Source organism: Plectropomus leopardus, chromosome 1 (assembly GCF_008729295.1).
Source record: "Plectropomus leopardus isolate mb chromosome 1, YSFRI_Pleo_2.0, whole genome shotgun sequence".
Lineage (NCBI taxonomy): Eukaryota > Metazoa > Chordata > Actinopteri > Perciformes > Serranidae > Plectropomus > Plectropomus leopardus.
Window position 1 is genome coordinate 3,585,103 of NC_056463.1, and position 144,179 is coordinate 3,729,281.

The window sequence follows — 144,179 nt, forward strand, 5'->3', positions numbered from 1 at the left end:
AACTGACAACAGACGATCAATAAAAACAAATAACATTTCAGTTTATCACAACAAGGTTGAAACCTTTTTTTCCTATTTAAAGGCCAACTTCAGTTTTTGTCAACCTGAGCCCTGATTTCTTGTGTCTTTGTATAGGAATGCAGGATATTGGATGTTTTGCCAATATTTAATTTGCCAATATATAACAACTCATTTGGCTGATAACCAATCATATACTGATATATCCACTTTATTCCCCACCTCATTTTAGCGATCATCAAGTCTCTTCTGTATTGGAATTAACATCATATTATGCATAATCTTATTTTAATGGCCCACCAGCAGATGGAGACATAAAATACAATGATTTTCAATGTATGTAATATTCATTCATTGTGCAAAATAAGAAAAATACTTCCACTTAGGGTTGTTGTTTCGTACATGTTCGTTTTGTCAATTAAAAAAAAAATAAATCAGTTTGTGTAATCGGCAGAAATCAGCATGTTGGCTGATCCCGATTTTCATTTTGAAGCCAATATCTGCTGATACCGATAATGTACCGATATTATCGTACATCCATATTTTTAAGGGATATTAAAACATTTTTTAATGGGAAATTAGTCCACTAATGAACGAGAATACTGAAGCAGTGAAACAAGTCACATATGTTTTGGGACTGTTTTTGTTTTAAATAAAAAAGATCTTGTATATAAACTAAAAGTCAAGCTCTGCCAAACCCACCAAACTCTATTTAAATAAATATTATTTTTATTATTTTAAAACACACTTTGTTCAAAGTCCACAAAATCAAAATTAAATTCATAAAAGTCATCTTAATTTGTATTTCCACTGTTCAAACAATCACCAGCTCTGGTTTGGTTATGCTGCTTTTTTCACACTAAAACTATTGGGAACCTTTCCACAATATTGTCAATCACTTCCAATAACAAACTGAGCCTGTCAGTGGTAAAAACAAACACTTTTAGTGGATTTAATTTGATGGTATGTAATTACTCTGAGTGGTTACGTTACAGCCTGTTTGGCAGCTTTGTGTTTTCGCTCAATATTGGACCAATTTCAAAAATAATTGTTCCCATTACTCACTTAGACATAAAAACATGGAAATTGGAGTTAGGGTGAAAAATGCCAAAGTTACCCTTAAAGTTGTTATCTGGTTATAGCCTTACCATAAATTGGCTTCTCGTGAGTTCATTTTTTAACACTCAGTCGCTGCTTTTTCATTGTTGTTACGCTTTTTGGGTGGTTTGAAGTTTACCCAATCGTACGAATAAAACATAACGCCCTGAGGCTCCTTCCCAACACCTATTTTATACTTTGAAATTAAAAATGTGGCCACATTATGGAGATATATTCAGCTCGGGAATCTAATTGAGCTGTTTTGGGTCAAATCTGACAACACTGAAGTGCAGAGTAAAATTTAGTTCATCACTGAATGACACTGGGCTGTTGTTCTGGATGGTTTAGATCTGTGGTCAGTTGTTAGTTTTTTTTTGTTGTTTTTTTTTTTTTTTTTAAGGAAAAGTCCTTTGTTATTGATTCGGGGAGGCATTCATCTTAAAGTTAATCTCGCAGAGTCGCTCTGTGGAAAGCACAGAGGATTTGAGTCTCAGAGTCGTTCAGGCCTCGGAAATGTCTGTGAGCTTCAACAGAGAGGCTGTTTCTCACCACAACAACACTGAAATAGCCCTTGTTAACGTGAAATCAATCCACATTCCCGGTTTATTTATTTATGGTTTTGAACATAAAAATAAACAGAAAATGAGTTAACCCTTTGAAATTTGGATTAACAACAGTTTTCTTGTGCTGCGTTCAGATGCCTTTCACGAGCATTTAAGCCAATGAGTTGTGAGCAAATTTGTTTCGTTTCTGTCAAATGAAATAAGACACAACACGCTCACTCACAGTTAAACTTTTTAAGACTGGATGCTGAATCCTCATAAAAGGTATTAGTAAAGTTAAGATCAGAGAGAACTTGGATTAGAATTTTTTATTTATAGGTTAAACTATAATTGAAGTGCGGTCCTGATCTTTACTTCATTTTATTTATTTCAAAATGTGAGGAAAAAGGCAATCAGCAACTGTAAAAAGTGACAAGAAAATGACCTGAAAATAAGCTAAAGAAAAAAGATAGAGGGAATCATTAGAAAATGATCAAATACATAGGGAAACATCAAGAAAACTATACTTGTAATTATGTATTTGAAATAAGGAAAATATATTTGTTATTATTATTATTTATTTATTTATAGCTTTTATTGTGCCATTTTTTGTTCTTTTACCTTTCTTTTTCTTTCTTTCTTTCTTTTGCTTATTTTTTAGGCCATTTTTTGAAACCTTTTACTAATGTCTTGCACATTTTTGGGTTCTTGTTTGTTTTTGAAAGATTTAAATTAATATGCTAAGGTTTCAAAGGGTTAAACAGTGTTGGGTGAATCTCCTCCTCCTCCTCTAGCTGTGACGGTGGCTTTCATGTTCAGAAACATTTTAAATGCAGCCCCGGTGAGTTTTCCAGCTCGGAGGTGATGGCAGTTAAAATGTCCTCCTCTCACCTCTGTATTTGTGTTACCTAACGTCCCGACCCAACTGTCGACCCCCCTAACAGCTCGCTGTTTGTGCTGAATCACAGAAGTTATTACTGCAGGTGAATCAAGTCAAAATAAAAATCTGATTTGTTGTTTAGTCTTATATCAGACATTTTTTTCCACTAATCCTTTCCCACTCATGATACGACCCCTTTGATAAATATCCGTGTGGATAACTGTGGATTATGACCTTTTTTTATTCAGTGCATGAGTCTCATTCAGCTCACACACGAGGATTAATGAATTTTCTTCCTGTAATATTCAATCGGCTTCAAAATCTGCCTATCGACCTTCATTATCTTCTTGCCTCATATATTATAGCACTCCGCCCGCACTGATCTCCTGATGAAAGCAGATTTAAGTGGACTCGGACTTGACATAATTGCAGCCTCTAACCAGATAAATTAATTTAATTCATAGATTGAGGAAATGGGTTAGAGACTGTCCAGTTAAACAGATTTCTCTCAGTCTCCTTTGGTGCTTGTTTGTTCTGCTTGATTGGATGTGTTGCCCTCGGGGATCAATCAGCCTGATCCTGTTCCTGTTCTCTTCAGTAACCTGTGGGCATACATTACTCCTTGGCTCAGCGCCTCCTGTGCTGCTTTGTGATAAAGTCGAGCTGTAGCTGAACATATCAGCACATAGATTAACTCGTCTCTCACATATTTATCTGTATTGTTGCAGCGCGGCTTCTGACCACCGTCAGCTGTTGGTACGATGCATCCCAGATCCTCATGTGATCCAAAATTCAGCCCAAAATAGTTGAAACTCTTTGGCCTCTGATGGCCTGAGCTCCTCAGGTACAGCTTGTGCTTCGGGCACGTAATCTGACAAGATTAGTGCAATAAAATCACTTCCAAAAAATATCTTTACAGACAGGTTATACTTTCATTCAATTTGTCTCTTAAAGCAATAGCTCTGCATTCTGGGAAATTTGCTGGTTCTCTTTTTTTTTTGGACAGCTGGCTAAGGAAGTCCATACCACTCTCATGTATGTAAAGTAAATATCAGTGTTTCCTCCAAGTTTACTGGTTTTGGGGTATGATGCCTGGGCTGGATTAGGATGGTCTTCCGTAGCACCCCTCCCTGCAGCTCCTATTACCAACCAATAAAAAAAAAAAACGTATTCCCCATTCATTTTCTATGTACTATATTAATTTATAGCTTTTTAAAGTTTATTTACCAAGTTCAGTCTTGTAGAGTCAGGAGGAGTAGGCTGTTTCCTCTCTGACAGCCAAGTTGGATCACAGCCCGTCATCCTGTGGTGAGTCCCGTGCTGCTCGTCAAGGGATGTGGTTTTAACAGGAGAGCTGTTTTTTTCTTGTTCGGGACTTGAACAGCCACGCTTGCATCTTTGCCACTGATGCTAGTTTCACGTTGTTTGCATCTAAACAAAATGCAGATATTTTCACCTGTTTTTCAGACTCCCATTAACCCTTTGAAACCATTGCAAAATTGGCTTGATTTTTTTCAAAACTTTGGCAGAAGGCAATGAGCAACCTAAGATGTGACCCAAAAAATAACAGGAAATTTACCTGGTAATTGGCAACAAAAGAAGGGAAAGTAATGAAACAAATAAAACAAACAAACAAACAAGGAAATTTTGTTTGAAGCTTTGTTTTAAAAAACCTGCTTAAAAATTATAATAAATCTGTATAATATTTTTAAATATATAACAATGATAATTTTAAAAATATTTATCTGATCATTTTTAATAACTTTTTTTTTTTTTTTTTTTTTGCGGGACATTTCATGTCAGGTTGATTATTTTCCCCATTAAAAATAAATAAAAAATCAATTGATAATAATAATAAAAAGTGAAGTAATCAACCAATTTGCTTGAGGTCCAAAGTCCAAAATTAAGTTCTTGTAAAAGGTGTCTGAATGCAGCACAAGAAAAGGGGTGATGATCCAGGTTTTTTAAGGGTTAATGATTTACTCGTTGGCTTTTAGACTATTGGTCGGTGTCAAGTGATGTATCATTCGCAAAAAGCTGCTGTGCTTTGCAGTGAACTCAACGTTAACACGTGGGATTTCTCCTCTCGCTCTACTCTCTGTCTGACTGTGAGTGTGTGCCCACGTGTGAACAACAACCTAACATCGTAATTCACTTAAGTTCACTTTGCTTTAATTTTTTCCCCCTTTCTTTCCGACTTTCATTATTTAACCTTTTAAAGAAGCAACAAATTTGCAGATCAGACAGTCCCTTAACTTTGCAAGAGTATTCTTGTGTCCTCGGTGAAACTGTTGGTATGTAAAAAAAAAAACTTAACAAATAAAAAAAAAAAACATTCTCCCTATAAGAATCCCTAAATAAAATATTGACATCTACTTTTAACTATTGTGGCTATTTTGTGGTTACACGTTTATTTCTGACACTAAGGAAACATCTGGAACATTCAGTTAAACAGCTTTTCTGAAGGATACTATTATTGAGGTAATTACAGATACAAAATTTCGAGAAAAGAGCAAGAACGTGAACTTTGGATTTTCTTTAGGAGGAGAGGAAAAAGACTCTGGGATCAAAATCTGAATTACAGTGCCATTATAGTTAACACAGTATGTAAAAGGATGCTTTTTGAAGGGAAATAAATATAGGAAAATAAAACACCGTCTTTATTAAGATATGTAATAAAACTCACTACTACTTCCAAAAATAAAACTACTAATCATTTCATTCACGGGTAACTTTGTAGGTCTAAGAGAGGTAACCATATTCAAACGCTTCTCTGACAAACAACATCAGCAACCTCATGTTTTTGTATGCCAAATGAATGAGTAGGTGCGTTTTTAATGTGCAGTATTTAAAAACTAAAATAAAATAAAGAAGAAGAAAATATGTTGGAGCAGCATTTGCAACAATATGAGGAACATGATTGTATCAGCGAGGGACAAACCAAACACAGATGATTATGGTCGATGGTCATAACAGTCAAAGTAAAGTAAAAAGTCTCAAATTACTCTATCTGCAACACATCTTAGGACACACAAGTATAAATGTCTGCTATTTACATTTTTTTTCCTATTCAGTGTGCATCTATATCACGACATTTTCCAGAAGTCCACAACATACAATAAATTCAGGGTTTCACCTTTGGTTATGTAATTATCAAGGCTAGGTTTAAAAAAATATATAACACACGTCCATGTTACTTTTGCATACAGTTAAAGTGAAAACATATCAACAAAGCAGCTGGTCAGCTCTAAATTTGCATCTGAGAAAAAAATCCTAAGGTATCTCGTCTTGACGGTGAAAGCCCTGCGAGTTTCACCCGCTGTTTTTCTGTGATAGAAAGTGAGTGCGGCGGATATTTATGGTGGTGTTTATGTGCCTGACATCTTTACTTTAGTGTAAGTGGATCTTAATGTACGAGGATGTTCTTTTGATGTATTTCAGTGTCGCATTGAGCCAGTCAATATTTGTCTTCTCTCTCGACCCTCTTTACACGCTCTGAATGAGGATTTTCATGTGTTATGACACAATGTGAATTAAGAGTTTTGTCGCCAGCGTTTGAGTGAGCAACTCAGGCCAGCCTTGTTTGGTTGACAATATGAAACAAGATAAAAATAGATTAAGTCGTAGTGCTGACTGCGCAGAAGCAGAGAGCAAACTCACCATTTAGTAACCAATGACACCTACGAAGCCGACCCAACTAAAACATTATGTCGACATTACAACCAAACATTATCTCTATCATAATAAAATATTCACATCTGTTCCTTACAAGACACTTTTTTTCACATGTAAAGAAAACATCTTTAAACTCTGAACTATAAGTCTCTTAGTTTCATTACTTCATACATCTGTATATGTGTAGTAATTAAGGCAATCATTTTGGGCCACGACTTACTCATTCGCCAACTCCAGTCTCAACCCTCGGGGGTTTGTTTACTGATGTCACGCAGCAGCTCTCATCCCCGGCTTGTTCAAGTGCCGAGTCCCGTCCAGTTGTTTGTTGCTTTTTCGGTCTCCGCTCGTGCTCAGGATGACCAGTCACAATGTTTTGCTTGTTCTCTGCAATTTCCAGAGATGTAGGGGGATACTCCCTCTCCCTGTAACTGGCAGCACTGCAACAAAGACAGAAACAGGAAGTGGATGTAAATCTGTCATCATTCCTGAGAAAATGGCACCCTGAAGAAGGAGCGATTTGCCTCAAACGCGTCACTGATCCTGCTCATATTTTCCTTTCCCACCCAGGTTGGGCAAGATGTATCATACTTAAGATAATCATCAGGGTCATTAAACAGAAACTCCCTCTAAAGCTCTCACAGAGCAGCCCAGTCGCCAGGAGAAAAAGTTGGCATTGTATGCTTCTTCAAACCATGGATACGTTACATTTATACATTTCATACAAATCATATAAAGTTTTGTTAAAGTTTAATAGTATGTTGGTGGATTTTGTCATTTGGAGGTGGGGGGGATGGTGGATGACGGGTCATAAAGGCCAGATGCCTGCCAACCTGCAGAAGACTGCTCGGGACCAACCAACAGCAAAACTGTTTTTTTTTTGTTTTGTTTTTTTACGTTAAATCATTTTTGTTTTTCTAGCTGCCTTTAAGCCACCAAAAATGTTTTTTAGTCCCCGGTCACTTTCTACTGGGGATAGTGCCACAAAATCAGAGTTTTTTCACTCTGGACCGTGCCTCGAAAAGAGACATCACTGTGTTTCCACCAGAGACAACATCGTTGTTTTTTTTTTAATGTATTTTTTTAACCAACACATCACTGCATTTCGAACTGGGGATACTGCCACTTTTTTTTTTTTTTTGTCTCACTGAGACAAGTTGTGTTTCTATTGGAAATACTGCCATGGAAAGTGCTGTTAGTTTTTTAGTTTTGTTTATTTTTTAGCCAAATGTTTTGCTTTGTTTCCACTGGGGATAGTGCCATGAAAAGCAGTGGTTTCCGCTATTACAGCTGGGATTGTGCCACCAAAAGGCAATCTTTTCCGAACCGTCACCATAATTATGTAAAAGTATAATTTATGAATACAATGATAATGTAAAAGTATAGTGTTTCCTTAGTTTGCAGAAACATACAATGCCATTGTTTATTCTGTTGATTGGTTTGAAATCTGAGGTTTGTTATTTAGAGTAGAATCCTGCTTACTTGCAGGTTACGCTATGTAAATAAATCATTTATCAATATTTACCCCTTAACATACAGTTTTCCCTTCTTTTTTACTTCTTAATAACTTCCAAGGTCGTCAAAATCACCATATTAATTTAACAGCTTGTTCAAGTTCTTTATTGGTGATATATGTTGTTTACACTGAGTGAAATATTAAAACAAAAGGCCCCATGTTTTTTATGGCTGCACAGATCCAGCAGATGTAAATATTCCAGGTGTGGAAGTACTTGAATTATACCACCGAACACAGTCTTTATTGTTTGTTTGGGCACTTACAAGTTTTGATGACTTCTATCTCTTGTTCCTTTGGAAGCTGAAAGCACTTATTGTAAGTCAGATTGGACAAAGTGACTGTGTAATGAATGTAAAGTAATGTCTTGTGCATCATTTCATACACATCTTTGGTGTCTCTGAAAGCGTGTGGGATTTCCACTAGAATTTAAATCAGGCTCAGTTGGTCTGAAAAGAGTGGCTGTATAGTTTGTAATGGACGATCTGCTGGCAGGCAGCATCAATTAACGCCAAACTATCCAATATAATCTCATCGCTATTTGTTAAATTTTGATGCTTGGAAAATACTATAATGATGCCCGTGGCTGCTTTTTTCTAACCCTAACTAAGTCGTTTTGTTTCCTAAATCCAACAGCCAACTCCTCAGTTATGTGATTCGACTGACATTACTAACAACACATATTACTAACTGTTGTTACAAAATAACTCAACTTGACTTTCAGTTTCACGTGAACTCTGATCACTTGGGTCACAGTCTTGTGTTTGTTGGATCCCTCCACCTCCCCTCATACCCATCCTGAGTGGACTTTGTCACTCTAATCGTCTGATAATGGATTTACTTTGAGTTGGTTAAAAGCCCAATGTGTCTCATACAGACACAAATGGTTGCTTCAACATCATTACATGATACTGCAAACTTTGCCCAAGCATCTGGGACGGAAACCGGACTAATTTATCTTCGCAAGGGCAATTGTATGCGTCTTCATAATAAACACAAATACACACATAAAACATAGGAGAAGAACAAAAATACCCCTCTAATATCACAACATTAAAACCATAAAATCCTAAGCTTAAAAAATTATATGTAGAATTGGAAAATTCCCTTAAAAAAAATAAAAATATCTAAATTATTTAAAAATATATACAAGGAAATTAAACCATATAAAATCATTGAAAATGACCTTTTCTCTGTCTAGAGGGCAGTCACAAACCATGTATTTTGTAGTTTAATTCAGAGGACTTGTTACAATCTCCTGGAGGCAGCAATAAGAATTCAATTATAAAATGTGGTCACTCAGGATTCAATATGCTGAGTGTTTATGTTTATGGGGCAAATCTACAACAAAGATTTGCATAAAATGTACAAGATTTAGACCATAAAACTTACTTCAGATTTTAAATTTAATGACTGTTGCAATAACTGCTACAAAGGTGAGTTTAATTCGGGTAAGTACAAATTAGCAGCATATGTTGGCTGTAAAAGCAGAGCTCCAAGCATGCAGGCCAAACCATCTGTGCCCAAAAAGTGAAAAGAATGATTTAATTTGTCAATAGGTAAAGCCAGGGGAATCATGGCAGTCTAAGCCAAACACAGGCAGGTGTACTGGTCTAAAACGAGAAAAAAGACAGCAGTGACAAAGTGAAACTGGTCAGGTTTGAAACAAACCAACAACACAAACTGCTGCTAAGTGGCATTCAGCCCAATATTACCCTCCTCTGTAGCTGTTTGTAATTCCGATTCTGCCCAAATTAAAATTCCTTCCTTCTGTTTATGTTATTCTGTCTACCCCCTGTAGGGCCAAACACGTCACAGAATAACTGTTCTGTGTCATCGCTATTTGTGCTTATTAAGATGCAGACTATTAGAGACAAGCGTCCTCTTTTAACGGAGCAGCTGTTGTATAATTCTCCACCTCAATAATTTGAGGATTTCCACAAAGTCTCCCAGGAGTTGGAGACATTCTGTATGCAATCATAGCTGCAGCAGGCACAGGGCAATTACAACAAACATACTGAGTGTTTTTATCTAATTCCCTTATTAAGACTTTAGAGCTAAACCTGTGGTTGTTTACATTGTAATACCCCGAAGAACACCTGAAATGATAAGCGGACAAATATAGAAACCAATAGTCAAGTCAGTATTAACAATGAATATACAGTGTGTACAGTGTGGTGCAGCCAGGAGGGGAATTCATGTGAGATCAGAGGCCAACCTTAAAGGGGTACTTCGCCGATTTTCATCAGCTTTGTATCAAAACTGTCGCTTTATTTAGGTTCTCTACTGACTCCTAAAACTCAGTGTAGTTGTAGCCTTTGGTCACGTGGACAACACTGTCACAAATTGCTGTAAAAATATGGCCAAATTCGTAAATCTTGATGCTTCAAGCCAATATTACTGCTGTGAAAATATGGCCAAATTCTAACAGAAACTGACTTTTTTCCCACAAAATGACATTAAAACACTATAAATCTAAATGCTTTTTCGAGCCAATATTACTGCTGTGAAAATATGGCCAAATTCTAACAGTAATGTACTTTTTTCTCTTTCAAATTACATTTAAACACTACAAATCTTAATGCTTTTTCAAGTCAATATTACTGCAGTGAATAAATATGGCAAATTACAGTAAAACACTAGAGACAATATTATATTGTCTGCTTCAAATTCTACTGTAGAGTACCGTAAGAAATTTAACAGTAATATACTGTTGAAGTAATTTATGGTATTAAAACTGTAAAATAAGTGCAGGATGCTGGCAACTACAGCTGCCAGTAGCTGGCTGTGTTTTTATAGGAAAATTTGTCACAGTGAACCTTAAACTAGACTCTATTATATCTATTATAAACCTGGGAGATTCTAAAAACAGGATTAGGGACTTCTTGATCACTGAATGCACTTACGTGGCTCCTGATCGCTGTGATTTTTAGTTGTTGGTTGGAAATTGGCTTATTGTTTTAAGTGTTTTGTTCGTTTTTAATGCTTTTGCTGTCATTATTTTTAGTCTGATTGTTTTTTTTTAATGTGAAATTCCTCATGCTGCTGTCTAGGCCAGGACTCACTTGAAAGTGATGTTATTCTCAATCAGAACGTTTACATAATGTTAGGAAATGTTGAATTGTGTCAGCCCGACTAAATCTGGACTTTTAAAATACATGTGAACATGTTAGTGCGACTGAAATTGGATTAGGCAGTGCTGATTAAATATGAATCAAGATTACATAACTGCACTGCCTATTTCTCTCCAGAAATGTTTTCAGAATCCTATTTACTGCTGTTTTAGCTGTAAAAGTCCTTCACTGTGAAAACGGAGGCTGAAAAAAAGAGTTCAAACCATGAAACTTGCCTACTCTTTACTTCATTTTTCAACTCTCTTATCTTACTGTTTAACTGTAATACAAGATCATTTGTGACCCACTAACAGCCACTGCTTCACACATACAAATTTGCATTATGTCACCCAACAGTGTATTGGTCTGGTGCAGAGCAGTGCATTCTGGTAGTTGTAGGTTTTCTCACTCATGAGCAAAAGCGTCCTTTTTCTGTTTTTCTGGTCATCTAGCACCAATGTTGAAAGTATTTGTGCCTTTCCACTGCATAGACATCCTAGTTTTATTAAAAAGGCTGTCTTTCCAGCAGTGAAATGCTTCTTTAATAGTATTCAATATGTGACCCCACACTTAGGTAATTCTGAGGCTTGAAAGTCACTCCGATAAAATAAAAAAAAGCTGTTTACAGCAGAGCGCACTGTTCTGCGCTGAAGTCCTTTCTCTCAAGTGTTGACATAAGAGCAGCTCCTGTGTGTGCACTCTTAAAAGTGGGCAACCTACAGCTGCAGGGAAACAGGGCCATACCGTAGCCACATACTACAAAATGAAAACAGAGAACAGGTGACCCAAACTGTGATCTCTGCTGAAGTCAACATCACTGTGCAGTAAACTGTGAAGACATAAAAACACACCTTCATGTGATTTTTTTTTTTTACGAGCAGTCATCACAGCAACAGATGAAGCTTTATTTCTTTCTAATGAGAGGCTGTAATATCAGAGTGAGTCATTTGTTGTGTAAGGAACTTTGTGGCAATGAGTTTACTGAGGATGAATAATAGAAAAACAGCGAGGCCTGACAGCCGCATGAGTTTTAGAAATAGTTGGCAGAATTGCAAACCAATTTTTAAGGGTTATAACTACAAAATTAGTATTCCTGTGTGATAATTAGGGATGGACATTTTAAGTTATTGAGTACTCGAGGAGTTGCAAAAAGGCTAAATCTAACGTGAGAATAGGGTGGGAAATGATCAAGCAAGTGATAATGCAAGTAGGGGTTAGGGGTCACTCTGAAGGCCATGATTCACCAAGCCGATGTTCAGCCATCAGTAAATGTTGGGTCGTCCGTGAGTGTCTGTCTTCCTAGTTATTGTGTTGTGTTCTGCAGTATTGATGCTACTTGACCCTTGTTCGCTGTTTTTGGGCAGATTCAGCATGTTGAATTGACATTGGAGCCGTCAGAGCGGCTGAAAATGAAATCACTCTGATTGTCAGTTCAGCTCAGTGCGCGGGACAAGAAACTGAAATGAGGAAAGTAAATAAAGGTCTTAATCAAATTATCTTTTTAACTCACCAGCCAAGGTGGCTGGCTGATGAAAAAATCCACCGGCTGGCAAATTTTTGCACAGACCAAAATTATAAATTGCCTTTTTTGTTTTACATATACATTTGTTTCAGTACATTTCATTGAGATAATAATAAATGAATGATGAATACAAACCTAAAGAAAATGTAAAGAGGAGCAAAATCTGAACCAAATTTTTTAAATGTTCATTGAGCTGCTCATCACTACAGCCTCAGCATATGAATAAGTTCCCTCTGGTCGCTGTTTATTAGGGGTCGACCGATATTTGTTCTTCAGGGCCGATACAGATCATAAGTAGATAATGAGATTGATAACCAATATTTGGAACAGATATGCATTTACAATAAAAAGTCTCTTTCTGTCAATATTTAGAATTTGGAATAAAGCAAACTTCAGCTGTCTAAATACCTTTTGCAAATGTGTAATCAAAACTGAGACTTTCAATATCATATACAGCAAGTTCCCAGCAACTTTTGTTTTTATAAAGTAAGGAGATTGAAAATAAATAAATAAAAATAGCTCCCTGAGGTTCACAGAGTAAAAGTTCCTCCCATACAAACACTTTCTTTGCACTTTTTAATTAATTAATATCATGGGAGATCATTAAAATAAAATGCTTATACAAATAATCGGCAAAATGCCAAATATCGGTCCGATAATCAACCAGGCTGATAATTTGTCAACCTCTACTGTCTATGTCTGGGGCTTTTGTTGTAAAAGGTAACAACAGAGGAATCAGAGCAAATGCGCTCCTATTGACAATGTGAGGGGCAAAAAAAAAAGAGTTTTGGTTCAAACTTGAAGACCTTCATGTTAATATTTCATAACCAGCATAAGTCTTTGTGCAAGCCAGCTAGCAGCAGAGTGTCAGCAAATGATAGTTTAGCGAATCAGCTTATGTCTCATTTTTTTGAACATTAAAGCACATAAACATGTTTTCCAAATACAAGTATTAACCTGAAAATAGCACTATGTGGGACCTTTAAAGGATAATTACAGTTCACTTTCACATGGTGTGTATTTGGTTCTGTGGTTTTGCGCTGACTTTGCACTGGCTTCTCTTGCAAAACAATGTATATAGGGGCAAGCTGCAGGAGCCTCCTACAGCTTTCTAAATAAACATGCTTTTTACATGCATCACTTCAAACACTTGTGTCTAAATCTGACCCCGAGAGTAAACACAGAAAGAAGCAGCCTGGAATGATGGCAGTTTGACTAACATAGACATCTACAGCAGGAAATTTATTTCTGCAAAGATGCACATAAATGTTATGGGTAGCTGTGGGTCACAGAAGCTCGTAGTGGAGCCAACACATCTCACAAATCTTGTGCAGCTCAGCTCATCAAACAAGCTGAAGGGTTGATCCAGTTTCCTGTCGGGAGCCTGATTGAAAACACACCTCAACATTTTTCCCAAAATTCATACAACAGCCACAGGAGCGTCTCTGTGCCACACTGTCTACTGGTACTCAGTCTAATACTCAGTTGTTCGATATTTTTCAGGCTCTCATTTGACTGTTTATAGCCACACTAACTTACAGTGGTGGAATGTCACTAAGTACATTCATTCAAGTACTGTGTACTGTACAAATCTTAGGTATTTGTACTTTACTTGAGTATTCTCTTTTCATGCCACGTTAAACTTTCTCTCGAAAACATGCCAAAGGAAAATATTTTACTTTTTACTTTACTACATTTCTTTAGAGCGGAGTTTCTTTACAAATTAAGATTTTCTCATTAAATAGAGCATTAGAAAATTTAATAAAATGTGATGATTTGTTAATTAAACTAACAGTCAGTACAGCTGAAAAAATTAGTCCATTAATAAATTAGCAATTGACAGAAAATTAATTAGCTTTTAACTATAACTATTTTTGATAAACATTTAAGTCATTTTCTAATTATTTTTGTATTTTTGTTAACTCTTTTTTTTATAATAATTATTATAATAATAACAACATTATTATTATTATAAAAAAATAAATATAAATTATTTTTATGTAATTTTTTGAATTGAATACTTTTGCATTTAATAATTTAAGTACATTTTCATGGACTTTTGCATGTTGTACAGGTATGAGTACTTTTACTCAAGTAAAAGATCTAAATACTTTGTCCACCACTGCACTCTAAACATTTTTTTTCTTTACAAACATTCATTCATTGATAACAGAGAAATATCTCAGGTCTCCTCTGAGTTTTTCTCAAAGTCAGTGTTGGACATCCCAAACCTTATACTCCCTCTAAATAACTCAGTCATGAAAAACATTAGGAACTTTTGGAGAACGCAAGTGAGGCTTGAAATTCAGACAATGCAGAGAAAAAGCACTTAATTTATTCGGCTCTTAAAACTGAAATAGGACGATCCATGGAATTATCGCTCGTGCTAATACTGTGTATGTGTAAATCATGTACCTGGCCCTCCAGCTGCCTTCACAGCTCAATGCTTTCACCTCCGTGGCCCAGCAGGAGGCAGAACTGTTTTCAGATGCAGAACTCCATTAATCTCACACCCCGTCACTTTGGGGCGACGCCTCCTCAAGGCAAAGCCAAGAGCCCCAGGTTGAACCTGTTCATATCTACAAAACCATCTGCCACCATCACTGTTCACCATTTAAAAGCCTGGAGCTGTTATTTTTTTGCGTCTGATTGGATTTAGAATCATTATAAAATCATTATGGTGTTTGCAAAAAGCGTCCAGTTGAGACCGGAAGAGACAGAGCCTGCAGGTACATGTGATATTATGTGGGAGAAGATTTTAACAGCCTCAGATCTGGAATTGATAACTGCAGGGGGTTGATAGAGTTAATAAATCCCAATGACTCAACAGTTATTTCACCTGATTTCCCTTTATTGTCACCGGAAAAAAAAACACATTGCTTCTTGAAATTTCAATTAAGACAGCTTCTAACTAACAAACTAACTGGCCACCTCATATTGTCTCATCCATGCAGTCTGAGTTTAGCCTTGTCCAGACTTCTGAATCACATTTTAATTTTTGTTCAGTGATTCATATAGGTCTGTTTTAATGTGCACCTTAAAACAAACAAAAGCAAAAAAGCAGCAGAAAAACTGAAACAAGCTTGAAAGAGATCGTTGCAGCTGTTCAAGTTGTGGATCCATTTACAGAAATAAGTCTATAATTGACATGTTTCCTACAAGGTATGCACTCCTAGCAACAGCTACCGCAGCTTCTGTGTTCAAATTATACTATAATGGTGAGACTGTTTGGTCAAGACAAAATAAAAACAAAGTAGCACCCCCTTATATATATATATTATATATATTATATATATATATATATATATATATATATGCTGTGCACGATTTTCTTTTAAAAAATGTATAGACTCATACAGAAGTAATCCCTCTCAAACATTACTTATGACCAACTCCAAGTGTTTGGCTGTGTATTTAACTGCAGAAACTCCAACCTGTGCCTGTATTTTCTTATTTTGCCATGTTAAGGAGGTTTCTAGAGGTGTGGCCTCCAGCCAAAAACAGCAAACAGATGGTGTGTGGACTTAATATTGGGGGTAAACAAATTATAGGCCTTGCCAATTATTGGGGCCCATATTTTGCCGATTATCTGTATCAGCATTTATTTTAATGATCACAGATAAAATAAATCAATTAAAAAGTCAAAAGAAAGTGTCACCATAGGAGGAACTCCAGGGAGCTGTTTTTAGTTATTCATTTGTAATTTTTTTCATTTTTCACTGAACTTTTTTTTAAAAAGTTGCTGGGAGCGTGCTGTTTTCTTGTTTTGCCATGTTAAGGAGGTTTCTAGAGGTGTGGCCTCCAGCCAAAAACAGCAAACAGATGGTGTGTGGACTTAATATTGGGGGTAAACAAATTATAGGCCTTGCCAATTATTGGGGCCCATATTTTGCCGATTATCTGTATCAGCATTTATTTTAATGATCACAGATAAAATAAATCAATTAAAAAGTCAAAAGAAAGTGTCACCATAGGAGGAACTCCAGGGAGCTGTTTTTAGTTATTCATTTGTAATTTTTTTCATTTTTCACTGAACTTTTTTTTAAAAAGTTGCTGGGAGCGTGCTGTACATGATGTTGAAAGTCTCAGTTGTGAGTAAACTTTTGCCAAAGGCATTTAAATAAAATTTTGCGTTAGATTTTGTTATAGTCTGAATTCTAAATATTGACAGAAAGATTTTATTGTAAATGCATATCGGTTCCAAATATTGGTCTCATTAACTGCTTATAATTGGTATCGGTTTTGGGCCTGGAAAACCAATACTGGTCAACCCCTATTTTATCTAAACATAGTGACCAGGTGCCAGACCCGAAGCATCTAAGGGGTAACTACAATAATTGCAGACGTAGCACAATAAAAAAAAAAAAGAAAAAATACAGTGAGGCAAAACCATTGACGTGTAAAGAGAACTGGATACAGCATCAGAGATGGGGCCCCGTTCATTCCTATCAAAGTTGTTCAGTGGTGCATCAAGCCCAAAAAGTTCATTTTTACAACAAATGTAACAACCCCACAATAGTAGCTTGCAGTGTTTGTAAGAGTCATGGAGGGATGAGAGGCCAAGTCTGAATGATGCGTGCATACCATAAAACTTCAATTAATAGTCTGGGCTGGATCTTGGCAATATGGAAAAAAGTGTTATCACGATCATTTCTTTTCTTATCAGTCGATATCGATGTATATCACTCTATACATCAAATCACTATTTCTGTCAAGCTTAAAGGTTCCCTTTTACTCCTAAGTGAGATATGAAGATATTATAAGGTTAATTTTGGTTTAAATATTTATTTTCAGACATTGATCATGACAAATATACTGTAGAACAGGCATCACCAACTACAGGACCTATTCTACTAAATGTAGTTTGTTTTTTTGCCCTCATAGTTCACTGACACAGTTTCATTTGACCATGGTGTGTTGGAGTGTAATAAACATGGATTTATAATTATTTATTAAACTTTCCAGCATTATACAAAAATTAAACAAACCTTAAACAAACTTAAGGTAAATTTAAGCCCATTTTAAGGCCAACCTCTCCTGACTGCAGGACTCTGGCTTCAACTTCTGTGAATCTTCTGTGCTATTAATCATTTTACTCAGGAATTAAAAACTTTTGAGTAGGCCCACTTCTCCTATAGCTGCCAACAGCCTGACAACATTCCCACTTACAGAAAGGGTGAAAATGAGGCCATAGGCTTGTGGCCCCAGGCCCCTAAAACATTACATCTGCCCCTGGTAATAATAACGAGAGTTCAGTGCCAGTGATGCGCCCTGGTGTTTGTAAATAATTCATCCAAAGTCTGATTAAACCTGAGACTAACACAAAGTAGTCTGTAGAAGTCTAAAAAAAGTCACTTTCCTGTGATGATGTGTGTAGCATGTCCATATTGATGAACGTTTAAACATATGTATGTGTGATCTAAGCAGCTAACTAACGTTAACTCCAGCGGGAAGCCAACAACCTGGTTTTATACATCCAAAGAACTTCTATAAAAATAAACTGCCTGGCAACCAGACAGGCTTCTTATTGAGACAGGCCTTTATTTGCCGTAATGAGTCGCCACATCGGGCAAGGGAAAGGGACTGGGCGTCTAATTTGGACTAGGCTTTTATTTGAAGTTTTACGGTAATATACATTTAACAAGAAATTGGCCAGTACTATATGAACAATGTCAGACTGAATGAATGGAGTGAAACAAGTAGATAGTCTGAGTTAGGCAGTGATGGTAAACACACTTTTGAGGGATTCACCATTGTTGTGTGACATTATGCTCTTAAACTACAAACTATCCCTTTCCTGAGGGGTGCAGACTCCACTGATAACTGACAGCATTGTTGCAATTTTCCATCCGTCAATAATAGTTCATTCAAGATCACTAGATTCTTTATTATGTCTTTACAATGAACATCCAACAGTTAAAAGTAAGAGCAGAAGTGTGACTACAGAGATGCACCACACTGAGAAGGAATAGACACATTACAGTCTCTGTGAGAACAAACTCAGTGTCTGTGAACTGAATTTCATCACCTTTCTGACATCAGATGGTGACGATTAAGATATCCCTGCCGACAATGGTACATGTGTGATAAATCAATGGCAGTATAGCTGCTATAAATAGCCCCAGCTGAGCATAATGTCAGTGAATAAGGACGTCTGCTCTTGGAGGACCTCTGTGTTGCAGACAATGGATGGAATTGTGCTACTTTTTTGCCATCCCACTGCCAAGCCTAAAGACTGCAGGCAGAGTGTGTCTACATACTGTATTTGTGACTGAATGTGAGTGGAAATCAGGCTCCTGCATCTGTGCCTCGTCTCACAATGATTCAGATTCATTCAACAAAACCACAGCTTCACTTTCAGTGGTGAGCCTGCAGAGGGTTTTTATCTTTCTGGAGCCTCTAGAGACACGTGAAGCTGAAAAGTTTTCCACACGGACAGAGCAGTAATGTCTGTACCTCAGACTGGAACAACCTCCTCAGGAGGGCAAATAGGTGAGGACATAGGCTGTAAATACCATTACAGCTGAATCAAGCGGGGAAATGAGACATAACAGCTTCTCATTACTCGTTACCGTTGCCTGCACATCGGCCCTGCAGCCTTATGCAACCTCTGAGGTGGTAAATCTCTGCTACAGGGCTGTTAAAGGACAAATCTGTTTTTATGCATCACAGGTCTCATTGGCCAGTTTAAGCATCTCCAAGCTGTGTGTGTCATGTTTAAAGGTCCAGTGTGCAGTATGTTTTCTTTAGTGTATATGTGAGTCATAATGAGAATCACTGTGTTTTAAATACCATAGAATGAGCTGTTTATATCTACATAGGGGGCAGGTGCTTATTCATAGAGACTGCCATGTTGCCTGGTCATGTTTCTACAATAGCTCAGAATAAACGAACCAAACACTGGCTCTAGAAAGGGACATTCAAGTTTTTTGCATTTTTGTGTCATCCACTGTAGTTAGCAGCCCCTCCGTGACAAAAGGTGTTGGAAAATAACAGATATGTCAATGTGAAAGTGCTTTATTCAGTGTTTTTACCAGATTTAATCACCTCATCTGTTTGTTTTGTAGAGGAAGAGACCTCAGCGGATAATTTGGGGGATAATTCTCAGGAAACCCTACTGAACGTCTGGATCAGAAAAAAAAGGTGAGCTCTAGCCCTTTTTACACAGAGATCGTGCTATAGTAGTGGGTACAAGTGTTTGTAATATTAAAGCGAGTCCTAAGGGTTAAAAAAAGGTCTACCTAAAACACATAGTATCCATCTGAGTGGATGCTGTAGTGAGAGTGTTTTCAACGTGAAGTTTCGTTTCAGTTTGATCGCGTAACAGCTGCCCAAACAGCTGACCGGTGGCAGAAATGTAGTGCCAAAGGTGAGGTAAAGCAGTGAAAATACCCTAAATACAGTGTCCACTTAGAATGACTTTGATGTTTTGTAGGTAGAGCTTTTTTAAAGTGGCTAAAATACATTTTGATATCAACCCCTGTGGGGTGCGTGTCCCGTCTGTTTCTGCAAACCGGGAGCGCACCACCCACCAGCTACTGTAATACACTGACTGTACATAAGTATCTCATACAGCCCCACTTCAAAAATCCACAAGTTTCACTTTAATGTGTCGTTTTCGAGTAAAAAACTTTATTTTTCAAAAGAAGAAATTATATATAATTCACTATGATAATTGTTGTTCTTGTATATAATGGGGTGTTTGGAGCCTCTAGAGACACGTGAAGCTGAAAAGTTTTGGATCTTGTATAACAGTGTTTGGCACATGGTTCCCGTGGCAATATGGTGGCAGTTTGTGCTGTCAGACAATATATAACCATAACAGTTATAACAGAGACACCAGCGCATCATAGGCATCAAAAATGGCAGCTTACACTCTGACAATAAAGTTATAAATTCGTTTTAAAAGACAGGAGGAAACAACTCTTTTCCTTGAAGATACCAGTGCAATGAGGCATGGTGTTTGTCAATGGCGCCTGACTATAAACTCATGATTTCAGCACGATGTCAGTTGTGCTTTGCTTTCAGTTTCACGTACGCAGAGTTATTCAGCGTGGCACAAAACAACTCCTAACCTCCAGTTCTGCTACAGGTAGAAAACTGTCAACTCACTCTTCACCCTCTTTAGCTAAAACTGCATGATTATGACAGTTTGCACTTAAGCTCTGCCTCTCCTGAGAATATCCTCCCTGACACTGAAGTGTTTTTGTTAATGCGCTCGTCTAAATCTTCTTCTGATCTGTGCGTCACGAGAACTTTAGACGATCATCATCAAAGCACCAGCGAGAGCCTCTCGGGCAAATCACCTGTTAGATTTTTTCAAAAGATGCCTTAATGCTGTCCAAGAAACAGAGGAGGCCTCTTAGTTGTAACAGACATGATTTTGGGTTTCCTTTACTCGTGATTACAGATGTTCGTTGTTATCATGGGAGTGTGTGTGGCTTGTAGGACATCATGACTCTGCATTTCAGCAGTCATAGTGGATTAATCGTGGGGGATAGCTTTCTTCACCCAGTAACATCAGTCCTTGTCTAGAAGGTCTCAGATACAACCAGTAAAAAAGGTTAACCCTTTGAAACCTAGAGCAACACTTGTCTTGTGCTGGACTAAGATGTCTTCACAAATATTTAACCCTTCGAACTCCTCAGTAAAATTTCTTTAAGAAACACTGGAAAAAGGCAGGGCGGCCTCTAGCTCAGTAAGTGTCCGACCCATGTAGGCTGAGTCCTTTGCAGAGGCCCAGGTTTGAATCCGGATTTGCTTTGCTGCGTGTCATCCCCACTCTCTCTCCCCCCTCTACTGTCGATCTCCAACTGCACTATAATAAAGGCAAGAAAGCCCAAAAAAAATGTTAAAAGAAAAAAAAAGTTAACGCGCAAACTGCAAGAAATTCATTTAATAAATTGTATATAATTATCATAATATCATAGGTCATTTCCTTGTTTTGTTGTTGTTTTAATTTTTTCTTAATGTATTATGATTTTCAGGTAATTTTCTTGTACTTTTTACTTTTTTCTTTCTTTTTTAAAATTTTGCATTAATTCTTCTTAAGTTTCTTATCGCCCTCCTTCCATGTTTTTTTTTTTTTTTTTTAAAGAAACCTACTAATTTGCTCAGAGTTTAAAGGGTTAACTGAAGCTGGCGGGACCCACCTGGGAGTTGGTGATTGAACTAAATCTCCAGCAAGTTCGTCTGAGCTGGAGATACTGTTTGACTAAACATTGCCAGATGTAGATAATTATCATAAATTTCTCCCTCTGCATGATGTACGATTAAAAATTTCAAAAAGTGCAATAATGTACAATAATTTGACAGTTTGTGATGCTTATAATCAGCAGTTGGCTTTTGTCTCCGCTGTCTCATTTTAATTAATTTCCAGACATGATCAGGGTAGTAAAATATGAATCCCACACCTGTGTTTACACATCTCCTCACACTGCATGCAAGATAAATTGTGTTTAAGCTGAGTTGTTAGCCCATTTATCTGTTTAATAGAGTAAGTAAAGGCCTCCAGTTGTGCTGTTTTGTCATTTAATTTAATTTTGTAATGGTCGGCTATTAAAAATTATTGTCATACTGATGGACTCATGGACTCATACCCCCATGCAACTATGTGAGCTTCCTTTAAAACAGCAACAACAAAACAATGCGGGTAAAAATGTAGGCATATCAAAAAGTCAGTCAGATAAACATTTCGTGAAAATACACATTTCACCTATTTGTTGTCATGGTTATGACTCTTGTATGATAACTTTCCTCAAAATATCATGATTTTGCAGCTGATCAGGGTTTGAAATTAGAGAAAAAGTTAATTTCCAACCCTGGTCGTGATCCTCTACTACTTTGTGAAACCCTCAAACAGACCACAGGCAAAAATTAGACACAAATGTTTACAGGACCCTAAAATCACTGGATGCAAATTTTGCCGGATCAACAAATCATTAAAAATTTTATCTTTGACAAATACAACATCTTGTGTGTCTGCCTCATAATGAAAAATCAATGTAATTTTAAATCAGTCGCCAATCTGATCAAATGTCTCACATTAAGAAATGCTGCAGATTTTTCATTAATTGTGACTGATTTTTTAAAAAAAGATATATATTTTAAACATGTAAAACAAAAAGAAAGAGATAACAAACAAAATGTCAATAACAAAAATGGATGATTACCTACACAAAAAACTCAATGAATAGATTAAAAACAATCAACAAGAAATTTCATTTACGTGCTCAAAAAGGAGTAGAAGGAAGTATAAACGTATTATTTCCTGCCCCTTCTCAGCTGATCAGTTAATGAATTTGTGAACCTGGTCTCTAACATAACAGAACATACATACATACATACACTTACATATTTACACACCCCGACTTACATACAAACATACGCACACATATCCATATATCTCAATCAAGCAGTATCATGAAAGTTGCCACTATTTTTAGGGAGCTATGTTCCAAACCTGGACAGAAAAATGAAATAAAATAAATAAAGTAATCCTGCAGGGACTGACTTTAGGAGAGTGCACATGCACATGTAGCACGATGCCTGGCTTCCTGCTTGCTGACACTAATCCAAAGGCAGCGGGGATTTTCTGCCTCTTGCTGCTTCTTGCCTCACACCCCTGCAGGGCTCTCAGATCCACACTGGCTTTCCCAGCCACACACACGCACACAAACAGACACAGATGAACACACGATAGACTATAAATATTCAGGCCAGGATCGGCGGTACGTGCAGCACAATATACGCCGGGGACATAACACACACTGTGCTTATTTCAACCCTGCCACCGAGCTCTCCGTCAGCACTTTTCTGTGGGTAAAAACTCGCACATCTGCTCATCTGATGCTGTTCATTTAGTCAGACTTGTCCATGAATGCGCTCCGCGGAGCCCAAACTCAAGCAGCGGTCCCATCGCTGTTTTTCTTGTCGGCTCGCACAGCTCTCATTAGACGTGTTAGCTGCTGCACGACGAGCCAAGCTTCAGGTGCCGCGTGCTTGTTTGTGTTTGTGTCTGAGGGTGAGAGGTGCTGTTTGGAAAGCACATGGGCAACACAGCGATCACATTACACCATAACAGACTGTCACGGTGAATTAAAGGCAGGACACTAACGGAGGCAGTGGTCAGGAGGCATCATTAACCCTTTGAAACCTGGATCAAGATCATTATTCTTGTGCTGAAGTCAAACACCATTTACAAGCGTTTAAAGCTCTGAAACCTGAGAAAAATTGGTTTAATTTGTATTGAAAACATGGGAAAAAATGTAAAATTATAAAAGAAATCGTAAAACAAAATGACCTGCAAATTATATGGCTGGAATTATTAGACATCATTTGAAAAAACAAATGAAAAAGTCCAGAAAACTATATTTAAAATCTAATGATTATATATTTTAAATAATATGACATGAAAAAAAAATAATTTAATAAATTTAAAACTTTTGCACTTTTTAAGTTCACATTCTTGTTTGTTTGTTTGTTTTTACTTTGCTTTTTTGTTGCTTTTTATAAGGTCTTTTTCTTGTAATTTTTTTTAAACCAAATTCTTGCATTTTTTTAAACATTTGTTTTTAAGTTGTTTATTGCCTTCTTCCCAAGATTTCGAAAAAAATCAAACCGATTTGCTCAAAGGGTTACCTCTTTGAAACGTGAGTGACATCTCTTTTCTTGTGCTGCATTCAAATGCCTTTCGCAAGTATTAAAACCTTTGAACCTTGAGCAACTTGGTTTGATTGTTTTAAAACCATAAAAATCTGAAAAAAGGCAGTGGACATCTTAGCAAATGTCCTGCAAATTGCAAGAAATTGTATTTTTCTTTAAAAGTAGAGAAAAAAGTCCAAAGAATTATATATCATAGTTTTATTATTTTACTGAATAATATATTATTTTATGCATTTTTAGCAGTGTTTTTACATTGTTGATTTTTTCTTCTAATTTTTAGTTTAATTTCTTGCCAGTTTCTGGTTTATTTCTTCTTAAGTTGCTCTTTGCCGTCTTTCCGTGTTTTTGAAAGAAATCAAGCCCATTTGACCCAGTTTTAAATTGTTAATACTGTGATGCTTTTCTGACTTCATGGTTGAGATGTGAAGCCAGAACTGCCAAGCAGAGGTATACTGAATACAGCAAAGCAACATTTTACCCTCGGTTAAAAGCATTCCCTAAATGAGAGCTTATCCATCATCTAAATGCACTGTTGAGTTACATAACCAATGCACATTATATGTAGCATGATACTAGACATAGAAGCAGCTGAAAACTGGGCTAGTGCCACTTACTTCCACGCCAGCAGCCAAATAATCTATAAGTTTAGACGTTTTTCTTTCCTGTGATGCTGATAAAAAGAGACAGCAGCTCTTATCTAATCTTTTAGCCTTACTGACAGGACAAAGGGTTTCCAGTCCAAAATGTCAAAGTTAGGACTGTTTGCATTCTTGGAAACACATCTTGACTGCTAAGATTAATAGGCTGGAAAAAGAGAAAAAGAAAATGCAAATGCTACTGAAATACAATGCTGTTTGCAGATTCTCTGTCTAACTGCATGTGTCGATCCCAATCAATAGTGTTCTGTATGTGCATTTTAATTGAGAGTATTTAATGAATCTCTATCAAGTTAGAGAAGTGTATTTTTAGCCGTGTGTCTCTGGGGGAGGGTAATATCGGTCGGTCTGCGGCTTTGGTCCAGACTGAGATATCTCAACAACTATTAGATGGATTGCCATGAAAATTCATGCAGACATTTACAGTCCCCAGAGGATCAATTATAATCAGTTTGATGATCCATAAATGTTTCATCCAGTGTCATCACCAGGTCAATTTGTCCATTACTTTGGTTTTTGTCCAAATATGTGCAAAAGTAATGGCATTCCTATCAAGCTCAGCCTGTTTTTAGTTTGATGAAGCAATTGCTAACACACGAGGCGAAAACGCCTCACCTTTTTAAACACTGTACCTGCTAAGGTAAACATCTGCCTGTCAGCACTGTCATGAGCATGTTAGCATGCTGATGTTAGCATTTAGCTCAAAGCACCACTGTGCTAATTTGTAGTATTACAGACCTACTTACACTGCCATAGACACTTTAATCTCTATTAAAAAAATCCAAAACACATGTTTTAAAGTGCCTTTAGGGCTTTTGCTAGTTAACAGTGCATAATCTGGGCCTAAATAAGACAAAAAGGGGTTGTAGTTATGCTGCCTTCATGTGCTCCTAGGAAATATCATATTTACGAGTTACGAGCTTATGAGCAGCCCTCCAAAGTTGCAATTACAAATGGGAATTTGGGAAATTTCGATGATACCAGAGTTGCTGAGTTGTGACGTTTGCATGAAGTTTCGGAGAAACAGAATTGGTGGAAAGCGTGGAAACAGTGTCAACATTTGATGGTAAAAAATGATATATATCGTTAGTTTATTCCTAGTAGCTATCATTTACTTTTGATGGTTGTGCATTTTGGTATATGCATCTATTAGCTGTAGCAAGCAAGCAAACTTTTAAAGTTAAATGATACTGCGGCGCCCTTAACTGTGAGGAATCATTCATTGTTAGCCAGCAACAAACAAGCAGCTCTCAAGTTCACTTATTACAAATATTTTCAAGTCGAACTAATTCTCTGTGGTTGCAAAATATGACTAAATAGTCACGATCAGAGCTCTGCAGATAAAAACACAACGCCTCACGTTACCACCACTACCACTCATAAAGGTAGACTGTTAGAGCGCCGTTAAACTTGATGATTTATTCTCTGTAAGCAGGAAACAGACTAACAGCTCTCCAGTTCATGTATAAGTAGTGTTTGCAAATCGCAGTAGTGCTTCACGGTTGCAAAAATGAGGCTAAATAGTCACAGTCTGGAGCTCTGCAAAAGCCCTGCTCTGTGTGTGTGTGTGTGTCTGTGAGAGAGAGCCATAGGAGAGAGCAAGAAAACCAGTGCCCATGGCTTAAAAAAACGATTTGACGGTTTATACTCGATATTTGCGATGTTGTCATTTTATATATTGTACGTGGAACAAGCCCCAATACCACGGGCATATTTGGTTTATCACCCACCCCTAGTTTGGCTCTACCGTTCTGCTACTAGTAACACATAGAGTGGCAGAATCTGGACACTTGAACCATTTATCTGTTACTGTTTTAATCACTTAACTTATATTTTTTCAAATCAAATGAGCCACTCTACAGTCTTTCCATGTGACTGCAGAAAAAGAGCCCCAGTTGGGAATCACTGCTACATTGGCTGCTCTCTTAAAGTTTCCAATTTGTGTCTCTTATGATTTCCATGATACAGATGCATAATTGTAATTCATCCCACTTTTATCTGTTATTTATTTCTTGTACAGATTTTAACTGTGGTCATGGTACATTAAGCACAATTTCATAATTTGTGTGAACAAAAGCACCGAGCCGTTTACCCAAAATGAAAACTGTCATTATCTGCTTATCCCCGTCAGTCACGTCGTACCACCTCCAAACCAGCCTCCTCTATCTCGTGCCCCCGCAGGCATTTCTCACATGTGCACTTCAGCAGTGACTTAATGAAACGCCTACAATCACTTACCAACAGCAGATGCAGATGCCTGCCAGTTGTGCTGCCAAGCATAAAAATTACCACGTTGTTTCCCTTGATAATAGCCGTTTGGAATATATCCTAGAACTCATTTTGCACAACTGACCCACTGTAATTGTGTTTTGGATATCACATTATACATGTAAGCCTCAAAGAATGGTGGGATATGAGATGGATGCTAATCTCTTGCAACAACTTGGAGTTAAGACTTGTTGAATTGTTCTACTGTCAAGCTCACTTCTTAAGGTGCAAGTAATGTGATGCTGAGTGCCACATGTGAGGTGATGAGCAAAAGACAAGCTAGTTTCCTAGATAATTTGTGACCCGCTGCATTGTGCAGTGGTTTGGGAATTTGATTCTGGCCGATAAAAATAGGCTTGCTCAGCTTGTCGGAGCAGCCAGAAAAATTATTGGAGTAAATCAAGCACAGACCTTTATATTCGGCAGATTGTAAGGAAGACCCGTGCCACATCAGGATGTAATGACAACCTCTGCAGAGGGCGTTTGAGCTTGTACCTTCTCAAAAAAGTTAAAGATATAGAGAATCATTTGTCTGCACTGCAATAATAAGGCTGAATTTACACAACTGATTGTACCATGCACAACACACTTTGCCCATCATTGGTTTCTACATGACATTATTTTACTTTTTTATTTTATTTTATCTTACACTGTGTGGTGTGTACTGTTTTGTGTTGTGGTCTCTGTGTTCTGTGGAATTTGATGTTTTTTATGTTGTTCTATTTGATGTATTTAATCTATTTTTAATACCTAGTTACAACCAAATTTCCCCTACGGGACAATTAAAAAATTAAACTTAAACTTGAACCTACCAATGTTGGGAAAATGTGTATTTAACACATGCAAAGTTTCAAGTTGGGGACTAGTTCGGGAGCTTTTGAAATTTGTTGGATTAATTAGACTCAGAACTTCTGCCCGGTTCAAAAGTCAATTTTTTATTCCTAATTAGGAATTTGATCAGCTCTTTTTTTTTTTTTTGCTACCCATCTTGTTAAATTAAGCTGGATAAAAATGCTGAAGCAAGACTTGGTTGCATTTTGTCTGAGGTTTGGCCAAAACGCCAGTAACAAGCAATTAGTTTGAAAAGTGCTGCTGAACAGCGTGTTTATCAACAGACTGTCTGATCAGTTTGATTTATCAAGCGTGGCTAACAGCCTGAGACCTGCTGCAGGGGAGAGACAGATCTGTCTTTTTACGACGGTGTTACTTTGTCTTCAGTCTAAACTGTGCAAATGACACATTAATTTAAATTATTTTTGAATATGTATTTTCATATTTAGACACTTAACTGACAACATACATAAGAATGATAAAATATGTAACAGTGATAACAGTTTGAGTCAGATAAGTGTTTCATCAAAGAGGTTGCTACACTTCCAGAGGTTATAAAAGTTGATGTTTTGTTTAAATGGTGCTACTTTATATTTACTTTCATTAAGTAGCAATGTCACATTAAACAGAGAGATTTATTAGGGAATTTTAGTGTGATGTCACAGAGCAGAGAGAGAAAACAGCACAACCCAATCACAATGCAAAAAAAATCTCAGTAAAGCTGTGGTTAATGTGTGGTTAGGTTTAGGCACAAAAACCACTTGGTTAAGGTCAGGAAAATATTAAAACACTCAGAATTGGTGGCTTAGATGATGCTTGTAAACACTGATTTGCTGCTAAAAACACCCACGTTTTGTAACAAAAACAAAAAAAAGCTACGTTCAGTGCCACAAATGCTGCTGGGAAAAGCTGTGATGGTGCAGCTAAAAACATCCAGGTTTAGCAAAAAAGAAAAAAAAAAAACAGATTTGGTACCAAAAACCCTGCTAGGAAATGCCACAGTGTGCTGCTAAAACATACCCATGTTTGGTGTTACAAACACTGCTGGAAAACACCAAAATGTGCCATTAAAAACACCCAGTAAAAAATGTAAAAAAAAAAAAAAACATAGCCATGTGCTGCTGGGAGACTCCATGATGTGCAGTCAAAAAATAAATGAATAAAAAAATAAACAAGATCTGTATAATTATATATATATATATATATATATATATATATATATATAGGTATAAAATAATGTTAGTAAAAATAGTAATGTTAATTTAATAACTAAATGATTTTAAAAAATGAAAAATAAAAATCAATAAAAACAGCAATAGTGCAGACGAGAGGTGCAAAGATAAAAAGATTATTTAAAATGTTATAAAATCCTATTGAAAATAAGTTTGCAGTTATAAGTGGGTGGAGTAAGCAGTGTAAAAAAATGAACGTTTTTAGCTTTGACTTCAAAGTTGTCTTAATACACCTCTTCTCAAGTATCGGTTACCCTCATGGTCACCCTGCAAAAAATATTTCTCCCATGCCATATTCTTCCAAATTTAGTTGTTGTGGTATTTATAATATTTTTAATATTTTGTGTCTTGTTCTGGGGAGGACAGACTAACACATGCCTCCTCTTATTCACAAAAAGCTGCCAGCTGCCTGCAAGAATAACCAAAGAAGCACTGCAGCATCCTACCTGTAAACACTGCCAAATGTGTTGGAGAGATTAAAGTAGTGAATACATGTTCGCCAACGTCTGACCACTTTCACAGTGACTGAGAAAAATCATCTGCATGCACAGCTTTATAGATCTAAAGCAAAGTATGCATGAATACTTTTTTAAAAATAGTTTTATGTGAACATTATTGCATCTGGCCCAAGTTTTCTGCAGAGGTGGACAAATGTTTAACCAGTACAAGTTAGCATCAGGAAAAGTCATACTTTTATAACTCTGGCTGCACCGTTGAGCACCAGTGCTGAGCTTTGCCTAAACACGATTTGATGGTTTTGCCCTTGTTTTGTAACCAGCCTCCCAGTCGTCTTGGCATGAGCAAAAGTGTGTGGCTTTATGAGACCAGACATCACATTACTGCCCACTCAACATCTGCTGTTGCACAGACACTTTTGAGAGGCATGCAGCAGCTCAACTAAACAGAAAAACAAACTGGAGGAGAAGGACACTTCAGCCCAAAAGGGGCGACGGGACCTGAGCCACTATAGACACGCGACTCTGGACATTACGCTACACTACACATTTGACTGACTTCCAGATAATTACCGGCCATTAGCCAAAACAAACGTTGATTTGACAGCTGTTTTCATCACAGACATTAACTGCTGTAATCGTCCACTCAGTCGTTCAGAAAGTGCATTTTATCCACAATTTCAGCTGTCCGCTATATCCGAAAGCAACGGTAAAAATGGCCCACGAGTCCAAACAACAAACTATGTGATTATTGATGGGAACAGATAAGATTTTATTGACTCTGCTTATTGGTCTGATTCCTTATTGATTTCCCTCATGATTCTTGATCAATTTTCTGTGTGCAAAAAAGGTAGACAAACATAGGATTTCAGCATCAGCGCAACTGTTTTATTACCTTTTCTGTGTGCAAAAAAGGTAGACAAACATAGGATTTCAGCATCAGCGCAACTGTTTTATTACCTTTGTAGCGACTACAAGAAACAAAGAGTTGCTAAGAGTCAGAGGCTGGGCCTGATATATTGTCTGACAAGCCAACAAAAGATTGACATCCAGTGCTGTCAACAAAAAATGCGGCGACGCACTTCATCCTCTGTCCTATCAGCGTGACACAGGTCAAAGGCAGATACTCAAAGAGATTATGAATGTCACCGCTCATATCCATGTGACCCAACTCTCCCAGTAACCTGGCGTTAATTTTAAATGCAAAAAAATGCACCATTGAAATTCAGTCAGTCAAACTGCAGATTTTGATCCCACAGCCATCAAGGTGTAAAAAATATGCAGTTTATTATTTCTGGGTGTCATTCTGGGCTTTTGCCTTGTCATTTGTCATTTTTACTATTTTTCCACCTGATCACATCATTTTTACCATATTTGGTATATGGAGAAAATCCATGCTATTTCCACTAGGTGCACTGTCACAATCAATGTTGCTATAAATCATCATTGATATATCCCAGACTGTGATTGAAAAAAAATCTACTTTGCATGGAATATATTGAAAATGATTTCTTTTTCAGTTTGTTTGTTTTTTTTTTGTTGTTGTTTTTTCATCTAAAAACATAGTGGCATCATAAAAAAAACTGGCATTTAAAGGGTTAAAATTCTGAAAATTAATGAATATTTGATATTTATGATTAGGACTGATGTTGGTTAAAAAAAATAAAAATCAATGAAAGCAGAAAAAAATATTAATGTCTAATATTTATAGTAGCCTGACTTTGAAAAGTGCTTTTCATGTGCAGAGCAGTATGAGTGTGACTATTTGACACTACATGAAACATAATAATGTGTAAAAATCAATGTTGCTGCTAATGATTGACATATCCCAGGCTGTGATAATCCAAAAGTACAAAAACAAAAAACAAAAAACATAACCTGGCATTTAAAGGGTTTGAATTCTGAAAATGAGTGTATATTTGATCTTTATGATTCGGGCTGATATTGGTTAAAAAAAAAAAAAACTCAATGAAAGTCGAAAACAATATGAATGTATAATTTCTTTATAGCTTGATTTTGAAAAGTGTGTTTTGTGCACAGAGTGATCCGAGTTTGTGTAATATTAAAGTGGACTCTAAGGGTTAAACAATAATTTAGGAGATTGGAGACTGAAATTGACAAATTTTTACATGGTTACATTTGCATTGTCGCCTTCCATCGTGAGCCTTTGAGTCTTGCTTTGGCTGAACCGGTGTCCTGTCAGACTGAATTGATTTGTCCGTCACGTCTCCCACAGCGTCTCCTGTCTGCTCTACGTCATGCCTTCCCCAGAAATCTTTATTCACTGTCTTTCACAAGAAAATCTTAATGAGCAATGTCACTCTGAAGACTTAACTCAACAGTAATAGTGAGTGTCTGTTTCTGCTTCTTCATTTACTGCAAACGGAAAATGCTAAAAAAAATTTGCAAGCTGGAAATATAATTTAGGGACACGGTTTGACATCTTGAGAGGAAACATGGCAACCCCTCTCTTTCTCTAGCAAAAATCAAATCCCTTACACAAGTCTTTCCCACAACTGCTGGCTCTCCCCCAGATGGCCGGCTTCTTAATGTCTCCTCTCCAACTGGCTACTTTTGTGCTTGTAATTTATTTTTTTTCTAACTGGTCATGCATCAGACGGATCTATCCAGGCCTAGCACTGCGTTGGCGCAGAAAAAGGGATGTTTCCTGTTTCTTAACCCTCCTAGTTTGAAAACATATGTGCAAAAACATCCTCCGAGTACAACAGTATGTGCAAAGCTGACGTATTTCGGTTATTACGAATCTGCAAAAGCGCCCGACATGAACATGAGTGCAGTGAGTCACACGTCGGCCCTGCTCACCTGTTTGGGTTGACTCAGCTCACCTCGACACTACGCTCGGCAATTTGCGAGGATAAATAATGAAGCAATAATCCACAGCAGGCCACAGTGCAGTGATATTAAATCTGTGGTGGAGTAACAGGCACACAGTGAGTTGTTTAGCTGTTGAATATTGTGTTGCAGTTGCATCTTGAGGGTAAAATTAGCATCTGTCACATCAGTAACCCGAAGAAAGAGGTTTTTATTGATGTGGAATTGGTTATAGCAGCTATTTCTGACCTTTCAGGCTCATGACCCCTTAACTGAAGCAATGTTTTCATATGACCTCTCCAGAATCAGAATCAGCTTCACTGTGCAGAGTAAAATTCCTTGTATTTGTACTAGGGTTGCAACACTATGAGTTTTTTATGGTACGAATATCTCAGAGTGTATCCCACTTTCATGGTATTATTCATGGTATCAGTTACAACAAACCCTTTTAAACATGGGCAAATTGACTATCTTTAAACTTTTACACTTACAAAAGTGTAAAAGTGTAAAAAATACAAGGTAATTGATTAAAACAGTAACAGATAAATGGTTTAAACGTCCAGCTGCCGCCACTCTATGTGTAAGGAATAGTACAGCAGTAAAACCAAATTGACCTAAACATCATAGTTAGGATGTTTGAAAACATGATTTTAACAGAATCTACTCTTATAATTCATCAGTGTTAATCCTTTGAAAGATGAGCAAATCAGCTTAATATCTTTCAAAAACATTGGAAAGAAGAAAATGAGCAATGAAGGGAAAAATTACCCAAAAATTTGCAAGAAATTTGTCCAAAAAAAGTACAACAAAATTACCCAAAATAAAATAAATAATAATAAAAAAAAAAACCTTGGTAAAAAGACTTGGCAAAAAGCACTTTAAAAATTATATAATACTGTAAAATTATTTCAAGACATGTAATTATGATAATTTAAAAACAATCCCAGCATCTTTGTTTTTTTTACCCTAGATGTATTCCCCTAGCTTTAAAAAAATAAAAGAAAAAAAATCTAAATCAACTAATTTCTTGCGATATGTGGACAATTTCTTACCAAGTTGCTCATTGTCTTTTTTTCTCCCATGTTTTTTGAAGAAATCACACCAGTTTGCTCGGGATTCAGATGTTTAAATACTTGTGAAAAGTGTCTGAAAGCAGAACAAGAAAAGTGATGTTGCTCCAGGTTTCAAGGGGTTAAAGAAATGGAAACAGAAGGGCGTCAATTCAGCAGTTTGTGTTAATAAAATAACACTGTTATCAGTGTTAGTATGCTCTCCTGGCATACTTTATAGTGAAAAGTTTGCTTGCTTGCCACAGCTAATAGATGCATATACTAAAATATGCAACTACTAAAAGTATATGATAGGTACTGGGAACAAAATAATAAAATATATGATTTTTTAGTGTCAATTGTTCACACTGTTTCCATACTTTCTGCCCTGAAATGCCAAGAAATCATCACAACTCAACGACTTGGGTATTATCGAAATTTCACAGTTTCCCACTCGTAATAACAACTTTGGAGCATAACTTGGTTATACCATAAATACGATATTTCGAAGGAGCACATGAAGGCAGCATAATAACCATAATAATAATTATGATAATAATGTAGTGTGCTTTGTCTGTTCACTGCACTGAATGCACATTTTTACAATTTTTGGTAACATTAGTATTTTGTTTCTGCTGAAAACAGGAGACGCGCTTTTCAACATAACTAACTGATAAACTGGAAAATAAGCCGTGTATTATTTGAGAGAAAATGTGAAGTTATCAGGCAGCTCTGGCTGAAAACTTTTTAACTTTTTGACAGCGATGCAGTGTCAATAAAGTGAGGCGCTGACATTTTTATTATAACCTCTCTTTTTTTAACTCCAGAGTTCAGATAAGAACAGTCCATTGTGTCAGCCAGGAACAGGTCCTTTATTGTGTTGCAGAGGGCAGTCAATTATGCTGCAGTTTCTCCATCACACTCTTTCAATGTCAAACCCTCTGTCGCTTTCTAGTCGTGTCTCTTTGGCATAATCCTTTTATGGTTTAGAATAAAGTAGTTTCTGACTTTGGTACACAGAGCACATACTGTATGTTTGCACTTAAGGCATTGTGCTGCTTTCATGAAAGTGAGGGAGATGCAGCTCCTCGCAAACACCTCCGTCTCTTTGAACTGTTTCCTTGTAGATCTCCTTCTGCTCTCGTTTCAAAAAGGCTTATTTTCTCCACTGCTCCTGCTGCTTCTCTCACAACTTCCACCTCTTTCTCTACTGTACATTTTATAATTGCTGCCACTGTTTCAAGGGACTCTGACTGCCTGAGACATCACCTGCATCAACATAAAGCCGCACTGCTATAATACGATTTTATGGATCCAGCCAGCCTCGGAATAATAAATACGCTACAACTCTGTTCATTCTTGTTGAGACAAGCTCGAATTTAAGAGAAAACCTCTCTTTTCTGGTAGATGTGGTGCTCTTTTTTAGAATCATTCAACCTTTTGAAACTTGAGCAAATTGGTTTTATTTCTTTAAAAATTATGGGAAGAGGGCAATGGAGTGTTTCTTTGTATTTATATTGAATTTATATTGACGTTATGCGTCATGCATCTTGCATCATTTGTCCTCTGGTTTTAATTTTCTCCTAACTCTGCCTTAGTTTCTTTTCGCCTGTGTTCAATAGAGCTGTTGGGCCTTCCGTTGTTGTATCACCATCTATATATCCTATTTCTGCTTTGCTTTGTTTGTCAAAGCACTTGTAAGCTCTGTGTTTTAAGGTTCTATATAGTAAAGTAATAATAATAATATTATTAATAATTATGGGGGCGGCACGGTGGCTTTGTGGTTAGCACTGTTGCCTCACAGCAAGAGGTGGTTGGTTGGTTCAAATCCCAGTTGGAACGGAGTTTGGTCCGGACGGGGGCCCTTCTGTGCGGAGTTTGCATGTTCTCCCCGTGTCTGCGTGGGTTCTCTCCGGGGTCTCCGACAAGACATGCAGCTCAGGTTAATTGGTGACTCTAAGTTGCCCTTAGGTGTGAGTGTGAATGTGTATGGTTGTTTGTCTATATGTGTCGGCCCTGCGATGGTCTGGCGAACTGTCCAGGGTTAGCCCCGCCTTCTGCCCAATGACAGCTGGGATTGGCTCCAGCCCCCCCGTGACCCTTACGAGGACAAGCGGTTACAGAAAATGACTGACTGACTGATATTAATAATTATTATTATGCGCAATGTTAAAGCAATGTCATAAGCAAAGCAGTAAAAGTAATACTTTCAAGAAATTTGTAAAAAAGTACAAAAACCTACTATTACCTTAAAATGAGTAAAAACGAACAAGGAAATGACACAGAAAAATCATGCAAAAAATGCAAAAATTATAATTATTCTATAATTATAAATATGTAAGGTGATTTAAAGAGAAGCTTTTTTCCTTTTTTTTTCATTTATTTCGCCTAGGTTTTTAAAAAATTAATAATAATAATAATTTTCTAAATCTAGTATTTTCTTAGAGTTTGTGGAAAATTTCTTATCAAGTTGCTCATTGCCTTATTTACCATGTTTTCTGCTCAGGTTTAAAGGTTTAAATACTTGTGATGTCGCTCCAGGTTTTCAAGGGTTAAGCATTCAGTTTATTTACATTCGGTATTTACCGCTCTCTGTAGGGGTTTTTCTTCACGTCATTCCTATGCAGGATTTAAATAGCTTTCATATTCATTAAGGATTCACAAGAGACGATTCATGCATGTAATTAGTGTTTTTAATTTGATCTCATTGATATCAGCGTTACTGTTTACTACAGCTCAATCAGAGCTGCGTTAAGTCGCCGCTGATGCAGCTTTTCCCTCTGCTGCTTCTTCACATTAAAAGTGTCCAGCTGGTGAAACAGAGGGTGGTTTTATTCTGAAACTATCACAAGAAACTCAGGATGCACCGATTCGACTTTTTCAGGCCCAAGACCAGTACCGGGGTTTAGGGTATCAGCCGATGCTGATTACACATCCGAGCCAAAGGAGCCAAATCAACCAAGACTGATTTTAATAATTAGAGCTTAAAAATTGGGATAGAGGGCAGCCACTTAATTTCTTTCTTTTTCTTTCTTTCTTCCTTTCTTTATTTACATGCGTGTACTTCTACCCCCATGTGATGAGATGACATTATTTCTCTTTTCTTTAAGGATTTCTCTTTTTTAAGTATTTAATTGTGTCAGGAAGACTGATAAGAATTAGAGCTTAAAAATTGGGATAGAAGGCAGGCACTTCCTTTCTTTCTTTCTTTCTTTCTTTACATGCATCTACTTCTACCCCCATGTGACAAGATGACATTATTCTCTTTTCTTTAGGGATTTTTGCAAGTATTTGATTGTGTCAGGATAGTGTTGAGTTTCATTTCAGAAAAGAACATCAGTCTGGTAAATGCATTCACAGCATTCAGCTTCTGTGATTGGACTTTTGGATATACTATGATGCAGTATTTGCTGGATTTATACCCCTGAATAGCAGAATTTGCAGTGGAAGCAAAAAAGGGAAGAATTGCTTGACATCTGGTCAAAGCAGCTGATTCAAACATTTGGACTTCATTAACAAAAGAGAAAAGGTGAAAGAGGTGGGAGGGAGACGAGCTCTGGGAACAGCTGATGAGGGTGACTGAAAAAGGTCTTTTTCTCTCCGTGCTCACATATTGCTTGATTGGACACTTGAGGTTAATTGCAGTGGTATAAAGGTAAGCGTGATTACTTGATTGATTACGGGCCTGCTTCCCAGACTGTCATTAAGCTTTATTCTGGACTCAAATGTGAATCCTTCAGTGGAGTTTCTGTGTGAGAGTTGTCTCTATACCGCAGAGTTTTCAAAGTGAGGGAGACCGATAGAGACTCAGCTGGTGTGTCTTGTATCTTTTAACACCTGTCTGCCTTTTATTTCCTGTCTTTTTTTGTGAATTATTATCACACAATTCAGAAATGTCAGGAAAATATCAAGGTTCAAGGTTTTTCCCTCCTGATGGACAAATATGAATTTAATGCAGTTATGTATAATAACAGTGTTACCTTTACATTTATTTTTTTGATCTGATATTTAGACCCATTGTCTTTTATCTAAGCTTGCACAAGTCAGGTTACACCACTGCCCTATTTTCTAGTGTTAGTGCATGTCAACTCGACAGAAAAGCAGCAATTTTGGCATGTTCTCCCTCGGATAGGCGCCATATAGCACCATAACATGACTGCTTCTTTTTGCTGTAACGGGGCTTATGCACTAAGAGTGCAAGAGTTTGACCTCATGCAGAACAACAGTATGATTTTGAATGAACACAGCGTCCGTGTTCTCTCGCACAGTGCATGTGATGCTGATTTTCCACGTTTTTTTGCAGCAGAGTTAAATGACATTAAATTGGACTTTGACTTCCACAACCTGTTTCCAACAGAAATCTGACATTGACAAGAGGCAGAAGTTATGGTGATAATTTTACTTTTAAGGCAAAAGATGAAAGAAATTTTGCTCACAGCTAAATTCTGAATGTATGTATGTGTGTGTGCTTTACAAAGAAAAACAATCACAAAACAAAACAAAAAAACAATACAGCAGATACATTCAAATGTTCGGTTTTATCAAGGCTTAATGTGGTTAGGTTAAGGCACAACAAAAAGAACCCCACAAAAAAAACTGAACACAACTTAATAGGTTTCACTTGGTTTTGTTTATGAAAGGATCATGTTTTGGCTCATATACTACTACTTTAGAAAATCTGATCAGTACTTATGAAATATAGAAATGCAACATTATTGTGATTTGTATACATTTTCTTCTGATATTTATGCTGCTGTCCTTATCCTTTGCTCTTAATACATATTTTGTTTGACACACATTTATGTGTTTTATTGAGGGACATGATGTCATAACACAGTCTGTGTGTGTTACATCAGAAATCAGAAATACTAAATTGATCCCTGGGGGGGAAATATGGAGAAAGAAGTTATTCCACATTGAAAAAACAAACTCTCTTCAACAGCATGTTTAGAAAGGGAACAGCTCACTAAGTTACTAGTTGTAAAGTTGTACAACTTTGTACCAGTTGTACATGAGGAGGAGGATCTTGAGTTGGATTCAAATTTTGATAGAGAGCCAATGAAGTGATTTCAGAACTGGGGTAATGTGGGAGCAGTAGGAGTCTTGGTGAGTAGTCTTGCAGCAGAGTTTGGGACAGACTGTAACCTAATGACAGCATCTTGGTTAAGGCAGGAATAAAGAAAATTACAGGAGTCTAACCGGGAGGACACAAAAGCATGAATCCCTGTTTCTAATTGCTGAAATGATAATAGTGGGCACATTTTTTGCAATGTTTGTTAGATGAAAATAACAGGACTGAATTACCGTCTTGACATGTATAGTGCAAAAATGATAGTTTGAGCAGGAAATACTGAAGCGCCTCTCCTGTGGTCCCTCCGTCAAAGAGTAGATTCTGCCAGTGAAAACAAGTTTTTTATTCACACACAACAGGATGATTCTGTGTTTTTCTCTTTCATTATCATCCTACATCAGTTGGTTTCTGCCTGACTTCATACACGTGATCCGTAACTGGATAACTTTTCAGATAAACACCTCTGATTACACAAACACACCTGGCACTGAGTCTGAGCTCTTGTTATCTGCCTTCTGTGGACATGTAATCAAACCTCACTGTGTAGAATTGAAGTGGATAGCAGGCAGGCCGGATAACGTTATACATAACAAATGATCTAAAGCTGTTTTCAACTCGACACTCGACACTGTAACTAAACCAAATCAACATGTAGCATATTTGCATGAAAACCGACAGAAAACAGTAAGCCAGCACTTTGTATTGTTGTGATCCTGTAGAGGGACAATACTGATGTGATGCTAATTACAAGCTGCACAGAGCAACAATGACTCAGATGTGCTACAATATCAACACTGAGAAATATACTATGAGATTAAATCACTAGGTCTTTTATCTATCGAGGGCAGAGACATTTTTATATTTGTTTACATCTTATTTTGTAGATTCATATAGACATTTAACTGAAAAGGAAACAGCAGTGAAGGTTTGAATTGTTTGGAAAAAACAGACTTCTTGTACTGTGCTCACCAAGGAGAGTTATCGGTCATGACAGCGATACTTTGTTGATTTTTAACGAGATTTGTAAAACTATTTGGATAGTGTATGTAAATGAACTGTGCAGAGTTTGAGGTGCTTGAAGTACTTGAATTTGGCACTCAGAAATTTACGTACTGGAATACCTTGAAAATCAGATGTTTTTTTTAAACTTGGTATTTAAAAAGTAATTGAATATAATTTAGAGAGACAAAGGGAGGAGAGCCGGCATCAGGACGAGGCTTACCATTTCATTTAGGAATTTACGATGGTTGTGGAAAAAACAATTTCATCCTCGAAAATAGAAATTGGTGCTTGAAAAAGTACTTGAAAGGCCTTGAATTTGACTTGATTCTGTCTGCATGAACCTTGACTGTGATAAACGTCCTTCCATTTAACCAGTGCCTGTACCCCCCTATTGAAATCTACAAAAATATGAATAACACCAGCCAAACCAACCAAACATCAGGGTAAAAAGGGTTAAAGAGTCCAGCAGGTTATTAAAAAAGCATACAGTGAAGACTCTCTATAGAAGCACACATGAAAATCTGCATGTAATCCTGAAGTAGCTGTTGTTGTTTCTCTCCATGTGGCATCCACAGCTGAGTAGCTGCAGAAACAGAGCAGGCCGAGGAGACAGGGCAAGCACTGCATTTAAATAGACATGGTGTAATATTCACAGTATAATGCATAATTCAGCCCCGTACTGTGGATTAAAGCCTGCTCCCCAGCTGTTACAGAGAGCCACTTAAAAACAGCATGTCGCACGACAGCCAGGACCCTGAACTGTTACTGATATCATGAGGCTCCTTGTTGCTGTTTAGCAGTTGAATTTCTCTCCAAAATGTGCACCAGAAGCTGCCTAAGAAACTCATTCATATATTGGTGATTTTTTTAAAGAAGCTCCTGTTTGCCAGTTTCTCTATTTGGAAAAACTCTCCAAAAACACACATTTTCCAAACTGAGGGTGAGACATGGAAAAGAAACTACAGAATTACAGCAAATGTTCACACGCACAGATGTTTTTTTCTTTTTAACAGTCACACTTACCAAACACATGGCCACACAACGAAACACACACACACACACACACTCCTGAGGATAGTGTTTTCCATCGACAAATAGCCCCTATCAGAGATTCCAGCCCGTGTTGCCATGGCAATGATTACATTTACCCAAACACAGGTTTCTTTCTTATGACTTGCGGTGCCCTCCACCCCGTCCTCAGGGGGAGTGTTTCCAACATAATGCATGGGAATGCAACCCTGGAACAACATCACATGGAGCCAATTGATCAAGTCTGACACACGGGGAGAGCCTGGTGTGCACAGGAAGAGAGCTCTGACAACAATAGACACCAAAAAATAAATAGAGGAGAGAAAAGAAAAAAAAGTACAAACCTCTGCCAACACTGAACAACATCTCCAACTGGCAGTCTCGTCTGAAGACATCGCACCTGTCACTTACATCTCAATATTTCTTGAACCTGCATACTTTTCTATTTGATGCGAGTATAATTTAACATCTCTAGAATTGGATTCATTGCTTTTCAACAAAAGAAAAGGAAAGCCTCTATGCCCGCAAGATTAAAAGGATTTTTTTGAGAAATGCAGCTGAAAGTCAAATAAACTGACTGAGACAGACAGATAACAGAACATCCGATGTCATCGCAGAGGGCTTCGGCAAAAAAGCTTAATTTTTCTGTCATCCAGCAGTAAAGTAGAGTAGAAAAATACGTCTTCATGGTACTATACAGCACTATCAGTATTTTGGTGTCTGATAGGCCTTCCATATGACATACAAAGCCAGCAGTGCATCAAAAAGTCCATGCATGCCTGAAATATTGATCTTTAAGATGAAATTGGTGACTTTAACTTAAATTCAACTAAATTTATTTGTTACATGAAATCGTAAAACATGTTTAAAGTGAAATGTAGTAGTTGTCAGTTCTGCCAATTTGTAGTAGCGGTACTTTACACAAATGGATGTTTCTGCAGTAAAACCTGCTGAATTATCTACAGCACAAACTGTTCATGTGTCACACCTAATGTGAAAGAATTGTAGACATGTTTTTTTTAAATGGAAATTGTAAGACTTGTAAAACTCAATGTGCCATGTAGAAAAGTGTACGAGGTTTACACTTGATTTTGATGCATAAATTATGCAAAATGCATCATCTGCAGCATGCCAGACTTGCACTGCCAGATCTGTGCTACGTCTGTCAGTGCAGGAGAAATGTTTGGCCCCATGCAGCGTCAGCCCAACACATTTCACTCCCAACTCGTCAGTTACAGTCGTTTGGTCAGTGACCCTATATGCCCTCTAGGCAAAAAAAAAATAGTTTAGGGAATTGAAACTTCAAAAATTGCAAAAGACAGCACTGACTGAGGGTGTGACTGGAAATCAGAGTCAACAAGTGTGGGAATTTTTGATTCCTTATATCCTTTTGGTTTCACACAGGACACAAAAACTTGCCTCTTGAGTGTTAGTCCTGTGTTTGTTAGACCTATCCACCACCCCTCTCACTCTTCATACTACGTCAGTTACTCTGAGCGTCTAATAATGATACAGCGCGGTGCATCTTACACAGACGCTACAGAGTGCCTCTGTGTGTCTGTATCAGACACCAAAGGCCACTGACCATGTCTGCGTATTTGACAGGTTTAAAGCTGGAACAGTTTGGTCATGCTCAGATAGTCGAAAATTTAAAATCAGGCATTGGTACATAGTTCTGTGGAGATTAAATATTATGTTGCGCACAACTGAGCTTCAACTCAGTTTTCTATGCCTAGTGTATATCTTGTAGGAAGAGCAAAAGGAGCCAAAATCAAAATAGTCTGCAGCAAAAAAAAGCTTTTATCAGTGGTTCATATCCATTCATTCAGAGTACCTCTTCACTGACAGACATCTACATTTCCCTCCAGTACATCGAGTACCTCCATCCACGGTAAATGCGGTAGTTTATGTACCACGATGTACTAATATCAATGTCTCGTGAAACCATGTAGCAGATGCATAGGCAGAGATAAACAGTAAGAAAACATTGGCTGCAAAATCTAGTTTGTAGTTTTTTTTCAGTCCCAGAATCAGGTACTGCAGTGAAAATGACTGTTCAGTCAACAGATTTTTGTTTGTTGTCTTATTTTACTATACCTCCCTTTTTTAAATATTACAGTGCGTAATCTATTTTGTTCGCATTTGTACTCGATTGCTCTATTTTAGCTGCAGCAGCCTGCTTTAGAATTAACAAGCAGAACCAAGGTGGGGTCTTTTTTGAAACAAATCCCGTCCCTGGCACAGCAGGAAATGCTGTACCTATTTTTAACCACAAACATGCAGTTTTTCAGCTGGGACACATGGGAGGGCTCCAATTAGCTCACAGGAAACCCACAGAGGCAAACACCGAGATAACTAATAATGTGTCTTTCCCCGCACGCTGACACACTGCACCAGAAGGAGGGAAAAAAAAAAACCCAGCTCATCATGTCTAGAAGGATCTCAGTTTGGGAGGATTCTGATTATAAAATGTTGAAGTAATGAAAACTGACATTTTAGTAACAGGAAAGAGCAGATTTTTGTTGTGCATTCACAGATCTCTATGAATTTATTCATTTTGAATAATTTCGGATAAACTGCTGCTCACGCTCGCTGAGATACAAAGCGCCCGATGAATGAACGCATCAGTTATCTGACTCCCATTGTCTTCCATTCATTGTTTAACCCGCCCATCATTGTTTGACACTGTGCTTCTCATTTATTCATTTACCCTTTCTTTAATTCACCCACTCACAGTCATTCATTCATTCTTTCATTGAACCTTTTCTGTCATTCACAAACTCATTCACAGACTGACCAAATCATTCATTCATCCATTCTTACCCATTGATTCTTTTTGAAAATATCCCTTCACTTACTCTTAAAAAAAAAAGTCTCATTCATTCATTCACTTGATGATTATTTAGTGACTAATTCATTCACCCCATTCACTCACTCATTCATTACAACCTCTCATCCATACACACACACATAATTCATTCATTCATTCTAAAATTCATCTGATTTATTCATTTGTGCATTCATTCAGTCATTCGTGCAGTGATGGGCTGGTTGACTTTTTGTGATTGATTGATTTACGAAGACAACTTTTTTTATTTTCATACACACTTATTACTTCAATCATTCTTCACTTCCTTTATTCATTTGTTTGTTTATTAATTGGCAAATTTCTTCTCTTTATTCACTCATTAACTATTACCTTCCCTACATACACTGTCCTATACTTCATCTGTTCATATCATTAGCTGGTAAGTTAGTTTGTTTATTCATTCGTTCATTCATTCATGCTTCAGTTAATTTAATTAATTCCTTTAGTGATTCATGTCCTGGTGGGCTGGTTGACAAGCTATTGACAAGTGATTTACAAACTCACTCACTCACTCACTCAATGCATTACCCATTCATAATAAATATTTCCTTCCCTCATAAATTGTTCTTTATTTTTTAACTTAATTAATTTGTTCAGCTATTCTTAAATTTATTTATTTTATTCGTTTACTTATCCACTGATTGTCTTGTTAACTAATTATTGCTGATTGATTTATTTACATAGATAATTGATTGAGTCACTCTGCAGCTGATACGCTGGACCAGATGAATTATCTCGTCTCTCTTTAATTCGGCTGGATTGTGAACGAGTTTGGTCTGTGTGACACTGTGTATCTTCTTAAATGTTGCACAAAGGCTTGATCACAATAAATAATTATACTGCGCTGCAAGATACTAGTTAACTAAGATTACTTCAACAAAATCGGTAGGTTTAATATTGAAATTTGCTTTGTGACCTCTTTTTAAAAGGTCAGTTCTGACCAAATTTATAAGCTGAATTCAGTGTAGTGCAAAATGTAAATGCAAATACTAAATACTGCCAGGTAAAACAGCTAAGATTATTAATCCACAAAAATGGTCTGAAAAAAGAGATTAAAGTGAAGCCATGATATTATCTGAACTGATGACAGATTTACTTAAATGTCTTCGTTGATTTGTTTGATTTAGAACGTGTAAAAACGAAAATAGAGAAATGATTATAAAGCAGACTGAAGCAGAATATTTTCAGATGATGAAAAAACAGGAAGCAAAAGAAATGGTTTGCATATTCCAAAAAAAGTGAGAAGTAAATACTTTTTTACTCCCACCCCTTCTCCAAAAGTCATTGAACTTTAAATATCCAGCTTTCTTATTAATGTAAACCTATGCTCTAATTAGTTAAACATACATGCATACACCCACATAAAATCAAATATCTACAATTTTATATTATAATTTACAGAAAAAGAAGATAAACTAGGACGAAATAAAACGTGATTGTCAGACCCCCTCTTCATCCCTCGTAAAAATATTTTTTTTATGCATTATTTTATACTTACTTATGGTTGGACGTTGTTTTAGCTCCGCATTAAAACTGTTCCATAGCTTCACACTACAGATTGATATACAAAAACCTCTTCCAATAATAATAATAATAATAATCTGAAGTTTATACGCCTTCCTGAGATTTAAATAAAAACAATAGAGACATCTCAATAATATTAAAATGACAGGAATAATGTAAAACTTATTCGCTTTAACTTGTTCCGTGTTGTCAAACATTTAGGCAAACCGGCACACTTTGCAGTCTGTTTTCAGTCTGATGTTTAATTTTAAGACATTTTCGGAGCACCAGATACGGTTTGCAGAAGATTTCTGGCCCGCACAAAGAGACACTGTGGCTGCAGGAAAAATCAACAAATCAACCATTTGTTAACAGTAAAAAATTAAATGGAATTTTCCATCAGTGCTGTGGTAGCAATTTAAATCTGCCAACTGCAGAGTCTAATGAAGAGGCAGAAAACCATGACTGTATAAAACCAGAAGTTGGCTGCAGGGAGAAAGGATTTACTGTTAGTGGCCTGAGAAGTAAAACAAAAATCCTAAAAGAGGACGTTGTGGTTTCTCTGCATAATCCAACAGACGTCAGTGAAAGGCTTCCAAAATAGCTGCGTGGACCTGGCCCAAGGAAAATGAAACTGCAAAGTCCCCTGAACATAAAGACGTTTTTTACCCTGGGAGGTACGAGCGGAGCCAAAACTGGTAACAGTTGTCCACCGGGAAAATTATTTCCACATCCTGTTTTTAATAACATGTCAAAGCATTCACAAATTCAACCACCAAATATATGAAAACATAACTGTTGAGAAAAGCAGTCCTGGCAGTTTCATATTGGCATCCTGCCTCATCATTAACTGAAGTCAGATCCATGAGAGGATAAACAAACGAACAGAATGAAAGTTCACTTAGTTTAGGAATCACTGAAAATAGCTCGTTTCCCTCATCGTCACATGATATGAGTCCTGCTACTTTCGTAACGTCATCATTTAAAGTAGGAATGAGGAAGGACGAGAATATTTTTGACCGGTGACGTATTTTGGTCCTTGGATTCATTTTGCTACTCCTCATTTTACTTCACTGTGCACCAACCAGATCTGGTGGAAATCACACAGCCTGCTAGCCAAGTTTACATGGATAAACGCCGAGGCCTCTGCCCACCCTCCAAAAAAAAAACACATTCTCATCCAAACTTGCCACTTATTCAATGCCTTTCATGTCTATATAAGACGCGCTGGGTACCCCTCCTGCGTTTATTGTTAACGTTCTGTGACGCCGGTTTAATTTACGCCTGTGTTTTTTTTCGCCCTGCATTGTGTCTTTTCAAAATACATCTGCGTTATTCCAGAATTGGAGGAGATTTTCTGTCTCACCCATGAATATTTAGAGATTGCATGCTCATTATGAAAAAATGCACTAATTATCCATGTTGAATTTGTTTTAAAACACAATAAAATACAATTGCAAAATGCTAAACAATGCTAAATGTTCACATTTTGATAGTTAAATTGTCCTCCAATTCTGGAATGTACAGTTTCTGCTCGTTAGATTTATTAAGTATTTTTGATTTATGTTTTTTTATTGTTGTTTATCCTATAGGAAAGCTTGAGTGTGAAAGGGGGACAAAGAGGTGATGGCACGCAGCAACGGGCCACAGGTTGGAGTCGAATCTGCGGCGGCTGTGATGAGGACAGAGCACCTGCTCTTCTAGGTGAGCTCATATTTACATTTTTGTCCTTGTTCAACAAAAGCACACGGCTAGTTTTAGAAAAAAATATCATGGTTTGGCTCAACATTCATATGTGAAGTGAACAGCGGGCTCCTGGGGTCCGGAGATGTTGGACACATCCACTGTCCCTCCTGCCCGTCCTGTATGGACTTTCATCGTTACCAGCAGCGTTTCAAACTGATGTCAGGGTGTATCTTAAGTACTCTTTTAATTGTCTTGTTTTTATGGTTTACTTATCTCATATATGAACATACTTTTTAGGTATTTGTAGCGTTAGCTAACGAGGGGAGACTGGAGTGGGCACGATGTGTCCACATGTTAACACCTCTAGTCAGCTGTAATTAAATAGAAGTCAAGACATTTACATCATAAATCATCAAAATGTCATCACCTCTACATGGATAGAGTCAATGGACACTAAAAGGAAAGGCCTTTAATATTGCCTTTTTTTCCCCCTAAAAAGTGTAACCAGTTAGTAACCACTTAATGGGTGTCAGGCTACTGAAAACAAATCAACCAAAACTGACATCCGTAGTTTGAAGGGTTGAAGTGCAAAGACCGTTCATTTGTGACAAAGTATTGCACTGGACCAACACTCATACGTTCACACAGCTTCTGGTCCACACGGGCAGGGCCTACTAGATTTAATTAAGATGTAATTAATTTATCAGCACTGAAAAACAAAAAATAACCACAGCTTTCACCTCAAAAGAAGCCATCAAGAACGGACTAATTGGAGGATCAGCGGAGAGAGACGAGGAGCAGGAAGGCACAATACAAATTATCTGAATGAGAGGTGAAGGAGCATAAATAAATTTAAACCGACCTACTGCAGTGAATGAAATCAAAAGAAAAACAGAAACTGTGGAAGCCAGTGGGAGGGTGTGTGTGTTGTGTGTAAGAGTGTGTGTGTGTGTGTGTGTGTGTGTGTGTGTGTGTGTGTGTGTGTGTGTGTGTGTGTGTGTGTGTGTGTGTGTGTGTGTGTGTGTGATCAAAGAGGGAGACAGGGAGGGAGGGGGAGGCTGTGATGTGCCACTGAGGGAAACAGTCGAGCAGTTTGGTTAATCACACAGGTCTCCAGTTTACATTCAACAGATATTTGCAGAAGACAGATGGAGTAGTTATTCGAGAAAATGTGGTAGCTGAAGTGAAATCTCAACCCGCACCACGGACATGCACAGACATTTTGACGTGTATGTGTGCACTTACTCCGCTTGGCTGAAATTTGGGAAAGTTTAGGTCTTGGATAAATGCAAAAAAGTGACTTCAAACATGAGATAAAAAATGTTTAAATCGAACCCACAATCTTTCTAACCTTCATCAAAGTGCTTGCATGTCAAAGTGCTGCACTGTAAAAACCCAACATGCACCCCAACATCCTCTCTGCAACTTCTGTGGTAAAATATTTGCTAAAAAAAAAACCCAGAAAAGAACATAATCCAGGCAGCAATTACGTTTCACGTCCAGTTATTTGGAAAACAAATTTGTAGTATACAAACACAATTTCTTGTAGACATAGCTGAAAAACAGATATAAGGGGGAAAAATAATGGATAAAGTGTCTAAGAATTTGTTTGGCAGATATTTCAGTTGCAATGATTCCCCCGTTGGCCAGCTGCTGCTTTGAATTAATTTTTGTAAAACGCTCTTCCCTCCCCTCCTCTCTCTATTTCTGTTTACAGTGACAAAGCTCTGTAGAGAGAGGCGACGGGGACAATTCACAACACCCACTGTGATGTTTCATCTTTTATAAAGCGACTTTAACCTTAACTAACCAGCAGACAATTACCTTATTATGGTGTTAAGCAAATACGAGGTCTAAGAAATCTAATGCAACATGATGAAATCAGTGAGAAACAACAGAAGCACTGAAAAAGTCCCCCCACACACATTACCACATAACCAGCAGAGATATATTCACCCTGCTGTGCACTCCGTGTTAAAATACACAGTTCAGGCAAATCAATAACTGCTGAGTAAATCACCTCCATAAGCCATCCATCCATTCATTATCTAAACCCAAACTAAGCACCTTCTTGCCGTGAGATGATAGTGCTAACCACCGAGCCGCTGTGCCGTCCCACGTAGTGACGTTGTGTGCTGACACACATAAAAGAAGATGTTTTGTAGCAGCAAAAACAGTGAGGAGTTCCTGCAGACACTGACAGAGATGAATGCTGACACTGAAGGTGAGCATCATCGCTCACTGAGCAGGTGCGTGTCAGACTTTCTTAAAATGATAATTAAAAATATGAAATGTAACTTTTACGCTTTAAAATGTCTAAAAACGAGACCAACGTCATAGGATTTGTTGCATCGTTTACATGCATTATCGCAAATATTTGCAACAATGTTAAAACCCAGAGAAATCTGTAACTTTAGTCATGGAAGCTACGTGTCATTTAATTGCTGTTGCCTATCGATGGCGTCATATCCCCTTTGCGTTGACTGCCAGAAGCTGTCATAAATTCAATTTTTATCCAATTTTAAGCCACATTTTTACAATACTCTTTTAGAATTGTAGGTGTTTTTAACTATATGTTTTAACCAAGTTAAGGATTTTAGTCATCAGACATTTTTATCTGAAGTTATCAGAGAAAGAAGCCGAGTAAATGGCAGTTCAGCTCCAACCAGTCGGAAAAACACTGATTTTTTCCCGTGAATCCGGTTTAAATGACTGCGTAAATTTGTGTGGTAGTGGAGGAGACCTCTGAGGATAATTTGGTACGGTAAAATCCTCCTGAATGATGAACACTGAAGTAAACCTAATTAGGAAAAACTGACTGCAATGATGGCATTCCTGCATCTTTTGTTATTGTTTTGACTGAGAGAACCTGAGCAGCATAAAATTACATATTGTACATTCAAAAGAATAACAGAAGCTAGAGAACGACAATAAAACAGAAAATCTTAGAAAAACTTTAATTTTCTTTACTTTGTCCAGAAGGGAAATGAAGCCACTGTGCTCTGCATGTTTACATCCAACATTTCACTCACTACGAATACTCCTCGTGGAGAAAAGTATTTGAAGTTGCAGCCCCTTCTCATTCTGAAGTCGTCATATACCACCGTTTTTGCGGTGATTTTGACAGAAGATTCCTTTACAAAAATCGCCCTTTTGTGGCTGTATGATACGCCACGGACAGGGTCAGCTAAGAACGTGGACGGACGGAATCTGATACAACGGCGCTAGATGGCGTCAGGTTGAAACGCTGCCAGTAAGAATGTAATGTAAGGCGCATGAAGGTCCCTCCAGGGCTGACAAAAGGGGCAAACCCCAGACTTTCATGCGGGACTCTGGCGTGCGCTCCCCATCTGATGTGTGCTTAATCCTAAACGTGCTGTTGCTGACTCCCCGGCTTGGTTGCCACATGCTGACATCACAGTGGCGGCATCCCGGAACGTCAACAGCAGACGCAGAAGGATACCTAGAGCGTAATATGCACACTGTTAAGCAGCAACAGGTGGCGACTTGGGCTGAGAGCGAGTTGGAAGTTCAGTTTTGAGGGATTTGTTTTTGCTGTGGCAGTTTTTACTTAATTCATGAGAAATAAGGACGTTTCAGTGACGAGATAAAGACAAACCATGGACGTATAAATGTGATGAATGAATGGACCAACATGAAGATGCTGCCATCTCATCTCATGTGAATCTGTCTGCAAGCAGGCAAGTTCTGACTTGTTTTCATCTCATTTTTCACAAACAGCATAATTTCCCAATTCTCTCAGTATAAAACAGGCTTGCGGTGAATGTTATTGTTTGTGGCAATTTGCACTCATCATTCTCACCTCCAGCCTCCTCCTCTCACTGTAACTCTCATCCGAGTGTCCTTACATGCGTATGAATAAGCACTACGGCATTATGGTACACAGTGACTCCTGTGCACAATTACAAATCAAACCATTTACATGGATCGAGATGAAGTGTGTGTGGGGGATCTCGGTCTTTGCAGACCATGAAACTGACTCATTTTCATGTAAGCGAGTCAAGCTTCGGCGTGCTGATTGGTTGCGTACAGCCTTGGCTTGTGCACACACACACGCACAAACCCGCACACATGCACGCAGAGAGATCCACCCCAGGCTCTTTAGAGCGAGCATTAGTCACTCCACATAAAAGCATCTAGTCACTCCAAAGCAGGAGAGCAGAGAGAGCGAGTGGGAGACGAGGTCTGTAGAGGTCTGGTCATGGCAGCCATTTTCCAGCACGTACAATCGCTGCTCGGGCAGGACAAAAGCCGAGAACGCTTTAATGTTGGAGAGCCGGGCTCAAGTTTACATAACAGTGATCGATACAGGAGGAGACGCCCCCCTGATCCTGGCTCATCTAGGATTTGCGTTTCCCATGTCCACGCCGGCCTAGACTGACCACGGGGTGAAGCTTGAGGTCGTCTGACTGTAATAGATGTTGACTGCACACGTGGCACTTACGTAACTGGATATTAAATATCAGCATTTAACATTAACGCTTGTCAGACAGTTCAGAACAAGAGGAACACATACTTCTGTTGTACATGGCAAAGAATAATGCTGAGATTTGATCTGAATCTTGAAGTTGTCTCGAGTTAAATAGAACCACTAGTGAGCACCATGCGTCTGTAATGTTAGATAATAGTGATATACTGCTCCCTGATAGTGCTATCAGACTGTGTAAGATGCAATCATTGAAACATTTTGTCAAGCTGCTGCTATCTGACAGACCAAGAGGAAATGCAATAAAACCAAACAGGTTTTGGAGAAAAAGATAGAAGCAGTAGAGGGACTGTTACTAACGCTCTAGACTGTGCAGCATAATTTAATGTGTGATGAAGAATTGACGTACTGTTCAGTGCAGTGAGATTTCCGTCTTCAACTGCAGACATGCAGGTTTTGGAGGAGAAGTTAGTGAGTGAAAACTGAGTACAAAGATGTCCTGTTAATGCAAAGTTTATGTAACACGTAAATCTATGCAGACTGGAGGGAGTGGTTGGGGGGAGTTGGACTCCAGTGGAAGGGAGGTCCTCAAAAAGCCTGTAGAAAAGTTTGGTTTGCAAGGTTTTTTTTAATTTTCTAAGAAATACATGCCTTAACTTAACAGAATTTGGTGAATAAATTGGTAAAGAGGCCTGAGGAAATTGGTGTGATTTCTTCCAAAAACATGGGAAAAAGGCAATGAGCAACTTGGTAAAAAAATATTCCACAAATTGCAGGAAATTATATATATATATACATTTATATATGCACATATATATTCCGTAACACAATTTTAAATATATCATTGAATTAAAAGAAAGAATTAAAAACTTGACATTTTCCCGATTTTATTTATTTATTTATTTATTATTTTTATCTAATAATCTTCCAACGACTAATTTTAAAGTAATTTTCTTGTCACCATCCATTTTTTTTTTTCTTGAAAGTTGCTCATTGCTTTTGTTTAAGGTCAAAAGAAGTCAAACCACTTTCTCAGGTCACCGAGGTCTGAACGCTTGTGGAAAAAAAAAAGATATCAATCCAGGTTCTAAAGGGTTAACCATAATCATAAGTGTTTTTTGTGCTTAAACTTAACCTCACATTAACCGCAGTTTTGTCACAACATAAAATTGAAAGTTTGGATGTAAGAGAAATGACAGAACGAGAAGCTATTCTTCTCATGTAGAGCAAGTCACGACCACATGTTAATTTACAGAGACCCAGCGTTCCCCCATGAGCAAGCAAGGCGACAGCAGCGAGAAAAAACTCCCCTTGAACGGGAACAAACTTCAAGCAGAACCAGGCTCTGGGTGGGCGGCCATCTGCCTCGCCCTTATCAGAGCTTGTTTGCTGTAATTGGGATTGATGAGGGCAGTAAGAGGGAACCATATAGTCAATTTTTAATCTTGTGCATCCAAAACAATCGTCCGAAAGAGTCCAGAAAACTTTGTAGAGATGCGAGTCAGTCATAATTCTCTTCAATTTGAATCAGCATAAATAACATGCATTAAAGGACATTAATTTTTATTTAATGGTATAACGTTTAACCCTTTGAAACCTGAGCCGGCTGGCTTTTTTTCCAAAAACATGGGAGGAAGTAACAAGTTTTAGTTTAATTACCTGAAATTTATCCCAAAAAAGAAAGAAAAAAACTAAAAATCAAGAAAGAAAAATAATAATAAAAAAAAAAAAACAAAACAAAACCGAAACTAAATCATAAATAAATTTATCAGTTTTAAATACATGTGAAAGGTGTCTGAATGCAGCATAAGAAAGCTGATATGGTTCTAGGGTTCAAGGGGTTAAACTGAAGGTCCAGTAGTCTCCAGAAATATCAAAAAACACTCATTCACATTGCTGCTGTAACACATTCAGTCTGATGTTCATGAGAAATTATCCACTGTAAAAATTATCAAATGTAGGATGTCTCATTGTAAAGTTAAGGCTGCTGAGATGTACGTATGCTGTAGCCTAATATAGCAGGCCTCCATTATTAATGTAATTTGACTCATCATTAGTCAGGGGCTCTATAAAGCCTGTTATTTGGGTTACATTATTCAGCAGTGTATGCCCAAAAGAACAGATGTGATGACTGAAAAAAACTCCAGTTGTTTTCTTTTTTTTTTTTTTTTTTTTACGAGTGAAAGTGGGGCTAAAATTTAAATGTAACTTGCAAAACAATTAGCAACAGCACAAGTGTCATATTGTATTCTGATGTAATATATTGTAGACAATGACAGGACATTAATGTGACGCGCCGCCGGACGGTACCATCCCAATGTCACAGGGTTTGTTTTGTCCTTGGTGCTCAGGAAAAGGAGAATCTGTCTGTCTAATCTAATCATGAGCCTCCTGAGGTATTTTTAGACAAATTGTTTTAACGGCACGCAGTCGGCATTTAACTGCAAGTCTGATCCAAGGAGAGATAATGGAAACAAGCAGTAAAATCAAAAAAATTAGTAGTGAGTCGATACTTTTCACAAAGGCACGCTGACTGTAAAGATTTGTGCAAGAACGTTTTCTTTTCAAATATTTACACATCTAACCTTTGAAAAAAGAAGTAATCATAAGCCACTTGTCCTTCTGGTTATTTTAAACCACAAAGCATTTTAAGCTTTGATAAGACAAACTAGTATGACTCTAGTCGGCCGCATCTAACATGAAAAAACAGGATATGAGAGAAGTTTGAGAGTTTGTGTATGTTTTATGCTTAAACCCACTTTTTGCTCTTCATGTGGTGCTTTTTAGTGCCATAACCATGGATGTATAAAGAGAACTGGATACAGCATTTGCAGCACAGACCAGTTCATTCCTACAAAAGTTGCTCAGAGACACATTAAGTGAAAAAGTTGGACGTCAGGGATAAAAAATTACCTGGATTTTCTGCATGATTGGGTTCATATAGCAAGAGTACTTCAGACTTCAGTGGCTGTTTCCAGTTTAGTGCTCCCACTAATATGAATGGGGATAAAATTATTGAATTGTAATTCTCTTCTACATTTGCAAAATGTTTTAGACCGAATGGATCAAATCTTGACAGTGAGAGGAGCCATTTCGCAGGGTTGTAACGCTATAAAGAAATCACAGATCCGAATGTTGTACTCACCGTAAAACTTGAAATAAAAGCCTAAAGCCTAAAACTCAATATGGACCTGCTGCACATGTTGTTAGCTTGGTACAATTCTCTACAATTCAATCATTCACCTCATTTTACTGAAACCATGAGCACCAAAGGAGAAATAATACTAGAAAAGTAAACGAGAGAGACGCAAAAAAGAGGTTTAAATAAATAATGTGATTGTATTTCTCATCGTTGAACAACAAAAATTAAAGTCTGTTCCATGTAGACGCCTGTCTCAAAAACAAGCCTGCTGAGTTCAGTGGTTTAAGCAAATAATAGTCCAGGCGATTAATTATAGCTTTATGGTTTGGCCACTCCTGAACTGAAAGTCCGCTGCATTTATGCCAGACTAGTATATGTAGAGAAAAAAAAAACCCAAAACCTGATGAGCAACATGGTATGGCCTTGTATGGCAGCATTCACTGTGTCTGGTTGGTAAATTATGCTATTTAGAAATTTGGTGGAAAACAAGCAGCAATTATGCAATTTGTGAGACAGTGCCTAAAACAAAATTAAGCTGAATTATTTGTCTCTTTGTTTGCTTGATTTCTCCTATTTGTTCTTGCCAAATTTGGCCAGCAGTTGAAAGTTTGGCATCAATGCTTTAGGTTGTGTAGTTCACAAGATAAAAGTAAAAAATGACAGATTGAAGACAGTAATGTCAGCTTCCAAATATGTTCACTGAGGCCCCGGACACTCCTTTGGTGGTGCCACTGTCACTTAAACAACTTAATTATTTTTACAGTGTGACAAACTTTCTCTGCACATAACGCTGACTAATGCTATCCATAAAGATTATCTGCTGCACTCTGTTTCACCTGCAGTGACCAGCCTCAGAGTCGGGGAAGCTGCAGTATTAATTTTATTGCTTTGTCATTTTCTATAATCCGTTTTTCAAAGGCTCATTCTTTAAGTCTGGGTTACATTTGAATAAACACCTCCTCAGCATGAGACTGCAATCCTAAAGCTCAGGACTTCAAACGTACACAAATCAGCTTCATATATATATATATATATATATATATATATTTATATATATAAATATATTTCTGAGTCGCTGCAGATCAGTGATAGGGTTTCTGAATGGTATTCATGAAGCTTGTATCTGCAAAAGCTAAATAAAAAAAAAAAAAGATCAAAATCATGCTAATTTGTTGGAGCTGATACAGACGCTCCAGAGTTTCATCCTGTCCACAGTTACCTTAAAGGAACTCAGAACATGCAAACTCATCCCATATGACTGCTACATGTGACGTTTACTGAGCTAAATGTTTACATCCCGCAGCAGATGACTCCTGAAGTGCGAGTTGACGCTGCAGTGATTCTGCCGACACATACTGATATTGTGTGTGTGCTTCTCGATTCCCACTGCGCGATCAGCATCTGCGGCCCCTCAGAAGTTTACAGGACCAGCAGGGCGCCGGTCCTCCGCTCACCAGCTCATCTTCACAGGGAGTGGCAGAGAAAACTTTTTTATGGTTGAGCAGCTGCCCCATTTAATCAAATCTCAAGCTTGTTCATAAAAAGCTGCAGCGCTGTGGGGTTTTAGGTAGCACTCTGGAAAATGAGGAGGGGGAAAAAGCCTAAACTTGATATGACAAATCTTTGAAATGCTTACCTTTCCCAATGCCATAACAAATCTGTAATCCTCTGTTGCCCCAGATTGTCTGCGTGTGACGGCAAACTTAATCAACATTTTGACCACACATACTCCCGTGTACACTGCAGGTAAACTGGCAGAGCAGTATACCACATCGCAAATATCGATCTGTATTTTATTTAATATTTGCCATCGATTTGAAACCTATAAAATCAAATCAGCACTTATCCTTTATCCCTTTGAAACCTGGGTCGACATCAGTTTTCTTGGCTCACAGTCCTTTCACAAGTATTTAAATCTTTGAACCCTGAGCAGATTGGTGTGATTTTCTTAGAAAACATAGGGAAAAAGCTGGCAGCTTGGCAAGAAATGTCCGTCAAATTGCAAGAAATTAGAAGATTTCGATTTTTAACAGAAGGCTAGGGGGAAATGTTTAACTGTTATTCTAATAATCATAATTATGTATTTAAATTATGTTACAGAATTATTAGTTTTTTCATAAGCACTTTTTTTCCAGTTACTTTACCTGGCTTTTTTTAAATTTTATTTTATTTTTCTTTTTGTTCATTTTAGGTAATTTTTTTTTCCGGCTCCTTTTCAGGTAATTTTCTTTCTTTTGACATGCAGCAAAGAGCCACGAGCTGTATTTATTTTTTACTTGTTTTGTGCCATTTTTTTTTTTTGTTTTTTTGATTGTTTCCTCTGAAGTTGCTCATTGCCCTTTTTTCATGTTTTGGCAATAAATACTTTGCTCAGGCTTCAAAGGGTTGAACATGCAACAACTGATGTTTTTCTAATAACTGTAAGACAAGAGCAAACAAAAGCAGCTGATTTTTCTATGGGCAGAGAAACCAAACACGCAGGCATATGTGTAATTAGCAATACAATCTACACGTCTCAGAATGAAGTAACATAATAAAGGCTGAGATGCTGTCAGACGGAGGGGATACCGTGGAGGGTACGGAGAATCAGGTTGCTATCCTTCAATGGAGGCACATTATGTAACTGCTGCATGGAAACCACAGGCTGGTTTAAACTTACACCGGGTCTGTAATCCCAAGTGTGCTTTATTAACGGCGCTCGTCAGGCTCGGCTGTGAACGTCTTGTTTACGTGGAAAATGTGAGGTGACAAACGGTCTTTGTCAAGTGAATGATGGCCGGGAGCAATTAAAGGAAAACTTTGGTATTTTTTAAATCTGTACCCTTTTCTCAATATTTTTGTGTCTGTGTGACTCATTGACATTTTTTAAAATTGGTCCAGTATTGAGCGAGAGCGCTGCAGCCGGCAGCAATGAAACAAGCTGCAACATGATTTTCGGGGCAGTAGGATGTCTAAGTGAATGTCCGCTGAAAGAGCGTGTTTATACCACCGACAGACTCAGGTCGGTAGTATAAGAGTCAACATTACGGAGAGGATCCGTTCAGAGGTCGACCTCACTGTTAATGTTGGACAGCTACCTGCAGCAGGCTAACGTAGAAAAACATGTTTTATACGCTCCCAGATCTGTTCTCCGCATGCGTAGTCAAACTAGCTATTTCTGTTTACTTTCAAAGACAGATGGACGAGGGCCATCATAAAAATACCCCATTAATTTATTTGTTTGGAATTACTGAAACTGCTTTCTTAAAATGTGTCAGTTTACTGTTGAGAAACTCATTCACTTGCAAACACCAGTTGTTATCATCTGTCAGTTATCAGCAAAGATTAGTTTTCATAATCTTCGCTCTATTTCTTAGACAAGCTCTCTTAGCGTGGTCACTGATTTTCAAGCATACTGCCTCTCAACATAAATATTTTCTGTGGAACAAAAAGGGATTTTCTTTATGAAAAGGAAAACACTGTTCCCTCGGACTTGGTTTGAAAATATCATACTTATTTCCGTGACAGTTGATAGTGTCACAAAAGAATCATTAGGCCTAATAAATTATGAAGAGTTCCTTTCCCTGTTACTGCCAAAGAGCTCTCTACGGTAGCTCAGGCAGTTCATACAGGATTTTAGTGTTATCTGGAGGAATGTTATTTTTGCAGACGGTTAACGTTCTGCATGTGCAGAGCGGATCGGGTACTGACACATCTGCTTGTCCGAGTAAGGCTGCCGTCGGTGGCTGTCCAAGATGGTGGACTGCTCGCGGATGCACAGACAGGTCGGGTACTGGAAACACCGCCTGTCTGTCTGCATCCATTTTTGTCCTCATCAATCTGAAATCGCACATGTGCATTGAAAATTGCCACAGATAGAGACTGACGAAGCCCTTTGTCTTATTCGCCCACTGCCTGTGCCTGTTTTGTGTTAAAATAAGGGATCGACAAATTATCCGCTTGACCGATTATCAAAGCTGATATGTTGCATTTTGCGAATTTTCTGTATCAGCGTTTTACTTTAATGATCACCGATAAAATTAAATAATGAAAAAGTGTGCGTATTACACTAAACCAACACCAGGAAAGGCAGCATTGGAGGAACTTATTTTGTAAAACCTCAGGAAGCTATTTTTATTTATTCATTTTTTAATTAAAATTTTCACTGCACTTTATAATAAATAATGTATATGATGTTTAAAGTTTCATTTTTGATTAAACATTTGCTAAAGGCATTTAAACAAAGTTTTGTGTTGGAGTGTGTATTATATTACAAAGTCTAAATTTCTGCAAAAATATTGTCATTGTTACTGTAAATGCATATTGGTTCCAAATATTGCTTATCAGTCTCATCAAGTACTAATAATCCGTATCAGTGTCAGCCCTGAAAACCAATATCAGTCGACCCCTAATGAAATTACTTCATAAATAACATAAATTTAATATTTTCATTCTTTCACAGCAGTTTAAAACCTATGTTGTGACAAAGCACTTTTATTTTTATTTTTTTAGCCTGTTTTGCATTTCTGGCAAAGTGTGCACCAATAAATAGGTCTGTGATAAACACAGGTTGTAGCGCACATCCTCCCGCGGGGATGGACTATTTGAATAATCTGCAATATCAGCATGTATAGACTGAGCATATTTTCACGCCTAACAGGGCTGCCCTCAAACGTCATGCAAACGTCTTGCTAAACTTTATGCCACATGCATGAACACAGCCAAAATTATCCAAAACTGAAGAATGAAAAGTGCGTAAAATGCCTCTAAGGGTTACAAACATCGTTTTGATGACGATAAGCCTCTGAGGCCAAATATTCCAGGCTGATCAGTTGTAGCCATCGGGCATCAGAGCAAGACTTCCTCTTCTGTGCTGCTGACTTTGGCCACATATGCAGATTTTTAGAGATTACATGCTAATAATTGCAGCCTAGTTCACAATATGTAAACACACTTCTTAATGCATTCATAACAATTTTGCCTCTTTTTTTTTTTTTTAAAAAGGAAAGGCCATAGACTCAATTATCCAAACTCTTTAAATCCAAAGCTTGGCAGGCCTGCTGTGCCTTGCTGTGGTTGCTGAGCTGTGATTGGACGGACTTTGTTTGGGGGAGGGTCATGCTGGTTTTGCTCTCTCACCTGGCGTTATACCTATCTAACTGCTCACCGGCTCTGTCTGTACCGTAGCTCTCTCTGACTCTGGTTTGGAGGGAAGATCAGCAAAAATCAAACTGCCTTCTTTAGTTGAAATTGATGAATGAAACAATTCCTCTTTGAAGCATTTTTTAATGATTTTATTTTAAGTTAGCCTGAGCACGGCTCCTTTTTTTTAAGGGGCGACAATTATCGTAAATAGCCCACTCACACGATGACAACAGCTGGGATCGTAAGTTGTGTGTGTTGGTCAGCGCAGTGAGCTGACAGCTCTTTATCAGGCCTGATTAATGTATTGGCAAGACAGACGCGCTGAGAGACGTTCCAGCCTCATGAAATTCCTCTCTGTTTTTTATTTTCTTTTCATGTTGCTCGGTTACTTCCAAGGAAAAGATTTTATCAGTCAGGCATGGCGGCTCATCTAGATTATTTACAATAATTACTTAAAAACGGTACATGTAATATTCTTTTCTTAAGCAAACAGACATTATTATGTTGTTCCAGTCTGTAATCTTGTCCAAAAAAAATGATTTTCCCACAAAATCATTACAGTAACAAACAATTTTAAATAAATGACTGGATGAGTGGAAATATTGTCAGAGCAGGACAAACTTTACTGCTCAAATTCTTTACATTTAACCATTTATGTTGTTGTCAGCAGTAATGTGCTGACACAATGTTTAAATCTCCTACACACACTTTGATTTCACTTATTTTGGCTGATTAGATCTGACTGTGTGTGGGAGTTTACACATTGTCTGCTTGACATCTCCCTCTCTCTCTGCTGTTAGAGTGGCACACTTTACACCTTGATGATACCGTTAAGTATTGAGGGAATAAGCATGATATGACTGCACACAGAAGACACACAACAGCCTGCTTTGCTAATGTGACTGCAATAATAAACTCACATGAGGAAAAAACACAGCAGAGATGGTGAACTTCCCGTTTGCTGCAAAAACAGATTCAGGCTCCGTCTACATGTTCTAATATGTTAGAAAACAAATATTTTCCCCTTCTGCTTAAAATAATGTTGTCCACAATATTTTAAAAAAAATCTCCGTTCACACTAGAACACAAAAACAACTCAAACAAAAAACAAAACGACAACAAAAAAGGCAAAACTAACAACGTTTCTTCACATCGCCATATGTGTAAGGATAAAAGAGCTCACTCAAACATACGAGCGATGTTCTGGACATGCTCAAGTTTTCCTTCTATTCCTCATCAACAATAATCCCACTCTGAAACCATCTGCTGCTTTGACCGGGCCTGATCCAAAACTGTCGTTTCTGGCAGACTTTAAACTATGGAAGCTGAGGTGGAACAAAAACACTGAGCGCAGCGTACGCCTCTGTTTATCCCTGAGGAGGTGCAACAATACTAAGTTTAAGTGTAAAGTAGTCATTAGCAAAAACGTTGCTGTTGTTATTTCAATTATAAACTCATTAAAGCAACAATTGGTGTGTGTGACTTGAGGAGATTCTTTCATTGTTTTCTACCTTTAAAGGTGTTTTCAAAAATCTGTTTTAGTGACCGAAAACTCTGAGTGCGTGTGGATGAGAGGCCATCATGTAGTGAAAATAGCAATTTTCAAACATATCTGTAAACATGTAGAAAGGACCTCAGTTACCACTCTCACTCATAGCAACAATAGTGTTTTTTGTTAGGCCACTTAATGATGGGCTGAGTGTTGGTGCTTTGTTTTTTTACTCCACTACATTTATCTGAATAGTAGTCATTTTGCAGATCTAATGTACCAAGCATCTGATCGACATATAAAATAGGATGCATTGTTTGAGGGTAACTTAATAGCAGTGTAAAAAATGATCTCTACTTCACCCAGCTGTGATTTAAAATGCCTTTCCTTTGTAAATTCATCAGTTACTTTTCCAATAATATGATAATATATCGCTCTCAAAAAAGGCTGCTCTGCTCCTGTGGGTGTACTTATACCTTCAGTACATTTTGCTGATAATACTTTTATTTAAGTGAGTGCAGGACTTGTACTTGTAACAAAGCGGTAGTGTTACTTACTACTTTAAATAATAGATTTGAGTACTTCTTTCTGCAATTGAATCAGCTACATGCACAAGTGTGCGCACAAGCGCACCAGCATGCAAGTAACACAACAAATCCCAGATTTCGACCCACGAACCTGCTGTTCACTTCCTGTGTGAATGTCAAACTACTGTATTTTTTTCTAAACCTAACCATGTGCTTTTGTTGCACAACGAAATACAGGTAAACTCAAGGGCTGTACCCAGCTCAGAATAATGCTAGTCAAATCAGATTTGGCTGTCCAATACAAATATTCAACAATTTGTTTTGTTTTCCATTTAAATTTAAGTGTGACAGCAGCATTCACGTCATAAAGTAAACAAGCTAACAGCACTAATGACAGATCGCAATGGCACAACAACATTTTTTGCTGACACTCGATATGAACAGACGTGCTTAACTTGCTGTGAGCTGTAAGTTCACCACTTCTTCACCTCAGGGTGCGGTTTCTCTCTCTATCTCTCTCTCTCCCCCTCGTGCAGCTGCGGTATGTCTGCACTTGCAGAGAGTCGCATAAAAGATAAGAGGACTCACTCTGCAGCAAAATATGGGGACCAAAACATCCCCAGAAGTACACTGTGCAGAAAAAAAACTGGCTCGACTTCAGTTGACTGAGGAGTCTCCGACTGATAATTCGAGTCTCCAACTTTCCGGGGGCAGCCCTCATAAATACGAGGTGTTTTACAGACATTGAAAGTTTATTTTGAAAAAGACTTTGCATCAAACGAATAGAAACCGTACATCTCCTGTGAAAACGGATGTGTATTTTGATCTGACACAATGCGTTGAACAGATGTAAATTGACACGGTTTCCCCGACCATCAACAATACACACAGGAAGTTACCTAGAGCGTCACATGTAGACGTGAAAGTCTCTATATGACCACGCACCGATATTTGACCAGTTCGGATTTCAACAGAGCCACAAACTCCATCCTTTAAAATAAACATGACACTCTTTAAGAGTTTTCAACAAAAACTGAACATTATAACATTCGTGAATGCTGGATTTATTGTAAGTCCGTTGCGCTGGACTACATGTTTTGTTTTAGATGTATAGGGGTTGATGAGATGCCGTAGTCGTCAGGTTGTCATATGCATTCGAGTATCATCCTTAACTTGACATCCTTACGCATGCTTGTGTTTGTGTGGGTTATCATTGAGAGTGAACGGAGTGAAATTGACTGTAAATGTGTTTATCTGTCTTTATTTTAGGTCTGCGAATAACTGGCAAGTGCTCGCAGTGTATTTCGGGACGGTTTCCAGCCGCCAGTGACCCTGAACAGGTATCAGCAGATGCAGAAGATGGATGGATGTCTTGGCTGCAGGTAGGAGTCATTTTCTGAGCAGCTAAATGAGCCATTTGTCAGCGGGGTCAGCTGTGACTTTGACCTCTGGTTGTCAGCACAAATTTAGCTTCTGTTATGCAGAGCAGGTTGTTTTAATATGGGAGAGGCGACTGTCACATAAAATGTGGACTGCGGGCTGTGAGGTGCCTAATTCGATAAAACATTTATATAAATGTGGATGCCAGTGTGATCAGTGAGGCGGAAACCCTGAATACTGGCCGGTTACATTTAATCGACACAGTCTGGAAAGATCTGATCAACCCTGAGGCATTTTAGCTCTGGAGCTTTTCTGCTTTTTAGTTGTTGAGCCTTTTTGCTGCTTTATGATCGCTATAGCTGCTTAAAAGGTCACCTGGCATTCAGGTGCATGCACTTCTGTAAAAATCGACATACTGCAGTGAAAAACTGTTGATTGTTGTTTTTATATTTTGGTAATTTAGAAGATTTTTTACCACTGCAGTGGGCTCCAAAACACTGCAGAGAGGCTGCACAGTATGGGTGACATAGCCACATTTTAACTTTTAAATATGAGGCTTTGTACTGATTAAAAACAAACATTCTCTAATGTCTTAGTCTTCAACAGGGGGTTCGCAACCCCTAGGGGGTCCTCAAAGTGACTCCAGGGGGCCACTGATTGTTGTAATTTATTGTTCAGTATTTCAATTTAAGCTTTTTTGTCGCCTTAAGATGCAGGAGCCATTTCATGGTTCTCACATTTTCTGTTTTTAATAGTGCTTCAGGGTTGAATATTATCAAACAAGTTTCTTGCAAATTAATTACCACATAGAAAACCTGGGGCCTTTGGGGCCCCTGGGCAGTTTCTGGCATTGCCTGTCTGATAATCTCGCTGTGGCTGTGCGGCACAGATAATGGCAGCACCATAAGCAAAAATAAAAATCATATTGAAATTATTTTTAAACAGATATTCTCGTTGCAATATGAGTCATAAGTTGTCTAGATGATAAAGCTGCATTTCATTTTTACTGAGAGACAAAAAAAGTAAAAATGATGAGGATGGGATTTTTGCTTGTGGTCTGTACCAAAAAGATGTGCTCTCCTACGCCTGGAATATGATTTGTAGGCGGGGGCATCTCTGTTGCACCACAATGCTTCATTTATGATTGTATGTTGTGAAACTTTTTGCTCGATCAAAAACTTGCAACCCCAGCTGTGGTTTGGATATGGCACTTGGCAATGTTGCGACCAAGATAACATTTTGATTAATGGTGCAGCCCGAGAACAAATATGCCTCTGACTAATAGAGATTGTTCCCAGCTCAGTTTCTGCAAATCACGGAAACAGTACATTTGTACATTATCTTGAAGCGGATACGTTAACCCTCTATGTGTCAACAGCGCTGTTGTGACGTTTAGGCAACCACTTGTCCTGCCTGAAAAACGCTTTGGGAAAAACTGATGGAAAGCTAAAAAAATGTTTCTTTTTTTTTTGTTTGTCGGTCTTGAACAGTGGTCTGAAGCTTTGCAGGAGGCTCATCTATGTGTCACATTATCCACCAGCCCCTCCACCTTCCACTACAAATACTAGCTCATATACTACGTCACTTTAGAAACGTTGATATGATACGTATGAAACGTACAATGTATGCCAACATTTTCCTCTGGTGACTGACTGATATTCAACAAGACAACCTGAATCACTTTGGTTCACTATTGTTTTGACTGTGCAGTCAGATGGACTATAACAGCACTATAAACAACATTTATCAATGAGCAGTCCATCCACAAGAGTACAATACTGTAACTGCATCTGTCCCTCTGAGAGCTGCGGCTTCTTACTTTCATCATCACAAAATCTGTCAATTCAAATTAAATCATTCATCAATTCATCATTTTTTCCACACACAAACTGACAAAAGCACATCTCTAGCTCATAACACCTCAAGTAATATCTCCAAACTTTATTTTGTCTCACCAGCAGTTTAGTAGCCCCAGATGTCATCAAGTTACTGGTATAAAACAGAATCAAACAGCAAATTATCATACAAAAAAGCCCAAACCAGCAGATGTTTGGTGTCTGAGTGACTCAAAACCAGTTAACTTTCTGTTGATCAACTCACTTGTACTATTTATACACGACCTACAGTGACATTGCGTACCGCTCGCTCGCTCTCAGTCCACCTCTCCTCTGTGTCCTTAGACAGACAGTGGAATACCTTTTGAGAAATAACCATAAATAACTCTCACTTTGTCACATGGCCGTGCCATATGGTCTAACTCTGCACTACAAAGGCTCGCCGCGCACGTGACAATAGGACGCTGCGAAGAGTCAAAACCATTCAGCTCAGTCGTGTGGCTCAGGATGATACAGGCGGTTTTCACAGTCAGCTCAGCAGCTACAGGCCTAAGAATATGCCTGACCCACACACTTTGCTCGGAAAATGTTTTGGATTGCGCTTCTTGCCATAAGCCACATTATGTAAGTGCTAAGTGTGAGGTATCAAGAGGAGCTGGCACCACGCCACCATGGTGTGTGTGTGTGTGTGTGTGTGTGTGTGGTGGGTGCAGGTGTTGAAAATATCTTGTATGAATAGTTCCTCTGAGGATAAAACACACGGTGCAATAAATTAGCTGATGCAGTGATTATGTGCGGAGGTATGCTGCGGAGCTGTGATGGAGGGAGTGACAGCGTGTGTGGATCCACTTGTATGAATATCAATTGATTATGACAAAAGTAGGAATATTGGTTGTGTATAGTATCTTTTGGTGCATTTTATCAAGAGTCAAAACACCACAGAGTGCTGCAAAGTTACATTTTGGCTTTTTTAAAAAAATTTTTAACTTTTCTGGGAGCAATTAAAATGTTCTCCCAACGTATCACACACTTTCTACTCGGGACCAGAACTCAACAGTTCAAAGACTTTTTGTGGGTTATATATATATATATTGTTTGGTATTAGTTTATTTATTTAACCTTTTAAAGCCTGATTTTATTGTTTTGATTACTTTTAAAAATATAGAGAACAGTTGGTGAGCAACTTAACAAGACATGGGCCAAAAGTTGTCAAAAAAGTTATCAGAAAATTACCTGAAAATAAGAAAAGAAAACACACAAACAAAACAAAAAACAAGGAAATAACCTGAAAAAAATATAGAAAATTGAAAAATACAAGCATAATTAGTATCATTTCTGTAACATATTTTTAAATATATAATTGGACACATTATAAATATAATTTTCTGGTCATTTTCCCTCATTTTTCTAATAATTCTGCCTCCTTTTTTAAAACTAATTTTCAAGTCATTTTCTTTCACCTTTTACTAATTTCTTGCAATTTGTGGAACATTTCTTGCCAGTTTAGTCAGTCATTCTTCCCCGTGTTTTCAAAAGAAATCCAACCAACTTGCATATGTTTCAAAGGGTTAAATAGCTCTTGAAAGGTGTCTGAACACTGCACCTGAAAACTTATGTCAGAGGTTTTAAAGAGTTAATATACTGCATCTTTTGTTATCTCATCTGCAAATCAGTTGACCCCATGTGGGACAAACTTTGCACTACTTGAAGGTGCAGTGTGGAGGATTTAAGAGGATTTAGTGGCAATTCATGGTGAGGATTTCCAATCGCAACCAGCCGAAACTTTCTCCCGGGTTGGATTTGTTCCGTTTTCATCTTTCAGGAGGTTTTTACCGGGAGCTGAATCATCCGCAGAGGTCTCTTCCTCTCCAAAACAAACAGGTCATTTAAACCTTTAAAAAGACTGAATAAATCAGTTTCGTATTACAAGTCACAAGTTTTTAGATTCTGTTCGGCTCGCTACAGACAGGCTGCTAATGTTTGTACACCTTTTTTTCTCATAACTTAAGATCCAGACATTCAGTAGGTTTTTACCAGGAGCTGAATTATCCCGTTGATTTAAACCATTAAAAACACTGAATGAAGCAGTATCATAAAATCAGTGTTTTTCCAATACTGCTCATCATGGAGGAGCTGCTTACTATGGTGGCCAACACAAAAACACGTCCCGATCTCGAGTCAGTGTTTGGTTTGCCGTTTTGGGTAGAAACATGTCGGCGAAACATGGTGATCTCCCAGGAAAACAACCCGCTCCCTATTCAAACAGCTCATTCTGAGGTAACGAAAACAAGACAATTCTCATTTTCAGGTGATTATATGCTAAAGAAAACATATTTTATCATATTAAAATATTTTGTTTGCCAATACACTCCCCTATATCCTACACGCTGGACCTTTAAGATGCAGAAATACTGTCTGATATGGTTTTTACACTAAAAATTTCAGTTACCCATCTTAAAATAACCTCTCCTTCCACACTTCGAAATTCAATGAATACGCAAATATTTAACATTTCAAAAGTTCCCTTTAAGGTCCATTCTCAGTGTATGAGCACTGGAGGCCTCATGTTTCCACAGATCACATCTGTGTACGTTTCATATTGAACCAAGGCTGGCTTTCAGACTAATTGTTCTGTCACAAAAATCACACTTGTGTGTTAAACTCAGTTGCCCTGTGAGGTGAGAAACACAGAAAAAACTCAAACATCGTGCTGCAGCTCAAACATATAATTAAAGAAGCAAAATTGATTGAAATTGAGTCTTAAAGTTTTGTTTGGCCAAAAAAATAACATGGCGGGATAACATGTAAAGATTTAAGCTGCAAATAAGTTTAATTTAAAAATCATAAAAGTCTTGATTTAGGCTGATAAATGCAGTAAAAACATACATTGTGGTTCCATGTGGTGCTGCAGCTGTGAAAGGTGATAACATCATCAATAAAAGATGTGGACAACAGAAACAATAAAGCAGGGAGTAAATTCTGTAGCACTTTAACATTACTGTCAGTCTTATATAAAAAATAACTAATGCATTATTTTAGACACTCTAAACGAGCATCATTTGTGGTAAATCCTGCAAAAGCGTTTGTCCTCAGCAGGCTGACCTGATGTCACCTCAGAAGAGGAAATTGTAGTTATTATCAATGAGTAGGTGTTTGTCATATTGTTGGATATTAGACCTGAGGGCAGCACAAACGCTGTGCGGGATAAATATTAACAGACCACATGAGGACTGGAATGTGCGCCATATTCGGCCAGCGTCCAGCATTTTACGCACGCGTAATCATGCGTCATTTCTTCAGTCTAGTGGGTCAAGCAGGTGTTGGAAAAAAAATGTCAAAATGAGATATGACAAAATATGCAGTGTGTCTAAAGATGGCACGTATAGTGAGCGCTGGATGTGCCGTGTTTATCATCCTCTGGATATTTCTCCACATTTGTCAGGAGCATTATTGGCTCTCTCTTATGACACCGGGAGTTGTTTTCATCACCACCGGATAAAAATCACTGTCACACACACACACACAGGCCACATACCTTGGAAGACATCCACATCCCGGAGATCCTCTGAGCTCGGAGATAATCATAGTCCTCTTGAGAAAAAAAAATTGTGCACGAAGTCCAGCGGACAGGAGAGGAAGTTGCTCGCAAGCTCCCCTCCGAGGAGTTTTCCACAACAGAGTCGTTTTTGCTATAGCTTTCCATCTGCGTCCGTGTAAAGGGATATTGTCATTTGAGGTGGTTTTGAAATGAAACTGGGGAAACTGTTGTCGCCAAGGCTCCAAGCCTGTCCGTACAAAAAAAAACCTGGCGGGGCAAGTCATTTCTCCAGCCATTTTTTTGAGCTGATGTTTCCTGTGCTTAGCTCTCATAGTGGGTCAACAACACAAGGCTTTTTGTGTGGAAAAGCATATCTGTGTATGTCATAGAAATAACGCTAGCCCTGGTTTATTTGATGACTGCTAAATGCTATCAGTGAGCTCTTTGTTCATAATAAGTGTTGGAACAGTAAGAGAAGTCTTGTTTCTGTCTCAGGCTTTCCCTTTGTTGGAGTCCAATTTTTATTGGCAGCGCATGTAAGAGGTCATTAATATCATTAGTTTGCTCTCTTTGAGGAAGTTACTCGAACATTCTTCGGCTAAGTGGTCAGAGGATGACTCAATTATTGCCATTTGCATGGCCTACAGTTTCTGTCTCTGAAAGAAAAGTCAGCCAAACCCAGCGCAAATTCTACATTAGTGCAAACAAATTTTTAAACTTTATTGCATAACAGCAAAACGATCTTTCTGTTATTGACAGATGAAACTCATAAAGTGCGAATGCATAGCCTGTCATGTTGACTTTTAATTTTGTGTCAGATTTGGAAGCCCGCACAGGTTAGACGAATTCAAAACTTTTTTTTTTCTAAAAGTTTTGGAGAAAATTTTGGAGATGGAGTGAGTGAAACATTTTGCCAATTAGTGTGTTTGTGCGTGTGTGTGTGTGTGTGTGTGTGTGTGTGTGTGTGTGTGTGTGTGTGTGTGTGTGTGTGTGGGCTCTGAGGCGTGCGTAAAACTTGTGATATGGGGACCACCTGCTCTTGGGCATACAGTGTCTTTATAGGGCGTAAAAAAAGGAAAACAAAAACTTGTAATCACACGTCAGTCTGAATGGATTTGGAGTTAGTACTGTTTTTCCTGCCTATGTCTGTGCCGTTTCCTTTACTGGGACTTTTGTCCAGCCCGCAAAGCGACTCCGTCACCCCCTCCTCCATCTCCATGTACTCCGCTTTGTCACCCAGCGAGGAGCCAGAGGGCGAGCCTTTGAATTTCCTTAAAAAGTCCGGGAAATAGGGACACCCGGGTGGCATGCTCTCCACCACCGCCGTCTGGTCTTCGTTGTCGGTCTCCCTGTGGTAAAAGTAGTTGAAGTTGGACACTATGACCGGCACCGGGAGCGCGATGGTTAACACGCCCGCGATGGCGCACAGGGAGCCCACTATCTTCCCCCCGACGGTGATGGGCTTCATGTCGCCGTAGCCCACCGTCGTCATCGTCACCACGGCCCACCAAAACGCGTCTGGGATGCTCGTGAACTGCGACGTGGGCTCGTCCGCCTCCGCGAAGTACACCGCGCTGGAGAACAAGATGACACCGATGACCAGGAAGAAGATGAGGAGGGCCAGCTCCCTCATGCTGGCGCGCAGGGTGTGACCCAAAATCTGCAGCCCCTTGGAGTGCCGGGACAGTTTGAAGATGCGAAACACCCTGACCAGGCGGATTATTCTCAGGATGGCGAAGCTCATCGCCTGCTGCCCGTTTCCTTGGTGCTGCGCTAGGTCCGTGCCGAGAGTTATGAAGTAAGGCAAAATGGATACAATGTCTATTGAGTTCATAATGTTTTTAAAGAACGCGGGTTTGCTCGGACTCGCAAAGAAGCGGACTATAATCTCAAAGGAGAACCAGATGATGCAAACCGTCTCCACGATGAAAAACGGGTCGTTGAAAGGAGTAAATCCGTGGTCAGGTTGAGAGGAGTTGTGTCGTGGCTGTAGATACTCTTTTTCATCCCTGAACTCTGGCAGCGTCTCCAGGCAGAAAATGACAATAGAAATTACTATAACGAGCACGGACACCACTGCGATCCCCCTGGCAGGGCTCGAGCTCTCCGGATACTCAAAAAGCAGCCAGATTTGGCGCTTGAACTCGTCCTCCGGTAACGGTTTCTCCTCCTCCTTCACAAAACCCTCATCCTCGCGAAACTTTAGGATCGCCTCTTCCCCGAGTTCGTAAAACTTCACTTCCTCGGAGAAGATGTCAAACGGGACGTTTACTGGTCTTTTCAACCGGCCACCGGACTGATAATAGTATAGGATGGCGTCAAAACTCGGTCGGTTCCGGTCGAAGAAGTACTCGTTCCTCAGCGGGTCGAAGTACCTGATCCGCTTGTCGGGGTCTCCCAGGAGAGTGTCCGGGAACTGAGTGAGAGTCTTGAGTTGAGTTTCAAACTTGAGCCCCGACACGTTGATGACGACTCGCTCGCAGCAGCCGCACTCGCTGTAAACGTTTTCGTACCCGGACTGAGGGCGCCGGTCAGTGAGCGACACCGTCTCCTCCTCATCATCCATGTTGCACAGAAAACTCCTGCTCCCCCTGTCCCCCTCCTCCTCCTCCTCCTCCTCTTCCTCTGCTCCCTCGGCCTCCTCCTCCTCCTCCTCAATCATGATGTCCTCCTCGGATCCGAGCAGCGCCAGCTCCGAGTGGCGCAGGTCCCCGCCGAGTGTCGTCCGGCTGCGTCTCCACCGTCCGACGCCGCGCTGCTTTTTCCGCTCTCTGACAACTCTCTGCTGCTGCTCGGGCTCCTGCTGGTGCTGCGAGGAGGAGGAGGTGGAGGAGGAGGGGCGCGAGGCGGTACCGCCGCTGCTGATGTTCGCTGAGGAGGCGGAGGCGGCGCGAGACTGATGCTGGCGGTTGTTAAGGAGATGAGCGCTCGAGGAGGAGGAGGTGGACCCCCCCACGCCGCCGCTGCAGCCACCGCTACCACCTCCACCGCTGCCGCCTCCCTCCGCACCTCCTTCGGCAGCGGCCGCAGCAGCCGCCGCTCTAGACTGGGCAGCCTGGCGCTCCCGCTCGCGCTCTCTCTCCCGTGCGCGAGCTTGGGCATACCCGTACGGCAGGTGACTATTGCACCCGCCGTCCGCACCCACCATGGCAAACTCCATTTTTAAGTCAATGAGCGGCTCGGTTCCGCTACAGTAACCGCCTGAGCGCGATGCAGGCCAGAGGATAAAAGTTGCAGCTCGGCGCGCGCACACAGAGAAAATGAGGCATCAACCAATCAGTTGTGAATATGTCAGAAAAACAATTAGGTCCATGCTGAGGGCAGTCCATGTGGCTACTTACATGATAGGAGATCCGACACAGGCCTCCAAATATTTTATGACATCATTACCATAAAACCAAAAAATGTGAGCATAGCCTGTTACGCAGGCGCTCTGTGTCAAACTTGCAGCGCCCGTTATTTGTTGAGCATTATAAATCACAAGTCAACAACCAAAACAGTCTCTCCTCGGTTCCTCCGGTGCCCATCAGGTGGTTAAATCCTCCACGAGCGCGGCGTGCGCCCAAATGCGTCTTTTGATCCTCGGTGGTCACTCCTGGTTGCCATTTTATGTGATGAGAGATAGAAAAAAACTGGATCTTTGCCGTTATTATTATGGAGCTCCGGTGAATCTGGAGGACTTGACGCTCTCTGGAGCTGCGAGGAAAAACACAAGAGAAGAGAAAACAGCAGTTATGCAAAAATAATCACATTGATGTCCGTTGTTTTGGCGACTGCAAAACGCATCTTTTGCAATATTTGGGCGATAAAACTTCACATGCATATTATTATTGTTATTATTAGGCCTATTATTATTATTATTATTGAATAAAGGTGGAGGTAGGCTCTCGGAATGCATTTAGAACAGACATTACGCATGAAATTTCCCATTAAAATAGCCTCCGTTCATCCTGACATTCATACTTACATGTGAAAAGGGGCCAAACGAAATCGCCTCCCTACAAATAAATCTGCTGGAGGAGGAAGAGGAGGAGGGGGAGGTAGGCTAGGTGAGGATGCAGTTCGCTCCTGCCCAAATTTCCGTATTGATTTCGGGGGCTAATATAACAAATCCCTCGTCGTATCCAACCAGCGAGCATATCATCCACTATATGCGTCCGTGCTCTGACGCACTCCGAGGAGGACACTTTTTTGGCTGCGTCTCGACGTCTTGTCTCAATTCAACAGGATCTATCGCCACTTCAGCCCCCGTTTCTGCTGCATCGCTCCGGCTACACTGGCAGCAATTATCATTGAAGGGAAATGAAAAAAAGAAAAAGAGAAGCAGGTGTGCAAGCGGCGAGTTGGCATCAATGACAGCTCCGCGCGGTCACGGCGAAAAGATGCGATGGTGGGGAAAAGTTTACCTTCACGCAGGCGAGGGGAAACGGCCCCATGGTGGAGTCTGAGCATCACACATCTGTCTGTCTGCCGCTGTAGCCCTACCTATACTCCGGTATCCCTCCCATTGTGTGTGTGATGATGAAGAGCCTCGGTGAGAAAGTCGTTCGTGTACCGCAGCGCGTGCAGGCGGTGCTCGGTCCTCCCCCAGTGGATGCAGCCGGTCACTGCGCACCGTGCTGCAGTCTCACACCCGAGCCTCCTCTGCCCTTCATCGTCGCTGCTGGGTGGCAACCGGTGTCCTTACCCACAAAAAGTAATGCGTTACTCTCTGTTCATTCCTAAAGTAACGTGGATACATGTAACTCACCGGGACTGGAGCACAAACCGTCGTTACACTTGCACATTTCAGTTGAATCCACCCACCGAACAAACCAAAACACTGGTTGTTTTTGTTCTTTTTTTGTTCTTTCACCTTTAGAAACGATTCTGGGAGATGTATGCAGATTTTAGTAAGGGACTGTTCTTTATTTGTCCGAGTGGGGGGGTGGCTGGAGTGGGAGTCTCCCCAGAGCAGCAAATGTTTTTTTCTTTGAGCCTCACTTCGTGACTGGGGAAAATGCATTATGCTCCCTCCACCATTCAAACATATTTGGCCTTGATAAAAGTTGCTATTTTGGGTATTTAAAAAAAGAAATGAAAAAAGATAAGACCAAAACAACAGAAAAACATGCCTTTAAATCCCGCTTTGAAACCAGAGCAAATTGGCTTGATTTCTTTCAAAAACATGAGAAGTCAATGAGCAATGAAAGAAATTATCACCCAAAAATGTTAAAGAATTTAGTTTAAAGAAAGTACAAGAAAATGTCCTCAATTTTTTAAATAAACAAAATAAGGAAGAAAATTNAAAAAAGAAATGAAAAAAGATAAGACCAAAACAACAGAAAAACATGCCTTTAAATCCCGCTTTGAAACCAGAGCAAATTGGCTTGATTTCTTTCAAAAACATGAGAAGGCAGGGAGCAACTTCAAAAGAAACTAATATATATATTATATATATATATATATATATATATATATAATTTTCTTTATTTTATTTTTTTCTTGTGCTGTATTCAGACGCCTTTCACAAGCATTTAAACCATTAAAATCTAAGCAAATCAGTTTGATTTCTCAGAAACGTGCAAAATACAATGAACGCCTTTGCAATAAATGTCTCAAAAAAAATAGTAAAACCAAAAAAAAACCCTGCAAAAGAAGACAGAGAGGGAGGGAAAAAAATAAAAAAATCCTCCCAAAAAATGTATTTAATTATTAATGAATAAATAATGTTACAGGGAAAACATCTCTCTGCTTATATACATATGTGTGTGTGTATGTGTGTGTGTGTGTGTGTGTGTGTGTGTGTGTGTGTGTGTGTGTGTAAATAGAGATGGATATATATGCTTTTCTGGTTATGTCTTTGTTTGTTTTTGTTTTGTTTTTACTTTTCTTTTTAACATTTTTTTATTTCAGGAAAGTTTTACTAATTTTTTTGGGTCATTTCTTATGAAGTTGCTCTTTGCATTTTTCTTTGTTCTTGGAAGAAATCAGGCCAATTTGCTCATGTTTTAAAGCCTTAAGCCAAATCAAAAAACCAAAAATCTCTCCCACTTTCTTAAAAGAATATTTGAAGTGCTTCCCCCATTTTACTCCAACCCCTTCCCTCTCATAAATAATGAACAGTCCCTAACGCTCAAACATTTTTATTGAACACATTTCCTTTCAATATTGATCATCTTCATAAAGGAAACCCCAAATCACCAGAGAGTCATGCAAAGATTTCACCTGAGTGAGTCGCAAATCACTGTTAAAGTGCTGAACATGCTCGATCCTAAAAGTATTATTTGCTGTTATAGTAGCTATGCTTTACAAAAAGCCAAACATCTTAACACATCTGCAATTTCCTCAGAGAGTAAGCAGGACATCTCTGTTTCTGCACCCCTTTGTTAGACTAAGTAAACAGAGCACTGAAAAGAGCCACCCAATTCAGACGTGAACTAATTTATTTTTTATTCACTGTCTTTTTACTATGTCCCACAACAGTTAAGAAATCAGAAAGAAAAGCATTGAATTCGTCTCGATGCTGCAGATGTCAAATCAGCAGCTGTTCAGACAAGTAATGAGCTTTTACATTACAATGCAACACAACTTTAGTGTCTATCATAGTGGGGATTGGCTGTTGAATAATTCTCATGCAAAAACATCACCCACAAGACCAACAAGTGTTATTGAGATGCAAACTGCATCTGTAGGAAACTCTGCATAAAAATGCCCCTCAGTGTTGTCGCAGAGGAGCATTAATGCTATAAACCAAAAGGAAGCACCATATGTCGGATGCTTCTCTCTTAAAGGCACATTCGCTGATCCTGACAGCCAACTACACCAAAATTCAAAAAGAGGAGTACGATCTGTTGTACCTCCAAAAGTGATGTAGAAATTTATCAATAGAGTTCAAGAGTTAACCATTATTTCTAATCTTTTAAAGCTTTTTTATGTCAGTAATCCTAATGTTGACATAGCTGTAAAAGTGATGCATATATTTTTAGTTGACAAACACAAAATGCAGATTATTTATCGTTAATACAAAATCTGAATTTACTTTTGTAAATGCATATACAAATTATAAACGGGGGAATATTTTCTGTACAAATCAAACCAGGGTGGAGTCAAATAAATGCTTCATTGTTTGAGGTTCAATTCCGATGTTTCCCAAGAATTTGGGGCTCCAGACAACATGAGTTGGTTTGTATTTAACTATAACTTGTTTTCTCATCCTTATTCCACCACTTTGACATCAAATAATGTAATTTTTAAGAGCACAGAGTTGTCTGTCAAGCATCTGTCCTCACGATTGCAAGAAAAAATATTAGCCTTGTACATTTCTGCAGACTACGTTTGATAAGTTACATTTGCACGTCATATAGTAGATATGTTGATATGTTTCAAAAATGCTGTTTTCAACATGCAGTTAGGTCAGGGTACAAAAAACACTTGGTTATGTTTAAGGAAAGATTATGTTTGGTTTAAAATACCCAATTTGGGGGAAAAATCCTAGCTGGAAACGCGGTAAAACTGCGTTGAGGGCCACTATACCAGCAGGAAATGCAGTGATATCTTGGTGAAAAGCAACTGCTTTTTATGCTACTATTTCACCAGGAAAAACAGCAATGTATCCGCAAAAAACAATCACTTTTCATGCCTTAAAAGCAGCTGGAAACACTGCAGTAGTGTGCAGCTTTTCACGGCTTTCTAGGCATCTTACTTAGTTGTTACCATCCCCTCCACCTCCTGATGACAAAGTCAGTTCATTTACGTCACTTTAGAAACGTTAATATGATACACATGAAATTAAACATATTTGTAGTTTGCATAAGTGTAAAATTCTTACATTTTTTTCTGTTCTGATCTGCAGGTCAATGATTCAAATTGATCCCGTTTGTTCTGGCTTGCCTCTGTTGTATCATATTTTGAGGAGGTTTCTAAGGGTTTGCAGCTTTCAGCCCAAACCTTGTTTAAAAACAAGCGCTGGGAAATAAAAGTATAAAACATTCATAAATCTGTACCCGAGGATAACAACAAGTCTTTAGGTGACACTTGAGCCGCCCTCTGCCATCGTCAGGTTCCTGGTAAAAACCTCAACAACAGAAGCAACAATGTGTTTGTGCCCCTGAAAAATGACTGAAATGTAATGAGCACAGTGTAACTATACAGTGCAGAAGCCTTCAACAGTTTCAGGCACTTGTCTGTCTCATTTAAATCACATAATTCAGAACTAGACCAATTCATTTATTGTATAATTAGAGGTCACTAGCCTGTAATAGAACATCAGGAGACTCTACTCCCCAAGTTCTTTATCTTCCACACAAGAGAGAAGAGCTCAGTCTCCAGAGGAAAATGTTGGCATTATTTGTTTCAGCAAACCACGAATATTTTAAATTTGTGCGTTTCATAACAACGTTTCTTAAGAAGAGACACCTGCCGAGCTGCCAACCATTAAAGATCACCGTTTTTAGAGCAATAAGTGACAAAACCAGCTGTGTCTTCTAGTGGCTGTTGTTTGTCACCAAATGTGGGTTTTTCTTTGGACCTGTTGTTGCGTTTCCATCGTGCATAACAGGAAAATTAGCTGTTATTTACAGAGACATCGCTGCATTTCTTCTGAGGAAAGTGCCACGAAAAGCTGTCTTCACGAGACATCGCTTTGTTTCGTGCTGGGACAGTGCCACAAAAAACACTTGTTTTTCTTACCAGGACAGTGCTGTTTCCACTGGGGATAGTGTCACAAAAAGCTTCTTTTTTTTTTTTTTTTAATAGAGACATTGATGTGTTTCTTGCTGTAATAGTGCCATGAAAAGCAGTTTTTTACTGAGACATAACTGCATTTTCTGTAGGATAGTGCGATTTTAAGCCTAAATGCGATCTCTTTTTAGCCATAACCAAGTGTTTTTTGTGCCTTGAGCACATTATGACCAAAGAGGTTGTTGAAACATAAAGTTTTGTTATAAAGTTTTAATGTATCTCCTACATAATGTCGTAAAAAATGTTACATATCTGTGGTTTGCAGAAATGCACTCACAGTGCAAACATTTGTTTTGGCGGCTTGGTTTCAGAGAGAGACNACCAAAGAGTTGTTGAAACATAAAGTTTTGTTATAAAGTTTTAATGTATCTCCTACATAATGTCGTAAAAAATGTTACATATCTGTGGTTTGCAGAAATGCACTCACAGTGCAAACATTTGTTTTGGCGGCTTGGTTTCAGAGAGAGACCTTAACTTACCAGACTCGTTAAGAGTTTGCAGACTGTAACACAACGAGCAGTCTAACAAATCACTGTTCTCAGGTATTAATTAATCTAACGATGCAGTACTATTGAAACAGCAATTAAGAATGCATTAATGTTTTGTGAGTAATGAGTACCGAAAACAAAAGACTAAGTCTCTTTATTGAAAATAATGGTGATTTGTCATTAATGTCGCCACATTAGCTCTTATTTATATACTGACGTGTGCCAAAGTTTTATGAAAATAATGAAACCTAACAAAAGGAAGATTGTTTTACTGAGCACAAAAAGCAATTTGATGATTAGTGACCAAGCAATCACAACATGTACTAAAGTACGGCCAGTTTTTACAATAGAGACAGAGATTAGGGTTCATACGAGGTGTTTAAAGTGCTTGAATTCGACACTCAAAAATGTAATACCTTGAAAATCAGGCATTTTTTAACGTACTTGAATAAAATTGAGAGGAGAACAGAAGGAAAAATTATTTTATGAAATGTACAAGAAAGATGTTTCCAAGAACGGCTGTTTTTGCGATTATTTTCCAGTGCTGTATGAGCTCGGAGCACCAACGGGTCGATTAACACCAGCAGATAATCAGCACCAGGTTTTTTGCTTCTTAACAGTAAGATTGATGGTTCTGGATACACCAATTTCATCCTTGAAACTGCAAGAGTTCTTGAAAAAGTACTTCAGAGTCCTTGAATTTGACTTGTCCCTGTCTTTTATGAAATATGTATAACAGTCTTGTAAGTTAAGATCGTATAAGATTAGACTTTTTATAAACCCACAACGGCGTACTTCATTACAGCAGCTCAAGAGTCAGAAGCAGAGAAAAATGCAAAAAAGTGATATGAGTGCAAAAAAGGATAAAATATCACAAAATCCAAATTAGATCATATTTAAAAACAACTATAAAATATAAAATCTATATTCACTATACGCATCTTTTACTTATACGTATACTGTAAGTTAAAAAACATGACATATACACATTTAACCTTCCAGAAAAACCTTTGTCCTAGCCAAGACGCGGCAACAAAAGTTACAGAAACATGGAACAAATACAAAATCAAAATATACAATTAAAAAAAACTATTATAAAATACAAAATAAAGTTAACAACACACAATTAAGTTACCACAAGGAAGGACTAAAAAGTATGTTACTATATGTTATTAGTAAACTATAAAAAGACAGTTAAAATACCAGCTAAGATGCAAAAAATACAGAGGTCCTGCAACCAAAAAATGTGTGTGTGTGTGTGCAAATATATGTATATATAACGCAGACGTTTGTGCTGATTGTCTTTCCCTGAGAAGTCAAAAGTGCGCCTAGCCTCTAGAAACACTGTAAAAACTTTAAAAACAAGACATTTCAGCAGCTGACAAGATACCTCTTGAGTCACTGATATTGATCAACCAGCCTATTGCTACCACAGATTTATTTGGATCATTTTGTGCCATGGGACAGTAAAGGTCTTGTTCATTGCACCTTTGAAACCTCCCAGATTTAATTTGATTGTGCAGATAATTGGTTTTTCTGCAGGTACCACTGCAGGCCTGGTGCCGACACACACAGTGATCTGTAGCCCATTCAGTCCGGTCCATTTGATTCAAACTATCCGTTTGACTCAAAAACTCTAATTAGGACAAGAGCAGCGTGTTATTCCAGGGCAGAAAACTGATGCAACATTCCTCTGAGGAATCCTCATCAGTCCCTCAGGTATTTCTGAAATCTCCAGTTGTAATATTCCTGTAGGGATATTTTTGGTTGCCTGGGCAGTCTCCAACTAAAATGTATTATACAATCACTGTGCTTCTTTTTCATGAAACAAAATGTAAAATCCAATGCGGGGGCTCCTGCCTGTGAAATGATCAGTAATGCTGACAGTGTAAATATCACTCACTGATTCTTTAAAGAGCTCCTCTTCACAGTCGTCTCTCTGCGTTTTATACTAAGACGTTAGACGAGCTCGTTTCTAGTCTGCACAACATGTAGGCAACCTTCCTCCCACCACACACACATCACGCACATTCACCTCTTGCACTTCATTGAGCATCCACCTCAGTCAGCACCAGGGGGAGTTGTGAGGTCAGAAATAATAAGAGGTGATAGAGTGAGGATGGAGGGGGCCTTGTTACACGCGAGTTTAGATGCACTTTGAACTGGAGCCAGAGCTGCAACACGGCTGCGTCTGTTGACAAAACCCTCCTTTATCTTATACTAAAAACACACACAGTGAATGCATTCAGCATGCTGAATTCATTTAACATTTAAATATGAAAGATTTAGTGAAGTGGCATGACATTTTAATGCTCATCCTGCGAGTCATAACATACATTTATTTAAAAATAACCCTTTTATTTATCACTGCAGTAAAGACTTTTAACACATTATGAAGATGCATGCATAAAAATGATATGAATATCATAAAATACTAGTTTCTTTTGTATAATTATACAAGAAGATCATTAAAACTGGAGGATAAAGTCATAAGTTGTAGACTTTTAACACTAAAGTGTGAGTGTTATTGATGCATTGACCTTTTAACCTGTATGATGGAAAGTTTTGCATCAGTGGACAGGAGGAACATTTTATTTAGTCAGGGACACTTGTCCCTTTGAGACTGGGATTAATGACAGTGATTGCATAATGTTGCATTAGCTCACCTGTTCAGTTCACATAGGGCTGGGCTATGAGGTAAACATCAATATTGCAATCTCATAGTGAATATTTCTGCATTACACTATGTGTGCAAATATGAAAAAAACAGTTTTTTTAGAGTGATTTACTGCCACCTAAATATTCCCTTTGCTGACCTCCAGTGGGTTAACGTCTAAACTTGCTGACATCACTGTTGGATGATGGTCACAGGTGTACCATCGGTGTTGCTGGGTGTGGTCAACAGGTGAAACAGAATTGAAACTCTCAACCAGAGAAGGCCGTGAATCTCTTTTCGTTTTGATGTTAAAGGGAAACTCCTGATTTTAAACATCAGAGTCTGTTTACGGGTGTTTGGAAGTACTACTGTGTATTTGAAAAACAGACCTTTCAACTTTTCTCCCTGTAGAGTTTCCGTGTGTTATTACTAGGTGAGATTTCATCCATAATTTTGAATGTTTTTTTTTTTTTTTTTTGCACATTTAAAAAAAGGCTGTATGAAAAAGCAAAGCATTTTAAAAAAAAATCTAGAAATAACAAACATTATTGTACATCCACTGTCCTCCTTTGTTTGAGGTTTTAGTGGTTTAACTGGTTATATATTCTGTTTGTGCCCTCTTTTGCAGTGGCACCTGCTACACCTGAATCGTGTTGCATTGTGGGCAATGTAGGCACCGGGTTCTGTCAAGAAAGTGAAATGCATGGAATAAAAAACACAATATCTCTGATTCTGCTGCAGTAACAATCCTTTCTGCTTTTTTCAGCCCGTCCATCATGAGTCATAACAGTGCAATGCTAAATCAGTGGAGCACTTTGAAGTCTGTGTTCGACTGTTTTATACATCAAACAAAATTCTTCAGATGTGTAAAACAGAACACAGAATAAATTATTCTCTTAGCTTTTAATACCATTTTGTAAAAAGATAACACAATGTGATCAACACCTCATGATTCAGATATTTGTTCATTTAGATATCCTTAAAAAATGTTATTTTTTATTTTTTGCATTAATTTTATAGGACAGGTTAAGCGTTAAAGGGGGAGAGAGAGAGGGGACAACATGCAGCATCGGGCCGAGGTTGGATTCGAACCCGTGGACCCTGCAGCGAGGACACAGCCTGTTTACAGATATCTAAAAAATCTGACTGTTTTTCAAGGCATAACACAAAAAAATGCAGTTTAGAAAAGTGAGCTTTAGACCCAAAATGAAGGAAGATATGGCATTTAAATAAATAAATAAAATGTTGGATTTTTTATTTCCAATTAAACGTTGCCAGGATTTATTCTGGTGACTTGTGTAAAATGTATCAGGTGGGTGGGGTTGTGCTGGAGTACTAAGCATTTTTTTACAATCTTGGCCACAGTCCTAAAAGACGACAGCAAACGCGTTCTGAATGATGTGTTAATGAGATATTTAACAAACAAAGGAACACAGATGTGCTAATGAAATACATAAAACAAGAGCTATGGAGTAAGATATAAACAGAAAGCAGAGGACAGTGAAGAATCATCAGCGGTCGATACACATAAACACACCTACCACCTACATCCACACAGAAACATCCAGCACAGTCACCAAACAAAAGTCTTGTCCTTGGCAGCGCTGTGGAGGCGTTTGTTTAGACCTGATAGAAGGAGGGTGAAAACGTGAGCGTGGGGTGATGCGGTGTGTTCAGGACCTCGCTGGGTGCTTTTTTGCATGCGACACACAAGGATTTTTAAAGGAGTCTGTTCCTGCCAGCGACTGCAGCCTGGGTACAGTAGCAGATGGAGGAGTGGAGGCTCTGCACTGAGCGGAGCAAGGTGTGACTGAGTGGGTTTGTGGATGCTGTCAGTCCCATTATGACAGTGTTTACGGCGTGTTGATAAAAAACTCTGTTCCGCAGCTCAAAACCAATGACCCCTGACACAAATCAGTGATGTCAGCAAGATGTACGGCTCTGAGCTGCTTTATGTGCGGCTTCATATAAAGCTTGTTTGAGCTGTTACACCCAAATGAGCTTTTCTTTTCTTTTTTTTTTTTTTTTTTTTATAGTTGTGCTCAGAGTTATGAACCAGAAAATCATCCTGGGCACTGAAACCTTCACCTCGTCCATCACTCCAAAATTGACTCCCTGTGGACATTAACGTGACAGCACGGGGCAGCTAGGCCTTCTTTTCTTCTGACAGGGGGAAAGATACACAATGCACACTAGGACATCTGTAACAGGCCCATAATTTTAATAATATTCAAATATGCTCAAAATTCCTCTCTCAGTTTATTGTAGAAAATATAAATAACAAAAAAAACGACAGACAACTGTGCACCACCATCCAAAAAAATCATTAGTAAATTTAAAAAAATCATAAATAAACTTGACAAATTACTGCTATTATTACTACCTGTTCTAATGGTGTGTTCACACTGCATGCGCTGCCAATTATTATTATTTTTATTATTAGTAGTAGTAGTAGTATGTATGTATGTGTGTGTGTGTGTGTGTGTGTGTGTGTGTGTGTGTGTGTATATATATTTTTTTTAGTATTTTGCAGCTTGCGAATATTCGCCCTTTACAAATCTGCTAACGCTTGTGCTACCTCACTAAGGTTAAAGGTTAAAGCTAAAGCCTGCCTTGGTTTGCACTAAAAAGTACAACCAATAGCTGAAATAAGTTGATGTAAACAAGGTAAACACAGAGGCTTCTTGCTGTGAACCAGCATTAACCGAAACGGAAACACTCTTTCATTTACAGCAGCAAATAACTGCTTCACTCCTTCCATTGTTAACTTTCCACAATAAAAGACCAACTTAAATTACTCAGAGCATTTTGCTTAGAAGCAACTAAACGAAATAGCATACACGAGTCACAAATACATATTTTCAGAACTTACCATGTAGTCCTTTGGCTTTGCTCACTAATCTCTTAAACACTTTTCTTTTTTGTTCGGTCTCTGCACAGTACTGACGCTGAGTGTTGGTACTCGCGATGCTCTCATGCGGCAACAGTGTTTGTCGACGTCCAACACTGTACTCTCTCTGTTTCATCACTTTGAAATATATAGATTAATGAAAAATTAGAATGTAATATGAGTGTTAGTTCGATTATATCACTGTCGATTTTGACAATTTTTGTAAAGTGTCTTGTAAATTCTAATTTAATGCAAGGGTGTGGGTTTTGTCTAACATAGCTGGGCACAGATGACATTTAGGGTTTGTGGGTCCTCTGTCAGAAAACACTTCATTTTCCACATTCTGGTGAATTTTAAAGCACCAATTTGTGCCTTTTCTGCATATATTTATGGTGTAAATCAGGGGCAGATATGCAAAAGGCCCCACCACCTCTCCCACATGAGAGCAAGACACACAGACTTTATAGTTTAGTTGTTTTGTGTCATTGCTGGCATCTCTTTGTACTTGTAAGGCGTCTTTTTGCAGTTTTGTATCTCTTTGTAGTTGATTTTTGTCTCTGTGAGGTGTTGATTTTGGTCTTTTTGTGCTTCTTTGTGGTTGTTGAGCCCCTTTTGTAGTTATTTTGTGTCCCTTTGCAGTTCCTTTACATCCCTTTGTGGCAATTTTGAGTATCTTCCTGGTCAGTACGTGTTAAATTGAATGACCGTGTCCCCCTCAGTGTTGACTCCATGGCTACAGCCTTCATCTATTGTTTTCTTTAAACTTGCTGCAACAAAAGTTGGCTATTTTTAGGACCATGACATTGACATTACCTTAAAAGTCCTACCTGCCCTTTGCAGACTCCAGCCTCATTGTGAGTAAGGTGTTTATATAATTAGCATATCAATAGTTTCAGCTCCAAACTTAATAAATCACTTTTCAGTGCAGATGCACTCATTTTAAGAAGAATTACCAGCTGCTGTACAGACTCGTCAGAAAATGACTAATGATGTGTTCTTCTCTGAATACAAGATTAATCAACTATGACTGGTGTTCATTAAAGCACAAAATGCATACAAACAATCATGTGTTTTAGCTAGAAGAAGTGGTGCCTTAGAGGACGAGGGTGACACACTGTGAAAGTCCTTGCAGCGCTGTGAGGCAGGTATATGGCAGTTCGGCAGGATACCGGAGTCCCTGGTGGCTGCAAGGGCAGACGGAGCAGCAGTCGGATGAACCGTGGCTGCTGCCCAAGTACTTATATTCTACTGTCACTGCAGACCGTCCAGCCTGTGGTGCAGTGCTAACTTTTTACTGAATGCAGCACACTACAGAATTTCTCAAAAACAGACAGCAGCAGGCTCGGAGGCTGATTCAGCTGTTTGAAAACTGTGTACATTTAGTCCAGGGCTGCACTCAAGTACAATTAGAGGTACTTGTACTTTACTAGAGTAGTTCTGTATTACTTTGTACTTAAAGTATGTTACTTTGCAGATTTAGAGTTTTAAAAGGGTTTTTTCCTCGAAGGGCTGAGGTGTTTCCCAGAACCATTTTCTTCTGAAGACCTCTTTTTGGAAGAAAGACTTCTTTAAGGATAGTTGAGTCAGGGGTATTAAAAGATCCTCACCCCCACATATCGAAATGTTTACCCATGTTTAAATTGATATTTTTAAATGTAGATCTTTTTGAAATCCTCAAAAAATTTATTTTACACATGTTCTGCCATATTGGACATCATCTATAATACCACATAGTCTGACGAAATACTTGCCAATTTGTATTCTGCACCAATTTGGACTTGAGTTTTGGTTCCCAGCTCTACTGTTCTGTTGAAATAGAAAAGGCTGAAGTAGAAGCAGTGATTTCATGAAATCTCCAACACCTGAAAATGTGATTGCGAGCCAGTAGTGTGCTGGACCACATCAACCCCCCAGTCCTTTAGGCTGCAGGCTGCTGGATGTGGTTCCCTTTGCCACCAGGGTAACCTGGTGAACTAACGGTGCATTTGTACTAAGAAGTCAGAATTTCCAAATTCCAGGTTGGAAATTTTAATTTAAACACCCCCTATAGTTCGATTGACAGTTAAGAACCTCGGCAACCCTGATCTCAAAAGCTAGTATGGTTTCTCCGTGCATCGACAGTCGTGAAAGCTGTAGTGATATACTGTTTATGAGCACTTCTGATTTATTCGTGTCTCATTAAAACCGTCACACACAAAGTTCTGTCTAACTTCTATCTGTGGAAGTGTTGCAACAGTGCTTGTGTGAGCCAATAATATATTTATTTAGTGTAGTATTGCTACTTTTTTTAATTGATTTGAATATTCCCTCCACCGCTGGATCCAAGTGAAAACTAAATTGCACATCATTAATAACAAGGATGTTTTGGGGAAACGTTGGAGTTGTAGATTTATGATTCAGCAGATAGATTATTCATACAGATCGAGAGTGCAGATGAGGTTCCCAGCTGTAGACATTGATGTATCAGTTTTGGGATCAAGCACAAAAATAAATAACGTAAAGCTACTGTGGGAAACTTTTTTGACTTTTGCATAAGGTTGGGATCAAAAAAGACACTGATAGTTTGTCTGGATGTAAATGATGAATGGGCTGAAAACATAAACTGTGCCAGTACTCCCTGAGATGGTTTCATCGTTAAATAAAACCAAAAAAAAGAAACGTTAGAGTATAACTACGTCCAAAATTGTGCCTTTAGTTGATTTAACCCATTCATAACTTTTTTATATAGCACCATTTAAAACAGGGTTAACAAAGTGTTTTGAAAAACAAGGCAAAGCAAAAGCAAGAAGGATTTCTTGCAGAGGCAACATAACTGTAAGAGCTACACAATAATGCCGAATTAAAGCCAGACAAAATAGAGAAACAATGACGAAAAAACTAAATAATATGATAATAAATAATAAGATTAAACAATAACAACCCATACAAATAAAAGTAAATACTATTCAAAGAATGGCATTTTAGGAAGCAGCAAACACAAAAATAGTAGTACTAATAATAGAATTAACACAATCAAGACAGAATAAAATATTTTAAAAAATGATAAATTAAGAGACTAATTTAGATGAATTAAAATAGATGACATCATATTAAAACAGGAAGTACCAACTTTTTTAATCCCATCCCTTCTCCACAAGTCACTGGATTTTTTTTTTATTTTTTTATTTTTGTTGTATTCTATTTTTAACTAGCTTCATTATCAATTTAAACCTTTATGCCAATTAAATTAAATTAATCAAATATCTACAATTTGTGATGATTATTTACAGAAAAAGGACAAAGATAAACCAGGAAAAATAACTAAACAAACAGCTGCTCATAAACTAATAAATTTGATATAATTGATAAAATTGAGGTAAAATATTAAGGTGAAAAACTTTTTTTGTCGTCATTAAATTCGCAGAATTTGCACATTTGCATTGTGTGTGTGTGTGTGTGTGTGTGTGTGTGTGTGTGTGTGTGTGTGTTTATGCCTCTAATCTGCTGTTAATACTCTGGAAAATGACAATGGTATTCGAATGACTGATGCTTCTGTCAGTGTTTTCCATCTCGCTGTGGGGGCAGTTTTATTTTTATATGTCTGTGGTCCATTTAATCCGTTCACCGATGTAATCTAGACAAGATGTCTGCAGATACGGACTCGCAGCTCCTCGTGTGTCGAGGGAAAGGCCTTGAGCCGTGGGCGACCCCCAGATCTGATGAGGGAAAGATTTGCTCGTGAGTCTAAACAGGTGGGAAAATAGCACCCAGCCCCAAGGTTAGATAGATTAAAGGATTCATGTGCGGCACTATTTAAGTGACAGAGAGGACGGCTACAAGTTGACAGCTGCTGCAGATGTTGAGAGAGCGACAGAAGAAACGAGACGTGCAACGCAACTTCAAAGCAACAACGGAGCTCTTCAGGTAAGTTTCAGTTTCACATTCATGTAAATTAACTCGTATTGAAAAGAAGTCCGATTTATCTTTATAGCTAGATTGGTGTCATTTAGGTGAACTGACCCTTTATGTCCCGATAGAAAGTCTACAGGGTGAAAAAAATCTGAAGGACAAGAAGTTATTTCTGTAGGTAAACAAACTTCTGTACTCCCAAAATGAATTTGGCACCGTCCTCTTTTCCAAAGTCAGTTTCCTTGTACTTCATTCAAAAACCGTTCACAAGCTTTTCAACCCTTTTGAAACCTGAGCAAATTCGTTTGATTGGGGAAAAAACATGGGGAAATGGCAATTAGCAACTTGGCAAGAAATGTCCCAAAAATTACAACATTTTTTTTTAAAACAAATTGGTAAAAGTTGACAAAAAAACTTGAAAATTAGTTTAAAAGGGAAAGGGTATTAATGGAAAATTATCACACAAAAAACTTCGGCAAAATGTGCACAAAAATATATTTAGAATTGTTATTAAATATTTTAAATTATGTCCCAGAATAAGATGTATACTTACTTAAATTTCAGCACTTTTTTTTTTTTTTTTTTTTTCATTTTTCATGGTGTTTATTTTCTTCTTTTTTTTGTAACTTTTGGGCCATGTTTTGTTAACTTGCTTATTGCCATCTCCCCATATGTTTAAAAGAAGGGTCAGGTCTGAAAGTTATTATAATTACTTATGTGACTACACAAGATCGTTTCGGCTTTCAGTTCTTGTATTATGTCTAGTTTTTTTCTTTATGTCTGTAATGTTTTTTCAAATATAGTTATGTTATTATAATTACTTATGTGACTACACAATATCGTTTCGGTTTTCATTTCTTTTATTATGTCTAGTTTTTTTCTTTATGTCTGTAATGTTTTTTCACATGTAATTTTAGTGTTTAGTTTTAGTTAACTATAATAACCTTCATACATGCTACTAACAGCACTGTAATAATAGTTTTACAAACGTATCTACTCAAAGTCTGTTTGAAAAAGCCTGTCTGCTCTGGATATGGTTAAGACACTAATCAAAGTTGATTTAAATTTGTCCATATAAGTGCAAAGGTGTTTCAAGTAGATACAAAATTTTACAAAAACACAAAACCTAAATATTAACAGACACATTAACTTGTTGGATGGTTTCAAGTGTCTTGACGTGAGACCTGATCCCCTCTTGTGGCAGGCATTTGTGCTGCACCCGGCAGAGGATGCAGCTGGTTGTCATGGCAGCAGTGCTGGCAGTGGCGGGGGCGGGGTCGGGCTGCGGCTCCAGCTGCCATCTGACCACCATCCGCATCCCCGTGGAGAGCTGCGGCCGCACCGAGTCCATCTACACCACCATATGTGCAGGACAGTGTTACTACGAGGTGACGAATCATTCAAACTCTCAACACACAGACAGTTTTTTTATTTTTATATTGAGAAAACGTGCATTTATTCTCTGCTTCACTGTATAAAACTGTCACTGTATGAATATCATTACAGTGTTTAGAAACATTAGGGAATACTTTGTATATGATATAATATCAAGGGCTCAATACAACTTTTTAACAGATTTCACACAAATAAAACAAGCAGAGACAATTATGTTTAATCGCAGAATAAAAAGAGACAGGATCTAAGTTAAACGGATCATTTTATGACCATATAAATTATAGATATATTAACATTCTGAACAACTTAAAATGCAAGGCATTTTGCATGCTCCTCAACTTAACAAAATGTGGCCTTTTTGGAAGTTAAAACTTTCTCAAATCTGGAACATGCAATGATGTAAAAAGACCTGCTGCATGTTTTCTGTAAAGCTGCTTCTTAAAATTGCTCCCAGGTTTATTATTTCATATATAAAATGATATAAACTAACCTTTAGCAGCTTCTGAATGACCTTTTAGATTTAGATGTGGTTTGTTAAAAGACCTGTCAATAAAGCAAAGATGATAGCAGTTTAAGATAATCTGTTCGAACTTTTAGTGGCTGGAAAACCACTTTGTGCTTTTTCTCTTTATTGTTGTGGGTAATTGTCTGTATAAAGCACTCAAAGACACAAAATAATGCACGCACTTGATAAGACTCAATTTGAAACAGAGAAATGCTCGAACACATTCAAATCTAATAATTGATGTAATGAAACACTTGGAACGAGAGAAATTAAATTTTCTCAGGAAACACAAGAGATTTTTTTTTTTTTTTTTTTTTACAAAATTTGGCAACCTATTATGTGATATCTTCTGACAAGAGTTAAGATTGCATCCATCACCCTTCTTTAGAAAAAACCCCTTTTTATTTTTATTTATTTATTTATTATCTCTCTTTTTTATAGACTTCATTTTAATTCCTCTTTTTTCTTGATTCAATTCATGCTGTGCACTATTGCTGTTATTATACTTTGTGTGTGTGCACGTTTATCGGTGTAGAGAGGTTTGTTTTGCAGCGTTATTAAAAATCAATAGATACAGTTTAATAATAATAATAATAGAAGTCATAGAAGATTGAAGTCATTAAAATTATACAGTGATAAATAATTGCAACCTGCTGACTTCAGCCTGCAACAAGTGAAAAGTTTATCATTTTGATGTGAAAATAAATCTGTACAACAACATTAGTTTGTAATCTTTATCTTGATTACTGTAGACTCATGCACGTGCTGTTCACGTTCAAACTGTGAGGACAGGTCATACAGAAGTTACGTGATTGTTTACTAAAGATGGATCATGCCATAGGAAATCATATACTCTGCTGTCATAACGTTTTTGTGTATAATTCTGTACTGATAAGGCGGATGCTACTCAGTCATCTATGATTTTAAACAATGAGGTTTGTAAAGCTATGAGATGCTTTTTTATATCTCTAGTCAGAGGACATGCTAAGTTCCTCCTGATAAGGTTTGTTTATTATTTAAAATGCTTTGGATTAAAGTTTCTTTTCTTCAGATACTCATTTGTTGAATCATTCATGGTCGTGTGTTGGTTTTGGTTGGCAGGACCCGGTCTACCTCGGCCCTGATGACTGGCCTGAACAGAAAATCTGTAATGGGGACTGGACCTATGAGGTGAAACACTTTAAAGGATGTCCAGTGGGCGTCACCTACCCTGTGGCCAGAAACTGCCAGTGCACCGCGTGTAACGCAGGAAACACGTACTGCGGACGCTTTCCTGGAGACATATCCAGCTGTCTGTCCTTTTAAAGAAACCTCTGTGTCTTTTTTCTTTGTGTCACATGACTTGATATTGAAATAAACAGGTATCACTTAATTTTTTGTCTGTCTTTTTTTTTTCATTAAGTTTTAAATGTGTCCTTTAATATCTCAGCTGTCTCTAATCAAAATCATCAGTCACACATTCCAACCTGCTCCGCTCTGTCGTCATTAACGCCTGCGACAATTTGTCAACACTGATGAAATGTCACAAGTCAGTGCAGGAGAGAAATTGTCTGTAGATGCTGCGGCGAGATAGCAGAGTGACTTTAAAGTCATAAAGGCCGACGGAGAGATTAAACGTCCCACCAACAGTTTCCTGCTTTGTCCCGAACGAAGCGTCTGACCCCTAAAATTCAATCATCCTGCCATCTAAGTTTTCATGCTGAGAAAGGGAGGTCATCCTATAAGAAAAAGAGCAGGCCTCACCTCTTTTCTGACAGGTGGAAATGAAAATATAGAGGTTGCAGTATATCCGACAGCTCCCCTAAAGCACCTGCTGATCAGCGGCTCTCTTCAGTAGGCGACACTAAATTTAGAAACAGCTCAGCAGGCAAAATCTTACATATTTGTTTCTGTGCTTGTGCCATTATTGCATTGGGCCCTAATGTGTGATGCTGCTGCTGCTGCTTTTTATTTTGTCTGCACTTTTGTTAAAGGAAGAGTTTCACATTTTTTGGGAAAGATGCTCATTCGCTGTGTAGCTGAGTGGTACATGGAAGGATCTTTACCGTGTTGATTAAACATGAATATGATCGTTAGCTTAGCATAAAGGCTGGAAAAAAGGAAGCAGATGCAGTTCTGCATATAATCCCCTAATACCACAACTTAACTTTTTTCAATTTTGATTTTTATTGTTTCCTTCAAACACCAGAAAGAGCTGTATTAAACTACTACATAGATCACTCACCTGCTCCTAAGAATGACAACACAAGACAGTACAAATACAACTAAATAAACTGAAACATTAACACAATCCAAACAAAAGACAGTACATATTAGAGAAGACGTCTTTATACATACTCATGTACAAATACTGTTAAAGAAGAGTGAAGTAAATGAGAAAAAATATGACAATAATAATAACAACAACTACAGAATTAGGAAGTTGAGCGCCTTGTCTGGAAGGAAACTATTTTCTTGTTTCTCCTAATCCCACCCAACCCAGCCAACTTGTCATTTTGATCGCAAAACAAGCATTTGCAAACTCTCAAACAACTTCTGCACCATAAATCAAGTCTCGTATAACCAGTCATATGCTCGGTACTGCCTAAACACATGCTTTTTCCCCTCAAACATTACAAATTAAAACTCATCTTCAGGAGCACACAGCGTGCACTCCCCATAAGTTGAAGTGCTGTACTTTGTAATGTTTTCGAGGAAATGCATTTGTTCGGTCTGGTTCTGCCTCTGCTGTTGTATACTGAGCATCCGACTGGATAAATGAGGCTTGGATTATACTGCAGGAGTTAAGTGAAAGTTTGTAAATTGCTTTTTTTCATAATTTAGTTTCTGAGTAGTTTAGTTAAGCAGTTAGTTGTTCAACATTACAACAGTTCGTGAAGAATGTGCCTTTTTAGGATTCTGCATACGAGAAAACCAAAGTTTTCCTCCTAAATTAACCACTGTGAGTAAATTTCATCAAACTCTCGTATATATACATATATAATGCCTGCGAACACATCGACAGTTTTTCAAATATTGCCGCTCATTAGCAGTCTTGCAGACATATTGACCTCATATGATGACTCATCGAGAACATGAGTTATTTGTTCGCTTGTAACAAAAGTCAGACCACATCAGTGAAACCAGTGCATGCTTTTGTTCTGCAGAACTTCTTTTTTTGTTTTATCTCAGATTTATATTTTTTTTCTCTCGAAAAATAAAAAGGCAGAACTGACGAACATCTTTGCAGAGAAATGAAAAGAATAATATATTATCCCTCTGCCCTGAAGTCCGCCGCAGACAGTCGTTGTTTCTGTGATACAGTCAGGAAACGGCTTGATTCTCGCCAAAAGCAGGTGCAGCTCGAGTCTGCAGATTGTTAGCATTTTATTAATCCAGAGACACGGAGAACCTGAGGCCCCTGCTAATGACACAGCACTCACTCATTAACACGAGGAGCTGTTAATTACAGTGTTGTAAAGTGGCAACGTACCGGCCTCATCCTAATGTGATCTCCTTCAGTATCGACAGCATCTATTTCAGGCTGAGGGTGAAGGAAATCATTCACAAAATCATCATTTTATGATTTATTGTAATTGTTCATGTTTTGCTCTGAGGTGAAGTCATGATGATGGGCAGGACCATTTGTTTCACAGTAACATCTTTTTTTCATCTAGGTGATGAAATATTTATTTTATTGCTTGAGAAATGGAATATTGAAGCTAAAATATGAATAATAGAGAAAATAGTGACACTACACATGCAAATACAGGCATGTTGTGACGTACCATCTTTTCCTTATTTTGACATTTTTTCTCATAAATGTGTACTTGAGAAATTTAGTATTGCATTACCATAAACCCTCGCAAGAGTCTGATTAAACAAATATTACATATTACAATAGACAGAGAGATATGAGACATATATATATATGAGATATTCTGACCTAATATGTGTCCAACTCCAAAAGCAGCAGATCGTTTTCCAATAATGCAGCTCAACTGTGTCTTTCATCAGACATCATCTGTATTATTTCTTCAAACAAACTCAAACTGGCTGAGTAGTGCTCCTTCATGAGTTCTCATTACAACAGCTGTTTCAGCATGATTATTTAAAAAGGTTTTTGCCATAAAGTCTAAACTGGAGGGGATTTAAATGTATTTAACTGTAGAAAACCTGTATTCAAATGGCATCAGTTTCAGTATTAAAAGCCAAAGTGCCGCCCTAAAAACGGAGACAATCAATGACTGTTAAAATGCAATGAAACAGAACAATCAGTGACAGAAAACAGGGTTTGAAAATAAATACGATTTGGGAAGATAACATTATATTTCCTTTAAGACAGCAGCATAGAGGAGCAACTCCAGGAAGAAAATATGTCAGAAAGGGAGCCGAAGTATTTCTCAGACAGATAAGTCTTCAGATTGTTGTTTGGAGGTAAAGGAGTTGAGCGTAGATGGAGCGACCCTGCAGGCGAAGCTGCTCTAAGCTGCTTGTTGTATCGGAGTAAAAGCTGGCATGTAGAGAAGGACTTTGGCCTGGGGACGCTGTTTTTCTGAGCCTGAACCGTATCACAACATCAACATTTTATATTCCAACACAAACACCTCAAGGTACACAGCCAGCTTTTTCAGACACATGGCCTAAATTTACCTTCACTTGTCCAGGCATAAAATCCTCATGTTGGGGTGAAGATGACAATAATTTATCTATCTGTCTGTCTATCTATATCTTTATATCTTTATATATATATATGTACATCAAGCTTTTAAAGCTTTAAAAAATATTGTACATTTATATGATTTTCACTGAGTTTTCTTTTTGAACTGACATCAGTCCTAATCATAAATATGACATATTCATTAATTTTCAGAATTTTAACTCCTTATATGCCAGGTTTTTGTCATGATGCCACTATGTTTTTAAATGGAAAAAACACCCCCCACAAATAACAAATTATTTTCAATCTATTACATGCTAAATACATTTTTTCTTCTTTTTTGATTATCACAGTCTGGGATATGTCAAAGATTTGCAGCAACGTTAATTGTGACAGTGCACCTAGTGGAAACAGCATGTATTTTCTCCATACGCCAGATATGGTGAAAATGACGTCATCATGTGGAAAATAGTAAAAATTATAAATTCTTAGACAAAAGCTCAAAATGACACCCAGAAATAAAACAATGCATGTTTTAATGCGTTGATGGCTGTGGCATCAAAAATTGCAGTTTGAGTCGGTTTCAATTGAGCATTTTTTGCAATTAACAGTATGAATGTAACAATTTTGTTTCCACAGTGAATTTTAGACTTATTGTAAGAGCTGAGCTGCAAATTCCAAGATAAAACAATCTTGCTCACAATCTTGCCAAAACGTATAGCATATGCATGAACACAGCCAAAATTTTTGAAAAATTAAGAATGCAAAGCACATCAAATGCACCAAACAGGCCCTGAGTGAAGTTAGGGCGAGTCAGGATCCAAGTTTTATTTAGAAGTCCACACATCCTCTCATTTATCAAATGTATGCAGTTATATTGGAGAGCCAATTACAGCCAACAGTGGCACACATTATCCACCCTAATATAAAATTTTATCACCACAACTTGATTATTTCTGCATAATATCCCAAGAATCACCGTCCTTCAGCCTGAGGCGAGGACAGAGAGGCTGAGTGAACGAGGTGTGTTCGCTGTAGTGCAGTCATTGTTTCAGAGATGCTGTAAAAGGGAGAATACCTGAATTATAATCCAGGTACATTCTGATCCTGGAGGACTGAGTGCTCGACACTGGTGTGCTTGTCTTGTTTTGTCGGAAAGAGACACAAAAGAAACATTTGGGGAGCAGTCTATACCCCACAAACTGAGTCACATGTCAGTGATCTGCTGATGTCTTTGACCAAATCCAACCACTCAAACTGACCTCCCAGTAACACCACTCTGACAAATCCTCCCTGAACAACACCTGAAGTATGTAAACCTGTCTGAGTGAGCAGAACGATATCTGTCACTGCCAGCGGCAGTGACAGATATCGGGAAATATCTGAGTGCTGCGATCACGTTCAGGGTTAGAGGACAGCAGTGTGATAAAAGAGCAAAGCAGGAATAAAATGCAATATTAACAACAACCCTTTAATACGAAGTCCATAATTAATGCACTGGTTTTTTGTCAAACTGCGTTGAATTAATGATTTACTCACAGAATAAAATATCCTCTTGCCAAGAAATCTATAATAGACAAAAACTAGGAAATCTGACCACATTACTCCGGTTCTAAAATCCTTACACTGGCTACCTGTCACTTGGAAAATTGATTTAAAAATCTCACTGTTTGTCTATAAATCATTGTGACTCAGCGTCAAAATATATCTCTGACATGCTTGTAACATATTAATCTTCAAGGGCCCTCGAGACATCTGGAGCCGGCCTACTGACATCCCAAAAGTTAATAAAAAACATGATGAAGCAACGTTTAGTTATCATGCAGCACAAACCTGGAATAACCTCGACTCTGAACACTTTAAAGTCAACGCAAAAAACGTTCCTTTATTTACACCCTACTGTACTCCACCCGGAAATTTTTAAACTTTTAAATAATCTTTTTAGCTTTACACCTCTTGTCTGCACTTTTGCCATTATTAATGGTGATATTTATTTTAATTTTTTAAATATAGTATTTTTTTCTCTTTATTATTGTAAATCTGTATCCTTTATTATGTTTTTCTATTTTATTGCTCTGTAAAACACTTTGTATTGCCCAGTTGTATGAAATGTGTTATACAATTAAAGCTACCTTGCCTAGACATGAAAAAAAACCTAATCCCAAATACCAACCAAAAAAAACACTGTGTAACTTTACATCTTTATATTTCTGTCATGTCTCTTTGGCAGACATGTGTCTTTGGCAGAGATCCTCTTCAGGACGCTCTCTGTGTCGTCCCTCAGACAGTCACAGCTTTGATTGAGCGTTGAGGACAAACAACAGAAGCAGCAGGTGGTCAGTCTGGACATTAGCAGGAGGTGGAGAGAGAGCGTCTGGAGGGAATTATATAAGTCAGACCAGAACAAAAACAAAATGAAGAAAGCTGAAAATAAAACACACACACACACACACACACACACACACACACACACACACACACACAGAGTATGTAAATTCTGCCAGTTTAATGACAAACAAAAAAAAGTTTTTCACCTTAATATTTTACCTCAATTTTATCAATTATATCAAATTTATTAGTTTATGAGCAGCTGTTTGTTTAGTTATTTTTCCCGGTTTATCTTTGTCTTTTTTCTGTAAATAATCATCACAAATTGTAGATATTTAATTAATTTAGTTTAATTGGCATAAAGGTTTAAATTGATAATGAAGCTAGTTAAAAATAGAATACAACAAAAATAAAAAAATAAAAATAAAATCCAGTGACTTGTGGAGAAGGGATGGGATTAAAAAAGTTGGTACTTCCTGTTTTAATATGATGTCATCTATTTTAATTCAGTACATACAATGTACTGAAGTGGACGTCAATTTCATAAAGAAAATAACAGGGCACTTTGCAAAATTTCCATTATTTTATCACACATGCATTAAAATATGTGCAGATTTAAACAAGAACAGGTTTCTGTGTTTGTGGGGCCATTGGCTAAATGAAAACAATTTTGTTGATTTAAATGATACATATATCACTAAGAGCATCAGCAGCATCACATTTTGCAAATATCATATTTGGCCAACAGATGTCACTTTTGGGCAGTGTATTCAGCTGTGCTTTGTCCTCATGGAAAATTTACTGAGCTCAGTGCTGCGGCTGAATGGGACTGATTAGTCATTCAAGTGGAACTGGCATAAGATAAGATAATCCTTCATTAGTCCCATAATCGGGAAATCACATTGTCACAGCAGCAAGGTGTGTCCAAGATGAGCAAGCAAAAAAACAAGCTAAATAGTAAAACATAGGGTGCGACAGTAAAAAAAAAAAGGTGCAATAGTAAAAAAAAAAAACAACCCAAAATGCAATTTAAAAAAACCAAGTTGCAAGAGTAAAAAAAAAAAAACAATGTGCAATTTTTAAAAAACAAGGTGCAATAGTAAAAAAGGGGGGGGTAAACAAGGGGCAATAGTAAAAAAAACAAGGTGCAAAAGTAAAAAACAAGGTGCAGGAGTAAAAAAAAAAAACAAAGTGCAGTTGTAAAAAAACAAAAGGGGGGGGGGGTAAAACAAGGTGCAATAGTAAAAAAAAAGGGGGGGGTAGAACAAGGTGCAAAAGTAAAAAAAACAAGGTGCAAAAGTAAAAAAACAAGGTGCAGGAGTATAAAAAACAAAGTGCAATTGTAAAAAAAGGGGAGTAAAACAAGGTGCAATAGTAAAAAAAAAAAAGGGGGGTAAAACAAGGTGCAATAGTAAATGAAGAAAAGTGGAATTGTAAAAAAAAACAAGGTGCATACTGGGTTAAAAATATTTACACTAATTGCAAATAGTAGATAATTGCACATGTGAAAAGATACATTTGCTCCACACCACACTGAAAGGTGGCACACGAGTGAAATGGATGTGCTGGTCTGGATGAGAAAGCTGTTCCAGTTCAGTGTTTCTCGTCCTCCAGCTGCAGCTCTTCAGCCTGAGCGGCCTCAGTTTTTGCTCCGGGGCTCCGATCAGCTGCTTTACTGAAGTGAATTTTCTCTTTACTTTTATTTATTTAAACAGGGAAGGCCATTGGGAGCAAACTCTGTTTTACAAGGACGGCCTGATTAAATTATACGCTGACAAAACATGAGAAATGTTACCGATTCTAAAGTGCGCAAATAAAGCAAAAAAACACAAAATAGCCACCGTTTACGTCAAAAAATACTCCAAAACATCAACACATGGGACATCAGTCAAAGAAAACACATGCATTCACACGCATACTTTAAAGAGAGCATCAGCTCATCAACCTTATCTAACCTTATCTCTTCATTAACCCTTTGAAACCTGGATTTTCATCACTTTCACAAGTATTCTGAGCAAATTTTAGTTTGATTACTCTTGAAAACATGGGAAAAAACGCAACGACCAACCTGGCAAGAGATGTACCAACAATTACAAGGAATTAGTTAAAGGTGACAAGGAAAATACGTCAAAATAGTTTTTAAAAAAATGAGGGAAGGATTATTAGAAAATTACCAACAAAAAAAAAAACTGGGAAAAATGTCCAGATCATTAAATTTATAATTATGATATTTTAATATTTAAAATTATGTTACAAAAAAATATATGCAGTAAATACATTTATATTTTTCAGCACTTTTTAGGTAATTTTCTTGTTTGTTTTTCATTCTTTTTTTTGGGTTTATTTTCAGGTAAATTTCTCGTTTTTTTTTTAAACAAGACATTTTTCTAATGTCTTTGCAAATTATTTTGTCCGTTTCTTGTTATGTTTTCTCTGTGTTTTTGAAAGGAAAAACAAATTGCTGAGGTTTCAAAGGTTTAACAAAAAGTCTATTTAAAATGCATTATTTGTGGCAAAGTTCATAGTTGAAAAATTAATTGGATTTTTAAAAAACGTGGATAAAGTTATTGTAGCACAGCAATATAATTCTTTGCTGCTGACAAATAAAAGTCATTAGAAGAGCACAAACCTCCCCAGAGACATCTAATCCACCTCTTACAGCTTTGGAGAAATTGAATTAATCGATCCCAAACCCTCGAGCTACAGTTGGAAATCGTCTGTGATCTCTGTTGGTTTCATAGTTATGGCTAAAAAGAGACAATAATGGCAGAGCTCCAATTTCTAAACGATACCAACCTCTTATTAATTTCTCCTTGGCCAGAAGCTAACCAGTAATTTTGTTAAAGAAATCTGGTGTTATGTTTTAGAGAAAAAAGTATCTTACACACCAAAACATGAGCCTGGGAAATTCTTATCTTCTTGCCCAGAGGTTTAAATTACTTTGTGGATTTCTTCCCGTTGTTAAATATACAAAAACAGGATGATAACTAGTTTTAGGGCTGCAGGTAGTGATTATTTTTATTACATATTTATGTGTTTTATTTGCTCTACTCATCTTTATTTTTTAAAAACCATTGTATTGTTTTCAGTGGTGAAGAAAATGATTAAGATCTTAAGATTAAGAAAAATATTTTCATAGATTAAAGTGACGTTTGTCAGTCAACTGTCAAAAACCCAAATCTCTTAAATTTACAATGATGTCAAACAAAGAAAAACATTTCAGTAACATACCAGTATTGCATTTTTAGCTCTTTTGATGGCAAAGTTTATGAGTTGGACCACTTTAGTCCAAACTGAAATGTCTCAAATGCTATTTTATCAATTGTAAGGACATTTTTGCACAGACATTTCAGTCCTCCTCTTAACTATTTAAAAAACCAGTGACATCCCAGTCAGCCTCAGCTATTCTTTGGTGCTGATTGGCAAGTTAGCTTGCTAACCAGCTAAACTAAGATGAGCATTTCATTTTGTATTTTACACATCCTTTCTTCCATTTTTTTTTTTCCAGTGGCTACTTCCCTGTGGCCCAAAATGCATTTTCCCCATCGACCACCATTATAAAAGACGCGTCTGTAAAACTGTTGACTGTTGAGTTCTATTATGATGTTTGATTCATGGAGGTTTTATATTTGCAAAACAAAAAAACTTTCATCGAGTTGAGAAAAGCAATTTAAAAATTAGTGATGTCATCACAATGTATAGTCTTGGAGCAGAGCGGGAACTCTAAACTACTACTAAACCCTACGGTGCATGTTCAGTAGGCCACATACCACGGAGGTAAACGAGGAAACTGAAAATAAGGAAAGATAATGACGTCAGTGACAGTGTTCGAATATTGCTTTGGAGCCACAGTTTGGTGCCACCTTATTGAAGTCAGGGGCTAATCAAACTGTACACTATCATATCTGTATTGTTTCACATTGAACTGAAAATTCCTTTTACAAAATTGGAAAAAAAACCACATTATGTGATTTTGGCTGAAAATTGCACATTCGTTTTTCTTGTTGATGGTCTTAAAACAGATGACTCTGTCCAGCAGTTACATATACAAAACACATTTTATATGTCCCTTAAATAAACACAGAAGCTAGATTTATTTATTTTTATTTTTTTGCGTATGCATGAAGAATTATCTACTTTTTATTTTGCGTCTATAGTTTAATATTATGCATGTTAGACTTGTCACTGTGACCATCTTACATGGTAAAACAAGCGTTTTGCTTAAGCTGTGTGTAAGTGCAGCCTTACAGAGGCGTTCGTGTGTTTATAAACTCTTAGTTTCGATTTTTGATAAATGGCAGAAGTGGTTAATAGGTTAATATTAGTTCTACATATTATTAATTGACCAATAATTTCAGCAGGACTGAATATATTAAAACAAGCTGGCGACACCTCAGATTTATGACAGCGTGTACACTTAGCTGTATACGTATGAGTGAAGGAGGGTGCAGCTCCATCGCTTCATCTCCTCTGTCAACATCCAGAAAACCTTCGACCTCTTCACCCTCGTGTTCATAGTCATCCGTGAACTCACGCCGACTCGTGTCACAGTTCAGTGTGAACACTGCAGGCTGGATATCTGCTGACAGATTTCAGTCTATTCGGGTCATCGGTGTCCTTTAATGGTGGCTGGTTTTTATCCGGCGGCTCCCCGGAGGTCCGTGCTCCCTCCTCACTAATGACTGCCGCAGCCAATATTTAGATGGACATTTTATCAAGTTTATAGACGAGTCTGTCGCTCTGCTGGAGGGAGGACGCGCTCATGTAGTGGATGGTTTTGTGTCAGGATGTGATGAATTCTCTCCTGAGTTGAATTTTATGAAAAGTAAGGACAAAATATTATTTGATGGCACGGTCCAGAGCACACTATTATCATTATCATCTTTTATTAACGGCTGTTCAGAGCTCACCGGGCTCTGCATGAACAAAGGAATATGCACTTTCCTGCGTTTGTTTTTGTATAGTTTTTGTATTGTATTCTGCTTTACAGTTTAAATTTAAGATCCAGAGCTGCAGCCCTTCACTACAACAACCACTAATTTATTCATTCCCACTGCAACTGGACTGCTTTGTGTTAGCAAATGAAATCATAGAGCCTATTAACACGACTATTGATACGCAGGGTACAAATTAAAATTTGGACCTGACAATGGAGCTTTATATAAAGTTGTAGGATTGCCAAAGTTATGAAGTTCATCCTGAGGGGAACATGGCTGTCTGTAAAAAAGTCAGGGGATTAACAGAGGCGTCAGGACAGAGCAGGGGTACTGTGCTTGCTTTGCTTGGGGGTAGGGCTGGGCGATATGGAAAAAAGTCTCATCACGATAATATTTTTCATATCAGTCGATATCGATACAATTTATCGCCCAGCCCAACTTGGGGGGCACTTTTGCAAAATGGCAGGAGGGCCAGGGGCCAGTTGCAGCAGCCCCATACATGTTTCAAGGATTTTAGGATGTTTAAAGGATTTTAGGACATTTCTCAGATTTTAGGACATTTCTACGATTGTAAGACATTTCAAAGACTTTAGGATGTTACTAGGATTTTAGGCGGTATTTTCGAACATTTACAGGTTTTTAGGATGTTTCTCAGATTTAAGGATGTTTCTAGGATTTTAGCACGTTTGCAGGACTGTAGCAAATTTTTCAGTGTTTAGGATGCTTGTAGGATTTAAGGATGTTTTGAGGATTTTAGGACATTTCTAGTATTTTAGGATGTTTTTAGGACTTTATGACATTTCTTGTATTTTATGAAGTTTCTGACATTTTAGGATGTTCTAGGATTTTAAGATGTTTCTAGAATTTTAGGACATTAGGGGCTTAACTAGGACTTCAGCTGGGGATGCGTGAGGATCCTCTACTGGCACTTTTTTTTTAAACAAGCTCTGTGTTGATGCTGTTTTATGCACAGTGGCACTTTACGTATACTAGACAGAACAAAAACAATTCCCAGTGTGAATCACTTGATTTTTATTGTGAATTAGAAAATAATTGGAGGGCCACTCGGGACCCTATTAGGGGGCCAAATTTGGCCTGTGGGCTGTAAAGTGAGTATCACTTGTGTGGCGTATAGTTAGGGACTAAAGCCTTGGGGAGCTCCAGTGTTGACAGTGACAGAGTAAAGAATATTTTCACATCTAACTAGATGAATTAAGGGTTTATTTGAACAAAAAAAAAAAAGGTCGTTGGTCTCTGGAACAGCGGAGAGACGAATCAGGACAGTTTTTGTGACTTTTATTTTGTTTCAGTCGACTTTGAGTGTATTGCAATGATAAAATTACTTTCTAAAGGTACTCTGGTGGGGTTAGCGATAGCAACTTTGGGGCTGTGTCTGGTTAAACAAAATTAATCTTTCTCTTTAACAAAAAGGTCTACATCTGCCGGGACCGTTTCCATAATATGTTACTGTCAGTGAAAGTAAACTGACAGTGCGAACATGCCTTGAATGGTTACATTGTTGCCCATTTCGCCGCTGCTGTCTGGATCACTCTCACTCAACACTGGACCAGTTTAAAAAAACATTGTTCCCTTTGGTAACTTTAACACAAAAACATGGAAAAAATAGGGTCCAATTTGAAAGTGGTTAACTCACCCTTTGAGGAAAAGTTAGCAACAACAATGCCATTCCTTGAACCATGTGATTAGTGGATAAAAACATGATGGAGGATTCAATTTTAAACCTCATATTCATTGTGGGGAACTTATGTGAAAATCAAGTGGCATTTAGACCCCACAAATGGTTCACAAGACAGGAAGAGATGAACTCCTCTCTGAGCAAAATGCTCTGATGTTACTCCTGTCATCAATATAACAGTAACTAATGTGGTTAATATTCCTCACAGCAGTCAGTATGAGGGCGTAGGCGTCTTTTAAAGGCCGATTTCTGCTTCTGGAGTGTCTCCTGTACTTGGAGCTGGTGCTACACAAATGTTCCCACTGAGAAAATATTTGAGCTTGAACTTAAATTGGACTTTGGAACAAAACTTCAGCTGCTTTGATGAACGACTTGTTTGCATCGACTGGCTCTCCGCTCTCATCGACTCGCTTTTATGAATATTAATAAGCTTCATTTATATGTAGCCCTTTAAAATTGAGCTATAAAAAGGCATAATGAAAAAAACAGAACAGCACACCCACAGTCACCAAAACAAGTTTTTGTGCAGTCATACTGAGATGACTGCGCTCCACATTCCTCCTACAAGATGAGGACTAACATTTCATTTCCATGCCCTTTAAAAACAAAAATATCCACCATTATAACTCCTCAAAGTTCAGATTTGGCAGGACCATATTTTTGCTGCAAATGTTCCCTGGGAATAAGCTGGAGGATATGGAGACAAAGCAGCACCGAGCTGCACGACACTTGACCTGCAGCTGAGCTCAAGGACAGCAGGATGTGTATAAATGAGACGTTACTGTCTGAGCAGATTCTGCAGCTCTTTCTTTAGGCAGCGTGATGAACTGCTGTGTCATGCTGCTGCTCGCCTGCCGCCTTTGGTCAGTGTGTCAGGGGAAGTAAAAAAGAGACGGGCCCTCACAGTCTGTGACGAAGGGACAAAAAATGACTCCGGCGGAAATAAAAATTAATTACATTTTTAAGGGATGACTCCACAGACACGTTAATTAACGGCTCTGCTTGTTAAAAGGCCTCAGTGTAACACTGATGGTGCTTTCTGTAATACACGTAATGGGATGAATGTATGCCGTCACTGAGGAAGCATAACCTTCCCCCACACAAGTGCCCGTGGCTTAACATCGGACCACGTTTCATGTAGACGTCCATTTAATGTTAATGGTAAATGTAGTTGATTGATGTGATAATTTCCTCAGTGTGCGCTATATTCAGTGCATTTACATGCATAGTTTAGTCGAGCTACGGTCATAGCCTGACTAGGTTTTTTAACTGGACTACTGGTCTAGTTCCAGTATACAAGCACCGGGGAATAATCCATTTATTGATGGAAATATGTCTGATTCCTCCACAGGTGGAGATACGCCCCATTTTCAGCATATTACATATAATCAAACAGCGCTGCGCAAACTCTGTCTTTATTGATTAGTTTTACACCTAAAAAAAATCATTAGTTTACATGTACTTTATATTTAGAATATTTTCACTGCTTTACCTTGCAGTAAAACAGCCCGAACTGACGAGGATTTGAAACCATTACATGAAAAACATCAGACTTCACTGAAAAAAAGTCATTTTATTCCACTGAACGGAGGAGCTGCTGCTCTACCGCTGCCTCCATCAGCTGTTGTGGAAGTTAAAGAGGAGAACATATTCAAATATAATGTACACTTCAACTAATTTTAATTTTTTTAGGTGACTAAAGTATGTTTTGCTGCGGCCACGTCCACAGCCGGACAGTTTTGGGATTGTACTTTATTTATCAGAGGAAGGGGGCGGCTGGGGTGTGACTTTTTTATTTAAAATAAATATACAATCATGCCTTTTCAAGTTGTATGCCCCTCACCTAAGCCAAAATTAAAAACACAAGCCCCTCCTCAGTGCGTAGTTTTTTCATTTTTTTTAATGCCTGACCCATTTTGCAGCACCCCTTTCCTCCATCACAAGTGATGAACAGTCCCTAACCCTAACCAGTCCTCGCCGCAGCAGCTGCAGGCAAAAATCCAAAATAATCTTTAAAAATAAACAAAAACATTTTTTTCTCCTCATACTGGAAAAAACTGCCAGGGATTAAAGAATTATTTGTTTTATTTAATATGCAAAAAAAAAGTCTTTACGATTACAGATTGCTTACAGTGCGAGAAGGTTTCGGGAACATTTTTGGTCTCAGCTGTTTCTTTTCTATTTTTAAGATTTTATAGTTAAGTGAAACCATTACTCTCCCATAACTCGTTAACGTTTTTTATGTCTTGATATTAGTTGTGTATTTCAGATGTAATATGACTTCTTATATATTTTTCTATTCTGTAAGAAGTTTAAATAGGAGAGAAACTGCTAAACAAAATAAAATTAAGCAGTTTATTGGGATAAACTGTAATTTGGGATTTCATTTGTGACGGTTTGACATGAAAACATCAGATTAAGTTCTGCAGATGTTACAGTGCAGGCACTAAACATAAACAAAAATACTTTATTAACACAGAATGGCACAAACGTTTTACTGCAAAATCAAAAAAAACTTCAAATGAAACAGAAATACATTTTTAAGAGCAACAAAAAGCACATTTTACACTCAGCAGAATACTTACAATGTTCTGCAGCGTTTTCCACCACGGGCAGAGGCTTCGCAAAACCTGATAAATATCAGTAAAAACTGGAAGATTCCTTAAAAAAAAACAAAACAGTGTTACAGTCTTAAATCAGCGTGACTTGCAGCTGAAATCAGGGATGCCCCCCAAAAGAGTCGCTGCTTTTTAGACGGCGTACTTGTTCCGGATGATCTCTCCGCCCTCCACCTCCACCTGCTCGTAAAGCCACTTCCTGTCGCAGCGGCACTCGACCCCGCACTTGCGTGAGCCGCAGTCGGGGCACGGGTAGAAGCAGCCCATACAGTCCACATCCAGACAGTCGCACATGTCCTTGCTGTTGGAGAGCAGTCGGCCTTTGTTGTCGTACACTCGGCTCTTGGCTCCGATGCTCTGCCTGCAGGCACCAGATCAGACACTTCAGAATGCAGCAGCTCGACTTCTCGCACATTTTAACAGACGGAAACACGTCAGCCCGATCCTCGCTGCCCTTCATAGGCTCCCTGCTCGTTTCATAGGCTCCCTGCTCGTTTCAGAAATGATTTTAAGATTTTACTGATCACTTTTAAAGCTTGTTTAGGTCTGACCCCAAGTTACAAAACAGAAATGTTGACCCTTTAGGTTGCAGGTTTAGATCCTCGTGTGTGGCCCTTCAGGCCTTCCAAAGTCGTGGCTCAAATCTTAGGTGACCGTGGTTTTGCCATCGTGGCCCTTCGGCTTTGAAACGACCTGCCCGAGGAAATAAGGCTCGCAGAATCAGTGACTTCTTTTAAATCACTTCTGACGACCCGTTTTTACACACTTGCTTTTACGTGATGTCATCTTTTTATTTTATTTTATTTCTTTTATTTCTTTTAACTTTTTATTTTTTGTTTTATTTATTTTATTCCTTTTTTGTGGTTTATTGCTTTTATTGTTTTTGTTGTTATTTTATATTTACATTTTACGTCCTGCATCTTGCACTATTTGTCCCATTGTTTTAATTTTATACTCCACCGAGGTTTCGTCTTGCTTGTACTCAGTGAGCCTGTTTAGCTTTCTGTTGTTGTATCGCCGTCTATTTATCCCATTTCTGCTTTGCTTTGTTTGTCAAAGCACTTTGTAAACTCTGTGCTATATAAATGTTATTATTATCAATATTAATATTATCATCACTGATTGAGTCCACTTCGAGCATTTTTCCCTCTTAGTGGTTTTCTTTAATTACTCTTCAGTTTTATTTAAAATTGAAAGCATAAAATGGTCATAGTAAAATAAAAATGTACATCTTTTATGGTTCAACACAGTCAACATCCACCACAGTCCGACAATTACAATTAATATTATCAAACACTCGCTGAAACACATGGGGACATTTTTGTCTTTCACGTTATTATGAAACAAAAGTCAAATCAACGGTCAAATTTAATTCATCTCATTTATACATGATGGATAAAATCACCATATTCCCGCTGTTGTTTTGTAATAAAGTGTTGCAGTTTATAATATTTAGGACCAACACCCACAAACTGCCTCACCTGTCAGCCAGCTGTTTTCCTCCACGGCCTCCTCGTCCACCCTGTGACAAAATAAATGAAAACATTTTATGCTAATGTAAATTATCCCCACAATAGTTTGTGCATTTTTTTTACAGTAAATCAAAAGAAGAAAACAAGCGTCTTAAAAATGCTCTTAAATCAGCACCGAGACGGCTTCGTTTCAAATGATCCAATTTCACCAGTGGACACTGAAAATAAAAATACCAATATCTTACTATTACATTTTAACAAACCAGGCTCCACCAGAGGCAACTTTTGAAACTCAATATTTAAAACAATCTGATCATTTTTACATTTAACTCTGATATCTGAAACTGTGTTCATTTTTTTAAATAAATGATGAATTTTGCAACTCTCTGCATCCTTGCATAAACTCCAATTTTATCAGTATTGACATTTTACATCTAAATAACCTACGTGTCTCACAAAACATTATGGACTGTTTTTTTAAGTCAAAAGAATCAAAGTGAAGGCCTTTTAATAAGAAGAAATAATAAAATAATAGCAAATTTTACTTTCTTAAACTGTGACGTCAGCTAGCACGGTATGATATGAAAATGTAATGTCACAAAAATTGCAATTCACAATTTTATCCTGATAGTAACAATAATACTAACAATGAAAAAAAAGCAAAATGTAATGTTAAGAAAAAACAACAAACACAACATTATCGACCGTGCAGAGAAAACTCACCCTCATTCCTCCTCTCTTCTCTCTGCGTAGACTGATGGCCTCTCTCGCTCTGTCTCTGTCCGCCTGTGATCCCATCTGATTTGCGGCGTTTGTCTCCTTTGACACCACCCCTCTTTTACGAAGTTCAATCTGTGGAATATTCACAGTTCATAAAACAGGATGACTTGATGAAATAATAATAGATGATGGCCAGCTCTGTCCTGGGGTGCCCCTTAGACTCAGTGCAGGTGGTGGGAGAAAGGAGGATGATGGCTAAGCTGTCATCCATGCTGGAGAACGACTCCCACCCCATGCATGACACCCTGACTGCACTGGAAAGCTCCTTCAGTGACAGACTGCTTCACCCCAAGTGTGTGAAGGAGCGTTACCGCAGGTCCTTCCTCCCTGCTGCAGTCAGACTGTACAACCAGCACTGCTCCCAGTAGACCACACACAACAATAACTGACTCCACCTGTACAGCTTAATACCACAAGTGCAACTTCACTTTCACCCATGCAACTGTGAACATTCTTTATTTAACTGTTGAGTTTCTCGGCGTTGTAAATACTGTATATATTGTTTGTTTATGTCGTCCTCTGTGCTTATTTCCTTCATCTTCATCCTGCACGTTTTTTGTACTTATTTATTAATATAGTTTATTTTGCACAGTTATCTTGCTATTTTGCTATCCCTTTGCTGCTGCAATGTTGGAAATTTCCCCACTGTGGGACTAATAAAGGATTATCTTGTTGACCCTGAAGACGAACCGTTAGAGAAAAACAGTCCGAATAATCTCACACCTTTGAGGAGTCCTGCCCGTGGCTGAATATGGTGGGCACGGCGTCCTCCCTCAGAAACTGTTTGCCGTTGTAATCCCTGAAGCAGTCGGTCCTGAAATGCTCCGAGCAGAGGCAGGTGTTGGCGGTCGGGATGAAGCTTTTCATCCCCAGACTGTGCACCCATTTGCTGGAAAGTTGAGGTTTGCTGAGCGGGAACCTGATGCACAGAGGAGAGACGAGATGGTTTCTAAACGGGCTGCAGGGAATTTAAACCTCAATTGTTTTGCAGCTAGACACAATCATGGAAATCATGCTTCATCAGATATGTAAAATAGATTTATTAGTTGTCTTAACAGGTGGTTAAGATGCCTTTCACACCTGTGAATAGTGACTCGTTTCTGTGTGGTGGAAATGTTGAAGTGGACATGTGAAATTCTGCAGAAAGTCATTACAAGTCATCAGTAACCTGTGTGTTACTGAATTATTATTAAGTCGCCTCCCATATACCTCCAATAATTTCTTATGATTTGCACTGTTATGTTAAGTGCTGTTTATTGTTTATGATTAGTGTTGATCATCATCTTCTCCCAGTGTTTACTACACTGTCATCAGTTACACATCTTTTTGATTTCTTTTTGTGTTAGAAAACTCTGTAAAACTATGTAAGTGTAAAAAAGTACTAAAATCTAAGAAACGTCCTAAAATCCAGGAAACGTCCTAAATTTAAGAAACCTCCTAAAGTCCCAGAAATGTGCTCTAAATGTCCTTAAGTCCTAGAATCATTCATTCATTCATTCATTCACTCCTAGAAATGTCCTAAAAACAATAAAACATCCTCAAATCAATTTCTTTAAAAATGGGGTTTAGTTCACCAAAAACGCACAGTATCATATCCAGAATAGATGCCATATCATGTAATTTGGATTGATTTTTTTAAATTATAAGACTGTCGCTACGAGGACTAGCATTTATGTACGGGTGCCGGATGTTCTGAAATCGTACGCAAATCTAGTTTTAACGTGTCCTTCAAACTTGACCAAGAGGCGATATCGCTAAATAGTGTCATTTAAAAGCAAAGTTATACGTTACACTTTGTAGCTAACGGAACTACAAACTAACTCTGAACCGGTAAAAACGTACCTGTAAAATCTGATTTCCGATCCCTTCACAAACTTATTGTTGCACCCTATGGCCGCGCAGATAACCGGCATGGTGTCCTTTTTGTCAAAACACTGCGATACAGCAGAAATATGCCCAAAATGTGCAGAAAAAAAAAGAAACGCGACGAGCAGCTTGTGATTGTTTTCTTTCGGCTTCTTCGTCTGTTTCCGGATGTGCTTCCTGTTTTGCCTTCGATGAGCCCGCCCTCCAGCGGCGGCTCCGACCCGATTTTTTTTTCTTTAAAAGTTTTAATTTTGTTATTTAATACTTATTATTATTATGATTCTTATTATGATTCTTCTTTTATTATTATTATTATTATTATTATTTCTCAAAACAGTTTAAATAAATACAGCTGCAGTGATTTTTTTACTTAATCAGTTAATTCACTGAAAATTAACTAACTATTTTGAGTTTTGGGGGTGTGTATTTTTATTTTTCTTATTTTATGTTTCTTTTTCTTCATCTTTTAAGTAATTTGAAGGTTTTTTTTCTTTTTTAAATGAATTTATTTCAGAGGGTTTCTTTTCCTTTTTTAAAAAAACCTTTTTTAATTAATTAATTTATTTATTTTGTGTGGTTATTGTCTTCTAAGATTTTTCTGCATTGGGTACTTGTAATACTTTAAATAAATTTCCTGATAATACTTACTTTTACTCATGTTACATTTTCAATGCAGGGCTTTTACTTGTTAAAGAGTATTTTCAGTGTGGTATCACTATTTTTACTTAGTGAAGGATTTTAACCCTTCTTCTACCACTGTTTGCTAATAGTTAACAGTGCCAACTGGCATGGTTTGTCTCAACTGGCATCCCCAGCTGAAACAAACTCTTTAATCATCAGACTTTTTGGATATTTTCCAATGTCATTTCATTTTTATTAGACACCATGTGGATCTTTACAAATGGTTTGTGTGGCACTTAATGAGACATGTTTGATAAGTGTTTTTTTTTTCTTTCTTTCATTCATTGTTCTATCTGAACTGCCAACTTTAGCTTTTTTTAAATTAACAAATTAAATGTTTACATCGTAAATTCGTCACTGTCAGTTGCCTGTCAGACCTGACTCTGGGCAGTAACCTGCCCAGTCTCGTCTGTCAGTTGCCCGCCAGTCAGACCGCACTCTGGGCAGAAACTCTGCCCGCGATGACTCCGCTTCCTGCTGCGCCGCCTCGCGCTGCCCGGGGCCGCTGAATCACATGATGTAACGACGCAGCTAGCGAGCTAACATGCTAGCTCCGGTTGTCAAAGCCTCTGTCAACAGTCACAAACGGGCGGAGTAGCAAACTCACACCAACCGAGAAGTGGTTGCAAACTCGTGAAGTCTCCGGCAAGTAAACTAATTTCACCTGTTGTCATGTTTGTGTTAGCCGCGATGCTAAGTTAGCTTAGCTAAGTTAGCTAAGTTGAACTTGTTAAAAGGGAGTTGGTTTCCAGTGCGGGGGTGTTAGCTAACGTTAAAGATACTGGCCTTGTTTTGGATTGAAGCTAATCTCATCTAAACACCTAGTTTTATTTCTTTTTCATCAGGTGTGTTTGAAGGCGAGTGAGTTAACCGTTTCTACGTGCAGCTGTCGTTAACGTTGGCTAATGTTTACACGCTGAACTTGTAGCTAGCTGTGTTTGTTTGTCTGGTGTTAACTGACAACAAGACTGGTTGACCAACTAACTAGCTAATGTTAGCAGCAAGTTTGAGGTCAAACTAAAAGCTAGTGTCAGCAGTGTCAACACGAAACTTGTTAAATGTGTTTAAAGTTGCGACTTTTTCAAGTTGTTTACATAAACGTGATTGCGAAATTAACGGACCCTAACCTTACCAACTAACCACAGGGCTAACTGCAAGTTAAGCTAATTTCAGCTTGACAAAAGCTGCAGGGCTGAGATAATTTGTGTCGTTTTCTTTGCTAGTTGTGTCTGGTTGAAGTGTGTAGGTGCCTAATCAAGCCCTTTAATATACCTGTTCCACCCTCACAGGTGGTTTTACATATTTTATCTAGTTAGTTCCCTATGAGGAGTTGCACAGACCTGACATCCATTGCTACTGTTAATGTGGTATCAAGGCTTGCAACTATATGTGATTTTCACAATTCAATAACTGTCTCAGAAACTATAATGGTGTATTAGGGAATTATTATTATTATTATTATTATTATTATTATTATTATTATTATTATTATTATTATAGTTACAGTTCAGCTTGGCAAAGTCCGCCACACACATTAAATTTTTGATATTGTGATATTGGTCTCAAATTTCATTCTGAGAGGCATGTTGAAAATCTTAGAAAGTCTTAAATCTTACTTGCCTTAACCCTTTGAAACCTGGGGCAACATCACTTTTCTTGTGCTGCTTTTGGATACATTTCACAAGTATGTAAACCATCAAACCCTAAGCAATGTCTATCAAAAACATGGAAAAAAGTACGATGTGCAACTTGGTAAAAAATGTTCCACAAGCTGTAAGAAATGAGTAGTAGATGTAGAAATGCTTTTTGCAAAGCAAGGGAAAAAACTATATTTATAATTATAGTAATTATATACTTAAAGTTATTTTACAGAATTATATCATTTTTAGGCACTTTTTGATGAGTCGTGTTTGTTTGTTTTTGGTTTTTTCCCACTTATTTTCAGATAATTTTCTTGTTCTTTCTACAAATTTCTTGCAAATTTTTGGGTCAGTTTTTCTTTTGTTGCCCATTGCCTTCTTACAATGTTTTTGAAAGAAATCCAGCCAGTTTGTTCAGGTTTCAAAGGGTTGATCTGAAGGAGCCCTGTACAGTAAGGTTTCGTAGATAGCATTTTATGTCGTGTAACGTTACAGCAAATTTAATTTCTGCAGCTGTTGACTGATAATGTAGTTCTAATATCTTTTGATGTGGACCTTTTTATTTTCCATCGTGTACATTTCCTCAGTTTCTCCCTGCGTTGTTCTCTCTCTCCCGCTCTCATCCCTTCATGTATGCTAGCTGAAATTATGTTTGAATCCTGATATGTTAAAACGTTTAGGCAAGAAGGACAAGATATTATAGGTCCTTGAAAAGTCATGGAATAAGAAGAAATGAACCAAAATGTAGCCCAAGAAAACTAAAAAAAAAAAAAAAAAACTATAAGAAAATCACCTGAAATTTTGAACAAAAAAGTTATGAAAAAAATAACAAGGAAATAACCTGAAAAAATTGCCTAAAATTTTAACTTTCTTTTTACAAGTTGCTCATCACCTTCCCCCCATGTATTTAAAAGAAATCAAACCAATTTGCTCTGGGTTCAAAGATTTAAACACTTGTGAAAGACATCTGAAAGCAGCACAAAAAAGTGATGGCAATCCAGGTTTCAAAGGGTGAAAGAAATGAAACACAAAGGCTCCTTTGGTTGAACAAAGGCGTTATTACTGTAGCTTAAACTTAAAACCATTTCTCTTAAACAGAAGTATGAGTGAAAAGTCTCCCTTTTGAAATTAAGTAAAGATTCCTTTTCCAGATGCATTTTTTCCCAATACTATGTGTCAGATATTTATACCATGGTATACTGCTGAAAATCCAGGTATGACTTGCAACTTTATCAATTTAATTAGTTTGGTGACGTGTTTCCTTGCACAGCTCCGCTCAGTGTTGACCTGAACAGAGGTCTCAGTAGTCAGAAGAAGTGAAAACATCTGGGTGGGTCTGCAAGGGCTGGAATCTCTGAATGTACTTCTTCTTCCAATATTGTGTTTGTGGGAACTTTGATTAATTTTGGCGCCGGTTACTCCTGAAAGCACTTACTCTTTGCTTTCACACCAACTTGTTGCTGAGTAAGGTTGTCCAGTTTTGCCTCAGTGGAGATGGCTACATCCGTCGGTACCCTGAGACTTCAAGAAAGAAACTTTTCCCACTCAACCATGCTGATGTTTGTTTTTTTCTGAGTACCAGCATGTCGCTGACAGCGACAGTAATTGAGATATTGCTTTTTGTAGGCTTTGCACACAGTAGGGCGGTTTTCCATTATAGATTTGCGCAATACTTAAGCGATATTTTCAAAATGTAGATGAAGTGTTTCATTGAGTGATGTTATGCGACTTTTCTCGTGATATCTTTCCAAGAAGCATGGCGATAGATGTTCGAAACATTAGCAGGTTTATTTCTATTGCAGCCGCCGCACTACCGTCATTATTTCTAATCAAAGGCAACGTTGGCGTGTTATGCAAGTGATAATGGAAAGGCAAGCGCCTTATATGAGGGAGCGGTCACGTATGAGGGATTTCTGACAAGTGATAGTCCACAATTTCACAGAGGAATTGTGGATTCAAAACTATCGGATGATCTGCTCCAGTTTTGTAGAGTTATGCGATGCAATAACACCTCTTGTAGCGCCTTCTGCATCATGCCCGAGGGATCTAGTTCACAGAAACATGTTGGAAAAGGCAATGAGCAACTTGGCAAGAAGTGTCCTGCAAATTGCAAGAATTTTTTTAGATTTAGAAAATTATTATATTTTTTTAAGCTAGGGTAAAATGTCAAGAAAACTATATTAAAAATTAGCACGATTGAATATTTAAAAATATTTTACAGAATTATTGTAATTTTTAAGCACTTTTCCAGGTTATTTTCCTTGTTTTTTTGTGTTTTAGTTGTTGTTTTTTTTACTTTCCCATATTACCATATTTTGTGACAATATTGAACAGTCAACTATTGATCCTTTCGCAAAGTATCTACACAATCAGAGTTTTGATAAATAATTTTCGGTAACATGGATATGTTGATCAGGTGGGCCAAGACAAATGATTCAAGAGCTAAAACAGTTGTCAAAATGATGTCACCTAACTGAACAGCCTTCAACCCCAGAAAAAGACACTTCGATATTGTTATGTCCAAAATCTAACACAATATTTTATCTCATTTCACAATATCAATATAATATTGATATATAGCATACTTTCTTGGGTTGTCGGCAAGTTTGTATTGGCATTATCAATTAGTTGAATTATAAAAGTTTTTTTTGGAGTAAACCGCTTTTGACTGGTTGACATGTCTAAGATAAGAAGGGATCCTAAATTTTTAGTTAGATACTAATATTGACTTGCGACTAATAATCAACCATTAAATATTATTTTACTAAACTAGGTCCATTATAAGGGTTATGGCTTTTTGTAGCACACTGTGAAAGTAGATTATATGCGGCACAGAGGATGTCAGTTATGGTTGCGTGAGTAATGACATGAGGTTGAAAAAGTGTATATAAAAAGTCTTTCAGCGCTTTATCGATTTTGTTGGTGCGTTATTTCATTTCCAGTAGTCTAGGAAAACATGGACAAAGGTGACTGGCTGGTGATAAGATGCAGGGGACATTGGACTTGTACAGAGAGATCAGTGTGGAGATGACATGAGGTTACAGGCAGAGTAGAAAAGCTTTACAACCAGAGAATGTAAATTAACCCAATAAAACCTGGTCCCTTTGATTACCAGACGTATTGTCTCTCAGACTTAGATCCGCTGTGCTGACATGACATTTGACACAGTGAGTCGTGGTTTCCTGGTATGTAAAAGTTAGACCTGCTCTGAAGTTAAATGAGGATGCATTCAAGCGAAATAGTTTTTTGTGAATTTACTCTTCTTGTGCTGTGTTAACATTTTTGTGGCTTTGAGTTGAAACAGCCCGTACAGATTGGGATCAAAGGCATTGGACCACAGTGGTTTTATTTTGAAAAGAAAAAAAAGAAAAAGACAGGGTCATCTTTAAGTGCTGGTGTGTTGTTAGTCTGTGTGAGTAAAATTTGCTGCTTAAACTCAAAGAGGAAAAAGACTGGAGCACCGCAGCCCTGTGGGGATTTAAAAAGCAATGCAAATGACCAATAGTAACCTCTTGTGTTCCCTCTTTCACCCTTCCTCTCTCCCCCTCCCTCCCTCTCTGTGTTTTCCCTCCCGTCTCCCATTGGGCATTGTAGAAAGGGACTCTTTCCTTCCTGCTCGCCGTCTTCAAGATATCGAGTCATTTAACTTCTGCCCAATACGTCACCGGGGTTTGGCATCTTTAACACTCAGCGGCCAAGCAAGTCCTCCGTCAGCGCAGGGATATCGACAGACTGAGGTTGAGGACTCACATGGGCAGGATGTATAGACGATAAAGATATCAGCTTCTGAGGTAAGGTCAGTCAAACACTCGGCCTGTCACAGCGTCACTGTTGCAAGTTACTGTCCTTTTTATAAGTTGTTTTTCGTGGAAAAATTTGGCTATTATTGAGAAATCCAGTGGAATTTCATTCTCTATATGCAGATAGTTTTGCCGCTAAATGCTGACATAGATGTTTTAAAAGCAAACACTGTTAGTAATAGTCACACCGTGTCTTATTTTAGTACAATATTCGCCAACATGTGAGTACAGTCGTGATGCTGCGAGTACGTTTATATACACGGACACAGCGGGCGGATCGTAAACCCTAACATTCTGAGTAATAGTGAGAGTTGCAGATAAGGGTGTCACAATCTCTCAGCATAGACAATAATCGTGATATTTAAAGTTAATTATTGATATGTCAATAATACCCATATGACAGTATTGTGTACATAATCCAGCACCTCTACGTTGTTTCAGTTTCTTTCCATTCTCGCTTTGTCCCCGTTATGATTACAAGCTCTCACATAGCTACACTTTGATGGTAATTTATTTGTAAAAAAACCCTAAAAGAAACCAAACAAACAAAAAACATCCCCATAGAAAACGTACAATGAACAAAGTTGAAAATTCATTTGACTGCGTTATTGTTTAGGTTATTCAGGTTACTCTTTTGTTAAAGTTTCTATAAATGTTGCGATAATATCATTATTGTAAACTCCTTCAGCCATGATAATCATGTAGTAAAAATCTGACATAGTGCAGCCCCACTTTCAGGTGGGTGAAATAAATAACTACAATTTTTTTTCATTTTACCAAAAAATACAAGCCTTAGTTTTAACCAGCCTTCTCCAGTGTACTTCTGTGACAAATGTTACTTTATCATTAGGCTTAATAATGACATCACGCTCATTAAATACATGCAGCGATCACCGCAGCAGAAACTATTATTACGTTTTTTAAAGAGAGACACTGTGCGGATTTACACGAGGAACAGTAGCATTTCTTCAGTGATTATTTCAGAAGCTTATAGTTAAATTTAGTTTCCTTTGTCAAGTTTATAACAACTAGTGTTGTCAAAAATGTAGATTTATTGATACCCATGGATGCTAAATAGTTGAAACTGTTTTACGACTTATTTTCCGCAGCATCAGTACACCGGTACCAGCTGCGCCTTCTCGCTCTCTCTTACTGTTAATATTTACTACAGTCATCCTGCTGTTCTCTGCTACTAACCTAAAAAATTAATTGTGATTGTCATTTACAGCCCTATTATATATATCTGTTCATAATCAATTTTACTTGTATGCACTCAGTGTCAGTTTTGTCAGTGTCAGGTGGATGAATGATTTATGTGGATCAGCGCATCACTATAACAGAGTCATAACATTTTAAAAAAAACAAAAAACAAGCCGTCTTTATGCCAACAAATATCGTCTTCATTATTACCTCCAGTGTGACAGCGAGTAACACGGACTGCTGCTTAAATAACCGCTTTACGGGTTTACTATGGTATTTAAAAGCTTATCAGCGGGGCTTTGAAAATTACCGCTATCGTGGCTTTTTCATGTGTACAGTTTTTATGACGTTTTTTTTTTTTTTCTGGTGCACATAACATAACCACAATTACATTATTTAAGAACTTCATATTAAATCACAGTTTTTGTTTCTTTCTTGTTATCTCACGGGTCACTTTTTGATCAAATACTTTTTATTTTAATACTTTTGTGATATAGTTGGGATAAAGTTGCTACCAGGCTTGCATGAGCTTTATACTTCCACAATTGACAGCATAGTCGCCATATTTAAGTTGTTAATAACTGGAGTGAAATTGGGTAATGTTATCCCATGTTTTAGTGACGAAAAAGTGACATCACAAACGGTTGCATAATACAAATTTTGTTTCTGGTTCTCCTCTCTGGTTTTGTGTATATTAGCAACACACACACACACGGGTACACACAGAATGAATGGGACTAATAACAAGCAGGTGTTTAGGTAATATTAATGGTGGTAGAAAAACATTATCAAACTAATTTAAATTGTGCTTTTGTAGTTTATTTAGGAAAGATAAATAACATCCCTGATCCCTGAACTGATTTGTCTGTCAGCTGTCGTATCGGAGCCATTTTTGCTGGTAATTGCTCAGAAAAGGTGTCTGGAAGCAGCTTTGCATTATTTTTGAGAATGGTATCTACAGTTTGAAAAGTTTAAGAAATTTATTGAAAGATTGCCCTGCCGACTGTCTTGTTTGTCTGTTTATATTCAAAGTAATGTTTTTATCAGCCGACCTTTTATAAATCTAAAGTTCAAAAGTGCCTGCATGCAGGAGTAACATGATCTGAACACTGTAAGCTTTACAAAAGAAGTAATGATTGTCACAGTGTTTGTGCATTTTGTTATATAGTGAAACCTTGCAGGAGTGACGACTCGATCCAGACACCACAATGCTCTGACTCACCGCTGTTGCCATGTTTATAGGCAAACATTGCTTCGAACAACTTCAATTTTTTTACTCAGCAGCCGAGAAACAAACAGAAAAGTCAAACTAAAATGAATATATGGGGCTCAGAGTATAAAAACCAAAAGTATTTTTCTAAATGTGCCCTGTTGTTATGATAATTAACATTGTAATTAATATGATGATTTGTACCATGAGACGACAGCACAGAAAACTCCCTGGCAGCTGCTGACATATTTCTGTTTTTACTGACATAGTGTTTTGTTGTATTAGACCTTTGTGGTGGAGATGCATAGATACTTTATTTACCTCGAGGGGGAAATCTGCATGCCACAGCAGCTGTACACAAACAAACCACACAGTACAAAGGTGCCAAAACACAAATGTCAAATTCATAAAAAATAGATGAAGTATGCTGTTTTAAGCATGTCTTTGAGTCCGTTTACATGCAAAAAAATTTTTTTTTTTCTAACCTTATTCCAAAAAAGACAATATTCCTACTAAGCATATTCCACTAACATTAACAGTTACATGTAACAGTGTGTACTCCGAATAACATGTGGCTTATAACGTCAAAATATGCAAAAGTGGAACGTCTAAAGCCACTTGTCATAGTGCTTCTTTGCATCGAAATAAGCCTTTTTTCACAGTTTTTCTTGTGGACGGTGCAAACACAGCCTCCCTATTACATTCTTTCAACCACCTTCTTAAAAAGGTCTGCGTGATGATATTTGTGTTCATCCAAAAACCTGTTCCAAGTCTTTCGTAATGATTAAAAGTAGGTGTGTTTCACTGTCCACCCAGAAAGCGGGGCTTGTATTTTGGGCATGCATCTCGTCCACAGCCTTCAAACTGTTGGCATTTTGAAAAACAAACAAACAAAAAAGAAAAACCAGTTGGTGAGTTGGTTTATGTATCCGTGACAACGCACAGAGCCAACATTAAACAGACCATTGACAGTGTGCCGCAAACTGTTGTAAAAACCCCCAATTTAGACACATAATCTGAATGTGTGCTGTATACGTGCTTAAATAATGATATTAAAACCCAAATAATTGTGGCATATCCCACTTGTAAAATGGTAAATTTAGAAAAAGGCCTAATTCAGGTCGGTAAATGGAATATGCTATATATGTTAACATGACCTGCATCAAATTTAAAGTATTGTCATATTCGTAATGAAAGTGAAATATCAGTGTGCATGTAAAGGTAGCCATTGTTCTAATCAATAATCCGGGCTGCTTTATGGTAATAATGCATATATTTATATTTATCTTTTTTTTGCATTAATATGATAAAGTACCTTACGATTTCAGGTATTTAATTCACTGTATTTAACAGTAACAGATATTACCATAGAGTTGTCTTTGAACTTTGATCTTTTTTCTTTTTTTTTTATCTACCCCTTTTATATCAACCAGTATATATTAAATAAACACCCCAAAATATGACACAACACAGTTCAACAGCACCACTAACAACAGCCTCTGAAATGACCATAAAGTCAAATCATTTCTCCTTTAAGACAATTCAAACAAAAACTGAGCACGATAACCTTCATAAAGTAAGGATTTATTGCAGGACTGATGTAAAACACTGCATTCGTTTTAATTAAGTGGACCTTATAAGCTGGAAACGGACGTAATAAAGTCATGAATTTGTCATAAACTTTGTGTTGAAGTACAGTGCTGTTATATCACAGAATAATCAACTTAGATGCTTTTTATCATTTTTATTCATTGTAGAAAATTGCAGAAAATGTATGTTTTTAAACAGAGTTTTTCTTCTCGCAGGCTGGTTAAAAATAGACAAAATCATGCATGTGTCTCTGCTGAATCAGCTTCCTGAAATGCGCCCTTATGTGGCGCATGACATACTTTCATTTCTGCTTTTACAGCCTGTTGGCTTTCCTGTACATGCATTTGCATAGACAGGATCTCCGTTAAATCTGAGACTTTTTTGGGTTTTTTTTTTTAGTTTTTTTAGACCTTTCTAAGAACTGCATTCTGCTTTGTTGGATCATAAGGATTTCCCTGCTATTGATGCAATTTAACCACATCCCTGTTTTGAATGTGTACACACCCTACATACATACAGCGTCAGCAGATTTATATCTCTTCCATGTTAAATCACACTGCTTTCATATGTATGTCTGTACTTGTAAAATTGCCATCATAACTGAGTATTATTGTTTTCTTTATTATACAGGTACACGTTGATTTCGTAATGACAAGCTGCTGTGCAGAAGATGTCCACGCTGTCTGTGACTGATATCCCAGATGTTGGTCATGGTAAGAGGAAGCGTTTCTAGATTAGACCCCCTGTGTGATTTAACTGGACAGAGTTCAGCTTTCTCCATAAAGCTTTGTTTTATTATGCCAGCAGCTTTGTATCATTTTTCTGTTGTGGTTGTCCCTTCCTCGTCTTTTTGTTCTGTTATCTATTATGTTGTCCACCTCAAAATCTTGATTTGTTTTTAAAAAAAAATCAAGTTTATGTATGTGGGGTTTGGTATTAATGTGTTTTTTTTGTTTTGTTTTGATTACTGGTGCTAAAGAAATACTTTTAAATGTTACTAGTGCCTAAACAGTGCCTGAAATGATACTTAAAAACAAAAAATGAAAAAAAGACAATCAACATGTTTCATTTTGTTTTCTTTTTATTTTTTATTCTATTTTATTTTGTTTTATTTCTCTTTTAAGTGGGGGCCAGATTAGATAATGTGAAAATACCCGACTTTACGCTTCTTTGCTGTGGCCATGTCTGCGATCTAGAAGGTTGTTGCTGTGTAACGGTTAGTTTTAGGGATGCACGATAATATCAACATCAGTATCGGCTGATATTGGCTTTAAAATGAAATATCGGAGTTAGCCAACATGCTGATTTCATGATAATATGACAAGCTGATATTTGTTTATTTTTTTGACAAAGTAAGCATGTACAAAACATAAAGTATATCTCTTACTTTGCACAATGAATGAGTATTACGTACATTAAATAGTATTGTATTTTCTGTCTCCATCTGCTAGCGGGCCATCACAGTAAGAATCTGCAAAATATAATGACAATTCTACTACAGAAGAGACCTGATGATCGCTAAAATTAGCTGTGGAAAAAAGTTGATATCCGTATCGGTCATCGGCTAAATGAGTCGATGTATATCTGCATATTGGATATCAGAAAAAAAACAATATATTGCATCCCTAGTTAGTTTGTCATCTGTTTATGAAAACACATTAGTTCACATTTGGTGTATTTCTACAAACTGCATGATCGTCCTGCCATCGTGAAGTTAACGGCAAAAATGCAAAGTGCTCAAGCTGATAAAGTCTCGAGAAATAGTAGGGGGTGGTTGTTTCTTGACTTTGTTTTGTATCTCTTCTCTCAGATGAAAGTAAGGTGTTTGACGGGGCCTCTGAGCTGCAGCTGGACTGCATGGTTGAGGAGAGCAGTGGAAGCACCACAATGAAGCACGACGGCCTGCTGTCGCTGGCTGACCTCTCCCAGCCAGATGACTTCCCCGTCCCCCCCCATAACGGCCCTTCACTAAGTGACATGAGCAGCCCTCTGCCGGTGGAGCCGAGCGACATTAAGCTGGATCCATCTGCAGGCGACTCATCTGCCAGCACAGGTGAGAGAAAAATATTTTACTGCAGTACACAACTTAGACGTTTCTCTCACAAACTGACCCGCAGATCCTTGAAAAGCCCTAAAAGGCATTGAATTCATTAATCTAGAAATTATACTTAATAGGTATACTTGTATATATGTATATATGTATTGTATTGTTTGTTCTTTACTCTCTTTGTTCTTACTGTATGGTGCTGCTACACCCTAATTTCTCAGTTTTGAAATCAATAAAGTATATCTATCTATCTATATATCTAATTAAAAGTGGGATTTTATTAATCTTTTTTTCTGACGTTGCACTGTCAGAAAAATAATCTCAAATAATTGATAAAATCTTTTTAGTTATTTTTTTGTTAGATAATTTAATTCATTTTCTTAAACTCGTCATGATGGGAATCCAAGCAGTGGAATCTCACATGCAGACTGAGAAACATCAAATCGTCCAGAAAACAGGCCAAAAATGACAGATATCTCACACTTCTGTTGGTAAACTAAATATATACCTTTATAATAATATAATATGTTCATTGTCTTTCATATGCTCCACTCTAAAAAAAGTTATTTTCCTTACATTCGACCAAGGTAATCTAACTTTTTCACGGGACAAAAAGGTCTTTTTTTTTTGTCACAATAAACATTTGGGCGAAATGAAATTGTCCCTGTTCAGTGTTGGTTATTAGAAAATTGGTCTTAAACTTAATTCTGAGCGGCATTAAAAAAAAGTCTTTAAAAGTCTTAAATCTAACTTTCCTTGAGCTGTAGGAACCCTGTAAACTTGAATCCTCTTTGATTTTTAAGAGGAAAACACTGAATCAGATACAGCGCACATTGTCTAAGTAGCACACATCCTGTTTAGAGGGAGCGTGACGTTGCTTGTCTGGAAAGACAGTGTGCAGTTGTTGCTTTAGTCACTGCCATTAGTCATCGTTGAGGGAAAACCAGCCATCACCGAGTGCATCACCATGTTGGGAATGAAACCGTGAGAGCAAGTACGGCTAAATTTGAGTCCAGAGGACTCCAATGACGTCACTTTTACTGAATTTTGGTCAAGATGCAGATAAATTGTAATCTTATCATTTTATGGAGGTATATTCTCACACATCTCATACAGCGGGGTGAGTTTCTTCAAGTGTGTCTTTGTGCTAATTGGACTGATTTGACAACATCCACAGACCAGAATAACCAGTTTGTGTTTGGGTTATCCGTCTGTTCATCTCATCCTGTTTTACAATGGAGAAAACTGCTTCCTCTGTCTGTCTGCATCCATTTTTCTCCTCAAATTTTCGCCCATCAATCTGAAATTGCACGTGGGGATTGAGAGTTGCCACAGGTAGCGACAGACAAAGCCCTTTGTCTCATTCACACACTGGCCGTGCCTGTTTTGTATAAAAATACTTAATAAATAACCCTGACTTGCTTCTTCTTCAGCTCGCGAAATCAGTCGCCATATTTAAGCGACCTGTTCAAGGCGTGATTGTCACGCCTTTATGCTGCCTTACCGTTCTGTCTGTGACATCTGAGTCAGAAATAGAGGAAGTAACAACGGCGAAACAAGCTCTGTGTAAAACGTAAAGTCGGAAAGATGTGACCATGGGTGACACGAGTGTGACATTTTAATGGCTCACCACAAAAGATTTAAAAACCAGCTGTTAGCAAAGCTAATTCAGAGAAGAACAGCAGCCGTAAATGTCTGCATATATATTTTTAGTAATGTATTTTAATCATTTGTTTTATGTTTTTGTGTGCTGTTCAGTGTGGATGTTGGTGTCTCGTGTCATTCATGTTTTTTATGCTTGTGATGCAAGACAAATTCCCAATAAAGGTTTCATTCATTCATTCATTCACACTGGGAAAACAATGAGGTTCGGGAGCTGCTTACCCTCCGAACATGTAACTGTTACGGTAAATGACTGTTACTGACATGTTAATGTCATTGTTATCGACGCATATATTACATGTCACTCTAGAGGCGGACACTCGTGTGTTCAACGTCACGCCTATTAGGCCTCTTTTGATGGCAGGATGCCGTGATGCAGTGTATAATATAATCACACATCGTTCTGTGTTAAAGTGCAGGGCCGGTATAAAGGGGGGACTTCTTCGTAAAAGCGGCTAATGACAGCAAAAATGTGAATAACAATAATTTGTCTGTAAGGAGGGAGCTCTGCTGCTTAAAACTCATTTCTCAAACAACAGAAGGTGAGGACATGTGGAGCATTTTGGGGAGCAGTGGACACCAAGTACTAGAGTATATATTATACTGGTAACTCAGTGTTTTTATTTTGTCACAAAATATGTCGCAGTTGCTGACTGTTTGAGTAAGTAATGTGAATTTAAGCAACACTGCTGTTTTTTTCCTTTAGAAATCAAATGTGAACTGGCAGACAGTTATAACAAACATGACAGGATGTGCTTGACTTGAATTTGAATTGTGGGTCGATAAATAGATAGAAAGATATAGAGCAGACATTTGCAGCGCTCATCCAATCACCTTCACTTGCTGCCTCCGTGTCTGAACTTGTTGAAAGTGCTTCATGTGGTTTATCACCTCTTCTTTATGTGCGTGTAGATGGTCAGCCAGTGAAGAGAAAGAAAGGACCTGCGCCGAAGATGCTGGGCAATGAGGTGTGCAGCGTGTGTGGTGACAAGGCCTCCGGTTTCCATTACAACGTGTTGAGCTGCGAGGGCTGCAAGGGCTTCTTTCGCCGCAGCGTCATCAAAAGTGCCCAGTACAACTGCAAGAACAACGGCCGCTGTGAAATGGACATGTACATGCGGCGCAAGTGCCAGCAGTGCCGCCTGCGCAAGTGTCGGGAGGCGGGCATGCTGGAGCAGTGTGAGTGTCTGCTCGCCAAGTGAATCAGAGAAAAGAGAAAATGTAGTTTCTGCTTAATTTTGGAACGTGGGTGAAAATCATGAGAATAAAATTGGACGTGGTATTAACTCAGACACTGAGCTGAGCGTGTCCTCTTTGACCTGTAGGTGTGCTCTCTGAGGAGCAAATCAGACTGAAGAAGATGAAGAAGCAGCAGGAGGAGGAAACGGCCCGCACGTCCGCGGTGGTCACGCCCACCCCTCCACAGGAAGCAGCCGCACTGGACCCACAGCAGCAGGACATGATTGAGAAGCTGGTGGCCATGCAGAAGCAGTGCAACAAGAGGTCCTTTCTTGACCGACCGAAAGTGACGGTAAGTGAATGTCTTTCGTCGTCTTCTTCCTCTTTTTTTTTTTTTTTAAATGTTTTCACACTCATAAAATTACCAGTTTTTTTCTGTTGATTACAGGAAGTTATATTAGTACCCTCTTTGCACTCTTAGTTTGATTAAAATGGTTTTAAACCAGCATTACATCTATACTCCTCTTTTTGTTGTTTTTTCCTTTATAAACCAGGAAATATATATATATATATATATATATATATAAGTAATATATAAATGAATATCTACATATCCGTATATCTATATATAATATAAATATATATGAAGTAATACAAACATGAAGTGTACTACATCACTATATATAAATGAAGTATCTACATCTCCGTATCTCTATATATACATACATATAAATACATGTACATGTGTACATACATTCACTATATATAATATATATACACATATATATACACATGCATACATCCACATGTTAAAAAATAAATGAATACAAAGTAAATAAATAATAAATAAATAAATAAACCCGCCTTGTATGCGTACACATACAAGGAATTAAACCTCAGTTTTATGTTGTGTTTTGTTTTTGTTTTGTGTTTTTTTTTTGGGCGTTCACACACATCATAGAGGTACACCTAAAAACAGGGACAACAAAGCTGGACAATGTAAACAAACAAAACTATTTAAAGACAAGGCCAAAGAACTCAAACATAAATACCCTCCATCTGCTGTATGTTTTTCGATAGTAGAAATGTATTAAATTGGGTCTGTTAAATTCACATGAAGAATATGAATCAGGCTGCATTTCGGGTAGGTGTTCAGTGTGGGAGGCCAGTTTCATGCAAGCTCCAGGGTAAAATGTAGCTGCTGCAGAAACAAAAAGCTGTTATTGTGTGACTGCTGCTGTGTAGGTAGACTGAGAGTCACGGACATCTGGAGTCAATTTCTGGTAAAAGCGTACTTGACTTGAGCATCTCTGCTCAAGAGATTTAACCTCTAATATGCTTTTTCCTCCTAATCAGTTTTGAAAGCATAATGTTTATTCCAAGCTAACCACTTCATAGATTTGGTTTGCGTGTGTTAATATTTTTGTGTGTGCATCAAACAGCCGTGGCCACAGAGTCAGGACCCACAGAACCGAGAAGTACGTCAGCAGCGGTTCGCCCACTTCACTGAGCTGGCGATCATGTCGGTCCAGGAGATTGTGGATTTTGCGAAGCAGCTTCCTGGTTTTCTGGAGCTCACGAGGGAGGATCAGATCGCTCTATTAAAGACGTCCACCATTGAGGTTTGTCATTATTTATCACCAGATATTGTTTCCAGTAGCTGTAGCTTTTGTTTTGAAATGTTTGGTTTGCTCTGAATGCAAGACGTTTTCCCTGTATTTCAGTAGGCAGGTTTCCATTAACCCTAAAATTGCACAAATTAAAATTGCAAATATAAAATTTGCCTAATGGAAACATGCAAATTTTAAAAATACTTTCGCTTGCATGAGGTGGTATTTCAGGCGATTAAAAAAAAAATCTCATATAGAAACCCGCCTACTGATTTAAAATATTTTCTTACACACTTTCTTAAATATTTAACAAGTAAACTAAATGCAGGGACTTTGTAGAAGAAAGAAAAAAATCTTTAAAAGGTTTCAAGACCTTAGTACCACAGTAGTTGCAGTTTTAGCTTTAAGCGAGCAAAATAAGTGTAAAATGCATTTTAAAATACATTTAAAAATAAAGAGCACTGAAAACGTAGCTGCTTTCAGCAAAATTTTGATGACTTCATAAAATATCAGTTTGTGTTAATTTAGTTTTATATTCCACTTACCAACGTGTGTTTTTATCTTTTTTAGATTATGCTGCTGGAGACATCTCGACGGTACAACCCCGCTATCGATAGCATCACATTTCTTAAGGATTTCAGTTATAATAAGGAGGATTTCGCCAAAGCAGGTGCATTTGCTCATTTCTGCCTGTCTGTGTATGGAATTAATGAATATCAGGTATTACTTGATTGCCTTATTGTATTCGTCTTGCATGTTGTTGTAAGGAGAAAAAAAAGTATGATGCCGGATTCACACTGGACGCAGAAGCACCCAGATATGTTATTTGTTGCGCAGGCGTCCGTCAGTAGTCGCCTGGATGTTTACACCAGTAGTGCATTTCTCTACGATTCTGCTCCTCTGCTATGTTTTAATCACATAAAGAAACCTGCCTCTGTCTGCCTGTGTGTCTGTGTCTGTGTGTGCCCGCTCATCTCTCTCGCTCTCTGTTTAGACACAGCAAACATGGATGCATGAGATGCATATTTTATCATGCATCATAATCCAGTCTTTTGTGTGATATTTAACACAAGTATAATATTTTTCACAATACATTTTTAGAGTTTTTTAATGCCAGATTGAGCGCAGAAAAAATAGCCTAGATGCCAAAATTATCACTGCAAATCGTGAGCCAGCTGCGGAGCTTGGTGCTGCAGTGTGTTCAGTGTGAACCCAGCGTGAACAGACATGCATGTTTGGTATTTAAAGAGTTGTGTTTTTTTGTTTTTTTTTAGTATCTCCAAATAAGTCTTATTTTTATTTCCAAACATGCCAAAAAGATTGAAGCAATAAGGCTGTTACCATCAGATATCAAACGCAGTATATAAAAACCTATAAATACTGGGTATAGTTTTGACATGTAATTTGTTGCTCTTATGTGATATTTCATTTTATAAAGTGTCTTTTCGTTTCCTTGTCACTCTCACCTCATCAGGGCTTCAGTTTGAGTTCATCAACCCCATCTTTGAGTTTTCGAAAGGAATGAACGACCTGCATCTGGACGAGGCAGAATATGCCCTGCTCATTGCCATCAACATCTTTTCTGCAGGTCAGAAATCCTAAACTACACAACCTGCAGAAATTCCTCGATGTTAACATACATTTAGAGCTAATGATGTCCCTGTCACTTCTTTAGGGGACAAATAAGATGATTGCAGTTGCATTTTTATAGTGTGAATCACATTCTGTCAAACAATAAGTTTTTTCTTGTTTGGTAAACTGTGTTCAGACCGGCCAAATGTGCAGGATCACGATCTGGTGGAGAGGTTGCAGCAGCCCTACGTGGACGCACTGCGCTCTTACATCATGATAAAGAGACCAAATGTAAGTGCCCGTGGTTTACATAACCTCCCCTCCTGTGACCGACAGTATGTCAGCATAACCTGGTTATCGTCATCACAATAAGCACATTGGGTCAGGGCTGAGGTTAGAGTTAGTTTTTTTGTTCAGACTGGAGCGGGGCTTGAAATGTTAGTTGTTTGGCAGATGAGAAAAGCCATTAGGAGAAACTGTTTTCACTGTAACGCTGCTACTGAATGAACGTGACCCAAATCCTTTGTTTTTATTTTACATCAACTAAAAATAGAGCTGCAGTTCAACATTTTAAAGTCTCCTCTGCTCCTCTCATTGTTTTTTATGCCTCTGAGCTGGCGATAGCCATGTCCATGTTGTGTGTTTTTGTCGTCCATACAGACGTTCATACCATCCTCGTGAAAGCGTTATATCAAGAACGACTTGAAGAGATTTCAAATTTGGCACAAATGTCCACATGGACTCAACGATGAACTGATGAGATTTTGGTGCTCAGAGGTTACTGTGACCTTGTCCGTCTTATTCTCCTAAAAACAATATTTCAAGAACATCTTTAGGGAGTTTTTTTTACAAATTTGGCACAAACGTTCACATGAACTCAAGGATGAACTGATTAGATTTTGGTGGTAGTAGGTCAATGATGAAGGTCGCTATGACCTCATCCATCTTATTCCCCTGAACACAATATCTGTGACCTTGTCTGTCTTATTCCTTTAAACGCAATTTTCAAGACAACCTTGAGGTTTGGTTTTTTTTTCAATTTGGCACAAATTTCCACTCAAACTCAAGAATGACCTGAATAGTGAATGACGGCTGCTTACAGCGCTGCTCTGCGGTTACTCTGAGCAGCGAGCGTGGGAGTAAACGACTATATCTCTTCCTTGTTCCTTGATGATCTAAATAAGTCGTTGCTTTTTTTAAATAATGTTGCTGAGAGGCTCTGAAAAGCTGCTAAATAACCATAAAGTCGGTAAATTAGTAGTCTTCTTTTCCCGTCACCCTGGGACTTGAGATCGTCTTGTTCGATTGTTTTTGGACACTGAGATGTTGTTCCGTAACAGCGACCCCTACAGTATAACAGTGAAAACGTTGATTGTTGGAAGATCTTGTCAGTGGCCTGGAAGCGTTGTGTTGTAAATGAAAATCTCGTCAGTGGCGGGGAAAGCGTTAAGTGACCTAAATCGACTTTGCATAAACTGAAAACGGAGCTACAGTTCAACATTACGAGTCATCCTGCAGACGTGTTTCAGATGCGATTGCAGGGCAGAAAGTCGTCTCTACTCCCCTCGTACAGTTTTCTTTTTAAATTTTTTTCTGTAATTGCTTCCTCAGGATCATTTGATGTTTCCCCGCATGCTGATGAAGCTGGTGAGCCTCCGTACTTTAAGCAGCGTCCACTCTGAGCAGGTTTTCGCCCTCCGCCTCCAGGACAAGAAGCTTCCCCCGCTGCTCTCTGAAATTTGGGATGTGAATGAGTGACTGCAGACCTGATGTCACACTCTTTTTGAAGCCTGAGACGGACACGGCACCCAGCAGGAACACTGACTCATTCCTGCCCATCTGGTCAGGGATTAGTGAGATTTTCGTCTTTCGTGGGAGGAGAGCATCGTCGCCCTTTGCTCTCAGACGGACCGCTAAACAGTTTGTGTTGACAAGAAGAAACATGAACGAGTAGTTGTCTTTGAGCCTTTTGTTGTTCTTACTTTTCTGTAGATGCTGACGTGGTTATGGCGATATTAAATACCAGCATCAGGCTCTTTCGCCAGTTTTCTTTGATTTAATATTTGTTGAAAGTTATGTCAGTTTATAGTGCAGTTCTATACTCATCCTCTAACCAATAGAATCTGAGCAGGTCTTGGCTGTGTCTGCTTCAAACATCAGGAGCTACAGTTGAAACAGTGAATTATTTTTTTGCAGTCGTGCAATAGGTGGAAACGGATACAGAGTTAAGCATGAGCAGACGCGTATCTGCTGTTCACTTTATTGATGTTAGGGTAAAACGGTAGGCCATCGGGCTTGTGACATGGTGACAGGTAGTTTGTGTTTGTTTTGGAGAAAGTGCAGAAATCACAAGGTCGGTGTAGTCGCTCAGGTAAAGTAATGTGAAGTAGACCTCCTGAAATTGGAGGCTTCTTTAATTTCCAGTAGATTTCTTCCAAGTGCATAAGGGACCCTTTTGGTCATTTCTAGATGCCCATTAACTTTCATGTAAATTGTGTATTTATTTTCACAAATGTATAGAGAGTGCACACATGAAAAGTATCCACGAGATTGTACAATCACATACTAACGCAAAGTAAAACTCTGCAGGCTGTGCCCTCATTAAAGGGATGGTTTGGATTTTTGGGGTTGTACGGGAAACGTATCCATTGACAGTGTTTTAGTTACAGTCGATTTCAGTCGGCACGCCTCCAATTTGGAGAAGCAGGTTGGAGTCCGACAAAAAAAACTAAGAAACGTGCTGCTGTGGACGGGGGTCAGCGGTAGTGTTGGGTAGTGTCACGGTTTTATGGTGTACCAGCGTATTCACACATCTTGACAGTATGATTTTTAGTGCCGGCAAAAATACAGACGCTCATTTTCTGTTAACCCCTGACGATTGAGTAGACGTCAGTCGTTGCATTTAGACGCCTTTGATTTGAATTTAAACCTCTAAAATCTGTGAAAAGTGGTATAATTTCTTTCAAAAACAAAGGAAAAAATCAACCAAGTAGCAACTTGGCAAGAAATGTCGTTCAAACTGCAAAAAATAGTAAAAAGTGAAAAGAAAATGATCTGAAAACTGTTTGGGGGGATTATGAGATATAAGATATAATCAAAAATGTGGGAAAATCTCCAGAAACTATATGATTTTTTATTGTTGATATTTAAAATTATGTTAGAGAATTTTTTCAAATCATTTTTTTAACACTTTAATTTTTTTTCTTTTTTTTTGTATTTTCAGGCATTTTCCTTGTAACTTTTTCTAATTTCTCACTGAATTTTTGGGCCATTTCTTGTTAAGTTTCTCGTCACCCTCATGTCTTTGAAAGAATTTGCTCGTGTTTTAAAGGGTTAATCTCATACGGTTCAGGCTGTTAAGGGGATTTCTGTGCATGTAGAGCACACCTTGTGCCACCAGAGGTCAGTGTGGTGCAGCAGCTGAGCTGACTGCTCGCGGCGGAGAAAACCTTACAGGACGTAAACAGCCGGCCTGCGTTGTGTCCGTAAGGATGTTAAATCACTGGGTTTGTTTTAACAGAGTTCGGTTTTGAAAAGATTGACATAAAAACTGTATTTTCCAGTTGGAAATTACTGTTTGGTATTAAGGTAAAGCAGTGAAAATACTCTCAGTAAAGTGTAAATTTAAACTTATTTTCTTTGGGGGCAAAAAATTCCGTTTCGTTGTTGATCCCCATTCGCAGCAGTACATCGCCGAGCCTCCAGTCTGCTTCTCCAAACCGGCCACGCACCGACTGACATCTGCTGTATGTAATATGGTTTCTATGGAGAAATATCCCGTACATCACCACGTCAAAAAACCTGAACTTCCCCTTTAAGGAAACAGTGATGTGACTAAATCTTTTTTTATTTTTTATTTTTACACAGAGCACTGGTACCTTGACATCGGTGCCCTCGGATTCCATGTAAAGATTAAATGTTGGTTTAAAAAAAGGAAGTCAAGCTACCGTCTCTGTGACCCTCCTTCCAAATAAACAAAAATCCATCCTGACAAAAGTTGTTTTCATAAATCTAGAATGGAAAAAGAAATTGCCTCTATTAATACTTTATTATGTGTATGTGAGATTATTCATTTCAACACAGAGCGGTTCAGTTATTTTCATATTTTGATTTTTTGTTTTATCTTTAGCATTTAAAAGCGTGAGAATTGTAACAGCAGCTTATAGTTTGAACAGGATCTAAAGAATTTGACAGCCTTTTATTTTTGATAATATACTGTATGAATGACGCTGAGGCGAAAATGTACAGCTGATTATCAGATGGATAATTACCTAAAGGTCTACCGTCGTCTGAGTATCTTTCTCGTACAGGTACTCAACATCAACAGCTTTAACAGGCCAGATTTTGGAAAGAAAAGAAACCAAAATCTTTAACAGGGAGCAGAGAACAATGAGTAGAAACATTCAAATCGTGATAACGTCTATAACTACAGAGATTTAGATGTTTGTACTCGTGCTTTTTTCCACACCTGTGCAGTGTAAACTTGAATGATGATAAAGAAATGTCAATGCAGATTCATAATTGTGAAGTTTATTTTCTGTTCATGCGTAAAGAGGGCTGAAAACTGGACGACGTGATGCCGGTGCTTCAGGTTTTGGAGTGACAGTCACGTCTTGTGTAACGTCATGTGTAGCCGTGTGCAGCTGTCTCACAAAAACATGGATGTATAATTCGGTTTTCTGTGTCCTGACAGTTTCAGTTAGCAGGGTTCCCATAGCCTTGAAATTCCTGGAATAGTTGTGAAATTTGAAATACTGTTTTCCAGGCCTGGAAGTGCTTTGGAGTTCAAGTTTTTATTCAAATTACAGTACTGTACAAATGTCCCAGGCCATAATAGTAAAGTTGTAATGTGTCTTTGACTTCCAGTGTCATGAACATGTTCAGTGTATTAACCCTTTAGGGCCCGCTTTAATATTAAACACACTCGTATCGCTCTCAAGCAAAGTGTGCTTTTCAAAATCAAGCAAATTTTCAAGTAAATTTTTTTAACCAACATCAGTCCTAATCATAAATATTAAATATTCATTAATTTTCACAATTTTGACCCTTCAAATGCCTGTTTTTTGTCATGATGCTACTGTGTTTTTTAGGCAAAAAATGTATGTGTGTGTCTATATATATATATATATATATATATATATTATATATATATATATATATATATATATATATATACTTTTTAAAAAATTATTATTATCACAGTTTGGGATATGTCAACAAATTGACAGCAACACTGATTGTGATAGTGCGCCTCGTGGAAAAAGCATGTATTTTCTCCATACGCCAGATATGGTAAAAATGACGACATCAGATGGAAAATACTAAAGAATTATAAATTTCAAGTCAAAAGCCCAGAATGACACCCAGAAATAATAAAATGCATGTTTTTTATGCTTTGATGTCTGTGGGATCAAAAACTGCAGTTTGAATGGGTTTCAATGGCGCATTTTTTTTAGTTTCCACTGCGTATTTTAGACTCATTTTCGGAGCTGAGCTGGAAATTCTAAGATTAAACAAAAATACGCAATCTTGCCAAAATTTATGCGATATGCATTAACAAAGCCAAAATTACTGAAAAAATGATGAATGAAAAGTGCGTAAAATGCACCAAACAGTCCCGAAGGGTTAAAACACACAAAAATGTCAGAGCAAAATGGCTCCTTCAGACTGAATATTTAGTGTGAAACAAAAAGAGGCTCAAACCAGCGACGTGTTGAGCAAAAACACCAGAAGATCATTTTTGTAAATCTCACACGCTGTCTGCTGGAGCTCAGGACGGTCACACTAAATACTGTAAAGCCTGTTGAAGTTGTTTTATTCTGAAATATTTGCCTTTTGAATATATATTTCCTGTATGTTCTGGTTGTATTTTAGTGAAGAAGCTACTGAGAAAAACGTGTATGATCATTATAGTTTTGCTTAAATAATCGTGTTGAAGGTGGCCTAAGACTTTTGCACAGTATGTCCATTAATTCCTAAAACGTCGCGTTGAAAACACGCTGGATTTAACATCTACGCTGCATGAGCACGGATTAGATCGGTGCTTTTTTATCGCCGAAAAAGGCGACGCGACCTTTAAATTTTGTGAGCATATGCAGGTGGTTGGCGGCAAAAGAAAACAACCGCTCGCAGTTTGCTTATTTGCATCTGCGTTGGAAGAATATGTTTATAGGCCGACCCACTTTAATCTACTTAAAGTCAAGAAAATGGGGAAAAATATTATGGAGAAGTTTTGAAAATGAATTGGTAAAAATGTGTGGGAACCCTGAACCAGGCATTATATTGTATTGTAATTGTTTTGTTTTTGTTTTTGTTTGTTTATTTGTTTTTGCCATTTTCAGCTGCAGTTTCTTTTTAATTTTAATCCATAAAAAATGTATTTAAGAGTTAACCTGTTGTAGCTGAACAGGAACATTGATCGTTATACAAAAACGAGTCACAGGAAGTGGCGTCCTTCTCAGATATAATAACAGACTTAGTTATGATTTGATCCAAATTTGGTGATTGATCTTTTGTGTTTTGATCATTTGGATTTCAGTGTGAGACTTCGGTTGTCTTTTTTTTCACTCTTTACGTGACTCACAAACATGCCTGTAGCGCACAATCCTCTGTTTTAATTCATGACCTGTTTTTGTTCTTTTCCTTTTTTGACTTTGACTTTTTCGCAGCAGACGACACGTGTTTCGTGATCCGATCATTTGCGGGCAGCGCTAAATGCGTGAACAGCCACCAAGACCACTTGTCTCGGACTTGTCTGAGATGCATTTGACCTCGTATCTTTTGTAATGTGAGCGCTAATGTGTGCCGATGCGTCTCCGACAAGGACTCGTCAGTGCAGGACCTGCACGTGTGGAGGAACCGAAATCAAAGTCAGTGATGGTTTAAGTTAATCTGAGACACGATGAATCTGTGAATCGTTGAATCGTTTTATTCGCTCAGACAGATTTCCAAGAAAATATCAGAGGTCACGTTTAAATGAGACCAACGGAGTTGCTCGTCAGGTGAATACACCAAAAAAAGTTCTTAGCTTCGGTGTTTACTTTTGCAAAATGCAGCACGCTGAAGATGCTCAGTAGTGTTTTTCCCAAACGGCCCCGCCCCTGAGTTCCTGCTCGCCTCATAGACCTGATGACGTCATGGACTTTTAAATCGCTTTTCTCGACTCTGGGAAAGTTTCACAGATATAAAACCACCACGGTAAAAAAATCGGAATAGAAAGAGTCATAATTGACTTTTTTTTGCAGTTGGAGATGTCCTGTCAAAAGTTTTAGGCCACGTTCAGGTGAAAAGGGCCGTACTAAAATCGGAAAAGTCTTTGCTTTCAAAGAAGATCCACGTTCATATGATAAATGATCCTCGTGCGCACAGATCACAACAGAAAACGCTGCATTATTCGTGTCAGGTCAGAAGTTACCGATTTAACTTCGTAATGACACTATAGAAGAACATCGGGCGAAGTGCGGCCGTAACGTCACCGTTCTCACAGGATCCGCAAACAGTTTACACGTTGACAGAAGGGGCTGCGTTTTCAAAAGATTACACTGGAAACATTCAAAAGTTTCCATTTCCAGGCCCCCAAAATGCTGTTGTGGTGTGAACGAAAGGCCAAAAGTTTAACGTTTCATGCAAGAACTGTGCCGTGTAAACGGCCCCCTAACAGACCACATCACAGTGTTTGTTTACAATAACTGCAGGGTAGAAACCCGCCCGCGTCACGTACATGAAATGAAGCGCCGCTGACATTACGACCAGTTGGATGAAGTGTTGCATGTTAAATTTTTGTTAACAGTACTTACAACTGCAAATCTGACAATAGCGAAGGTTCCCATTACAGATTTGCTCAAAATTTCAGCAACATTTTTGAAACGTTGCGAGTTTGAGTGATGTTTGCGACTTCTCTGGCGATGGCTTTCCAGTAACCATGGCGACGGATGTTTAAAACATTAGCAGCTTTATTTCTGTTGCAGCCGCCGCGCTAACCGTCATTATTTCCAATCCAAGGCGACGTTGGCGTGTTATGTGAGCAATAATGGAAAGACAAGCCCCTTGTGCGTGCGAGCGTCCACATTTTAGGGTTTCTGGGAGCTGATCACGATTTCACAGAGGAATCGTGGATTCAAAACTCTCAGATGATTCGCTCAACTTTTGAAGAGTTACGTGATGCAATAACAGCTCTTGTAGCTCCTGCTGCATCATGAGGGAGCCACTTCCTGTTGACAAGCACTAACCATAGCATCATGTGACCTATAAAGCAAAAAAATCGTTTACATGCAGTTTTGCGAAATGTGGCTTTTTCGAATCGCCTGAAATACCACCTTATGCGAGTGTAAAAATGTTTGCGATAAATGGGAGATTATTTTAATTGACATGTTTTATATTTGCAATTTCAGCGTCTGAGATTGGGCGGGGGGGCAGCACTCGTCTCTGCTGGTAAATTGGGCAAAAACGCGTTCAGCTCCGCCTGTTGGTTGACTGAACACAAACAGCCGGATGTTTTCTTTGCTCGTTCTTCGTTAACAGCGGCGGTTCGTTCGTGAGCCGCCAGAATCCCCACAGAAACAACAGTAAACGCTGATTTCCTTCCTCTCCCTCAGCAGGACAGCGATTGTTTTTCTGCTCCTGCAGCTTTTTATTCACGTTTTTTTTCGATGAATTATGTTGCATTTCTGATTTGAAAGACGCCTGAATTGAATGTCAAGCTTGATATCAGCGAACTTAATTTTGCTTGAATATAAAAAACAAAATCCTGAATTTCACATTTCCATTTAGCAGCAGCACATTTTTCCCCCTTTAAAAAATTGATTCACTTTTTATTGATGCTCTTACATCCTCCTCAGCCTGTATATGTGTTTAATAGTTTTTTCTTTTTTTTGACAGGTGGATCAATATTCAAAGCAGCAGATTATTTTGAGCGAGTGCAGCATTTTGAAACCAGTTTGCTTTGGGTCCCTTTAAAAGAAATTTGATTTTTTTTCCTTCTTTTCATTTCTTTTTTTGGTTTTTGGTTTGCTGCTTCTGTAGCCAAACACTAACCGTTAAAGTACCTTCTGTAATGTTGGGGTGAATTTTCCAACATAATCAAATCTAGATCTTCTGAGAGATTGAATTTGATGAAACTGAAATTATTTTGTCATGGTTTTCTGAACAAATGAGAAAAAAGGGACAGTTCACCCCAAAATCAAAAATACATATTTTTCCTGTTACCTGTAATGCTATTTACCAAACAAGATTGTTTAGATGTGAGATGCAGAGTTTTGGAGACATCGGCCGTAGAAACGTCCTTCTTCTCTCCGTTATAATGGATCCAGATGACACTTGACTTGTGGTGCTCAAAGCAGAAAAAAAAGTCAAAAACCGTCTTCCGTGCATATCCGTCTCGTGTTTGTGACAGCACGAGATGTGAATATCAAAGTCGTCCTCCTCGGCTAAGCTGCAGTTTTAACCTTAGTCGTGCCGGGTGAGCTGGCAGTCAGCGTGATATTTTTGATATTTTGTGTGGCAATATTGTAATATTATACCGATGCTAAGTATACTTTTTTTAATCATATAACTTATTAATATCTCAAGTACAAATTAAACTATTGGTAGCTCACTAGAAAAAATAAACCAATTGCTGTTTTAGTCTACTAGTTTTGCTGCAAGAAAAAATATTAAAGTGAATTTTTTTTCAAAAAAATCTTCATTACCTCTAGGGATGCACAATAATTTTGTTATGTCATCAGTATTGGCCGTTACTGGATTTAAAATGAAATATCAGAATCAGCCAACATACTGATTTTCGAAAAAAAAAAATTTTTAATTGATAAAGCGAACATGTACAAAACATCAGCCCTAAGCTGAAATATTTTTCAGATTTTGCACAATGAATGAAAATTACATGCACTGAACAGCATTGTATTTATGTCTCTATCTGCTGTGGGCCGTCACAATAAGAGTATGCATGATATTATGTTAGTTCAACTACAGAAGAGACTTGATAATCACTAAAATTCGGTGAGGTAAAAATCGATATATTGATATCGGTATCAGTTATTGGCCAAATGGGTTGGCATATCAGATATTGGTTAAAAAAAAAAATCCAATATTGTGCATCCCTAATTACTTTATCATATTAAATAAGACAGATTTTAACCAATTTATCCTGTGGGAACAAAATTTAAAAATTAATACATTATAATATATGTAATGACAATATGTTAAAAATCGCAATATTGTATCGTGACTAAAGTATCGTGATAATATCGAAGCGCTGGGTGATTCCCACCTGTAGTAGTAAGTGTAGTAGTGTGTAGTAGATCATGCAGTAGATGCATGTTTCCCCCTGAGCAGTGATTCGGTTTTCAGGTGTAGTTCGGTAGAAACAAAATAGTTCCCAAATGAAACTGCTCACAACAAAGTCCGTGTATTATCGTGAGTAACCAGGTCATGATTTCTGGAAACAGACATTGCTGTTGACTTTTCCAAATGTATTTTTTTGGCATTTTTCGCCCCACAAGCTGAGTGCCATCTAGTTTCTTTATATTGGAGACAAAGCAGATATCTCACAGCCGAAATCTCAAACTCTCTGCAACTCACACAGAAACTACTTAGACGGATCAACAGCACAGCAAGTAACAGGAAGAATATGTGTTATTGATTTTAAGATGAAGCGTCCCTTTAATTATTTTTTCTTAGTGTAAATGTAATGTTAATGCTGTAGGTATTATTACTCTGTATATACTGTAACTGTCATCTGATCTCATTTAGTTTCCGTCTTCGAAGGGTGACACTGTAAACATCATCGATGTATAGAAATGCAAACCTATTTTAATACTTGTATACTTTGTATGTACAGTATAAATTAAAGCTATGCTGTAGTGCTGATGGGTGGTCAGATTTTAGTTGCGTTGACGCTCAAGGACTCAACGTAATATCAGTCAAGACTGTAGTGATCGTCCACATATACTCTGATTTATTTGGTATTTAAATGAGACAGCACCCGGTCTTGGTTTATTTTCAGCATAGTGAAACATTTCTATCGCTGACTCACATCAGTGACGAACGATGAACACGCAGAGGTTTTTAATAACCTCGGAAAGAGAGCTTGCTGTAAGATCTGTGATATATAAGCTGTAGGTTATTTAGGCTGTCAGAGCTGTCAATAATGGACAAAGAGTTTTTATGTGATATAAAACATGCATGCCTAAAAGTTTTGATTTTCAACAGGTCAAAAACATAAGAAAAAAGGCAATGAGCAACGGATAAAAAGAAATGGCCAAAAAATAGCATGAAACTAGTAAAAAAGTACAAAGCAATCAACAGAAAATTATGAAAAAATGACACAAAAAATAATTAAAGGACCCTTAAAAATGTTTTAAAGATTATGATTTTGCAACATTACTTCAAACATATCATTAAAAATAGTTTTTCCTTAGCTCTTCTTTCTTCTGTGGACATTTTTCGCTTTTTAATTTCATAATTACAAATTTCGTGCAATTTTTGGAACATTTTTTTGTGCCCTTTTTACCCCCATGTTTTTGAAAGAAATCGCACCGATTTCCTCGGGTTAAAAAGATTTTAAAAACTGTCTGAAAGCAGCACAAGAAAAGTGATGTTGCTCCAGGATCCCAGGTTAAGTTTGGATTTTCTGTAGGTTTTTTCTGGGGGGGCATATATATATGTGTGCATACATATATATATGTGTGTGTATACATATACATATATATATGCATACACACAGACACACACATATATGTATACATATATGTACATATTTACACACCTACACATGTTCTGGTAATAACACTAATAATAATAGTAATAATAATAATAATAATATATTAATTATACATATACCATACATTTCTCCAACTTTGGTCAAACACAGCGAAGGTACATACAAACGCATAAAACAATACACCATTAAAAACACACAAATGTACAATATACAAGAGTGCATTTATGGGGCGTGTGCTCCACCAACTGAGCCACCCGGCGCTCCCAATAGTAAAAGTTTAATTTGTCCCTTGAGGATGTCCTCAGCAGAGGACACCCAGAGAGGTTCTCTTTTAATTTAGTGAGTGCTTAGTCCGGCTCTCAAATTCAAATATTATGCTAAACATATTGTTATGTGATGGGAATAGATAATTAAAATAATAAAAGAACAAGCCCGAGGCAAACATGAATGAAATGGCTTCAGAAAGCGTCTCACAGACCCCCAAAAGAATTGAAAAAGTCAACTATCAATAATTCTGACCCAGCAAGATGCTGAAAAATTTATTCTTGGGTTATTTCAAGAAGATTAGACTATTGAATCACGTGTTTTACCTGCATAAACAGACTCATGCACAGACTAATGCCGCCCATATGCTGTTTATGCCTGAGTCTTTAAAATTGGCCAAAAGAGTCACTCAACTCCTCCCAGCGGACACCAGCGGGTTAAAATATTACAGTTTTAGCAAAAATGCATGTTTTTGGATGAAGCTGGATTATATTTTTGGATTCTTTTTCACAATGGAGGTTCGCAAGAAAAACAAGTTTTCTTCTCACAATGGAGGAGTTCGCATGAAAAAAGTTTAAGTTTTGTTGAAAACATACCTCTTTAACTTTTTTCAAACAAAAAACGTGGAGTCCCCTGCTCTATTTTAAATGACCTCTTATACCTTTAAATGTTTATTCCCTTTCATTAGCTTTTGAGGGCTCTTTTACAAGATGCAGCAGTGTATAATCACACACTGGAGCATGACAACTTAAAAGTGACCAGAGTCGGGGCTCGTCTAACATCATCTGGGAGGTGACACTGGCCCCTTAAAGGTACGTATGTCACAAGCATGCCAGAGATATATTTAAATTTAAATTGTATCGTATTAAATTGGAATTAACATTATTTTAATTTTGAAAATGTTTTTGATTTTTTTTAAGGTTATTTTTTTTCACCTTTATTAGATAAGACATTAATAGCGTGAGAGCGGGAGTTGAACCCGAGGCCGCTGCCAAGGACACTGCCTTTATTCATGGGGTGCCTGCTTTATCCACTCAGCCACCGACGCCCCATTTTTTATTTTTTTAAATATAATTCAAGATCAAAACTTAAACTTTCGGTTTCAAATTTTATTTTTTTATTTTTATTTTTTAAATTTTAAATTAATTTCATTGATCTGACTGCATAGCGGGGTGCCTCATTACAGCTCATGCTCACAGGGCCCTAAAAATGCTTTGTTCGGCCCTGTCAGGTGATTAAATATGTAAAATACTGCAACGTATTATTTGAGTTTAATAGTTTTTTTTTTGGTTCCGCAGCCACAGTAACGTTTCGGTCCCGTGTGGAGCATTAAGTGTTTTTTCTGCGCTTGTTTGTCGCTTCCGTTAGGTCTCAGTATGCGGAACTCCCTGCAGACGATGATGATGAGGAGGAGGATGTTGTGAAGGCAGGTTGTCACTGACGGAGCTCCCGTTCACCGAGCACAGAGGCGGACACACACCCCGCATCACTTACTCACGCCGAGAGACAGCCACACGGAGGACCTGCTGCACACTTCAACCAGAACCACCGCGATATCAAAGAGAAAAACAAGGCTGAATTCGGACAAACACCGCCGCCTCTCCCCCCTCCGTGACCGCGGAGGGCACCCACCACCCAGGCCGTCATCAGCAGCTGGTTCCGCAGCGAACGTTAGCAGCTAACTGGCTAATGCCACCAGGTAAGGATGCTCTTTTTTAACCGCTTTATCATTCAAACACACCCACTACAATTATGTCTGTGATATTTTAACATTTTTCTAAAGTCGCTACCGTTTTTTTTTTATATTTTATAGTTTGTTAATTTAAGATAAAAATCGGTGAAGCTACTGTTAGCGGCTAACGCCAGGCAGCTAGCCTGCTAGCTAATCCATCCATGACGTAGAAAAAGCATAAAGCTAGCAGAGTGGAGGTTTGCAGAGAGGATGCATCTTCAGGGGTGAACATGTAGGACATGCAGGCCTTGACAGCTGTCATACATGCAGAAAACAGCTAACAAGACACACGGCCAGCTCTCCTGGAGCTATCAGGAGGTGTTGGCATCGCCTTATCACGTTTTTCGCTGTGAATGTAATCCTCCTCTGATCGTTTGTCGTTACTCTAATCTCCACTGTGAGCCTGTTAGGTCATTAAGGTAGTAAAATACACCTGATATCTAACGTTTGCAGTATTTGACACCTCCTGCATTTAAATAGTGTGTCATTGTAAACTTAACACTTACAGCAATGCTTTGCAGTTCCACAACAACAACAACAAAAAAATAACATAAGAAAAAAAAGTGTTTTATGCAAGAAATGCTCATTAAATTGCTTTATAACAAGGAAATTAAATGCACTGAGCGCTTCTCATTAAAGCATACCTAAAAATAGGGATAGAATACAGGTAATATGCAATGCTTTGCAGTTCCTCAACAAAAAATTATAATATAACAAGAAAAAAAAGTGTTGTCTAAGAAATGCTCAGTAGATTGCTTTACAACAGGAAATTAAATGCACTGAGTGCTTCACATTAAAACATACCTAAAAATAGGGATATAATACAGGTAATGATAATCATCACGCTTACAGCAATGCTTTGCAGTTCCACAACAATTTGAATAATATAGCAAAAAAAGTGTTTCATACAAGAAATGCTCATTAGATTGTTTTACAACAAGGAAATTAAATGCACGATTTTTCTTTCCTATTAAAGCATACTTAAAAATAAGCATAGCATACAGGTAATAGTAATAGTGTGTCATTGTGAACTCATCAGGCTTACAGCAATGCTTTGCAGTTTCACAACAATTTTAATAATATAGCAAAAAACATCATATTTGTGTACCACCTTTCATACAAGAAATGCTGATCAAATTGCTTCACAGTAAAGAAATTATATGCACCGAGTGCTTCACATTAAAGTGTACTTAAAAATAGGGATAGAATACACTTAATAACAATAGAAATAGTGTGTGCTTGTAAAATCATCATGCTTACAGCAATGCTTTGAGGTTCTATAACAACAATATTAATAATATAGCCCAAAAAAAGCCACCTTTCATATAAGAAATGCAAATTACAATACAGAAATTATATGCACCGAGTGCTTCACATGAAAGTATGCATAAAAACAGACAGAATACAGTTAATACCTGATTACTAATATTAGCACTAACTGACACCTATTGCATTGAAATAGTGTGTCATTGTAAACTCGTCATGCTTACAGCAATGCTTTGCAGTTCCACAACAACAATTTTAATAATATACCAAAAAAAAACATTTGTGTACCACCTTTCATACAGAAAATGCTGATCAAAATGCAATATGGAAGTTATATGCACCAAGTACTTCACATGAAATTGTACACTAATACTAATACAATAAGGAAATCATATGCTTCACATGAAAGTATACTTAAAGAAAGGGATAGAAATAATTTAATAATAATACCTGATATCTGTTGGAAGCACTCATTATATTGATAGAGTATGTCATTGTAAAACCATCATGCTTATAGTAATGCTTTGTAGTTACATAAAAACAACTTTAACAAAATGGCAAAAAAACACCTTTCATACAAGAAATGATCAAATTGCTTTACAATAAGGAAATTATAAGCACCCAGTGCTTCACATTAAAGTATACTTAAAAATCAGGTTTAGAATGCAGTACATGAATATAACATACGATAAACCCCACTTAATGATAATTATTAGAATAAGATCAGAGTGGAATGCATAACGTGAGATGGAAAATAAAACCCATTGAATAAAGACAATAAAAATAAAATTTAAAAAACAAATTAAGTTAAAAAAAATAATTTGCAGTAATTATTGCAATAATGGTATAGCACCTTTCATACAAGAAATGCACCTGATGTTCTTAATAATAAAAATAAGATGACATAGAATGTATATAGTGCGTAACATAAGATGTAAAACTAAACTCACATAATAATAATAATAATTATTATTATTATTATTATATAATACCATTTTATTGGTATAACGCCTCTCATACAAGAAATGCAGCTCAAAATCCTTCACAACAAGAAGCTTCGCGTTAAAATAGACACAGAATGAACATTAAAAACGGGGAAATAATGCAGTAATTGATGTTAAAGCAATATAAACCCCACTTGTTAATAATAAAAAAAAAAGACGAAAATAGAATACAAAGAATGTTAAAATAAAATAAAATAAAACCCACGTAAAAAAATAAAAATTATTTTAATTTTATTTGTATAGCACCTTTTATACAAGAAGTGCAGCTAAAAATGCTTTACAGTAAGGAAATTAATGGGCGCGTGCTTCAGTTGCAAGCACAGAATGCTATAAATAATGTAAAATAAGATAAATGCCATTTTAATATGATAATACCAATAATATGAATTAGAAAACATAGAATTCCTTATATTAAAAAGAAAATAAGCCCACCTCATAATAATAGTTGTACGCTCAATTAATAAATAAAAAGAATGCATAAGATCTATTTAAAACAATGAATAATAATAATTAAGGAAGCGCAGTTTGCAAAACAAGCGTGACTGATGAGAGATAAGGCAGCTAATTTAATTATAAATGGACTGAATGACCATGACATTGGATTACAGAGATGGCTTTCAGTATCAGCAAGGCGAAGAAGAAGTAGTATAGAGCGAAGGAACCTATATCATCCTGCTGCTAAATATTTGATATATAGTGTAAATTTTAACATACATTTTGATATATAATGAAATGTACTTTTGTTGTTGTCGTTCCTTTTTTTCTTCAAAAAAATCAGGTCAAAAATATGAGAAAAGTCAGCTGCAATATTAGACGAGGCTCATAATTATAATTTAAGATCAGATTTTATCAGCTTCATTGATCCTGAAGTAAAATTTAACTTGGATGTTAATATATGTAGAAACAGACCAATAAAACAGTGACTATAAAACATCGTCACCGTACACGGGAGTCTATTTGCTTTGGTCAGGATCTCCTCAAAATGCATATTGACTTGTGCGATATTTTAACCAAGTTGTCAGTATATTGATTTATTTTGTAACATAAACAAGATGTGCATGTCATTGTTATGTAATGCACATTTAGCTGAGCTCCCTTCCCTTTTCTTAAAAAATTTTCATCCTCAAGCTTCGTGTGCCT

At 37.8% G+C, this 144,179-nt stretch overlaps 5 protein-coding genes across 13 annotated transcripts in view; 3 read left to right on the top strand and 2 right to left on the bottom strand.

The window, feature by feature from the left end:
- Positions 1 to 5,180: 5,180 nt before the first annotated feature.
- On the bottom strand, positions 5,181 to 71,147 carry kcna4 (potassium voltage-gated channel, shaker-related subfamily, member 4). The gene is made up of 2 exons (XM_042490545.1): positions 67,985 to 71,147; positions 5,181 to 6,650 (listed from the first exon to the last, which is right to left on the bottom strand). Exon 1 carries the CDS (start codon positions 71,145 to 71,147, stop codon positions 69,081 to 69,083), a length of 2,067 nt encoding a protein of 688 aa, XP_042346479.1. The 3' UTR covers positions 5,181 to 6,650; positions 67,985 to 69,080.
- Positions 71,148 to 86,570: 15,423 nt separating this feature from the next.
- On the top strand, positions 86,571 to 89,875 carry fshb (follicle stimulating hormone subunit beta). Its single transcript, XM_042487984.1, has 3 exons — positions 86,571 to 86,645; positions 87,835 to 88,018; positions 89,632 to 89,875. Exons 1-3 carry the CDS (start codon positions 86,578 to 86,580, stop codon positions 89,833 to 89,835), a joined length of 456 nt encoding a protein of 151 aa, XP_042343918.1. The 5' UTR covers positions 86,571 to 86,577; the 3' UTR covers positions 89,836 to 89,875.
- A 14,702-nt stretch (positions 89,876 to 104,577) lies between these two features.
- On the bottom strand, positions 104,578 to 109,009 carry LOC121945162 (ADP-ribosylation factor-like 14 effector protein). The gene is made up of 5 exons (XM_042489198.1): positions 108,843 to 109,009; positions 107,724 to 107,919; positions 106,944 to 107,072; positions 106,230 to 106,270; positions 104,578 to 105,109 (listed from the first exon to the last, which is right to left on the bottom strand). Exons 1-5 carry the CDS (start codon positions 108,911 to 108,913, stop codon positions 104,881 to 104,883), a joined length of 666 nt encoding a protein of 221 aa, XP_042345132.1. The 5' UTR covers positions 108,914 to 109,009; the 3' UTR covers positions 104,578 to 104,880.
- Positions 109,010 to 114,786: 5,777 nt separating this feature from the next.
- On the top strand, positions 114,787 to 129,812 carry nr1h3 (nuclear receptor subfamily 1, group H, member 3). 2 transcript variants are annotated; one of them, XM_042490576.1, is made up of 10 exons: positions 114,787 to 114,983; positions 119,618 to 119,700; positions 120,798 to 121,040; positions 123,609 to 123,875; positions 124,022 to 124,227; positions 125,318 to 125,497; positions 126,056 to 126,155; positions 126,960 to 127,073; positions 127,254 to 127,348; positions 128,669 to 129,812. In XM_042490576.1, exons 2-10 carry the CDS (start codon positions 119,658 to 119,660, stop codon positions 128,813 to 128,815), a joined length of 1,395 nt encoding a protein of 464 aa, XP_042346510.1. In that variant the 5' UTR covers positions 114,787 to 114,983; positions 119,618 to 119,657; the 3' UTR covers positions 128,816 to 129,812. The 2 variants fall into 2 exon arrangements, with proteins under 2 accessions (XP_042346510.1, XP_042346502.1); XM_042490568.1 differs by having other exon boundaries at positions 114,787 to 114,978.
- A 10,636-nt stretch (positions 129,813 to 140,448) lies between these two features.
- madd (MAP-kinase activating death domain) overlaps positions 140,449 to 144,179 on the top strand; it is an 83,282-nt gene continuing 79,551 nt past the window's right edge. For all 8 annotated transcript variants that reach the window (XM_042490588.1, XM_042490595.1, XM_042490630.1 and 5 more), the window contains exon 1: positions 140,449 to 140,736. The gene's annotated coding sequence lies outside the window, so the exon portion shown is untranslated. The remainder of the gene's footprint in view (positions 140,737 to 144,179) is intronic.

What these genes read in the sequence shown, in the direction of transcription:
- kcna4 (XM_042490545.1), bottom strand. Translation starts at nt 71,147, where the DNA reads ATGGAGTTTGCCATGGTGGGTGCGGACGGCGGGTGCAATAGTCACCTG.
- fshb (XM_042487984.1), top strand. Translation starts at nt 86,578, where the DNA reads ATGTTGAGAGAGCGACAGAAGAAACGAGACGTGCAACGCAACTTCAAA. An exon ending in GCAACAACGGAGCTCTTCAG is followed by an intron (nt 86,646 to 87,834) that starts GTAAGTTTCAGT and finishes CTCTTGTGGCAG; the next exon opens with GCATTTGTGCTGCACCCGGC. An exon ending in CAGGACAGTGTTACTACGAG is followed by an intron (nt 88,019 to 89,631) that starts GTGACGAATCAT and finishes TTTGGTTGGCAG; the next exon opens with GACCCGGTCTACCTCGGCCC.
- LOC121945162 (XM_042489198.1), bottom strand. Translation starts at nt 108,913, where the DNA reads ATGCCGGTTATCTGCGCGGCCATAGGGTGCAACAATAAGTTTGTGAAG. An exon ending in TCGGAAATCAGATTTTACAG is followed by an intron (nt 107,920 to 108,842) that starts GTACGTTTTTAC and finishes TCTGTGCATCAG; the next exon opens with GTTCCCGCTCAGCAAACCTC. An exon ending in ACGGGCAGGACTCCTCAAAG is followed by an intron (nt 107,073 to 107,723) that starts GTGTGAGATTAT and finishes AATATTCCACAG; the next exon opens with ATTGAACTTCGTAAAAGAGG.
- nr1h3 (XM_042490576.1), top strand. Translation starts at nt 119,658, where the DNA reads ATGTCCACGCTGTCTGTGACTGATATCCCAGATGTTGGTCATG. An exon ending in GGAGGATTTCGCCAAAGCAG is followed by an intron (nt 126,156 to 126,959) that starts GTGCATTTGCTC and finishes TCACCTCATCAG; the next exon opens with GGCTTCAGTTTGAGTTCATC. An exon ending in CATCAACATCTTTTCTGCAG is followed by an intron (nt 127,074 to 127,253) that starts GTCAGAAATCCT and finishes AACTGTGTTCAG; the next exon opens with ACCGGCCAAATGTGCAGGAT.